This window comes from Chionomys nivalis, chromosome 21 (genome assembly GCF_950005125.1).
Source record: "Chionomys nivalis chromosome 21, mChiNiv1.1, whole genome shotgun sequence".
In the NCBI taxonomy this organism is placed as follows: Eukaryota; Metazoa; Chordata; class Mammalia; order Rodentia; family Cricetidae; genus Chionomys; species Chionomys nivalis.
In genome coordinates this window covers 4687523-4795378 of record NC_080106.1, presented here as the reverse complement: position 1 = coordinate 4795378, position 107856 = coordinate 4687523, and the positions used below count along the sequence as shown (strand labels likewise).

The 107856-nt window shown below is 49.4% G+C and overlaps 3 protein-coding genes across 15 annotated transcripts; 1 reads left to right on the top strand and 2 right to left on the bottom strand.

The window, feature by feature from the left end:
• Positions 1-8249: 8249 nt before the first annotated feature.
• Positions 8250-33775, bottom strand: C21H1orf198 (chromosome 21 C1orf198 homolog). Of its 3 annotated transcripts, XM_057754228.1 has the most exons (5): positions 32781-33148; positions 32346-32655; positions 21753-21803; positions 11580-12104; positions 8250-10980 (listed from the first exon to the last, which is right to left on the bottom strand). In XM_057754228.1, the coding sequence occupies exons 4-5, from the start codon at positions 12096-12098 to the stop codon at positions 10924-10926; spliced, it is 576 nt and encodes a 191-aa protein (XP_057610211.1). In that variant the 5' UTR covers positions 12099-12104; positions 21753-21803; positions 32346-32655; positions 32781-33148; the 3' UTR covers positions 8250-10923. The 3 variants fall into 3 exon arrangements, with proteins under 3 accessions (XP_057610211.1, XP_057610209.1, XP_057610210.1); XM_057754226.1 differs by lacking the exons at positions 32346-32655; positions 32781-33148 and adding an exon at positions 33410-33775; XM_057754227.1 differs by lacking the exon at positions 32346-32655.
• Positions 33776-42024: 8249 nt separating this feature from the next.
• Positions 42025-96069, bottom strand: Ttc13 (tetratricopeptide repeat domain 13). 8 transcript variants are annotated; one of them, XM_057753453.1, is made up of 23 exons: positions 95805-96069; positions 87235-87329; positions 85464-85539; positions 83704-83774; positions 73617-73682; positions 72152-72244; positions 69725-69841; positions 68885-68995; positions 64173-64255; positions 63355-63496; positions 62816-62990; positions 59390-59546; positions 56997-57127; positions 56392-56524; positions 55321-55413; positions 52575-52658; positions 51493-51577; positions 48783-48892; positions 47473-47608; positions 46102-46181; positions 45140-45218; positions 44767-44846; positions 42025-42891 (listed from the first exon to the last, which is right to left on the bottom strand). In XM_057753453.1, the coding sequence occupies exons 1-23, from the start codon at positions 96031-96033 to the stop codon at positions 42777-42779; spliced, it is 2541 nt and encodes an 846-aa protein (XP_057609436.1). In that variant the 5' UTR covers positions 96034-96069; the 3' UTR covers positions 42025-42776. The 8 variants fall into 8 exon arrangements, with proteins under 8 accessions (XP_057609436.1, XP_057609437.1, XP_057609440.1 ...); XM_057753454.1 differs by having other exon boundaries at positions 48783-48889; XM_057753457.1 differs by lacking the exons at positions 69725-69841; positions 72152-72244.
• Positions 96070-96255: 186 nt separating this feature from the next.
• Positions 96256-107623, top strand: Arv1 (ARV1 homolog, fatty acid homeostasis modulator). 4 transcript variants are annotated; one of them, XM_057754119.1, is made up of 6 exons: positions 96256-96414; positions 99106-99225; positions 101264-101417; positions 104646-104870; positions 105650-105794; positions 107311-107623. In XM_057754119.1, the coding sequence occupies exons 1-5, from the start codon at positions 96256-96258 to the stop codon at positions 105790-105792; spliced, it is 801 nt and encodes a 266-aa protein (XP_057610102.1). In that variant the 3' UTR covers positions 105793-105794; positions 107311-107623. The 4 variants fall into 4 exon arrangements, with proteins under 4 accessions (XP_057610102.1, XP_057610099.1, XP_057610101.1 ...); XM_057754118.1 differs by having other exon boundaries at positions 96360-96414; positions 98141-99225; XM_057754117.1 differs by having other exon boundaries at positions 96375-96414; positions 97861-99225.
• Positions 107624-107856: the final 233 nt, after the last annotated feature.

Here is a 107856-nt window from a genome sequence, read left to right as displayed (position 1 = left end):
ACAGGTGGGTGTCAGTAACCATGAGGGTGCTGGGAACTGAACCTGGGTCCTCTTGCTTTTTTGCTCTTCCTTCCTTCCTTCCTTCCTTCCTTCCTTCCTTCCTTCCTTCCTTCCTTCCTTCCTTCCTTCCTTCCTCCCTCCCTCCCTCCCTCCCTCCCTCCCTCCCTCCCTCCCCCCTCCCTCCTTTCCTTTCTTGTTTCCTGTTGTTCTTTCTTTTATAAGATTTCTTTTATGTCTACAAGTGTTTTGCCTACACGCGTGGACGTGCACCATTTGTGTGCCTGGTGTACTTGAAGGTCAGAAGAGGGTTTCGAGCCCCCTGGGACTGGAGTCACAGCTGGCTGTGAGCTCCCATGTGGGTGCTGGAAATTGAACTTCAGTTCTTGGTAAGAGCAACAAGTCCTGTTAACTGCTGGGCCAACACTACAGCCCTCACTTGTTTTTCCCAGTGTTCCATTCTATGGCTTCTTCTGTTTTTCATTTTCTCTGTCTGCTTCTCATTCTGTCGGATGCATTTTCTCACTTAAGCCTGTGTGGTTTCCATCTCCTTGGGTTGGCTTAGGTTTTCTATCCTTTCCCTGTCTCTGTTCCATCTTCCCCCTGGCTTTGTGCACACATAGAGCACTATAGAGCCCTATCTATGCCCTTGTCTCTCAGTCCATGCTCTGGGTCAATTCTGGGTCAGTTTAAATGATTGATTTTCCCTGCATTATGGGCTGTGTCTTCCTGCTTTGTCTGCATGACTGAGCACTTTAAATAGATTGTGAATTTTAGCTTGGTTGCTGGATATTTTCACATCCCCATAAATGTTATTCACTTCTGCAAAGACACAGGTTATTGGAAATCAGTGGGATCATTCTGTGTCTTGATTTTAAGTTTTGCCACCTGGGACCACAGCAGCATCTAGTTTAGGGTCCACTTTCCCCTCTGCTGAACTCACAGATAAAAATCCAGTATAACCAGTTAGTTTAAAGGTCTTTCATCTTTTTAAAAATTATTTAATTTTAAGTTGTATGTGTATGGGTGTGCTCCTGAGTGTGTGCACCATGTGCATGCAGGAAGCCTTGGAGGCCAGGAGAGGGTGTCACAACCCCTAGAAGTGGAGTTACGGGTCTTTGTGAGCCACCATGTGGGTGTTGGGAACAGAATTTGGGTCTTCTCCAGCATCCTTCTCTCTTTTTTGACCCAGTCTTATGTAACCAATCTGGAACATGCTATGTAGCTCATAGTGACCTTGAAACTCTGATTCTCTGTTTCAAATGCTAGGATCACAGACATGCATGACCAAACTTGGGTTCTGTGGTGTGGGGCTCGAGCCCAGGGCCTCAAGTCGATCTCTCTCTACCAACTGAGCTACATCTCTTTCCCCAGAGGTCTGTAATTTTAAATCTCTTTTTTCAGGTAATACAACATTTTCACTGTTCCGGGATTAGGAAGCCTTTAGAGGGAGGCTATTTTTTTTTTTTTTTTTTTTGGTTTTTCGAGACAAGGTTTCTCTGTGGTTTTGGAGCCTGTCCTGGAACTAGCTCTTGTAGACCAGGCTGGTCTCGAACTCACAGAGATCCGCCTGCCTCTGCCTCCCGAGTGCTGGGATTAAAGGCGTGCGCCACCACCGCCCGGCTGAGGGAGGCTATTATTAAGTCTACCACATTTTCTGGCTCTCCCCCCAACCCCCACCAAATTTATTTCTGTCCCCTACATGAGAAACATTGGTGCTCACTAGCCCACACTTCCTGCTTCATCAGGAGGACTGGAACCATCAAACACACTGCCTTTGCCGGGTTCCTAGAGTCCAGACCAGTCCTGTCTCTGCTCAAATGCTGTGCTGCCTCACCAACTGTCAAAGGCCCCATCGTCAGGTCTCTGCTTTCTCAATTTCTCCCTGGGCGTCTCTCTGATTGAGATGCCCCCACAGGGAGCGGGCTGCCAAGGCGCCTGTAGTGTATAGATCCCTCACTTGGTCATGCGGAGTAGGGAAGGTGAGTCTGGTTGTGCTGGCCTCTTCTGCTCTCTCAGGAACTTAAGGAGGCATCGATAATGCAGCATCTCTAAAGGGGAAGCCTTTAGGGCTTTGGTTTGAGGGCTAAGAAAGCTACATGCTAGCCTTTGCAATGTGAAGGAGAATTCAGGCCGTGTTCTCAAGATGAGCACATGAACAGAAGGTTCATGGGAAGAAATGAGTACCCTCCATGGGTCTCTGGACCTCCTTTCTCTCCGGCAACTTGATGCAGAGCCGCAGAAGGGCAGCTGGCAAAGCAAGAACGGGTTTTGTAGAGAACATTCTCCGTGGGAACAGGAGGGTGCAGAGCTCAGGGAAGAAGGCTGAGAACCGGTTCTTCAGAATCCTCTTCAAAGTGATGCCTCTAATGTTGGGTCTCCATGCTGCTCCATCAGTCCAACAAGAGCCCTCCCACCGACATATTGACCGTCCCTACACCAGATCAAGTTCCTCCTCTACTGCCCCCCCCACCAGGGGATGTCTGTCCACTCTAGTCTGCTGACTTGCGTTAGCCAGCATGCCCCCTTCCTGCTTTTAACGTGTGTGTGTGTGTGTGTGTATGTCTACCTGTATGTGTATCTGTGTATATCTCTGTATGTGAGTGTCTGCATATGCGTGTATTTTGATGTGTTGTGTGTGTCTGTCTGTGAGTATGTCTGAGTGTATATCTGTATGTATCTCTGTTTGTGTGTCTATGTGTGTCTGTATATTTATATCTCTGTATGAGTGTGTTTCTGTGTATATGTGTATTTCCGTATGTGTCTGTGCATGTATCTCTGTGTGTTTGTATGTCTGTATATATCTGTGTGCATGTGTCTGTATGTAACTCTTGTCTTTGTGTGTCTGTGTATATGTGTATCTTTGTATGTGTGTCTGTGTGTGCATGTATCTCTGTATTTGTGTGTGTATCTGTATATGTGTGTTTGTGTGTGTGTGTCTGTGTGTTTGTATGTGTGTGCATGTGGCATGTGTGATTGTGTGTGTCTATGTGTGAATGTGAGGAGGTCGGAACAGGGTGTCAATTACCTTGTCTCTGTATCTGTGTTTATTGTTATCTAACTTGAGAGTCACAACCTGTACCCTCAAGGCAGGTCTGGCCATGCATCCTCAATAAGCCGGTTAAAAGAGCCACATTAAAGTGGAAAGCAGGAAAAGGGGATTTATTGAATGTGGCCATACTGGGAAGAGGGACAAAGAGCTCCAGCAAGTCCCATCTCCCCCAAGTCCAACTTCGTGGTCTTGAAGCGAGATCAAAATTTAAAGAGGGCCAAGGACATGCATGTCTAAGTAGCCCCTGTCAAGATGTGGTCCTGCCCACCATTGACCCGTCATTGTCTAGATATCTGTCTCGTCCTGCCGAGTGGCCTGATAAGTTTTAGAACTGTGTGAAACCTCTTTCTGGGAGACAAGTCCACCTCCAGCTGGTATATTTTCTGCCAGGCAGGTGACATTATTGCCTTGAGACTCCTGTCCTCTGGCTTGCAAAGCAAGCGCTCTTACTCACTAAGTCAGCTCCCCGTCTCTACATCTCATTACTGCTTGTCTGCTAAATTGGCCTATTAAGGACAGGTGACTGAGCCTTGCTCACTAGGGCTGCCAGCGCATAGACTGACCTCGACAACCCCCATAGCATTTTGACTCCGTCTCTGTGGATGATACCAGGGCCTGACTGTTACAAGCCTTCTCAGGTCATAGGCCTGCCTGTTTCCACCTGGGCCTCTGATGTTGTCAGGGACAGAGCAGTATCCACCCTGCCTGCCCTGCATCAGGCTCAGCGGGGAGGAGGGCCAGCTGTATCCCATGTGTTTCTGCAAAGTGCTGTGTGCTCCCTGAGTCACGGGACCAGACATTCCATTAGAATCACTGCTGGCTTCGGGCATCTCTGAGCAGAGCCAGCTGGTGCGGCATCTACAGCCACCTGTTTCTAGGTGCATCTGGCCCAGTTTTGGCACCACTAAGAGGTGACTGCTGCCAGAGCCCCAGGGCCTGTTGCTGAGGGAGAAAAAGGCCACTTATAGCTTTGGTTTTTTTTGCCCTGGTGACACCGTCTGGCTCCTAGACACTCAGGAATGGTTTGTCAGTTTTCTCTACAAAAGTGTGTCTTCCCTGTCCTTCAGCGCAAGGTAGGAATTCACGAACAGGCTGTTTGAGGCCAGGAAACTCAGCTTCCCATGCTGGGCAAGCTGACATCTGCCTCTGAGGGCGGAGCCCTTGTACTTCTGGGCCCTCCCTACTTAAGTCTGTTACTAGCTTTAGCAGGCTCCAAAGACAGGCTCAGCCACCATCCTCAGCTGCCAATGACAGGCAAGTCCTAGAAAAATGCATCTAAAGGAGATTTAATCACTGTGGCCACATTAAGAGAGGAACAAATAAAGAGATCCAGTGACCAAGCCCATCTCTGAAATACTGAGGGCAAGAACTAGGCAGTCCTAGTCCAGGTGTGGTCCAGGTCATCACTGATCCATCTCTGTCTCAGCCCCAGTCTCTTCCAAGGTGGTCTGACAATCTGACAGAACTGTGTGAAACCTGAAATCTGTCAAGAGAAAAGTTTCCCCTCTGACTGGCACCGGACTTCAACCTTCTCCTACACTGGGCATCAGACTCTTGGGGGAATTTCCAGTTTCTTAGCATCCATGATTTCAATAGTTGGTGAACAAGAAGAGGGCACAAGTGTCTCTGGAACATGCGCGTTCCTGCTGGCACCAGTAAAGAAACCCTTTGAGAGCCAGTTCCATCCTCTGGGAACAGGATAGCACTCAGAGGCCTGTGAGAGAACTCAGCTTCTCTGACACCTCTGGCGGCTGCAGGTGACTGTGCCTCTATCCCTTAACTGCAGGGACTGCAGGGCAGGCCAGGACCGGTGCTCAGTCCCCGGTTCTGATCCTCCTCTTCTTAGCATGCTGCTTCAATTGTCGGACTCATCCAGAACCTTCTGGGTCTAGCGACCTGGTGACTCTGCCCTGCAGGAACTGTTCCCCACTTCGCTTCACCCCCACAAGAACCCAGCCATGCCTGCCCCTCCCCCTTCAGGGTCACACTCAGCACTGGTGTCCTGAGCCCCCAGGGGAAGACAGCTCAAGGCCTACTGAGGCCTGGATGCAGGAGGCTGAGGTAGCAGCTGTGGCTTCCACCTTGATGGACATTGCAACTTAGACAGGCAGGCCATGGGGTCCCTAAGAAGTTCCGAAGTAAACAATCAAGTTTTGTTTTTTTCCAGTTTAAACTGAACCATCAGAGCTGGGTCACAGTTGGGGAGCAGACGGAGCATCTTTTCCCTCCACTATTGACTCTAGCCCTCCGAGTGACACTCCCATTTCCTAATGGGGACTTGCCTCTCCAGCACACACATCTGTAAGCCCAGGCACCTTCACACTCCTGGCTCCCTCCCTGCCCCTCCTGCTGCCCTACAGTGGACATGGCCCAGCCAACCTCCACCACACAGGAGGAGGTTGGTCCCTGAGACAGCCTGCAGCAATGATACCATGTGGGACATCTTCCCAGTGCCTGATGGAGACTCCAGCCCAGGGGGTCACATTCTAGTGGGCAAACAGTCAAAGACACTCTCCATCATAACTAAAGGACAGCCATGCTGTATAATGTGACTTGGTCATTCTGACCCTCAAGCAGAGACTGTTGTCAGTTGGTTTGAGTTAAAATCCATTCCAGAAAATTCAAAAATAGATGCATGAGTCACTGGTGATGTTTGGAGGCAGAAAGCAGTTTGCTGAGAAGAGACCCAGATGGCTGGTGACAGGGACCTGGCGAGTTTTGTCCGGCTGTGTCCTTAACAGCCATCTGAGCTTCTCATTTATGTTGGCTGCAAAAGGCGGGTTTTGCTGCAGTTAAGCCATTTCTCCGAAGGCTACTAAGATGGATGTCACAGAGTCCCAAGGGCAAGAAGGGCTCCAGGGAACCTGCTGTCAGACTGTCTGAACCTGGCCACTCAGGTTGACATATGAGACCTGGTGTATGCCAGCCCTGGGTCTGCATTTTAGCTTCATCCCTGTACCATGTCACAGAATTGCCGTTTCACACAGATGACAGACAGGTAAGGAGCCTCGGGAAGTGACGCTGAGTGACTCCCAGGCGGCCTAGCGAGAAGCGGTACTGAGAGACAACACTCATCTATGGGACATTGAATACCTCACCCTGTCACCTCATGCGGATATGATGCAGGGCTTTGGCGAATGCTGAGGTTCCTGCAGAGTTCATGGATGACATCTTTTCCAAAGTGGCCTTGCAGAGTGACTGGGCCAGAGTCTCAGAGCCTGGGTCACCAATGGCAAGGAGAGGAGGAGGGAAATGTCCCAGAGACACGATCTAGTGAGGCCACTGATCACAGAATGCCAAGTCAGCTCTGGTGGCTTCAATGAGAGATAGACAGCTTGTGTGACAAGCAAGAAAGCGAGAGGCCCCAAGCAGAGCAGAGTTGGACTGCAGGGCCTGGTGCCACCTGAGGGTCAGCTGAGGCTTCTTTACACTGTACCGGTCCCCTCCCTTTACTCTAGGGCTTCAAGGCACCAACACTTTCCTAGGAAGAGCCGGTAGGCTTGGGGGACTTGAACGTGGAACCTGTATCCCTCTATAGAGTCAACACTTGGGAAGCCAGGGGACAGAATGAACAGGCAACCCAGTTCAGGAAGCTGCAGCCAAGAAGGCATGCAGAAGACAGCACGGCCTGATGTGGTATCAGAGAGGCACAGGTGATATGACCAAGTAAGAGGGGCAGGCAGGACGGTGGAGACGGAAGTGGGGGCTGTCTTATTCCATTTGAGGGGAGAGCTGTATTTTGTATTAATGAAAGCTTATTGAAAAGTGACATCTGGCTGGGCATGGTGGTATATGCCTTTAATCTTAGCACTTGGGAGGCAGAAGCAGGCCTGAGTTCAAGGCCACTCTGATCTATAGAGTGAGTTCCCAGGACAGCCGGGGCTACAGAAAGAAATTCTGTCTCAAAAAAAAAAAAAAAAAAAAAAAAAAAAAGTGACATTTGAAAATTTCCTACCTACACTTGGCAATTTCTCACTCTGAGTCAACAAACTGGATCTGACTAATTAACCAAGCTAGATACTGAATTTCCTCCACCCCCAAACAAAAACTCACCTCAGCTGTACTCACTTAGCAGGGCGCGTGGAGGAGTTCCACATTTGCCCTGCGGTCACTGCACCGTGAACCTGTCTTCGGAAAGTCTTTCTGGAGCCCTATGATCCCTCTGGAAGGTCACAATGACAGATAGGGGCATTTTGCCTTCTACACTGAAGGGTACATTTATTCCTCTCATGGTAAGGGAGAATGGACGCGAGCACGTTGCTAATGGTTTGTTTATTCTGAGTTCACCCCGAGGGTCACCCTGGGAGGAAAGCAAGGCTCACTGGCTGTGGGAGTATGTAAACCCAGCTGCAGAGACACAAGAATGGGGACCAAGTGGAGGAGACACAAAGCCAGAAGCACCAGCACATGAACCTTGGAGCCATTGCCACCTGACCAGGGGTGAAACTAAACGTTGTTGTAACAGTTACGGCCTTTGTTCACCCCTGAAAAGCCTGCTGGCTGGAGTTTTTACAGTGTTGGTGCATTGACTTCTTGGATCTCTAGCTCTCTGAATAAAACTTGACTTCAAGATCCATTCCTGCCTCTGCCCACTGGCATTTGTGGTGAGGAGCGGCATGAATTCTAATGTTTGGGTTACGTCTCCAGGACAGCCATCTGTCTGCTGGGGAAGGTGTACCTGGACTATTACCTCCACTAGCTGCACAGGGGATGGTGCAGACTCTGCCGGGCTGCCTCCCACTGGTGTGAATTTTTATTGCATGTGGTCGCGGAGCCATCACCTCTAGGCGTGATACGACTATTGATGCCACAGAGCAGGAGACCATAGCCCACGGGAAACTCGAATACGGTAGGAACTAGATATGAGGTCACAGCAAAGGGGCAAACTGAGGTTCTAGTGGCCACTCCCTCCTGGTCTTGGAGGGGTCACTAGGATATATAGGAGGGAGAGGTTGACTTGGGGACTCTTCAGTGGTGGACCTGCAAGATAAGCCACCATGCTGAGGAAGGAACCTCCTAGTTTTAGGGACCATTTTGGTAAGTAATTGGATGATCTTCTCTTTGGTCTATTAGTGACCTATCGAGGGTGAGCAGATATTTCTCGACATCTTCCTAGAAAACACAATTTGGCATTAAATTCCTGCCACCCTGCTGAGCTTCCTGAACAAAGCAGAAAATGAAACAGACCCAACTCTCATTTTTAAAATGGCTTTATTAAAGGCTAGTAGTATAAAATAGAACAAAGTTACAAGTTGTCATTAAGAATCTGCCATTCTGAAAATATGTATCAAAGGAGAGGGCGGTGTAAAGAACAGAAGGCCACTCCTGGCCCTGGCATGAAGGCCACACCTGGCCAGGAGGCCGGCTCTGCTGCTCCTAACGGGAGCACGTCCAAGCCAGGAGGGCCGGGGACTCAGGGACAACCCAGACAGGCAGAGTCTAGGTTCCTGAGAGCTTTTGTCAAATATGGCCACCAAGAGCAAGACACAGAGCCCTGGAGCTGCCTCCCAGGCGTTGAGCCTAGGTGTGTGGTGAAGATCAAAATCATATACAGGCTTGAGAGGAAGAATTGCTTTAAAGGGATGGATGTGTATCATCATGATGACGGAGGAAGAAAAGGTGGAAAATACCTGGTTAATCTCCTGGCCACTGTCACATAGTCCCTGGGGGAGACCAAGAAGCCAGCTTGGTGGTCTGCCCAGGCACAAGGACAATGCCCAGGTCAGGTGGGTCCTTTAGGATCCCTTCTGGACCCCCTATTTGGGACTTCCCACCTGTTCTTTCTGTTTGTTTGCTTTTTTTGTTTTTGTTTTTTCAAGACAGGGTTTCTCTGTGTAGCGTTGGAGCCTGTCCTGACACTCTATAGACCAGGCTGGCCTCGAACTCACAGAGATCCGCCTGCTTCTGCCTCCCAAGTGCTGGGATTAAAGGTGTGCGCCACCACCGCCCAGCTTCCCAACTGCTCTCGGAGGCCTCCTTGAGAAACACCATTGTGCCTACACTCAGCCTTCCCCGTGTTTTCACTAGAGAAACTAGAAGGGAATCAGGAGAATTGGGGAGAAGGGGAAATGTCTGCACAGAGAGAGAGCAGCCATGTTACGCTGGTCAAGGGCCAGGGTGAGCCTTCGCCTTCCTGCTGTGCCCTTGCCATGGACCATAGACCTACACGGAAGGAAAACGTGCACAGATGTGAAATCAACCCACTGCACTGGGGTGGGAGGCAGGCACACGGTAGCCATGCTGGACCCCCTGAAGAGTCAGGGCCAGCGTGGGCTGCACCAATGGTGGCTTGTGAGTTATTTTCATCCTCGTTGTGCCAGAACCCTTTCTTCTCTTCTGCTATCACGGCACTACAACACTATGGACTGATAACTGGTCAAAAGCCACCAGAGGACGGCAAAGCCACACCCTAGGGACCAAGGGAAGCTCAGGACATAAGCTAATTGGCAGGTATCGCATCAACATTGGCTAAGTACAGCTTTGGCATGTTTTCCCAGGGGAAAAGACAAGGGTGGGGCAGTTGCTGTGTGCGCTCTGCCTTGGTAAGCAGGGTCTAATAGATATCCAGGAGCTAGTTCAGAAAGTCCTGTGACGTGGGCATTAAGGTCACACCTTTCAGTACCGAAACCAGGTGCTCGGAGGCGGGGGCTCATTGAGATTAAGGCTTCAGGTGAAGAGAACGGAGTGACGGCAAAGGGTAGACTGTGCCACCCAGAGCTCACAGATCTGCTTGGCGCCTCCTGCAGATGCATGGGGTCCAGGGGCCGTGGCAGGGCAGCGGGGAGGTCAGGGAGCAGATCTGGGTGAGGCTCATGTTCCTCACCCAGCCTTGCTGCTGTGAGCTCTCAGGGCTGCAAGGGAAGTTTCTGGAACCATCAGGAAGGCCTCTTTCACTTGAAGGTGGTCAGGTCTTGAGGAGAGGCCTTCACGATACAGCTGACCAAACCGGGGTAAAGAACAGCCAAGCCTTCCAGTCTCATGCTGGAAGGTTCTAACACAGTGAGTCAGAAGAGCTCTGCTCTCCAGCACCGCCGCCACAGCCCTGACTGCTGGAGAGGACAGGACTGGGACACTGGCAGGACACTTACAGCATCTTCAGAAGAAAATCCATAGACCAAGGAAGCTGCTGCAGCCACATATAAAACAGCGAGACGCTGATAGAAAACCTGCCAGCAGGTAGGGGCTTTCAAACAACCAGAGCTCCGAGTAAGTCACCAGGACAGCTTAGCGGGCACCTGCCACCACCTGCCAGCAGTCTGTTTCCTAGAAGCAGGGGCGGAGAAGGGCATAGAATGCCAAATGTGGCTTCAGCAAAGGGAGGGTTCCAGGCGAGCCCATTTTTAAAGATGAATCTTCCACAGCGACAGTCAACAGCCCAGCTCCACCCAGGGAGCCCCCAGTGAAAAGGAATGGGGAGGGCACAAAGAGAAGGTCGCCTGCAGGGCCCTTGGTGACTTGGTCCAAGAACCTCCTTGGTGGAAGAAGTGGGGTGGAGCCTGGGACAGAAGTTTTATTTACAAGGCTTACTGGATTCTTGTCTTTAAAAATCCCAAGTGTAAAACTTGTTATCAAATCCTTGAAAATAGCATACTTATCTATTTGGTTTTACCAAAAAGGGAAAGGAAGGAAGGGAGAGAGAGAGAGAGAGAGAGAGAGAGAGAGAGAGGGAGGGAGGGAGGGAGGGAGGGAGGGAGGGAGGAAGGAAGAGAGAGAAAGAAAAAAAAAAGAAAGAAAACCTGGCAACATTTCCTAGTTCCTGAAAGACTAAGAAAAGGGCAGAGGAAACAGGAAAATACACAGGCAGAGCTGCCTTCTCCTCCGAAGACCACGGGGGCCACACAGGGGCTCTTGGCTGTGTTTCCAGGTAGCACCGTCTACCAGTTGTCCAGAAAATCAAAGCCCGTCTTTAGGAGGGTATTACTTGAGCCGATCTGCAGAGGGACAAAGGTGAAGAATAAGACATGGGCCTCCGTTCCGGCCACAGACAACCTATATACAGTACTCCATTTAAAATGGCCCAGATGAAAGCAGCTGCTGCCTCAGGGGCCCCTGATCTCAATTTACCTCAGTGCCAGGGACCAGAAAGCTGCACAAAACCCAGTGCAAGTGACACTCTTGCAACACCAGCATACACAGAGCAGAGCTAGTTCTCCGCCGGCACCCTCCTGCTTCCGACAGCATTATAAAGTGAACAGACACATCAGACACCCAGCCCATCCCCGCTCGTGTGCGTGCGTGTGTGTGTGTGTGTGTGTGTGTGTGTGTGGTCTACCCTTGGCCAGGAATTTGCCAAGTAGGCTAGGCTGTCTGGCCAACAAGCCCAAGGTTAGTTACACCTGTCTCCAACTCCAATCTAAGTGTTGGGATTATAAGCCCAGATATTTTTTAACATGGGCTCTGGAAATTGAACTCAGTGGAGGAGAAGAAGACCATGGGGACATTGGTGGCTGTCCCGTCCTGTGAGCTTCCTTGGATATCTGTGAAAGAATGTGCCCCCCACTTCTGATGTGGACTTGACACCACCACCCACCTGTGCAAACACAGGCTCTGAGAACAGAGCGTCGTCTTCGTCGTCCTGCTGGGTAGTGGGAGGTGGCGGCTTCTCTGGGGACTCAATGGGGGTAGCCTTGGGCAGCAAGCTGGCAGGGGCTTGCACAGGCTGGGGCACCTCTTGCACTGTGCTTACACTGGAGAGAGTTTGCTGTTCTTGGGGCAGAGCCTTGACCTCCCTGTCTTTTGTGATGGGTTCCTGGCGGTAGCAAGCAGGCATGACTTTTTCTCCCTTCTCCATGGACTTGATCTGGCTGGGTGTCAGAGATTGGAACTCGGCCTCAGGCCCCTCCCTAGAGCGCTCAGCGTTGATCTTCCAGAAGGACGCTTCCTCCTCTTTCCTCGAAGGTCCTAGGGCATCTAGGCTAGAGGATCTGCTGTTCTGGGCAGGCTTGGCAGCCTGTGTGCCCTGAGGAGCCTTGGCCAGGGGCCTGGGATCACTGGTCACGGTGGCTGTGTTGGGCTCCTGGATGGATAAGGAGGAGATGCTGAACTCCATCTGACTCTGTGGGGAGACAGAAAGGAAGAGACACATGAGAGCAAGCCTCAGAAGCCCCTGGGACAGACAGCCGGCTCACACTCCCTCAGATCTGTGCAGACACTGTACCGACATAAGCTGAGAGCTGTCTGGTGGTCCCAAGTGACGATTTTCAAGGCAGTCCTTACTGCCTACCTGAAACACATCAGGAGCCATGAGGCCAAGCCCTGTCACAGTGAACTCTAGCAGCTCTAAGACCAGAATCACAGCGATGATCAAGGGTCCCTGTTGACTGTGAGAGCACATGGCAGGGCCCAGCATGGCTCTGACTTCAGGAGGGGTTGCTACAGGCAGGTGAGGAAGGCTGTGTGGGTCCTCAGGGCATCAGATTCCTCAGAGGGAAGGAAAGCTACGCAAGCCCAGTCCATACCCCGTGTCACCACGTGCAGACTGACCACTTTCCTGACCCACATCTGTCAACCATGGTGACCTCTAAAATCCTGCCACTGAACAGTCCTGACAGAAATCACTGCCATGGAACTCTGAGCCTTCCATCAAAGGGGAGCTAACTGCAGGCCAGGTCATCCCCACTCTGCAGAACTCAGCATTCCAGCATTCTTTTTTTTTTTTTTTTTTTGGTTTTTCGAGGCAGGGTTTCTCTGTGGTTTTGGAGCCTGTCCTGGAACTAGCTCTTGTAGACCAGGCTGGTCTCGAACTCACAGAGATCCGCCTGCCTCTGCCTCCCAAGTGCTGGGATTAAAGGCGTGCGCCACCACTGCCCGGCTAGAACTCAGCATTCTTGATCTCAAAACTGACCCTGAAAATTTCAATCCCCCATCATTTCTACCACTTTCTTACAAAGATAAAATAGCAAATGATATTACAGAAAGCTGGGAAAGTAGAGAAAACTCAGAAAAATCAGGCATAACCCCTCCCCCTAACTATTTTTTGTGCCACAGTTTCATACATGTTAGCTGTGACCTTGTCAGGCCTGCAGTGTGGGATGTCGCTTCTCCAGCGCACTGTGAGCATCTTTCAGCTCTTTCTTGATCGTCACAACCTCTCTCTCTCTCTCTCTCTCTGTGTTTGTGTATGTAGTGTGTACACACATTTATGCAATGGGTGCGTGCACGTGTGTAGAAGTAGCGGTCAGATGCCCCTCAGGGGCCAGTGTTTATAGTAAACTCCACTGAGATAAATTCCATCTTGGAAGGACTCTCCTCGAGACTCAGGAAGTAAACACCTCAATGGCTTTAGGAAGTATGGATCTGATCAAATTCACGAGGCCCCTGCCTCCCAAACAGACATAAGCAGTGAGGAGCTACTGAGAGATCAACCGAGCTCCCTGGAAGAAATGTCCGCCAATCTTGAGCTGCCCGCGGGCTATGCAATACACTTCCGTTTCCAGCATTGGTGAGCTTCCTCCTATGCTGGGATGCGCTCTTGGGGATGCAGTTGTCTTTAAGTTATTACTGCACCTGTAAGTGACACCCCCCCCCCATGCTCTTGTAAGTCACGCTCAATAAAACACACTCGTTCACCAAGTTGGACTTTGGTGGTATCCCTACTTTGTCTGCTGTTGGTTTCCTGTCTGGGGTGAGCAGACATTTGTTCATGTGTTCCCAAGAATAACGCTATACAATGGCATCCACTTTGTTCTTTGATGCAGAGTCGCTCTCACCGGTCAGAAACTCAGAGGCTAAGCTGGCTGGCCGGCAAGCCCCAGAATCAGTCTTCAGTGCTGGGAAAACAAGTGCCTGTCACCATGTCAGAGTTTCCCATCTGTGTTCTAGGGGGTCCCACTCAGGGTCTCATGTTTGCAGGGACTGACAGCCATCCCCCAGCCCACCGCCACTGCCTCTGTGAACACTTCCCTCAGTGGCTGTCCTGCAGCCGACCGCACATTCTTCAACAGTTCACCCCCGCTGACCCGGGCTCCTGCAATCCAGGCCGCTGAGATTCTTTGTGCACATAGCTGCCCTGTTCGGGGTTAGTTTCTTCAGACTTGCAGGAACAAAATGTTGAAAGGCAAAGGCTTAAACTCTCCATGCGTGGTTTCAGATGCACACTGTCATGCTGCTCTGCAGAGCCGCTCTGTCTTATGCCCAAGCTGTAGTCGTTTCTGGTCAACAGAGCTGATCATTTTAACCTGCGTTGACTCCGAAAACACCAGGACACACAGGGCAGCACCTGGTGAATGGGCCAGTCTGTCTCCTTCCTCCCTCCCTCCCTCCCTCCCTCCCTCCCTCCCTCCCTCCCTCCCTCCCTCCCTTCCTTCTTTCCTTTCTCTCTTTTTTAAAAGGGAAGCAAAAAAAAGTAGTAAATTAACAGACAGTGGCACCAGGTAAAAGCACAGGGGAGAGGGAGTAGGGAGAAGATGGTCAGGTTTCCTGTTCCCTAGACAGTTAGGGTTTGAATGGCAGGGTCCTTGCAGTCGGAAGCAACTTATCTAAGCCTCTTAGTGAAGCAGAGAGGGCGGGGACTGGAGACTAGGACCTTGAAACTTCCAAGATGACTAGGAGACGGTTGGCTCCAACATGGGGACAGAAGGCTGGGAAACCCTCGCCATAGGTCTTTCGCAGTGAACCTGCCCGTGGCACTGTGCAGAGGTGGTGTCCTGGAGTGCTCCATGGATTGACATGCAGTTCTGCAAACCATCAAACCATCGGGTCCCTATCCATAAGCAGGGATCTTAGAAACGGAACACAGCCCTTCTTCTGTATGAGCCCCAGGCTCAGGGCAGTATGCCACACATTCCCTGGACGGGAAGCCAGCAGCTAGCTGCCCTTGGCCTAGCGATGAAGAACACAAGTCTAAACCAAGAGCCTAGGTAGCCTGAAAATGCAGCTTCCCTAAGAAACAGCCATCCCTACTTCAGCTGTGCAAGGAACCATGGATCCAGGGTGGTGGGTTTATAGGAGGCCAGGCTGCCATACTGGAATTTGTGTGTGACCTCTGGAGAACTCAGCAGGTCAAGGGGAGGAGCATAAGTTCCAGCCTAGGCTTTTATATATTGCCACCAGCAACCCCTCAAGGAAAAACAGGGAAAAGGAAAGAAGATGGAGGTACAGAGTGATTACTTTCCCTGGGGCACTAGCCTACTAGGAGACCCTGCAGTTGAAATCCCTGGCTGCAGGGCTAACACACAATGTCATGGAAAAAGCAGGCTCTTTTTTTTTTTTTTTTTTTTTTTGAGACAGGTTCTCACATAGTCCGAGGCAGCTTCAATCTCTATGTTACTGAGGCTGCCCTTGAATTCCTGATCCCCCTGCCTCTACCTCCTGAGTGATGAGATTACAGGCATGTGGCTCCTCATCGTTCTCGGGATCATTTCTAGGTCCAGCATTCTGAACACTGCCTATTTCCAAATTCCCTAGTAGGACACAAAGACACTTGGTACAAACAGACATGATCGTTCCTTAAGTAAGCAAACTGCTAAAAATAACTTGGAAATGCCAAGTCTCAGAGAACGGTTGGCTGTGGTCTGGAAACTGTAGAGTAAGGCACACAGAACCAGTTTTTTGTTTTGTTTTTTTCATTTTTTTTGGTGGGGGTGGGGAGGCTTCACCGCTCTGATGGGGTCTTTGCTTAGAAGACTGTGAATCGCAAAGCCAGAGACGTGTGGGTGGACAGATACTGAGGAGGGAAGCCGAGTTTGGGATCCAAGGTTGTGTGACTGCTGGAGCTGACGGCCACTCCCATCCAGTCAAGGGTAACCAGATGCTCTGCAGCTTCCCAGTGGGAGGTGACATCAACTTAGAAGGAGCATGCTGTCAGGAGCAGCTATCTACCTGCATGCTTTGGGGAGACAAACACAAGAAAACACAGTGGCATACCCTTTTATTCCAGCACTGGGGAGGCAGAAGTTGATGAATCTCTGGGAATTTGAAGCCAACCTGGTTTAAATACTTGCAAGTCACACAACAGCTTCCTGGGGTGGGGGTGGGGGATGCTGCAAAGGTAGAGGGCGGATGGGAAAGGGGGGGAGATGAACGGGATTGAGATGCATCATGTGAAATCCACGAAGAATCAATAAAAAGTTACATTTGAAAAAAGAAAAGAAATTACCAGGTCAACAAGCCACAGCAACACCTAGTACCAAAAAACAAACAAGAGAAAGGAGTGAAGGGAGAGGAAGAGGAGGAGGAGGGAAGGGAGAGGAGGCAGCAGCTCCTAACCTATCTACCCCTTCCCCAATGTTTTCTTGATCCTTTGTACATAAAGTGTGATGGGTTTCCTCCTTGTTGGTGAAGGGCCTCTCACTGCCCTATAAGAGAAGGTTGTGAACCAAGATATCCAAGCACTATCTGGTAGCTGGGAGGGGAGGAGAACTTCTTCCCTGTCCCCATCTATGTTGGCTCAGCTGAAGAACCAAAGAATGGGCTCAAGGAGGCCATGTGAAACTGCAGTGCCACTGTCCCTCAGGGGTCAGTGACCCCGAGTTCCAATCTGCATGTTTCCCTCCTGGTGTGCTGGGAATTAGCCCTTCTTACAGCTGTCTCTCAAGACTACCGATACAACCAGACAACTCCAGGCTCACAGGAGGTGAAGAGGGCAGAGCTTTGGCAGTCCCAGGACGCCTAGACCCTGTGAAAGCTTCTGGAACAGGGCAGTGGCTAGACAACAGAACCCATAGGGAGCATCACAGCTTCAGCTCTGGGAGCCAGAGGGGGTGCTCTGAGGAACACCCACAGTGCAGCTCTCCTATGCCAGGTTCAGTCTGTCATAGGTCCCACCTAGAAAAAACAGGGCCCAGAGTAAGGTAAAAGAGAGCTCAGGACCTGCTGGAAAGCCACCAGTGACACCATGACCACCTGTCCCTCGATCCCAGGACAGAAGTCAGCTGACTTTACCCTTCACAGACTTGGGAAGATCAGTCCACAAGTTTTAATTGACTGGGCATGTACTGCGTGCCTGGCATGGAAGCCTTTCCCAGAAGTGGCAGGAAATCACTGCTCCTTTTTCATTACAGAAGAGCCAGTCCGGCAGCTCACCCAACTTTTCCAGAGACTGCACTGGCTTCAGAGGCCAGACCAGACCTCCACCTGGGGCCCATACATGCCAAGGTGGAAAACAGAAAGACTGTGGATGCCGGCGACAAGGCTTTCCAAACAGCCTGTCACTTTCAGGCCTGGGCAAGAGGTCATGGCAGCCTTCTCTCAATGCCCAGGCTGCTGAGCCAGCACCGCAGAAGTAAGCTGCATCAAAGGTAACGGGAAGGGGCAGCAGCCACTAGATCACGGCTATGGCATGGTAGATCACGGCTATAGCATGGTAGATCACGGCTATGGCATGGTAGATCACGGCTATGGCACGGTAGATCACGGCTATGGCATGGTAGATCACAGCTATGGCATGGGCTGCAGGTAGAAAGGGCCAGGGCTCAGCTCAGCATCTTCTGTTATCACGGAGGCATGGACATAAAAGAGGAAGGCAAGGGTCTCCTCAGCTCACAGCAGCACCCCCTTGCCCTCTGTGCCCTGGGCTCCTGACTTCTCTACAATCCAGTCCGTCAGCAGAGCAGGACATCGGTCAGCCCATGTGGGGAACAGAGCTCAGCTGGCCACATCCATTCTAAAAACAGCAAGACCACAACAGAGCCCAGTGTCTGTTTTTATGCCTCGCTCACTGGAAAGGAATGTGTGATATTCAGCAAAGGGGGGGGTACATGCCGCGGAAAAGGACTGTTTGGTTTGGCAGCAGCTGGCAAAGCTAAACTACCGAGGCAAAAGCCACGCACACACGGTCAGAAAGAATCGGAAGAACATCTCCATTAGGCCGCCAAATGCTTAACACGGGTTCTTCCTCCTGCCCTCCAAGAGATAAAGGGGAGGAACCTGAACAACTCTAAGAATCACAAAATTAGCAAAGGGGCCATCTTATAGAAATGAGCCAGCAAGGACGGGCAGCTTGGAACACCCACCTCACACCCTGAGGAATGGGTCCAGACCTGGAGCTAAATCACACACGCCCCTTGTTCAGAAGCCCTGAGGTAGGCACCTACTCATCCCTCAGTCAAGCTCCAGGGAAGCAAAAACCCAGTGTCAGCGTGAGACCCAGAAAGCTGCAGGCAGGGGGTAGCCAAGGCTCAGGAGTTAATGGTAAGGGACACATGAGTCTTAGCCCTCGGGTCTTGTCCTGTGACAGGGACAGACATCCATGCCTCCCTAAGACCATAATGTGGAAGATGGACAGTAAAGGGGGGCGGGCACAACTTAGGCAGAGGACTTCCCTGTTCATCTCCTGCCTGGATGATCAGAGATGTAGGCACTGTGCTCAGCATAGTTCTCACGATGGTTGGGACAGAAACGGGATTTACAGAGCAGCTGGAGTGTGGGGGCGGGGTCTTCAAGAGAAGGTGGTTAGAATCCAGCCAAGACACTGTGGTAAGGGAGGACAGTTAGTGGAGTGCAGTGAGGGGCTGGGGGCTTCTGGGAGCCCTGTAGGAGCCTGGTCTGGGGGCAGCATTGTGGCCACCGCACTAAAGGAGCGGTACACTACTCCACACTCAGGGAAAACATTGGAGGATCTAGGGCAGAAAACCACAAAGCTTTCAGAAGGGGAGTCAGGACAGCCCAGAGGGATAGAGAGAGGGAAGAAAGGGAGGAGAGAAGGCAGCCATTAAGTAGGGAAAGAGGCTTTTCTAAGATGCATTGGCCCAGGCACTGCAGGGGTTACGCTGTGATGGGATTGGGTTCAGCCTATAGGGCCATGCCCTTCAGAAACCAACTAACATTAAGGAGGTGCATGCAAGACCATGGCTTAGAAGAGGCCCCTCAATCTTCTATGGGCAGTGACATCTCTGAACCACAGCCAGCAGGCACTCCGCTCTCTAGCCAGATGGTGATGTGACTTGCTCACCTACGGCAGGAACAGGAGGAGGAATTCAGGTGTGTGCATGAGTTGTGGGGAAGGACCTGGTCTGGAGGATGGAGGGGGTGCTAGTGTGTATACGGGGAGTGTGTGCTCACAGAGGTGTTTTGTCCTCCTGAGGAAGGCCTGGAAGGCCCCCTGCTCTGAACGGTTCACCCAGGCCTGAACATCATGATCTAACTCCCCTTAGCCTCCTTTGGACCTGAAATAGGTGGCTGCACATTAGTAGAGACAGGCAGACAGAAGCCAGACAGCTCGAAGGGAGAGGGACCTTGGGGACGGGTCCCAAGGGCCTAGCTTCCCCATACACTCTCCAACTTGTCTGTAGCCCACACAGCCTGGGAATGCAAGGAATCTTCTCCATTCCTTCCTCCCTCCTAGTCTGGGGCCTTCTGGGTGCTGGGTTCTTCTTCTGGAAACATGGGAGCCTGAGAGAGGAATGCAGCAGTCCCATGGGCATCCCTCCTCCCCAGCTTGCCTGCCAAACTGATAGATGAGTGGAAGGGATTGCCGTGGTGACCATATCCCTGCGGGGATGTGCGGGGCAGGACAGTGGAGGGGCTGGGAGTCACTGTCGGAAGTGGAGGAATGTGCTTGCATGGTGGGAAATTTGGATGTGTTCATTAGCTTGATCCAATTATTCCTACAACACATGCGAAAACCAAAACAACTTGTGCTCCGTGTACACACGCAAGTGTGTAAGAGAATGACAGTATGGGAGGTGGACACCGAGGCACAGCCATGTGAGGGCACTAACTGCCACGGAGCTGCATGCTCAAGCTGAAGAGACAGCTCAGCAGTTAGGAGGGTGGACGGTTCTTTCGGAAATTCTGTCCCCAGCACCCACGTCTGACAGCTCACAACCACATGTAACTCTAGCTCCTCGAGGTCCAACTCCTTCTTCTGGCCACTCTGGGCAGACGCACACATGTGGCATACAAACATATACACATACATTTTTTTAAAAGAAATTTTTCTTGGGGGCTGGAGAGATGGCCCAGTGGTTAAGAGCATTGGCAGCTCTTCCAGAGGTCCCGAGTTCAATTCCCAGCAACCACATGGTGGCTCCCAGTCATCTATAAGGGGATCTTCTGGCACACAGACAGAGCACATATACATCAAATAAATAAACCTTGCAGAAGATGCTTTCTTAAGTGGTTAACTGGGGCTGGAGAGACACCAATGTGAGCACAGAGACCTAAGGCTGGTCCCCAGAGTCCATGATTACAAAAAGAAAAACAGCCGGGCGGTGGTGGCACACACCTTTAATCCCAGCACTTGGGAGGCAGAGGCAGGTGGATCTCTGTGAGTTCGAGACCAGCCTGGTCTACAAGAGCTAGTTCCAGGACAGGCTCCAAAACCACAGAGAAACCCTGTCTCGAAAAAAACCAAAAATAAATAAATAAATAAATAAATAAATAAATAAATAAATAATAAAAGGAAAAAAGAAAAACATGAAGCTGAAAGGGATGGCTCCAAGGTTAAGTACAAGGGCATACTACTCTTCCAGAGGACCCGAGTTTGGTTCCCAGCAGCCACCTGGGCAAGCATAACTGCCTGGAACTCAAGTTCCAGAGGATCCAAAATGCTTTTCCGGCCTCCGTCAGCACCTGCGCTCACACCACAAATGCACGCACACTGAAACACACACACTAAAAATAAACTTGAAAAGAAATAAAGTGGGAGGAGCGATGTACACTTGCTCCCCAGTGCAAGGGAAGGAGAGACAGGGGGAGCCTGAGGCTCTCTGGCTGCCCTGAACCTGCAGATTCCGGGTCACCAAGAGACCAAGTGAGTGGTACCTGAGGAACCATACTTGAGCTTGGCCTCTGGCTTCCACATGCATGAGCACACACATGCACATACACTAGAGAGTACGCACACATGTGCTCCGTATGTGTGACTCCCCAGGTTCAATGCCCAGCACCCCTCCTTAAAAGCTAAGCTACTAAAATTTACATTATGTGAATTTTATCATAATTAATAAAAACTATAGGCTGGAGAAGAGGCCTCTCAAGGTCCCTTGGAACTCCGCCAGTGTTCCCCAGCCTTGAGCCTCCTCCTCCACAGGTCCCCTGGGTGCCAGGGTTAGCTGGGGCAAGGCCTATGATCAGAAGCAATAGAGAAGAGTGAAAAACTAAGAAACAAGGCTTTAAAAATATCTGTGCCCCAAAAGTCTACTCCACACACAGCTGTCTCCTCTGCAGCCCCATCCACTTCAGAGACAATCGTGACCTTTCACCTCTCCTTGGCCATATGACACTTGCTTCTTTGTGGTCTTGCTGCTTGCTGAGGTCCTTCTCCTGGACAACAGGGGAGATGGGGGCGTGCCCTGAAGTCTGGCTTGATGCTTGGGCAGTGATGACAACCAGTATATGAGTGGGAGACCAGGGCCCATTTTCCACGTGTGCACGTGAGTCTGCGTATGTGTACATGCACACGAACCAGCCACAGCCGGCTAACCTGGGGCTCTAAGCTGTCTCAAGGGGCATCTGCCACCAAAGTGCCAAATACTGGAGGATGAAGTAGGAAGAAGGAGAAGTCCCCCGACAGGGCAGGCCTCACCCAAGATGGCTGGAACTCATGGGATATAGTGGGAATGACAGGCCCACACACAGGTTCAGTTCCCCAAGCCTCCCTCCCCCAATACACACACTTTATCCTACCAACACGGGCTGTCAACTGCAGCCCAGCATTAAGGACCACACATAGCCCTCTGCACCCATCAAATGTTGAAAGAAAATGTACAGGTCTTCATATTTTCAAAGGGGACAAAATACATTTGAATTTCATTCAACTTACCCTTGTTTCCCAGGAAAATGGGGCCGAGTGCTCATCTTGCCAAGTTATGTCCTGAAATAAAAATTTAAGAATAAGTCTGAGGCCCAAACTACGCCAACCCTGTGCAGACATCCACCCAGAGCCATGAGGGAGACAGACAGACAGACACACACATACACACGACAACTCGAGGACAAATGAAGGTCTCAGTACTTGACAAGGCTAGCACTGGGAACTCCTGCAGCCCAGGCTGCTGGTCCTCTCCTGCCAAACAGGCATCGTAGTGAGCACGAGACAGGAGCTTCAAGAAATGGGATGGCACTACTATCCTCAGAAAACAGGGTGGAGTCTCAATCCAACCAGGGCAAACTATGATCTGGTGTGAGGACACAGCCTTCTGAACCTGCTTCCTTGCTTCTGTGAGAGACTCACACACCTTCCGGGCTTGCTGTGAGGTTGTAGCCTGGTATCTTGTGCAAAGAACACATCCAGCAACATACCTGTGCCCACCTCCCGGCCGTGTGAAAGGCACTGGTAGCCGAGTCAGGGGACAAAGCATCAGCGATACGAGTGTCTGATCTTAACACGGCTGACGCTGCTCCTGACTCGGCTCACACAGTGTGGCAGAAGATCTCTTCCGAGCACTCACTGGACTCAGAGCCTGGGCTTGCAGGTCCTGTCTGTTAACTTGAAGAAGGGGCTTAGGCCTCCTCTTCACCCCACAGGGTACCTGTCTGTGCCTGACTGCTCTAAAACACAGGACAAAATTTCACCTTTTTAAAGACAGTCTCACGTATCACAGTCTGGCTTCAAATTCACTACGTGTCCAGGGATGACCTTGAACTCCTGATCTTCCTTTTTCTGCTGTCCAAGTGCTGAGGTTATAGGCGTGTACCACCATAGCTGGTTTAAGTAGCGCAGGGGACTGAACTCAGGCTTTATGCACGATAGCAAGTTTTGCCAACAGATCTATGTCTGAAAGTCCTGATAAAATACGTGAACTGAGAGTGACATTAATTCTATGTTCAGCTCCCTCTGTCCCCAAACAACTCCCACGTGATTTGTATCACGCCATGGAGGACCCAATAAAGTATGCTCCTTGTCACCTAGCAGCCACGTGACCTGGCTCCACCCTCCACAACGAGAGCTGCTGAGCTTCAGATGCTGACAGAGCCCTGCCCCAGACCAGCCTCACAGATGGCAGGAACTCCTGAAGAATGCTCGCAAGCACAATAGTCATCCAGACTGCAAGCCAGCTTTCCCTGGGCACACCCCTGCTGAGCTGGGAAGAAGCGGAGGCTCAGTTAAGAACTATAACAAAGGTGGCGGTGGCGGTGGTGGCTCTGGGCAGTTGACAGCCTAAGAATGAGGGGGATGAAGAAACTTCACAAGGCATAAGAACACAATAAGCCCTTTCCCTGCCCTGTCCCCAGAGCTGGAGAAACCCAGGTTCCAAAGTTATGAGATCAAGACCCCTGTGCAAGCTAGGTCCTCACACACTGCAACCCACACACCTCACACATTCCTATTCCCAAAGCACCCCAATGTGGGAAGTGAGACCCTGGTTCTTCTGGGATGGAGGCCCAAAGAGTAAAGCTGCCATTTTGGATAGAAAGTCCCTTGCACTGGGGGATGAGCAGCTGGTGGCTGCACCCTAAGGGCTACCCTCTCGGTGACTGCCGGAACTAGGGGCTGGGCACAGCAGGAGGGGCTGCAAGTTTATGCTCAGGCCGTTTCCTCCAGTGGGCGTGCAAGAACTGCACACTAACACTCGAGAAATCCCGTTCCTGTGAATACACGCTATGCCAAGCCCACATCACAGAGCGTACACCCCCAGACCTGGGTAGGTGGCAGCAGTAACGTGGGGCCAGGCATTAAGAAAGCCCAAAGGCCCCTCAGCTGTGCAGCTAATACAGTCCTCCCAGACTGCCGCTGGTCCTGCACAGTGGTAATGCAACCTTGGCAACACATGTTGGGGATCTTGGCTCCAGAACTGACTTGCACTGCTTCTTAAGAAACATCTCTGTATGTGCATTGGTGTGTCTATGTGTGGATATGCACAAATGAGTGCAAGTACCTGTGGAGACCAGAAGAGGGTGTCAGACTGGCCTGGAGATGGAGTCACAGATGGTTGTGGGCCACTGTACGTGGGTGCTAGGAATCAAACTCAGGTCCTGAGCAAGAGCAGCAAGTGCTCTTAACCACTAGGCCACCTCTCCGGCCCGCTTGGGCTATTTTGCACTGCACAGTCGTCAGGCAAAACTTCTAAAAATGAGAACGGGGTCACTGCATTCTGCTCTGGAATTTCAGCTAAATCCCAGTTACTTCCAAAGTCTAAATTCTGTCCCTCCAAACATGGCCATGTCTATCAGGAGGAATGTTGAGTCACCGCCTGGGAGCGACAGCTGCAACTGGGGCCTGTCCTCATCTCTGTGGCCGCTGGGGAAGGAGACAGGGAGCCTCTGAAATTCTAGGCTCTTGGGACACTATGCGCTCTTCTCAGAGGCAGTAAGGCAGACAGCCTTCAGGGGGAAGTGGAGCAGGTCAGTGGAACAGATACTGCTTATTCTAGGGGTGACCAGGAGAGGTGAAGGGCATTGCCTGGCTAATGCCTTTTTCCCCTGAGGCCACCAGCCCTGTTACTGGACGGAGAGGAAGGATGTAGGGATCCCAAGGGTGGGTGGGAGCTATACCCACTCCTGTGTACCCTGGCCTGACTTCTGATTTCTGTAAAGTCGATCTCTTTGAATCTCCAAAGGTAAGTCAGAGGCTCCCAGCTGTGGGAGGCAACAGAGAGCGGGTCTCCAGGAAGCAAAAGTCAGGGCCCAGGGCTCCGTGGGTCAGAGCCCCAGGGTCACTGCCCACACTTCCTGGAATTCCATGGGGGGTGGGGAGTCACAGGCAGGCAGAGGTCACTGAGATTTCCCCTTAACTTAGTGTCAACAATCTTTTGTTTGCTTCAGCAAGAAGCTTAACCAAGAGGCAGATTCCTTGGATTTCTGCAATTCTGAGCTCATAAAAAATAATAAAGCACTTAGCAAAAATAAATCTGCCAAACAAAAATGTGACGGGGGCTCTGTTGTCAGCAGACAGTGGCTGTGCCTCCAGCCAGAGACTGTGCTGGCATCGGCTCAGGCTTCCAGGCTGCCAGCACAAATGGCAGCAGGATCTCAAAGTGGCAGTCCCTGCTCCCACACAGAGACACACTCACTTACACAGACAAACTCACACTCAAAGGCACACTCCCATACAAACATATCCTCACATACAGATACATTCCTACACACAGATACACTCCCACACAGATGCACTGACACACAGACATATACCATAGATGCACTCATACACAGACATACACAGATACACTCATACACGGATATACACACATAGATACTGGCACATAGATACATCTGCATGCAGATAGATGCACACAGACACACTCATACAAACACTCACAAGCACAGACAGACAAACACACAGAGACATATTCTTGCAAATATAGACACATGCATGCGCATGCGCGCGCACACACAGCATTTCCCCTTTTTCTTCTGCTTTCACAATAACCAGGAAGCAACCAAAACATAGCCAGGTGCAGGCCTGCAGTGGGACTGAGCACTTCTACTCCGGGACTGCTGGAGAGCCCTCTGCCTGCCACCCAGGCACCCAGATCAGACAGCAGGACAACACAGGTGGCCTTCACTCCGGCCAACCATTACCCTCTGCGTCAGAATCCTATCTGAAAGAGACACAGGCATGGGAAGTTTGGCTGGGCCACTGTGGAGCACGCGTGAGAGTATGCATACCACACATCACCAAATGAGAACAGAAGCCACAAGAGACACAGCTAAGAGGACACAGAGCACGGAAAATCACAGAAAATCACGGAAGGGAGCAAGCAGTAGTAGGTACACACGACAAGGGGGCTGCTGGTCCTCACAAGGGCTCCAGACAGTCACCAAAACCAGCTACCATCTCAGGTGCATCTGCTGTCTGTTAAATGCTGATTCCACTCAGTGTCTCCAAAGGAAAGCAGCGTCACTACGTGTAATGTAGAGAAGTAGATTCTTTACATTATGCTAAGTGGAATGAGCCAAACACAACAACAAGAATATTGTTTTTATGGCCCCATCTACATGCAACACTGGAGTATGGACACTCATAGCGACAGAAAACAGAAGCTGTCAGAAGCTGAGGTGGGCTGGGGGAACGGGCAGTCATTGTTAACCTGCACTGTCTTACTGCTTAAAGGATGAGAACACAAGCAGCTGGGCAGGACAGGATGGTTTAGCATCAATACGAATTCAATCCCCCAGAACATGTTATGGTTAGAAGAACCAACTCCGCAAAGCTTCTTATGGACATAAACACTGGCACGAATACTCACATACATACATCATGTATATACACAAAAATAATAACTTAAAAACAAACAAAACACGGCTGGGGCCAGGCTTGGTGGTGCATGCTGTTAATCCTAGCACTTAGGAAGCAGAGGCAGGTGGATCTCTTTGAGTTTGAGGTCATCTTGATTTACATAATGCCAGCTGAAACTATTACAAAGAGCAACCCTACCTCAAAAACCAAAACCAACCAAACGCGGCTAGGTACGGCAGAGCACGCCTGTCATCCCGACGCTCGGGACACAAAGGCAGGAGGACGGTGAGTTCCAGACTAGCCTGAGCCATGACAAGACTGTGCCAAGAATAAATAACTAAATAATCTGGACCTGGAAAGCAGGAATGCTGCACACACTTGGAGTGTGTGGGATGACGTTGCTCACGCAGACGTGGCTGAAATGGGGTCGGGGATGGAGCTCAGCTGGACATTCCCTGGAATGTCCAAAAGCTGTTTGTTTGACCTCAAGCACTTTGACCTTCAGCACAGTGCCGACAGGGTGTGACCGAGGGGCGAATAGGGAAGGAAAAGTAGGAGGGTCAGAAGTTCAAGGCCACCCTCAGCTATGTAGAGTTGGAGGGTATAATACAATATGCGAGATCCTGTCACTTAAAATAAAAAGGAAAGCTATTAACATAAGATGGGTATGGCTCACATTTGTAATCCCAGTTCTCAGGAATTAGAGGCAGGAGGATCAGAAGTACAAGACCATCCTCAGCTACAGAGTGAGTTCAAGGATTGCCTGGGAATCGTGAGACACTATCTTTTTTAGTTTTTGAGACACGGTGAGTCTCTCTCTTTAGCCCTGGTTGTCCTGGAACTTTCTCTGTAGACCAGGCTGGCCTTAAACTCACAGAAATCCACCTGCCTCTGCCTCCCGAGTGCTGGGATTAAAGGCGTGCACCACCACAGCCCAGGCAGAGACCCTGTCTTAAAGAAAAAGAACTTGCAGTGGCAAATTGTGAGCTATGTTTATTGCATAGCAATAAGAAGGTCTTGGAAAGACAAGGAGGATGTGAAGATGCTAATTACTAACGAGGAGCTGCCAACCTGGCAGATTGCAGTCCACGATTCCAACTCTCCTGGGACAAAGATCAGAGATAGTGTGGCCAGGTGTGTAAAAGCCACCTTGTGTGCAAAGACCCTCTACAAACACTGCCCAACCTCCTATAGGCTCACTCTACACATCCCTCCAAGGTAGTTCCAGGGCAAATGAGTGGCCTCCTAACCCTGCATGAACATCTTTGTTCTTGGTGGCATTTGAAGATTACACTGACCACTACAAAGTGTGTTCCACCACAGTGTTCCAGAACTACAGTCCCTACTGCCTGCCAGCAGTGCACACCCTGACCACAAAGCAGACACATCTCCGCAAGGGCTGCCTGGTTTCCAAGAGTGGGAACCCCAACTACTAAGTCCCAGAAATAGGGCTGGTTTCCTTGGTGACTCGGAAGCAGCGTCTGCAGTTACAAGGTGCCTTGGGGACCACAAATGGTCACTATGTCTCTAAAGCCCAGGATCAGGGGCGTTCCCAGGGGACAAGCCATGACACTGTGGCTCAGGCTAAGAAATACTGTCAGCCAGAGAAAGCAAGATCTGACAGTAGAGCCTGTGGAAAGGAACAGAAAGTTCCCTGTGTTGACAGCGGTCACCCTTGGGTTGGCGCTGGGTGGCCTGAACACGCAAAGACACCCAAGCCTGTCTCATGACTCAACAGTAGGATACTAAGGACAGCTCACAGCTCCTTCAATTAAGAACACCTGCTCCTCTTCCAGAGGCCTGGGTTCAATCCCAGCATCCCCATATTGGCTCACAAGCACTTGTTGCTCAAGTTCTAGGGAGTCCAACACCCTTCCCAAGAGTCTGGGCATGAGGGTGCATAGACACACATGCAAGCAAATCATCCATACACATACAAACAAAATAAAATAAAAACTAAAAGAAAAAAGCATTAAAAATAAACAAACAGTGACGAGGGCCAGTGAGACGGCTTGGTGAGCAGAGGGACTTGCCAGACTAGCCTGGCCAACCCGAGTTCAATCCCCAGAACCCACACACAGGCAGAAGGAAAGCAATGACTCCAAAGTTGTCCTCTGACCTCCACCCATGTACTGTGTAGATACCCACGCACACACATCATCCTCCTGTATATGAGAGAACTTGCTTGGATACACACACGCACACACACACACACTACAACACATTAATTAAACAAACAGGAATGAGGCTGGGGATGTAAGAGACTCAATGGTAGAGGGTTTTCTTGGCATACACAAGACTCTGGGTTTAATCTCCAGCATCATAAATAAGTAATTAAATAAATGAACAAGGGAATGAAGTGATCATTCTCTGATGTCCACAGTGGTAAACCACAGCAAGCCCAGCATGGTGTGGCACAGGCCAATAATCCCAGCTATTTGGGAGGCAGAGACAAGAGGATTCTAAAAGTTCAAGGCCTGCCTTGAGTTCAAGTCAACCTGGGCAGCATAGCAAGACCCTGTCTCAGACTAAAAGGGTAGAAAAAGAAAGTGCTGGGTCATTCATAGCCTGGTGGTAGAGCACTTGCAGGGAGCCCTGGGTTCACTCTCCATTTACAGAACAAATAAAAAGGATGGGGGCTTGAAAAGAGCCATTAAAATACTGCCTTTTCAAAAAACAACTGCCTGTTTGTAGCAACTGGGCACACACTTACAGAAGAGGTGCTGGTCTTAGGCTAGCGGTCTTGTTATCTCTGCTGAAGTGAGGGTCCATAACAGGGCGTTCAGAGCTGCGGTTCCAAAGACAGAACGCCCCGGTGACTTAGCGTGTGACAAATTCTCACTAGGGTCATAAGTTCAGAATCATGGGCATGGGCAGGGCTAGGGGTTCTCTCTCATGGTGATTAGAAGGGAGAACAGACTGGGAGGAGGGGGAGATCAAGGGACCAGCAGAAATGTAGCCATCTCTCTTATTTATCTTTGAGAAGTGGCTATATTCTTCCAGCACCATGGGAACCTCTTCCTTGGAGTGACTCCTGTCAATTTAAAAATGACTCCAAGACCGCCCTTGTGCCTCTTGTACTCCCAGAAAGAATGACACAAACTGGTCCTCTCATCTCTGCAAAACCAGTTTCCAGGCTGCCGCTGGGTCACCTCCCATGGAAGCCTGCAATGGAGGCGCCCAGGAGGGAAGCCACAATTGCTGGTTCAGCTCCGGGCACCAGGCCAAGTGCTATCAGGCTGGGGAACCATCAATCAGCAAGGAGAACGGGAGGGACAGGCCTAAGCCTCCCTCACAGCCTGCGGCATCTGGATGATTCTCAGTGCTAGCATGGCCACCCAGCACAGGGTCCGGGCAGAGGGACTCAAGAGGCCAATGTACCTTGTCATCGTTTCTAATATACACGTGGATATGCCAGCCAGGAGGGAATGGTGACTCACACACTCCACCTTCCTTGAAAACCAAGTCCAAAATTCCGAGAAATCAACTCCCAAGTCACTCTCCCCACCCGCCAAAATGCTGAGAGCTGGGACCAGAACTCAACTGGGAGCATGTTCGCTGCACACTCAAGAGGACCTCATTTACTCCCAAAACACTGGTAATACGCAGGGCATGGTAGCACACATTTATAATCCCAGAGCTGGGGAGGTAGAGACAGAATTCCGGGGGCTCGCTGGCCTAGTTGAACAGGCAAACCATCAGCTAAACAGAAATTCTGTCTCAAAAAACAGGTGGACAGCTCCATCCTAGATTTGGTCTCTGCGCAAGGACGGACACACACACACACACACACACACAGGGTCGGGGTGAGGGAGATTAAAAAAAAAAAAAAAAAAAAGGTGCTTTTTAGGTAGAAGAGGAAGAAAACCCCTCTCATGTCCCAGACCCAGAAGTCAAGCATCGGGCCAAACTCACACCCAACAAAAAAGAGAATTCCAAAAGAATCGGGGGGGGGGGGGGGGGGTGTCGGTCCTGAGCAGAGAAGGTAAGAGCACTAGGAAGGCCTCTGGTCTACAGGACGTGTGCAGTAGAGGCAGCTGTTGCCGAAGCTGCAGGCAAGGCTCAGAGCTAACTGGCTCCAGGGTCTTAAAAATCCAGTCTCTTGAATCTAGGTCAAAGGGTGTGGGGCTGGCTGAGCCTCTCCATCCCTCCTGCCCGGATCCACCATGGAGATAGGTGGTAGAGGAGGGCAGATGCCACAGAAGCTAGGATTCACCCCGCAGGAGCGCCCAGCACCTCTGCAAGGGTCTGTCTGGAACTAAGAACATAGCAGCTCCTGGAACCCCGGAACTCACCAATGTGCTGGGTCCTGCTGGGTGTGGCTAGGAGTTGGGGTTGGGGACAGGAAACAGACGCAACCAATTCCTGAACATTCAGGGTTCTAGGTTCATTGGGTTGTTTCCCATGACAACAGTAAACAGGTAATCCTTTCTCCATGAGAAACCTTTCATCTCTCAAAGAAAGCCTTTCCCAGAACTTTGGCTGAAAGAACAAACCTTCCAGAGAAGGGAGAGCTGGCAGCCTAATGAAAGCGCCCATTGGAAAGCCTTAGTGTTCTCAGGAAAACTCGCAGGCCGAGGGAACATCCCCAGGGGCCTCGCCTGCTCCAAACCATGGATTCCACATTGCCCTTCACCCTGCCAGAGGGGCACCCTGTGCTGACATGGCCGGACTTGAACCTGGAACCTGGGCCTCCAAGCCCTCCTCCTCTTTGCTGCTGTAGAACATTGGTGAAGGAATTAAGGCAGCACTGGTGTCGGAGCAGGAGGCTGGCAGCCTTGAACAAAACCAAGTTCTCTGCCCATCTCCGCTGAGATCTGTCCATAAAGCCGTGATTTTAGCGGAGCTGTGAAGGCTAATAGGGGTTGGGGTGGCGGGTGGCGGGGCTCAGCCAGGATGCCTCTAGTTTCTATGAAGCCTAGAAAAATACTTGCTCAGTTGACTCCCAAAGTAGCTAAAATATTGTCAGTCCCGTCTTTGTCTCAACATCAAGGCAGAAACCACAATCTCTGCAGGGGACCAGGTTAAATTAGCAAGGCAAGAGGGGATGTGAGTTCTGCCCAGTCATCCAGCTTTATATGGAGATCAGGGTAAACACATGTGCACACACCGAGGCGTCACGTTCCTGCCCCTGCCCTATGTACACAGGCAAAGGAGCCCCTACTACATCCAGAGTCACCAAGACCTATGATCACTAGTCTGTAATTAGTTCCTGGAAGACATAAAAATGAGTAGATGATACTAAAAATAATGATGGCAGTTTGAAAAAATGACTAGAAGGTGTTACTATGAGGAGTACAATTACTATCCCTGGCAGCAGAGGCCGCGACCTAAGGAAGCAGGCAGCGTCCTGTAGGGTAGTAAGCAGAAAGGGCTCTGGAGCCCTGGTTTGTTTGGTTTTTTTTTTTTTTCTTCTCAAATTTGGGGTCACCTATGTGGGTATCAAAACACCTAGCTGGGAGTCACCCCACTGTATCCCCATCTGTCAGCCCTGTGGTCAGACACTAGTCCTACATGAGACTACTGACTGACTTCAATTTGACGCCAACCTCTCACTGAGTAGTGGAATTTATGTCCCCTGTGCAGTTAAACCTCACACGACTGCAGGAAAAAGAAACATCGATGTCCTACAGACCCTGCCTAGCACTCAAGGCTGCTTGTCCATCTGCCCGAGCGGTGTCGCTCAGGGACTTTGAAGGTGTGTGCGTATCCTGCCCATTTGCACTGCGGAGATTCAGGCTGGGCGCTATTGAAGGGCACATGGAGAGCTAGCTCAGCACAATGTTCATTTGGCACAAAAGTTGGGTATGAGTGTAGGCCAGAGGTCAACATTAGGTGTTGCCCCTCGGGACTCTGTCAACCTTGTCTTTGGGGACAGGACCTCTCGTTAGTCTGGAACTTGACAAATAGGGTAGGCTGGCTGGCCAGTGATCCCCTGGGATCTGCCTGTCATCTACTTCCCAGCACAGGAATCACAAGTATGTACACCCCTCCATGACTGCTAGAGATCCTCCCACGCACGGCAAGTCTCCACTGACAGCATCTCCCCAGTCCCCATTTGCTCTAAACCATACCAGTCTACAAAGGCAGAAACAGGGCAGTCTGGCACCAGGTGGGCACATCTCTTGACCCTGGCTCCACCGTGGCTTGGCCTTTTGGTATGTTCAGGGCCAGTGACAGCCCATCTCTGGCCTTTGCTAAGCACTGACCGGGCTGCTTCCTCTTAGATTTATTTACCTGAGACGCTGCCAAAGAGGAACTGCTTGCCCGCTCATCACCCAGATCCAAGCGCAAACTCTGTCCACGTCTTTATGGAGATGCATATTTTCACAATGAAATGTTTCGGCTCCAGGAATATATTTTAAGATTTATATTTTCATCTCCTACCACACCCTTGTTTTTCCTGGCAACGCCCTCGGAGTTTCAAGTGGGACGGATGGAGAGCAGCAGGCAACGTTGGTGGACAGTTCTGCCCTCACAAGTCCCTGGCAGTAAAGACGGTTTGTGACCACAAGCGTTCTTTGTAGTAACAAACATCGATGAATACCTGGCCGGAAAAATCTCATTCTTGACTCTATCCCTTCCACACGGCATAACCTCCCCCCCCCCCCCCCCGAGGGGAATCCACAACTCTCCTTGCCCTCCTGGAAAACTGCTTCCACCCAAACGTACTTGCACAGCTCTGGCTGCTACTGATTTTGTCCTTCACAACAAAGTTGAGTCTCTCTGAGGTCCAAGTACATACTCTCGTGGCACAAAGGGCTTCACAGAAACCGTCCCCAAGTAAAACACCAGGTTTCTGAGCAGCGCAGACTTCGGAGCCTTTGTGCCTAGGAACAGGGTCAGGCTGGAGCAATTTCAGCAGTTTCTCTCCTCCCCGGCGCCTAGAGCCCAGGCTCGCAGAAGTTATCTCAACTTCTCCGGTGTTTGGGTGGGAACCGGGACTCACACGTCACACCCAAACACAACCTCCATTGTGGTCTCCCGGGGACAGATCCCAGGGCGGCGGTGCCTGGCAGTCCCACCTCCCCCACTGAGTTCTGAACCCTTGCCGGCCCGAGGGCCTGGCGTTCGGGAACGGTTGACATTATTCCCGTTTCACACCCGGAAAACCGAGGTTCTAAGTCGACAACCCAGCAAGGGCCAGGCTGCTAAGGGGCAGAGACTCATCAGAGCCCAGGTTCGCGTGATCTCCTCACGACCGTCTCTACTTTGTCTGTAAAGGTCCCTTCTCCCGGAGAAGTCTGAACTCCCCCTCGCCGCCCACTCCGCCCTGAGCGGCCCAGTCCCGCCGCACCCACCTCGTCGCCGAAGCGCACCAGCTTCTGGCCCGTGGGCCCGCGCAGGCCAGGGAAGCGCGCCGGGTCCCCCAGGTCCCCCGCGTCGGCAGCCGGCGGGGAGCGCGGCCCCACCAGGCAGCGGTCGATGATTTCGTCCTGCTGCGCGGGCGGCAGCCGCGCCCACTCGGGCCCGTACTTCTCCCTGATCTTCTCCTTGTCTTGCATGATCTTCCTAGCCATGGGGCTCAACGACGAGAAGTAGGTGAAGCGCTTCCGCTCCCGGTCGTCCAGCGGCCGGTTCCCGCTCATGACGGCCGAGCGCGAGGCCGCGATCGCCGCCGCCATCGACGCCATGCCCGGCCCGCGCGTCCCGGCCCGAGCGCCGCCTCCCGGGCCGCCCGCGCCCCGCCCCGGAGCTCCGCCCCCATCTCCGCCCGGAGCTCCGTCCCTACCCCACCCGCTGCGCCTGCCTCCGCCCCTGCCTGAGCACCGCCCCAGACCTTCCCGGGACTCCCTTTCCCCGGGCCACCTCTGCCCCACCTGATACCGGTCCGGACCTCGAATCGTCCTGAAGTCCCGCCTCCACTCGGAGGTCCATCCCCACCTGGAGTCCCGCCCCCATCCCGAGCTCCTCAGCTCACTGCCCTTCAAATTCCTCACAGTGGGGGCGCTTTCCCGGACCCGGGGCCTCGCTGGGGCGGCTACTGGGTCTGCAATCCGTGCGCTGCAGTTGGAGATAGCTACTGGGGTTAACCCCAGGCAAAGACCGCCATGGCGCCACGTGGCACTGATGACAAAGGAAACTTCTTCCTGCACGTGCTCAATCATCCCGGCTCCTTTGCGCTCGCTCTTGCGCATTGCATTTTCGGGTTTACCCCTTGTTTGCTAGACCATCTGCCACGCTGAGCTGGAGTCCAGGCGAGGGCACTGACCCACCACCCATCAATGAAGTGACGGGTCCCTGTCCCTGGTAGTCTTCAAGAAAACTTCCGTCGAGCCTGGCATGGAGACACTGACTTGTAATGCCAGCACTGGGCAGGCCTAGGCAGGAGGACCACGGCAAACTCAAAGCTAACCTGGGTTATATAGCGAAACCCTGTCTTACTACCACCATCCCCACAAAAAGAAAGAATGCCCCCTGCTAAAAGAGGCAGCATGAGGGAAGTGCCCCAAGCTCCAAAGGTCTTTCCCTTTTCTGGAGAGCTACACACAAAGACCTCTCCATGCCTGCAGAGATTTTGCTTTCTGTGATGCTTGCCACCCCCCACCCCTGCCCTCCATGTTAATTAAATCTCAGGACTGGACTATGTCTTTAAACATCACTCAGAGTCCTAAGCATAATCAAAGAACTCTAGTCAGCAGATTCTGGTCAGTGTGAGGAACCTATATTCCCGTCAATTTAAGGGAGGGGCAAACCAAAAGTTTAAACTTCCAAAAATGGCCAAGCTAATCCTGGAATCTCAGAAATCACAGGAACTCCGGGAGGTTTGCTGTCTGCAAACAAAGTGAAGAGGATGGAAATTTTCCACAGGGAAGCAGAGGACATGGATCCCCAAAGGGGGCCAGGCTTGCTCGCCATGCTAGTGTCTTTGCAGACCACACAAAGTTACACAGGGCTGTGGAATGTTTGGGCCCCCACCCCACTGTCTGATTTTCACAAGACTGTAACAGGTCCCAGGTAAGCATTATGTCCACTTCTGAAAAAGAGCTAAATACCCATAGTTGCCTCCAAAGTAGCCCGTGCCTACCACTAAAGGTAAGTGCAGAAATAACTCGAAAGGCCTTGATCTAAGTGGAATGTCACAGAGGCGGCAGACTCTGTAGTAAAAGATACCAACCACAACCAAGAATCTTATCAGGGTAGTGGGGATGTGGCTCAGTTTGCAGAGTGTCCCATATGCATCTGAGGTCTACCTCCAGTAAACTATAAATCAGGCATAGTGACATACACCCGTAATCCCAACACTGAGGTCAAAGCAAGAGGATCAGACGTTCAAGGCCATTCTCAGCTACATAGTCAGTTCGAAGCCGGCCTGCACTATATAACAACCTGTCACCAAGTGTGTGTGTGTGTGTGTGTGTGTGTGTGTGTGTGTGTGTGTGTCTGGCAGAAAACAGGCATGGTGGTTCACACCAGAGACTCTGCTATTGGGGCGGTAGAGACAGGAAGATTGCCATGAGTTTGAAACAAACCTGTTTTGTTCAGTGAGTTCCAGGCCAGCATGAGCTACAGTGTAAGATTATGTCTCAAAACAAATAAATGAATAAATAGAAATCTTGTTGGCGAGATGGCTCAGTGGTTAAGAGCACTTGCTTCTCTTGCAGAGGGCAGTTCACTTCCCAGCACTCTCAGGGCAGCTCACAGCTGCCTGTCACTCCAGCTCTGGGAAATGAGATACCCTCTTCTGGCCTCCCTAGACAATGCATGCATGTGGTGCACTTGCATGCAGGAAAAACACTCATAAAATAAAATAGAAACAAATTCTCATCAGAATAACATGATGATGAAATGAGAAAAAAAAAAGCAAAGCCGTCAGCTGAGTCTTTCTGTATATGAAGGATTCTTTAAGAAGCCACAGACTTGGGATGCTGGGTTTTTATTATTATTATTATTACCTATTTAAATGGGACTATAACAAATCTCATTTACAGGCTCAGTACACTGGCTCCAACCCCCCGATTTATCTCCACCCACCCCCTTTTAATAACACAAATGGTACTTGAAGACATGTGTTCTTGAACTGTGAGTGCTCAGCTGCGCATGAGTCATCCTAGGAACCTCCCCCGTGCAAGAATCAGGGAACACTACAGAAGAGCGGGCACAAAGGTTAAGGGAGCCATGAGGAGAGCTGCCACATGTTCACTTTTGGACATGGTATAGCTGTTGTGCAAATCAACTCAGCGGCTGTGATCACCTGCACAAGACCTATACAACATCAAGCCGGTCAAAATGGCAGTGTGAACTGGGGATGGGTCCTCAAGGGCCCATGCTTGGTGGGAAAACCATTAACAGTCAGGGGTTGCTGAGGGAGGTATAGTCACTCTCCTTTTGGTAGAAGCTGCTAATAGGTTGCTCATGCCCTAGTGGGTAGTCCCACACCCATGCATATATGGACAGCACTAACTAGACTCAGGGTTAGGAAGACATGAAGTTGAGAGGGACACAGATTGGGGGCACAGAGGAGAACTGGAGAAAGGATGGATATTATTAAAATATATGGTATAAATGTACAAAAACTTAAAATAATTAAAAATCCTGCTTGTTTTTGTTGTTTCAGGGTTTTGTTGAAACAGGGTTGTGGTGATATCTTGTTTGTATTCTAACAAATAAAGCTTGCCTGAAGACCAGAGGGTGGAACTAGCCACTAGTAAACCATAGCGGTCTGGAAGTCTGTACTGACAGACAGGAAGTGATATGGCTGGGCAGAGAGAGGAATAGAAGGCGGGAGGAGACAGGAGCTCAGCCCAGTTTTCTACTGAGGAGTTAGCAAGGTAAGAGTTGGCTGTGGTTTGCTCCTTTGTCTCTCTGATCTTTCAGCGTTTGCCTCACTATCTGGCTCCAGGTTTTTATTATTAAGACCAATTAGAACTCGTACAAGTCAAGGTTTCTCTGTGTAGTGCTGGCTGCTCTGGAACTCGCTTTGTAGACCAGGCTGGCCTTGCTCCCAGTATTTTAATTAATATCATGTGCTCACCTTGAAACTACACAGGAAGGGTATCTGGTTTCAGGAAGCTGGCCTCATGCTGTCTCCAAAGCAGTTGTGGGGCTGGAGAGATAGCCCCCTGGTTAAGATCATAGGCTGCTCCTATAGAGGACTTGAGTTCAGTTCCCAGGACCTACATGGCAGCTCACAATCGTCTGTAACTCTAGTTCTAAGGGATATGACATCCTCTTATGACCTCTGCAGGCACTGCATGTATGTGGTGCACTTACATACACACACAGGCAAGCATTCATACACATAAAATAAAAATTAACAAATTCTTTTTTGTAGAAAGCAGTTACAGAAATAAGTGCTGTTTCCAAAACAAACAAACAAAACAAGTTTTGTTAAGTTATATTTTGGAGCAAATATAATTTATTGCCAGACAATTTTCTGCAGTGTTGTAGATCTGAAGCCAGCTGTAAAGGTTAAGTCTTTAACCCCAGCTCCTCGGGAGGCTGAGGCAGGAGGACTGAAAGTTCAGGACTGCTTAGGCTACATGGTGAGTGATGGCTGAAAAGGGGACAGAGGAAGGCCTTGGATGGGAGGCTGCTTTCCCACCAAGCACTCAGCACTTCAAGGTGCGTGCTGGGCTGTGCCACTGTCTGAGCCCAACAGTGTCTTCTCTGTTCTTCCAGGTGGGGAGGAGAAAACATGTGAGAACATGTGTGGTCTGTGTGTGCAGGCTCCTACATCTGGTGGTACTGTGGTCTGTGTGTGTGCAGGCTCCTACATCTGGTGGTACTGTTTGGGAGGCCGTGAACCTTTGAGAGGTGGGTCATAGCAGATGGGTTATGGGGGGTCAGCTTTCATGTTTCACAGACTGACCCACTTCAACTTTCTTCTGACTCCTGTTCCACCGAGATGTGAACCGGCAGCCGTACTCTCCAGCTGCCGTGCTCCCCCAGCCATGATGGGCCAGACCTCACAACACGGGCCTTAAGCTTTGTCGTATGTTTGGTCACAGTACTGAGAAAAGCAACTGACTTAACACATAAACACACATGCCAGAGAAAGAACCAAATACACAGCTGACTGATTCCGAATGGTAAGGGACCTCTATGGCCGTGTGATAACGGCAGGTGAGTGGGGCAGATGGGCCACCCCAGCCACTGTGTTCTGCCTGCTCAGAACCAGGTACAGATAGGCAGAACAGCTGTGCTCAGGCCGCCCAGGGCCGGCAGTTGGGCACAGTGGCGCTCTGCTCACTTTGATTGCTATTTCTACCTGTAGTTTCTCTATCCCGTGCTCACGCCCGCTTCTGTGTGTTGGAGCTTTGAAGATGAGGGTCTCCTATGCAGCCTACGATGGCCTCACGGTCCTCCTTTCTCCGTTTCTTGGTTGCTAGGATTTTGGGGTACACCTCCACATCCAACTAGATTTCTTTTTTGACTTGGTCTTGGAGTTTACGGTCATTCTGCCTCAGTTTCCTGGATGTTGGCACCTACTGAGCTGAAACTGCATTTTCTAGGTGGGTGTATTCTGCCGCCAGAGGTTGTGTGGGGGCACAGGCCTAGGACACATGGCATTTTCCTTGGAGTGTCTGAGGCCTGGGTAATTTTCCTAACTGATGCGGAGTAGGGCTGTTCTATAGGCTGTAAGTATCTAAGGCAGCTCGTAAGGACACAGTGAGCACATGGCCCAGCTGCTCTCATGCAAATACATTTTTAGAATCCAATGTTTGGCCTTTCCTTTCTGGTCTGGCTCTTCCCTGGAAAGGAGGTGGCAGGAGATCTGCCAAGGGATCCTAGTCACACTGTCCCTCGAGGCCACAGACCCTATGTTTGAGTCTCTTCAGACTCAGAGCCCATGAGTCACTTGGCTGTTTCTGTCATCTGCTGCTTGAGTTCCAACCAGCTGTTGGCATAACAGCTGGGTTCTCACGCCTGACAACAAAGCAAAATTAAGGAATCAAATAAGACTGGGCGCAGGCCACCTTCCTCAGTGATATGCAGAATGGAAGGAAGTTCCTGGGCAGCTTGTGGGCCTCTCAGGCAGCTGCCAGGTGATATTTGGGCAGCACAGCCTCTTTGGCTCAGAGAATAGGGAGGTGCCTTCCCTAGGCCCCAGGACTAACAAGTCCAAGTGCAGCCCCAAGCCGGTCCTGTCAGGACTGCTCAGACACATGCTCTGGAAGGCTATTATTTGCCCAGCAGCTTTACTGGCCCACACCACACGGCTCCCTTGGAGAGGGGCTTTGAGCATCTTAGTGCACCTACTGCACCTGCTGGTTTTCTCTGGAGGTGGTGTTTAAAGCTGAACACAAAAATGTGTGTATGCATATATGTGTGTATGCGTGATTTTGTTCTTTTGAAACAGGTCTCATAGTGTAAGCCAGTCTAACCAAGAACTATAAAGCTCATGTTGTCCCAAATTCACAGTAATACTTCTGCTGGCTCGAACAATGGGCATAAGCTCCCACAATTGGCTTGGAATTCATTTTCTTCCTTTCTGGCAGAGTCTCGAGTATTCCAGAGTGGCCTTAAGTACACTACAAAGCTGTGGCCCCTCCTGCCTCCTGGGATTACTGGTACCCTCTATTCTTCTGTCTCCTTCCTATTTTTTAAGCATGTGTGTAGTCTATGTGCACTGAGTGCATGCAGAAGCCAGAGGGTGTCAAGTCTCCTGCTCTGGCACCCCACACCTTACATTGTTGAGACAGCACTGCACACCAAACCTGGAGCAGCCAGCTTCCTGCTAGACTGGTAGCCAGCAAGCTCCGGTGATTCTTGCCTCTGTACCCCAAAGACTGGGTTTAGAGGTAATTACAGCCTTGCTGTTTCTTACGTGTGTTAGGAGAACTCGAATTCAGATCCTCTTGGTTGTGTAGCAAGTGCTTTACCCACTAAGTAATCTCTCCAGTCCCTCAATATCAAGTTCTAAGAAACAGATTCAAGTTGGAGGAGTAAAAGCTCGGAACGGGGCCACTACTGTGTCAGAAGTGTGGCTGATTTCTAAAGGGACTTCTCAAGCTGATGAGAGAACCTCACAAAAATGTATTCCTAATGGTCTTCCTGGAACGAAAGTCCTCAGGGTCCCAGAACTGACTGTGATGTTTTGTTGGACTCTGGGGAATTTGGCGCATATGTCAGGGAGCTTCTGGCCACTGTAGACATGGACCCGCCGCTTCTCCAGACCTGTAACATCAAATCACATCACCTACATGGGCAGAAACTGGGCTAGTAACACAGAAACTGAAACGTAGTAATTGGGAGTCAATAGAACCATATTCTAAACAAGGCTGCTAGAATCCAAGTGTGTGTGTTTCCCCAAGATGGGCATATCGGGGAACAAAAGAAACTTAAGGCTTTGTTCTGGCTCACAGTTGGAGGGTACAGTCATCATGGCGGGGGGTGGAGTGGCTGAACACACTGCATCCACAGTCAGGAAGTACAGAGCGTGATCCAGAACCCCAGCCCAAGAGATGCTGCCCAAGCTCAGGCTGTATATTCCTACACTGGATAAACCTTTCCGGCAACATCCTCACGGACATCCCCAGAGGCATGTTTCCATGGTGATTCTAATTCAGCCAGTGGGGTCGGCAGGGGCACGAAGAGTGAAATAACGTGAGTGAACCTCAGGGACGGGGACTGGAGTTCCACAGCAAGAGGCATGAGAGCCCTTCCTTCCTTGAAGGCCGAGGAGCAGCCCGGGAAGGCCGAGGAGCAGCCCGGGAAGGCCGAGGAGCAGCCCGGGAAGGCCGAGGAGCAGCCCGGGAAGGCCGAGGAGCAGCCCCGGAAGGCCGAGGAGCAGCCCGGGAAGGCCGAGGAGCAGCCCGGGAAGGCCGATGAGCAGCCCCGGAAGGCCGAGGAGCAGCCCCGGAAGGCCGAGGAGCAGCCCTCACCACACCTCTCAGTTTCCAGCCATGACGGTTTGGTGAATGGTAGGAGAGAGTCTCTAATGAAACCACAAGATTTTGACTTTAAGCAAAAGGGAAGCTGAAAAGCCCCAGGGTTTTCTGTTTCCATCTGTGGTTCCCACCCTCCCCTCCCCACCATTGTCAGCATCCATCTGCAGGCAGCCTGTACCTGCTTTGAAGCTTATCAGGCCTCTAGGAAAGGGTGAGCTAACTCCAACAGCATGAGGTGCCACCCATTCCTCACGGCACAGCCGGTCTGTCCCAGAGGACACAGGTGTGGACCCCGGGAGGGTTCTGTCGCAGGCACAGCCGGTTTGTCCCAGAGGACACAGATGTGGACCCCGGGAGGGTTCTGTCGCACTCTCTGTCCAGGATCCTATCCCAGTATCACACAAGCTGACTTCAGGCCCAGCTTCTTCCCACTGGCTTCAGGGGGTTCTCTAGGCCCCACTTCCGGTTTTGGACCATTTGTCAGAGGGGGATGAAGCCAGGAGAATAAAGTAACCAAAGTAGCACACGGAGATATCGCTTAAGACTGTGCTAAGCACTGAGAGTTGAAGGAGTAGGAAGTTTGAATCCCAGGGTCCCAACGGGTCCCTGGTAGGAATTCCCAGCACCATCCTGTAGCCTGCTGGCCAGCTGTGGGGAGGCAGACACCTCTGAGAGTGTGGACCCTTTGTCCTGTCTCAGTGCAGAATGGATTCTGGTGACTGTAATCCTGAGATCACCCTGGGAAAGCTGCATCTCTGGGGCTGCTCTGAAGCACCGCTCAGTTCCTAACTGCACTATGGATGGCGGGGGCAAACAAACATGCCGCCTGCTCCAGAGCCCATAGTGACCACTCACCCGGGATCTCCGGGTCACCGCAGTACAGGCACAAACTTTGATACTGCCCTGCTCTTGCCAGAAGTTCAAGGCAGAAACTAGAGTTGCGGCTGAGCGGCTGAGTGTTCTTCTAGGATGTGCAAAGCCCTGGGTTCTATCTCTAGCACCTAAACAGATACAGAAATAAAATAAAAAGGCAAAAGAGCCACAAGGCAGCAGCAAAACTGCAAACACTGACCATGATTTAAAACTGCAACAGTTTAATGGACCTTTTTACTCCATCATTCGCCTTTCGGAGAGAACAAGAACCTTTCTAAATGTTCTTACACCTACAAGCAAAACTAGCTCACACATAAAAACATAATCCAGTGCCCGAACTCGGCGACGTACAGAAATCACCTCAGCGACTTGCAGAAATCACCTTGGCTTATTTTTCCAACAAAAGAAGGAGGAACATGGTTCAGTGATTCAGTGTCGGGACATTGGTAAATACTGTCTGTGTCGTCTGCACAAGCCATGGAACCATCCATGGTTCTGAGAGGACGGGGCCCACGTGTGGGGGCATGGCAGTAGCGAGGCGCCTCACAAAGGTGCACAGGAAGGAAGGGAGGAATATCTACACCTCTGACGAGCAAAGACAAGGCCTGCTTGTTGCTGGCTTTGTTCATCTTAATAATTATTCATTTTTGGTTTTTGAAGTAAACATTTTTTTTTTTTCTGCTGTAAGGAAGGAGCAGTATGCTTTAACACATGGGAACCAACAGGTGCCATTAATACACATACTTCCCTTCCAGTCAAGTAGCTTTCCCCCAAAACCCGTTTTCATGATTTGTGTTATGGTTCAGAAAAAGTAAAGAAAATGATTTCAAGTATTCAATTCCTATCAAAAATTGGTATCAAAAGTAATAAAGGACCTAATTCCATAATAATTCCATGTTTTAAAAAATAACTTAAGAAGTAAGAGGCCTGGCCCTTCACGTGTACAAACCCTCTGGTGTAGCTAGAGTTTCTTTAGACACCGTGGGGTGGAGTCCGTGTTGAGCACCTCCATCATGGACCTCAGAGTCGGGAATGTCTCTGACACTGACGGCAGAGACTTGTAGGAAGGGGAGATACTGGAAGAGAAACACAGGGAAACTGACTATTACCACCGCTTAATAGGAAGGGCTAGAGCCCAGGGATATGCACTCCTATGAGGAACTTTCTAGAGTCTCTCATGAGGGACAATACCAGAAAGGCAGAAGGCACAGCAGACACTCTCACAGCAGTGACCTCACATCCTGAGTCAGCTCTCTGGGGAAAGAAATGCCACTTGAATGTGTACAGAACCACACGTCAGCCCCCTGCTGGGGCTGCCACGCATGCTGGAGCTGGACTCTGAGGATGCTAGCCTCAAGCCTGGTCTTGCCCTTCTCTAAGCCCCACCCCCTTCATCTATAGTGGTTGATGAGATCCTTTTTTTTTTTTTTTTTTTTTTTTTTTTTTTTTTTTTTTTGGTTTTTCGAGACAGGGTTTCTCTGTGGTTTTGGAACCTGTCCTGGAACTAGCTCTTGTAGACCAGGCTGGTCTCGAACTCACAGAGATCCGCCTGCCTCTGCCTCCCAAGTGCTGGGATTAAAGGCGTGCGCCACCACCGCCCGGCGGTTGATGAGATCCTTAGCTCAGAACTACATGAGCCCTGAGAAACATTACACACCAGGTTCGCCATGAACCATGACTGTACAATATGTGGCTGTGTGGTTTGTGGAAAGAGTTGCTAAAGCTTCCTAAGAAAAGGAAGCAGGACTTTCCCCCGTGATCACAGCACCAGACCACATGTAAACAAGGAAGCTCAGAACAAGACGACAGGGACAAGCTAAGCACTGTGGACGACAGACACCTACTTCTCAATTGGTTTTTTGTTTGTTTCTTTCTTTTTTTGTTTTTGAGACAGGATTTCTCTGTGTAATAGCCCTAGCTGCCCTGAAACTTGCTCTGTAGACCAGGGTGGCCTCAAACTCACAGAGATCCTCCTGCCTCTGCCTCCTGAGTGCTGGGATTAAAGGCGTGCGCCACCACAGCCTGGCTCTATTTCTCAGTTTTAAACAGCTCAAATGGCCCAGCAGGTGACAGAATGGCTGTTGTCATGTAGGCGTGAAGAGACATGAAATAAGTCAGTGTCTTCCTCGTTCCTAAAGCAAGCTTGTACACATTCCCCAGCATTTCTGGAGATCGGAGCTGTAGTAACTTGCTGGCTCTGGCACATGGTTACAATGGGGTGGGGGGATCCCTGCTGGTGCCGGTTACACACCAGGTCACTAGTTCCCGCCTAGGCTGCAACACCGTGCCACCGTCAGAACTGGAATGCCGTAGAACAGTCACCAGGCCTGAGCTACACCTGAGTGGTTTCCACGCACTCCAGGACCCTAGGCCTGAGTCTGGGATAACGGACGGGGAGAAGAGAATCTGACTACAGAAGAGAGACCCAGTAAACTGTGCTTCACATACCACTTTCCTTATTTTCTTTAAATCATCACTCATTTTAGATTTCATGTGTGTTTACATATGTGTGCAGGTGCATGTATGCATGTACGTATGTGGTGGCCCCAGGTTGATATCAAGACATTTCCTTAATTACTCTCCACTGTATTTATTGAGCCAAGGTTTCTTGCTGAACCCAGGTTTCTTGTTCACAGATACAGGTTAGCCTACCTAGCTACCTTACTCTTGGGATCCCAGCTCTGCATTCTGAGCTATCACAAGTACCCAGCATTTATCTGGGTCCTGGGGATCTGAACGTGGATCCTCAAAATGTGCGTTATCCCCTGAGCTCTCTCTCAGCCCCACCATCACTTATTTTCTCCTGTAGCGAAGTTTCTCCACCTTAAAATGGTGTACTGAACGACAAGACTAACTAACCTATGGAAGTGAGCACACTGCCGGGGCTTCTACCCAGGGTGGAGTGCAGAGCCCCTCCCTTTCCCAGCAAGGCCTGCACCAGCCACAGTTACCTTTTCAAGTTCATCCAGCTTTTTGCTATTTTGCTGAAGGCTTCTGAGCCAGGGGCTGTCATGGCTTCAAAGTCAACTAACTGGAAAAGAGAATCAGGATGGGATGAAATGAAGGAAGGTACCGTGTGAGGTCTAACTCACGTGTTTCATGACCAGAAGCCCAGAACCTGGTGCGGCCACACACCCCCTGCCAGCCCTACATAACCAGAAGCCCAGGACATGGAGCCGTCATGCAGCACCCCCAGGACACGGTGCAGGCTTGCAGCACCCCCAGGACACGGTGCAGGCTTGCAGCACCCCCAGGACACGGTGCAGGCATGCAGCACCCCCAGGACACGGTGCAGGCATGCAGCACCCCGACAGCCCGACATACCTTTCCTTTGGGGATCTTCCCAGCCACTTCTTTACCGCTGGCCATCAGCGCCCCCACAATGACTGAATAGGCGATGACACTGTTCAGAGAGAACAAATCCTGGTCTATGGCTACTGCACTAACTTCCCCGTGGGCTTCCACCATGAAATAAATTCTCACACATTCAGTCAGCCCTGGTCTATGGCTACCGCACTAACCTCCCTGTGGGCTTCCATCATGAAATAAAAAAATTAAAAAAAAAATTTAATATTTATTATGTCTGTGTTTATGCCTGCAGGCCAGAAGAGGGCACCGGACCCCATTACAGATGGTTGTGAGCCACCATGTGGTTGCTGGGAATTGAACTCAGGACCTTTGGTAGAGCAGGTGAAGCTCTTAACCTCTAAGCCATCTCTCCAGCCCATGAAATAAAATCTTACACAAGAATTCTTTGGACTAAAACCTTAAATGTTTAATTAACAGAGAACTTTGTTGTGTTTATTTTCTACTTTTCTACTTAAAAAGCATACGGCCCTTAAGGGTCGCTGTCAACAGGAACATCTGTTTTCTGAGGGAAAGCCTATATCCACCAGTTTACTTCCTGCTTCTTCTCACTTTTGTGAGAAAAGCATGCATAAGCCTCTCCTCTTGGACTTACATTAAATTCTCTTGAGGGTTGGTCAAGAACATGATTTTCCTTCCTTCCTTGACAGGGCCTTGTTATGTAGACCAGGCAGGCCTCAAACTCACAGAGATCCACCTGCCTCTGTCTCTCCAGGGCTAGCATTAGAGATGCGTACAGTGCACTATACCCAACAAGGATGTGATGTGGGGGTAGGAGTTGGGGGTGGGGTGGGTTTTAGAGGAATCAATAGGAGCTTCCTATGAGTCATGATGTGCTTTAGAGCCTGTCCTGTAACAGGAAGCATAAGCCATACAATAGTTTTGAACTTGAAACCGTCATAGTATAGGATATCACTTACCTAGATCCTCGAGACAATGGCATTAAATTATAAAAGTAATAAACCAAGGATAAGATTAAGTTGCAGACAGCATCGGCTTCCTAGGAGAAAGGACAGAGGTTCATGAACTTAAACCCCGTATCACAAACGAGGGACATTCATTACTACGTGGGACAGGATGGCTCCCCTCCTCTCCCCAAGGCCCACTTGCTTGTGTGCTGTGTTCCAGTGTCTACACAGTCACTACAGCAACTGTCCCCAGCTTCACCACGAAAGAACAGTCCCCTTTACCATGACTTGCTATTTCAGAACGCACGCTGAAGCTAACATTTCACAAAGGAAAGGCAATACCTAACAGCCTTTCTAGAACGAGCATCCCTTCCCCAGGAGACTCTCACAAGTTGCTTCCCTCCATTGGGGCTGAGACTTAGAGGCCCATGTGCTTAGTACTGTACGGGCCAAGGTCCCTGAACACATGGAACAACTGACTGACGTCAAGGAAGTAGAGAGGCTTCTGGGAGCCAATACAATAGCCTCCAGGGTGTGAGAGGAATGCCTTCCTCCTGAGAGGAGCCACTTCTTGTCTCAGTAGGCACAGGGAGAGAAGTCACAGACTGAGAACGGCCAGCATGCTCTTCCGCTGCCAGGAGCCGGTCAGCACACACCAGCTGAAATGAGAACTTGCTGGAAAGTGCACGTGTGACTGGTCACATCGCAGCTGCAGCCAGGAAGCAGAGCACATGCCGTGTTAAGGTCACTTCCCTCCCTGCGATTCAGCCCAGGATCCCAGTCTACATCAGGGTGGGCCTTCCTTCCTAGTTAGCTTCTCTGGGAACACTCTACAGATACAGCCACAGGTGCCTCCTATGTCATCCTAAATCCTGTCAATTTGGCAGTTAAGACAACAGTCTCACACTAAGCAGCAACCATAATGTAGGGAAGAATACGGGAGGGGTGTGAGATACAGACCGCTTTCATCATGGCCAATCTGGGTAAATCTCTCCTGACCCTAAACTTGCGCTAAGGTAGCCAATGATACAATTACCATCCCCCATTACTGTGCTTCTTAAACCCCAGATTTCCCCCCATAGGACTATAAAAAAGAGGTTGAGACAATTACGTTTAATTTCAGGCATAAGATATACAGCCTAGGAAAACAGGGGAGGGGTGTATGTGGAACATTTACCAAAGAAATTGCAGGTCTGGAGTGTGGCTCAGCAGCAGGGCACCTGCCTAGTGTGTGTGGAGTTCTGGGCTCCAGCCTCAGCAAAATTTCTCTCTCTCTCTCTCTCTCTCTCTCTCTCTCTCTCTCTCTCTCTCTCTCTCTCTCTCTCTCCTCCCCCACCCCCACCCCAGGAATAGAAATAGAAAATGAGACACAGCAAACCCTACCCCAAATTCTGAGGAGAGGATCAGCACTTTTCCTTTCGCTGTCAGGTCTTTATAAAGGGCATCGATTTCCGCGTGGTACAGCTGTGTCCTCTCTTCTGTGGTTTGAGTCTCCACAGAAAACAGGATATTGCCAACCCTGTAAACATCAGCAGCACTGTCAAAGGCATGGATTAAACAATCTGAACAGAAAATGGGGAAGTGGTGTGTGATGTGTGCGTGCACGTGCTCACGGTGTCTGCCCAGTGTGCTGGGCTACTGAAACAGGTGTGCTCCAGGCTGTCATCACGCCCCAGCCACCCTGCCATAACCAGGAGCAGGTGTGGGAGGCTCACACACAGCTATTGCTGTGCAGCAACACTGCGGCTCTGTGAGGGTAAGCTCATGCAGCGTGGGTTATCATGGTGTCATCAGGAGAACCTTCTAGTTCTTCAGTCCTCTAGCAGGAAGAAGGGGGAGGTGTGACTTGGCCTGGGGACAATCACAGCTGGGCAACAGTTCAAAAGGGAAGAGGATTGATAATCTGGAAGACTTGGGGAAAAGCTGAAAGTGTCATGAGAGGAGTGGCCTGAATGTCTGTCTGTCCTAACTAAATTCAGTGGGATGCATGCATGCAGTCACACAAGAAGTAGGAAGGGGGTCTTGCTGGGAAGAAGGTTTTAGTGGCAATAATTGAGGGATGATAAGGTAATAAGATAATTATAATGATAAACAGGTATACGGATTGAGAAAGACTAACACATAGGAATCTGTCAAAGAAAAAATACTTTTTAAAATGCTTCTAAATCAACGGCTGTGAAAAAAACCATTCGGCTGTGAGGATAAGGACAGAAGAGGAGGTCACAAGTGACAATTGCAACCTCAGTTTTTCAAAGCTTTGCCTCTCTCTCTGTCTCTGTCTCTTTCTCTTTCTTTCTTTGTTTTTCAAGACAAGGTTTCTGAAGCTTTAGAGCCTGTCTTGGAACTCACTCTGTAGACCAGGCTGGCCTCAAACTCACAGGGATCCAACTGTCTCTGCCTCCCGGGTGCTGGGATTAACGATGTGTGCCCCCACCACCCGGCTTACTTCTACTTTCTTAATTTTGGCTATCTGTTCCTCCAAACTTTCCACTAAGACAGCACCACTCTTGCTATACACACACCAGCAATCCCTGCATGGCAGTCTGAACCTGCACAGATCCTTATCTTCCTGCTGTTAGACAAGCCAGATAGAGCTGTTGCAGGAACTTGGCCAGGAAAGATTCAGCCCCAGATGTACACTTGTGAGAACACACAGGGCCCCACCAGCCCACATCACACTTGAGCACACATACTTGTCTCCTGTGATAGTGATGGTGAAGCCGTCATATTCTTTTCCTTGATCTTTGAGGCTGGGAACTTTGGTGTTCACAGTGAACCCGTCCTTCGTTTTGGTGTTAAACTGCTTTTGAGGGGGAAATAAAAGTCTGTATCAGTGGCAGCTCTGGCACTACAAACATGCTGGGCCATTCACAGCTACCCTGGGCTGCATATGTTTATAGGCTGCAGATAGATAGATCTAGTTCTGATCCGTCCTGTACCCTGACTCAGCCCTAGGTTTTTCTAAGGCACTGGAATTGAGAGACCATGTGCTCTTTCTTGGCAGGCAGTGACTAAAGGACACCTCTCCTCTCTTTAGGTGGAGCACAAACCCCAGGAGCCCCAGTCTCAATTCCCACAAGCCTACAGAGTAGCAGAGACTCCAGCAGCAAGGTAGGGTACCCCTACCAGCCAATATCTGGCTCACTGCGGCAGCTGCTCTGGGGTTGTTTCTCCTCCCAACTCAGCAGGCAGCAATCTTGCCTGCTAACAGAGCAGCAATGCCAGCATCCCTACCCTGAAAAAGCACTTTGTGTTCCTGCAAGCGCAACCCCAGAAATGCGGGCCTTAGAGGTGCTCAGCATTCCTTCCCTAGCAGGGGAGTTTTATCTGCATACTCCAACTCTGCAGACCATGGTGATTAGGAGTTCCTCAGAGCTGGCCTACGAGCTGGTGTCTCCTAGAAACACCCTGGATGCCAGCTTCAGATGCCAGCTTTGTGTTAAAACTTGTGACATTCCAAAATGGCAGTAAACAGGTTCTGCCTTTACTTTAGAAACACAACTTCCTACTTTGGCTACTTGGTGCTATCCATGCTTTTCTAGGATGAATGGACTGGAGTAAGAGAGCCAATGACAATGGCCTTTCCTGGCCTCTGGTGGGCTACAGAAATGCTGGCTGGAGGCTCAGGGCATGGTGCAGCTGGACAGAGCAGGCTACCAGGGCTGCCAGCTGAACTGAGGCAGGAAGCACCTTTCTTTCAGAGAATGGCTCTCAGAAGACAAGTACAGGTACTTACTGTATGCTACAACAAGACCAGGTGGGAACGCACACTGACGAAAAGAAACAAGCCTGGCCAGACACCTGGGCCAGGAAGAGGCAGAGTGGAGGGTGAGGCCGGCCCTAGCTAACGAGCCACGTGCTGGGGCAGGCGTCCTTTTCTCTAAGGCTGCCAGGGCACTCCATAGTCTTCAGAGCAAGCGGCAAGCTACATATTTCCTGGACACTTTAAACGCTCTGACTGAAACACATCCACACTCTGACTGAAAATGCTCCTACCCAAAGGACAGGCTCCTACAGACGACACAGCTGCCACCATCTGGCAAGGCGTTAGGGGGCTTCCCTCAGTACACTCTGCTTTCTTTTCCACTATCTGTACAAGCAGATTTTGTCTTCGACCTGACATCTGCACTGGAAAGCAGCTGGGAAGCTGACCCACGGCACCTTCTGGTTCTTCTCTACGGCGTGTCCTGCCACCCTCAGTCACGGGAGTAACTGCCATGATACCGAAGGTTAGTACAAGGCAGGTGGACTTCAAAAGCCGGCTGAGATCCTTCTTCCACTTGTCACAGCTAAGGATTTCCTCTTTAGCTTGCTCTCTCTCTCTCTTCTCTCTCTCTCTCTCTCTCTCTCTCTCTCTCTCTCTCTCTCTCTCTCTCTGTGTCTCACTTCTCTCTCTCTCCCTCTCCCTCTCTCTCTCTGTCTCTCTCTTGTGAGCTTTCAGTGGGACTGACATCTTTCCCAGGTTCTGACTTTCTAAGAGAGGAGTGCATCTCATTTTCACTCTTTCAGAGTCTATTTCAAATTAAGGCAGACATAAAATTCATGCTGTTGCTGCTGGCACAGTGTTCGGGATCAAGGACAGGCCTAGTGCACTCTACCATAATCCACAGGGAGTCACCTCTGGGACCAAAGGAAGCTGGAGGTGCAGACAGGAATTGCCCACCTTTAAGGCCACAGCTCAGTCTCGGCTCTGCAATCCAGACAACTCTGCTTAGGGCTCTCTGAGCAGCCCCTGCTATGCCGCAGGCTCTCCCTGCAGACACTTGGCAGGGCAACACGGACCCCTCCACCCTTGCATTGGGCACCTCCTCCTCTACAGCTGCTGGCCACCTGTCCTATGGTACCATGAACATTCTCCAAGGAAGCTGGGGGAAATGGGGTTCCTCGACGGTTCTCTTTTCTCAGGAATCAGTCTAACTATAGCAGTCCTGAGCTCCCACATGTGGAACACTGAGGCCACAAGTCCAGTTTCAGCGCATCTATTCTCAAGCCCCTTTTGTTTCCTGAGCCAACTGCTTCCTCAAAAATCTGTTCTGGCTGAGTCTGGTTCAGCATTGCACTTGATTTTGGTTACTGTTTACAATGTGTTTATGTTGGGATTTCGGATGACATCCTTCATAAATTTCAAAACAGCACAACATTAAAATATGTGCTTTGTTTTCTCTCTACGTTGCTTGTTTTCTCTCATCCAATTCCTCCTGAGATATTTTCTTTTAGTTTATTTATGTGTAAGTATGTTTCATCTGCATGGATGTCTGTGCATCTTGAATGCCTTGTGCCTGGGTCAGAAGAGGGAGTCAGATCCCCTGGAACTGAATTGAACCCAGGTCCTGGACAAAGCCAGTGCTCTTAAATGCTAGGTCATCGTTCCAGTCCCATCTGGGACTCAGATGATAAACTTACCTTCATAATTGGAAGAAGGTCTTCCACTTTATGTACCTTTTCTAGAGCTTCTCTGACTTCCAACAAGCCCTTTGGATTATTTGCTCTTGAAGAGAGAGGGGGAGAGCAGAAGGGAGGAGGCAATGGAGATTAGTGTAAAAATACCACAAGTGGATCTCATTTAAATTTTAAACAACTGCTCCTAAGGACCAACAGCTCGGTGCTACAGCAGCTCAGCGCTGTAGGCCTGAACAGCCTGGGGCTCCTCACTGACAGGATTGTCCACCCAGATCATTGATTCATCTGAGAAAACTGTCAGAAGTGTCCAGACCTTCCTCCTGCTTGGCATCCCCCTAAGCAACACAGCACTGGCTGAGTGTTGGTGTCATAGGACGTTCAGATGATCTGGAACATGTGGGAGCATGTGTGTGAGCTTTGTGTGAATGTCACTGTGTAAATACCATTTAATGGAAGGATCCTGAGTACTCAGAGATCTTGAAACCCACTGCCAGGCATAAACACTATTCAAACTGGGCAGCAGCAAGATAAGTCAATCCTAGCTAACAGATGCAGAGCTAGAGATGAGAATGGATCAGAGGAAAAGCAGCACAGTCAGCATGGCCGGCAGCCTTCACATACACCCCACATACGTGTGCAGGTGTGGAGCTGCACGTGGAGGAGATCAGAGAAAACTGCACGGTCGGCATGGCCGGCAGTCCTCACATACACCCCATGTACAGGCACAGGGTTCTTAGCAAAACCCTGCCTGTCCTGTTCCGAGTCTGCAGTGGGAAGTATATGTGGCTAGGATCAAAGTACCCTGCTGGGTTCCACATTGTCCTCAGACCAGGCTGGTGATTTCACCGCTCAGAACTGAAGTCCCCAACAGACAGAGGCTTGGCAGGCAACTGGGACTAACACAGTGCTGAGTGTCAGGCTAAAAGCCTCCGAAGCCATCACACAGATGCAGGCAGGTGACGGAAACTTTAATCTTCTGAGCAGACTGTTTATCTACCAGTGGCTCAACTTTCAAATTTCACAAATATGCATACAAAAGACGTATGGAATCAATCTTTTACATCGAAGAAGGATCAAAGGCTTACCCATGGTAAACAAGAATTCTATCTTTAATAAAATGAAGTATTTTCTCAAAATATTCCAGGTATCTCATATTAATCACCTGACCCCTGTGAGGTAAAAAAAAAAATGGTAAAATTAAACATCATTTTACAAAGGAATGTAAATATCAGTTAATTCTGAAAGCAAGGAGTTGAGACTAGTGTGGGAGAGCATAAGAAAGCTAGCCCCGTCTCGGCAGGAAGCCTGGGCTCCTGGAGCCTGTCCTGGAAGAAAGGGTCCAGGACTTAGTTCCTTCACAGGGTAAGGAAAACCCTCAGCTTAAATGGAGTTCAGAGCTGACGGCAACTACGTTAGGTGGACACGCCATCTCTGGCTCTCTATGGCAGTCTGCACGTCTGCCGCTGCCTCTCCTTCTCTTCAGCAGTCTTCCTTCCCTCACTGTAAACACCACAATCCTCGCATTCCCGCCCCATTTCTCCTTCCTTTACATGTTCTGGAAGGTGTTCATGTCTAGCAACAGCCGAGTCTGCGTCCCGCTGTTCCAGGAACACCATCCCGATGCTCATAGCGCCTGCGTGCCAACATTCTGGCTCAAGTAGGACTTCTCTCCCCAGCAGAGCGCTTCAGTCTCCAGCCCCCACTATCTCACTTGTTACTCCCAGGCTGACAGGGGCCAGCCATGGCCTAAGCTAGAGGCTGAAGGAATTCCTCTGAAGCTACTTTACCAGGCACCGCTGAGCCACTGCAGAGTTCCCTGCAGCGCCGCAAAGTACCTGCAGTTTCCCTCCAGCCCTGCAGGGGTCGCATGGGTCTGCACCTCTTATGCTTGTTCTCAGACCTCACACCCTTTCCTTTGTTCCCAGTCTGCTGCTCCCTCACAAATCTTTTCAGTCACTGCTGCCACCACGACCCTCCACATGTACACATCTGTCCTTGTTGCTTCTCTGCTCACCACCCATGAACGGCTCACCACATTCCAGCCTCCATCCCTGAGACTCCCTGGAAGGCACGGCTACAATAGATGGCTATCTTAGGCAGTTATATTAGACGGGTCACAGCTTCCTGCCATGCTGAGCTCATCAGTGGGTTGGTGTATGACCCCATTCTCTCTCTTGGGACAGTTCAGGCATGGCTACTGGCTACACTGGGAGTCCTTTTCTGCCTTCATCAAATCCTGACATGGGGCCTGTGACTCGGGCACCACTCAGCAAGAACACAAGGAGACACGGTGGCCTCAGTTACAATTCACCTAAATCTAGCTAAGAGAATCACAAATCATTCTGTGAGAAATAGGGAGGAGGCAATTAAAAGGGGGAAAGATGACTTCTAGAAATTAAAAAAGACATTTACACTAAAACCTAAATTTAAATGTCAAATGTTAGGTAGAGTAACATTTTTTTGATCCAGGTTTCTGGAGTTAGAAGTATTTTAGAAATGATACAGTATTAAAAGTGCCAATTTTATCTAAAGTCATGCTTACTAAATGGCAGGCAAACCAAGAGCATCCCTGAAGTGGGTCTGTTCAGTATCTGTTCATGCCTGTTGTCAGGGTAGCTAAGCCCATAAAGGAAGGAAAGGCAAGCATTCACCCAGGTACCGAGCTGCAGGGCTCAGGACAATACAGAGACTGTCACAAGGGAGCAACCACAGTGACTGACCCTTAGCGCTCAGGGTGGAGCTGGGGGTCCCCGGACACACCGGACCCATGAGGATACTATGGTGACCCTTAGTACTTAGGGTGGAGCTGGGGGTCCCCGGACTCAACAGACCCATGAGGATACTATGGTGACCCTTAGTACTTAGGGTGGAGCTGGGGGTCCCCGGACTCAACAGACCCATGAGGATACTATGGTGACCCTTAGTACTTAGGGTGGAGCTGGGGGTCCCCGGACTCAACAGACCCATGAGGATACTATGGTGACCCTTAGTACTTAGGGTGGAGCTGGGGGTCCCCGGACTCAACAGACCCATGAGGATACTATGGTGACCCTTAGTACTTAGGGTGGAGCTGGGGGTCCCCGGACTCAACAGACCCATGAGGATACTATGGTGACCCTTAGTACTTAGGGTGGAGCTGGGGGTACCCGGACTCAACAGACCCATGAGGATACTATGGTGACCCTTAGTGCTTAGGGTGGAGCTGGGGGTCCCCGGACTCAACAGACCCATGAGGATACTATGGTGACCCTTAGTACTTAGGGTGGAGCTGGGGGTCCCCGGACTCAACAGACCCATGAGGATACTATGGTGACCCTTAGTACTTAGGGTGGAGCTGGGGGTCCCCGGACTCAACAGACCCATGAGGATACTATGGTGACCCTTAGTGCTTAGGGTGGAGCTGGGGGTCCCCGGACTCAACAGACCCATGAGGATACTATGGTGACCCTTAGTACTTAGGGTGGAGCTGGGGGTCCCCGGACTCAACAGATCCATGTGGATACTATGGCAAATACTGAATTCTCCATCTAATCACTTCCTAAGCTGTTTCATGACTTTTTGAAAATTGACACCCCAGTCCCTAATTCGTGAATCCACCCTTCAGCAATCTTCTACATGTGGAGGTGCATGGTATGCATTGCTTGTCTGCAATCTTCTACATGTGGAGGTGTGTGGTATGCATTGCTTGTCTGCGGCTGGAACAGCAGAAAGGGACTCGTGAAACTCATGGGTGCAGAACTACCATGGTGTGTTCCCTATCAAGGCCATCAAGGCACATCTCATATTGCTGCACTCCTACACCAACAGGAACAAGGCATGAAAGGTTCCCACCTGATTAAGTTGATATGGTTGTTGAAACCTCTGCTGAGACTTCGTGCTGGCATCTGATCCAGCCACAGTACAGGTTGGTCTGGATCAGCGATCCTGTGAAACAGAGCTCATGAGGGCTGAGACCTTACCCACCACTTCCAGGATAAACCAAAGATGGCTCTCTGCAAAAGTGAGGAAGGAGCCCTTACTGGCTCCAACTTCTAAAAAGAGTACACAGACCAGCACACTCTGATGCAGTCTGGCCACACCAGTGAGAAGCCAGCAAAGGCTGATGAGCTGTAATGGCTGGTCTAAACTGTCAGCTTGATGGGCGTTATATGATCCTGGGAAAATACTAGATTCCAGAGAGATTAACTGATGGGAGAGACCCACCCTACGTCCAACTGGTACCATTCCATGGGCAGGGACCCACATTCAGTGCAGAGAAAGTGAGCCACCTGCTGCCATGCCTCCCACCATGACGGAAGCCCTGAGCCTAGACAAACCCTCCCTCTCCTTCTCCCTCTCTCCCCCAAGAACCGGGCTGGCCTCAAACTCACAGAGATCCACCTGCCTCCGCCTCCCGAGTGCTGGGACTAAAGGCGTGCGCCACCACTGCCCAGTCCCTTTCTCTCTTACATTGCTTTCTGTCAGGGTCTTCTCGCAATGAGAGAAGGAACTAATGTATTGGGCAGGTACAGGAGTGCTAGAAATCCAGAGGCGGCCTGGAGCGTAGGGGACAGGCACAGGTGAGGAAGGATACTCCAGACCCCATCTGAAACGCTGTGCTCATACAATCCGCACTCCTGTTTCATGAACACAAGCTGAGTGTGTTCTGGAGAATGAAGGTAAAGTGATTTCTGACAAACTTTAGGAGAAAAGAACTCATTACTTTAACTTATAGGGCCCAATTTTGTCAGCAAAATGTGGATTCAAACCTCTCGGTGAGAAAAGACACATGGTCTGACAGGAGCACTCTATGATCTGATGGGAGCACTCTTTGGTCAGACGGGAGCACTCTGTGGTCTGATGGGAGCACTCTTTGGTCAGACGGGAGCACTCTTTGCTGCTTTTCACTCACTCACTAGTTACCTTCTCCACTTCACGGCAATGTCGAACATGTCCCTCCACTGCATCAACCTTGTCTTTCCATTCATGCGAACCTTCGAATTGGTCCAGGTACGATGTACAGCCTGCATGACTTCCAGTGCTGCCAAGCCCATGGCTAAGGGAAGTAAAGATTAAGACAGTTCACCAGAACCCTTTCCAAGGGGCCAGTCCTCATCTTTTCTCTCAAGCCCTGGTGATCACACAAAGAACCAGAAGTCTTGTGAAACAGCAAGACTGAGCTTCTGGTGTCCTCCTCAAATGAAGGTGGGCTGTAGGCCCACATTGCTTCCTACAGAAACAAGGAGAGCCTGAAGTTCCTCCTCCCCTCTGTAGGAAGGAGACAACTGCCCTGGGTCAGGAACCCGACTTTCAGTAACAGCTGGAGAGCCAGGCTCCAAATCTACATGGCAGCCAGAGCCCATGGCCCAGCTGGAGCAGCAGCGTCCTCCAGCTCACTGTGAACTACTGCCCATTTCTGCTCTGGCCATGCGGAGAGCTGAGTAAGCACAATAACAACTTCTAAAGAAAGACAGCATGGCCGGACGACCCTGTTCCTGGGCCAGAATGAGTCCATTTCTAGAGAATACCTCTGTGTATCCGCTTGTTGGGCAGGAAACCAGGTGTTTCATACTGCATCAGTGAGCCCAGGCGGTCAGCTACACAGATCAGCTCCTGGACTTCAGGCTTGTAGCCCTCGAAGTTCTGATGCAGCACGTCCCTGCAAGAAGCACCAGGAGTGCGATAAGGATGCAGCAGATGCACCATTCCCCTACTGGAGCTCAGCCAAGACACACACAGCACCAGGCAGTTCCCCCAGCTCCACAGCCCATCACACGCAGTCTCTCCATGCTGCTACCACATGTAAGGTGGTACGCCTGTAAGTGGCATAGGTGAGTCCAAGGCCCTCTTCTCAGCATCTGCTCCATGAACTTTTCTGGATACACAGTATGCGGTGCCTTTTCCAACAAGTGGTCAAACCTGGCCCAACAATGACTTTGAACTGATACTTGTTCCATTGACATTTATTGCAGTTATCAAAGACGTGAACTGACTTCACTCCATTTTCCTTTTCTTCCCCCTGTGCTGGGTAGTTCATGTCAATGTGACACAAGCTAAAGTCATCTGAGAGGAGGAAGTCCCAGTTAAGAAAACGCCTCCATAAGACTGGACTGCAGGCAAGCCTGTGGAATATTTTCTTATTTGGCGAGTTATGGGGGAGGGCCCAGACACTTTTGGGTGAGGTCACCCCTGGGCTGGTGGTGCTGGGTTCTGTAAGAAGGCAGGCTGAGCAAGTCATGGGAGCAAGCCAGTAAGCAGCACCCTCCACGGGCCTCTGCATCAGCTCCTGCCTCCAGGTTCCTGCCCTGATTTCTTTTGATGATTTAAAAAATGCACCGGGCGGTGGTGGCGCACGCCTTTACTCCCTGCACTCAGTAGACAGAGGCAGGGGGATCTCTCTGAGTTCGAGGCCAGCCTGGTCTACAGAGCTAGTTCCAGGACAGCCAGGGCTACGCAGAGAAACCCTGTCTGAAGAAAACAAAGAAACAACAGCACCAAAAACCACTGCGGACTGATGTGGTTCACTGACTTTGGAAAATTCTTGGCCACAGTTCTTTCAAACACTGCTGCTTCCCCGTTTTCCTTAGATTCCAGGTGCGCCGGCTCCTCCAGGCCCTCCGTGTGCCCTCCCTCTCGTGTCCTCTGAACCCTACTCTGCTTATCACTTCCTTCCAGCTGAGCTTTTCCTCACAGTCACCTCTGCCCTCCTGCTTAGCCCATTATTGAAGTCTTTACTTCAGTGACAGTATCTTCTAACCCTAAAACTTGACTTTCATTTTAAAAACCCATCTGACTCATCAGAGTCTCTTGTTTCTTCTTCATGCTGACAGCTCATTTTATTTAGTTATTTTCTGTCTGTATTCACAACTTTGCTGTGTGAAGTCCTTAAGGTCCAAGCTTTCCAGCTGCTCCTTCACTGACTCAAACATGTGGTGTGGGGAGTCGTGAGGTTTGGACTTTCCATGGTCTTAGTTTGAGAGACTAGGGGGGCCCAAATGGGTAAAGCTTTCTTACTAGGAGGAGCTTGCAGTTAGGTCTGCGGAGTTCCTAGAATGCCTCCAGCACGGGGTCCCATTAACTCCTAAAAGGTTTCCCTCACTCCACTGCAGGGCGGGTGGGCACACTATCCGGATGCTTCTCTCCCATGAAAGTTCACCCCCCCCCTTGTAAAGAGAACAGAAATGTCAAACTCAGCGATTTCTCAACTTTAAGGCACTGCTGGACGTTTGGGAACAGTTTTCTACTCTGCCCTGTTCTGGGCTGACGGCCCTTACGCACATCTGCATTTGCCCATTGCAGCAGCGGCTGTCCAGCAGTGTAACTTTAACCTGGGTTCCTCAGCTGGCCCTGAACCCGAGCTTCCCGGCCCCACCTCACTAGTGCTGGGATTATAACTGCACTACCACACCTAGCTAAGCTTTCAAATTGCAAAAATTTGTTTTGCCAGCAACCAGCAAAAAATAATGCTTATTAAAGATTGCCCGTAGGCCTCCAGGGATCTGAAGGGTAAAGGTTGCACAAAATGAGGGCAGAAGGTTAGGCTAGCAGGAGAAGCAACCTCTGTAAGAAAGTTTCAAGGTACCTTATCAACTAAGAGAAACAGTTGGTGGCATACAAACTGCAAAAAGAAATTAATAGGAACCTGGGCAAGAGTCATCTATTGATGAAGAAAGATGAGCACTCAGTGGGATCCTGAGTCTGAGGTTGCCCATCTATCGATGAAGAAAGATGAGCACTCAGTGGGATCCTGAGTCTGAGGTTGCCCATCTATCGATGAAGAAAGATGAGCACTCAGTGGGATCCTGAGTCTGAGGTTGCCTGGATGAATGCACACCGGATGAACTCACACCGAGAGCCAATCCCTGCAAACAAAGGGGAGCTCCCAGCTGGGTTCCGGAAAGCCACACCACACAGCACTTACTTGATATGAGGCTGCAGGCCTGGCTGCTCTTCGTAGCCATCTATGAGAAAAGGCAGGTTCTTGGCCCAGTGGTCCTTGAAGCTGCCCGGTAGATCCGTGTCAATGTTATATTCCGTCAGGGGGGTATCAAGGTGTGCGTGCAGATATCGAGAATACTCTGTAGATAGGAAAGGAGCTGCCAAACCCAGATACTGCCAAGGAAGCGCTTGTGAGAGCAAGCCACCACATGGATGCTTTGAACCACGCTGCCATTAATGTAGGAATTCTGAAAGACGGCTACAGGACTGCAGAAGCCTGCTACTGATTTGAAGCACAAGGATCAGGTCTATGTCAGTCTGCTGGGGTCTTCTTTGACCACATCTTAAATACCTTTCCACGAAGAGAGCCAAAGAGCTCACTGTTCTGTCTCAGAGCCTGAACTCCAAGGGAAGTACCAGCCTGAGCCTGGGGCTCTGCCAGCCCTGATGGACCAGGAGCTGACAGCCGCAATCTCTACAGAGATGTGCAGGAAGGAATGTGACGGGTGTGCTTAGCCCCATCAGGTGCCACTCTCTGTACCAGCTCTGACAGACCAGGAAGAGTGCGAAGGGCAAGCCGTCCAAGAGATGGACCCTGGGCTGTTGATACTTGATTCAGTTTTTAGAAACTTCAGTATGCTTGGGACAACATGCATGTATCAATCTATTTTTCTTCAACTAGAATGTCTATGAAGTTCAAATTCTGATCAAGTATGGCTAACAAAAGATTAGCATTCAAACTGAAATGTCCTATGATTGCAAAATACATCTCAGACATTAAAGACCTACAGCAAAAATCATGGAATGTAAATTTTTAAAAAGATTTTGATTATTTTAAAAATTGTGTATGCACATGTGCGTGCATATGTGCATGTATGTGCATGCGTGTGTATCTGAATGTGGATATATTCATATGAGTGCAGGTGCCCTTGGCGAACAGAGATGTTGGATCCTCCTGGAGCTCAGTAAAGCGGCTCTGAGTTGCCACGTGTGGTTGCTGGGATCCACCTTGGGTCCTCTTAACCAGTGAGCCGTATCCCCATCCCCAAACCATGGTATCCCTAAGGAGGCCAGTAATGGTGGCTTATGCATGTAAAGGCTGAGACAGGAGGATCACCATGAGTTCTAAGCCATCTTGGGCTACAAGATGAGGATGCTACCTCAGAAGACCAAAAAATTAATTTAAAAAAGTCTAATGAATAGTTTTCTATTAATTTTATCCTGAATTAAAATTTTAGATACACTGAATAAAATAAAATATATCATTAAAATTAACTCCACTCACTTGTTCTTTCAATTCTTTTAAATATTTTTTCATTTTTACCTATTTGAGGATTGGCATGTGTGTGCTATAATATGCATGTACAAGTCTAAGGACAATCTGTGGGATTCAATTTTTTCTTTCCAACAGGTAGGTGCTGGGGATTGAACTCAGGTCGACAGGCTTGGTGGCAACTGTCTTTACCCACTGAGCCATTTTGCAGGTCTTATGCTTTTATGTTTTAATATGGCTATTACTAACTTAAAATTATATACATGGATTGTATCTTTTTTCTATCTTACAATAATGTTGTTCTCAAGGGCTAATGAAAACAAAGGCAAAATACGTGGTTATAAGACACCAAAAAACCTTCCTAAATAAATGGGAAAGTAATGTATGTGCATACTGAAGATACATGTGTGTGCATTCTGGAAGATACATGTGTGTGCATTCTGGAAGATACACGTGTGTGCATGCTGGAAGATACACACATGTGCATGCTGGGAGATACACGTGTACATGTTGGGAGATACACGTGTGTATGCTGGAAGATACACGTGTGTGCATGCTGGAAGATACACGTGTGCATGCTGGGAGATACACGTGTACATGTTGGGAGATACACGTGTGTATGCTGGAAGATACACGTGTGTGCATGCTGGAAGATACACGTGTGTGCATGCTGGAAGATGTATGTATGGGGGGGGCTGTTTTCTGTCAACTTGACACAAACCTAGATATATCTGGGAAGAGGGAATCTTAACTGAGAAAATGTCTCTATAACAGCAGTCTGCAGCCAAGTCTGCATGGCATTTTCTTGACTGGTGATTGATGTGGAAGAGCCCTGCCCACTGTGAGTGGTACCGTCTCTAGGCAGGTAGTCCTGGGTGTTTCAGAAAGCAGGCTGAGCAAGCTGCGAGAAGCAAGCCAGTAAGCAGTGTCCCTCCATGGCTTCTGCTTTAAGTCTTGCCTCCAGGTTCCTGCCCTGACTTCTTTCAGCGATGGACTCTAACATCTAAATGTGATCAAATAAACCCTTTCCCTCACAAGTTGCTTTTGGTCATGGTGTTTTATCACAGTAATAGAAACCCTAAGACAATGTGCATGTGTGCTGGAAAACATATGTATACACCGAAGATGTGTGTGTGTGTGTGTGTGTGTGTGTGTGTGTGTGTGTAAACAAATACAGGAAGATTCATGTGTGCACACAGGAAAATGTGTATGTCTGTGTACATTAGAAGGTGTGTCTATGTACACTGGAAGATGTGTGTGTGTGTATGAATAAAAAGATGTGGATGTATATAAAAGATGTTTATGTGAGTGTATCTGAAGGTGTGTTGTGTGTGTGTGTAGGAATATGTGTGTGTAAGTGTACAGGAAGATGTGTGTGTACACAGAAAAGTATGTGTGTATACATAGGAAGGTGTGCTTGTGTGTGTGTATATAAAAGGTGTGTGTACACAGGATGATGTGTGTGTCTACATAAGGTGTGTTAGTGTGTGTGCATAGGAATATGTCTGTGTGTATATACAGAAAGATGTGTGTATAAAGTTGTGTCTATATGTGTATATATAGGAAAATGTATGTGTACATAGCAAGATGTGTGTATACACGTAAGATGTGTGTATGCACATATGAAGAAGTGTATGTAACACAGGAAGATGTGGGGGGTTGCTGTGGAAGGAATATGTATACTGGAAGACAGACATGGAGAAAAGCAAGGCTGTGACTAATTCAAGAATTGCTCCTTTTCTCACCACACCAGGTCTCTCTGATACAGGGGGTTGTGACAGAACGGAATGAAGATCAGAGATGCCAGGTAACTCTCAGCAACGAAAACCCCATGCAGGGGACTTTCCTGCTTCAGTGAGGTGAGAGGCCACGAGACGTACTATCTACAAAGAACCTCACGTCCAACTGTAGATGTGTTTTTACTCAAGCCAACCTTCTGTGGGTTTAGAAGACCTGTAGGTAAGGCGGGAAGAACATCAGGGCTGTCTCAGAAGATATTGAGGCCCTAGTCCTGAAACCTCCAGGAGCAAGAGCAGCTAGAGACAGGAGGCCCACCTTCAACTCCACCATCTCACAGAGCGGCAGGACGCCCACAGCTGGGCATGGAATAAAAAACTCCCACCACTTTCTGCTTACCTCGGAGATACTTCACCCTCAAGTACTCTGGGCTCGCCTTCTGGCCGGGGAGAGGGTCATTCAGCATAACTTTTGTTTGTGCTTTAATTCCTTCATAAAACTGTCCCATTGCCACGTGGCTGAGCCCCTTCATGTACTGGCACACTTCATTGTATGGTTCCAGCTGAAGGCATCGCTACATTGAAGACAAAAGGCTGCATTAGTGCATCATGGGCTAGGGCTCTCCTTCCAGGTTGAGCCAAACTTCATGTAAGTTCTAAAGCAGTCTAGAGGCCAAAGCAAAGCTCCCTCCCTCCTTTTCCCTCTCCCACCCTCCTCTCGACAGGGTCTCATCCAGACAACTATGCTGGCCTAGAACTTGCTATGTAGACCAGGCTGGCCTTGAACTCACCAAGAGCTGCCTGCCTCTGCCTCTCAAGTGCTGGGATTAAAGGGGTAAACCATGTCCAGATTCCTCTTTTTTTGTGTGGCATGTGCAGGTACTTATGGTTCCTCCAGCAAGAACCCCAGCCACAGCTCTGTCTGCCGGTGAGGCTCACCTTGAAGTTCTTCAGAGCCTCCTGCAGGCTGCCATGGTGGTAGAGCATCATCCCTCGGAGCTGCAGGGTCTGCACATGGTTCTGGTTGAGCAGCAGGGCCTTCTGGAAGCTCTCAGTGGCTGCTTCAAAATTGCCCAGCTCTCTAAGGATTGAACAACTGTGATGAGCTCTGGGCGGCGGGTCCTCTGGGCGGTCCCGAGGGAAGTGTGTCTCCGCTACCTGAACACCTCACACACAGTTGTGCAGACTTCACAACACTTAGGAATCTAACACACAGCATTCCAGGTGCTCACGTTTTTGGATTTCTCTAGGAAAAATTAACTTTCTGATCTCCAAAACCAAATCACCCTCTGTATTTGGAGGGTGGAATTTCTCTAAGAGCCTTTCCCGTGTAGCCACATGGCTCCTTTACGGGCAAAACAAAGGAAGCCCAGACAGCCAACAGTGGCACACCTCAGCATTCAAATCTCAAGGCTCCTAGCTCGTGTGTTCCCACATCAACCATGTCACCTGCCTTTCTGATCAGGGTGAGATTGCCTTTTAAAGTTGAATATTCTAATAGTGAAGCATTGTATAGAACCAAGAGGTGAGGGCCTAGTCACAGCTTCCCGTACTGGACTGACTTTCCCACCACACAGCCTGGCAAGTGGCGATGGTGTCTATCACCCAGCGCTGTCCAGTGCCAGGCACGACACTAATCCAGGAATTTATACCCATACACCACTATGACTATCGTGACCCTGAGGGGCTGGCCCTCAGAGAGCTGTGCCAGCAGGGGTGGCAATGCCTTCGTCTCCTTTCAGCCCACTGTCACTCACCTGTAGGCCTGTCCTAGGCTTTTATATGCATCGATAAAGTCAACTTTCTGTTTCAGAGCTTCCTTGAAGGCCTCGATGGCTTCCTGTGGAGATATGCAGAGAATGAGCCGTTCGCATTAACTCCACCTGCATCACTGAAGGCTACATACATGCCACACCTGTCTCTGGCAGTTATCTTACATAGGATCAAAAATGACGTAAGCAACGAATGTGATTCTAACAGTAAAGAAAACAACGCATCTCCATAAAAACAGCCTCAGGCTTCCCATGGTGACAGAGCTGCTGCCTTGTCTAACTCAGTAGTGCTGGAGAGGTAACGATTTCACCTTCATACGAACATCATTTCTTCAATCCGTGACAGCCCAACGAGCCAAGGAAACTCAACAGCTCTGTGAGATTATTCAAAATGACAGCCTGCTGCACTTTAAACTCAATCAACAAGACAGACAGATATAAACTGCACAAAGGAAAAGCAAAAAAGGCTCCTGAGTTGGCAATCGGGAGTCTTTAGTTCTACAGGGAAACAGTGAAAGAAAACAGAACAAGGATAGGGCATTTGGCACAGCTGGTACAGCACAGCAGCCGGGATGCGGATGAGGACTGGGGCTCTGGGCACAGCTGGGGCAGCAGGTGGGATGCGGATGAGGACTGGGGCTCTGGGCACAGCTGGGGCAGCAGGTGGGATGCGGATGAGGACTGGGGCTCTGGGCACAGCTGGGGCAGCAGGTGGGATGCAGATGAGGACGGGGCACTGCACAGCTGGGGCAGCAGGTGGGATGCAGATGAGGACTGGGGCTCTGGGCACAGAAGCTGGGATGCAGATGAGGACTGGGGTGCTGGGCACAGCAGCTGGGATGCAGATGAGGACTGGGGTGCTGTAGCCACCAAGAGGAATCCAGAGCACTCTTGCTCATACCCATATCCTAATGTGAAAACTGCTACTAAAAGGTAGCAGATCAAGAGACAACCTAAAAATGTGTGCCCACCACACCTGCACTCTGACATGATGTTACTGTTACCATACTAGAAAAACATACAGTGGCTTCACATTTCTCCAACAGGACTAAATAGCGCTAAAGTAACCCTGCAACTTCAGGAGAAAGACTTGACTTCAGACAACATCACAGCTGTCCCTCAGATGCTGTCGGAGAGCGGCTGGTGTCACATGTCTTGTACATGGCAGGCACTCAATACGTATCTGATGACTGGCAGGCATAAGATGGTCTGCGAACAGCCCAACTGTAGGACTTGAAAACCCATCTGTCTCTGTGCCCAGAGTCTATGTAGAGAGGTGGGGCTGCATGGTCAGAGGGGTTGGTTTCAGGCACCTGAGGCAAGGGCAGGGAGGATGAACTGCTAGGGAGCTTCAGCTCTGAGTGGGGCTACTGAAGGGGCCTAGACCTAAGCCTTTAGGACTATGATGATACTTCTACTCAACAAACACATATTGAGCGCCTACTATGTACCCGAATCTGAGTGAGGAATTGAGGGATGGGTACCAGATGAGCAAGTCATTACCTCTGTCCTCTAGAACACTCAGTCTAGTTAGAATAGGAAGCCAATTACGTAACGGAGTTATTAGCATAAACGTTAGGCTAAAACAAAGAGGAGTGAGGCTCTGGGAGTAAAGTGAAGGAAGTGACAGCCAAGTGCTCTAGGGACTGGACAGTAGAGCGAGGGGAGAGCACAGGGCTACGCTGTGTGCAGCTCAGAGCCAGGAATGGTAGGAAATCCAAACAGTGCACACAGGTCTGAGTGGACTAGGACAGCACCTGGCTGGTACCCGCGCTGGCCTCGGGGAAGGGACGGTGACAGGGCAGAGCAGCAGGTTGGGGTAGGGAAGGGAACAGGCCCCAGGATGGGTCAGTGGGCATCTGGGCAGGAGATAATGAAAGTTCTAGGTGAGTGTCCCTGAGGACATTTCTGAAGGCAAACAGAGACAGAATCCGGTGGCAGTGAGATGGGAAAGATGGGGCAGGGAGTTTCTAGGCTGGAGAGTATGAGGGAAGGCAAGGGCAGTGGCCACCACAGGAGTGCGGGAGGACAGTAGGGAGAGGGGGCTGGGGCGTGTTAAGCCTGCAGTGTCTGTGGACATCCAGGGGAGATGCCCAGTGGGCATCTGCTGCCCGCTCCACTTACAGCATGCGTGGACGCCACAGTTCTTCAAAGTCTGAGTCTCTTCAGCTTTTAAGAGTCTTTGGTTTCAGGGTTCCTGTCTAAGCACTGCTCAGCTCTCTACCTCAGCTGCCAAAGAGGGACACAGTAGAATCAAGATTTTACGCCATTGGGAGCAAGAGACTATCTCAGATGAAGCAACCTCTAAGTACGGATGCTTCAGAGCCATGGGCTTGGCAAACACCACCCTCTCCACTCCATCCTCACCAGCCTCACTGGTTACTCCCCATACAGCTCAAGGTGAAGAGCTTAAAATGTCCTTATGACATGGACTACGTGGATGGGCAAGGGCTCCATCCACCACAATGGGAAGCTGTGTGCGCCTGCCCAGGTACGGTGGGGCCCACATAAAATCATCTACTAGGAAGCTGAGCCACGAGGGCCACAAGTTGAAGACCGTCTTGGGCTACATAGTCAGGCCCTTTCTATAACAAAGTACATAAATAAGACATTTTAAAATGGTTAATGTCCTTCCATAAAAGGTACTTACAAAATAAAGTCACCTACTTAATTACTTTCTAAATTGCCATGAGCCTGACCAGACCCACCTTAAGACTGTCAGCTCAAGGCCACGGCTGAGTCTGAAGCTTTGTGCCTGTGGACAGCGTGGGTAAACCACCACAAAGAGCCCCCACTCCTCCTCCACTGTCCCATGTATGTGACTCAGCACAGCGGGAAGAGGACCCCTCCCCTGGGGGACTTTGAATGCCCAGAGAATGAAAGCACTGGCCAGGGTGTGGAGATCTGAATGAACCAAGCCGAGCCTCACTCTCCAAGTCTGTTTCAGGAGACTGCCCTGTGCCTCTGCCCAGCTTTGTCTAACAAATAGAGTGCACTGGCGGCTGGGATATGCCTTCCTTTAACTAATATTCGGAGCATGGCCTTTTCCACGTCTCTTTTCTCCTCTGAGGCTACCTCTGAGAGCAACATGGTGGCCTGAGGCTGTGAGAAAAGGTGAAGAACGGAGGGGACGCAGATAGCGGATGCACAAAGCCCAGCAAGGCCTACATCCCTGAGGTAGCTCCACACCTAGGGAAGTCTTTCTTCTAGACACTCTGGGCACGGGCACATGGGATGTGAGGAACATACAAAGAACTAGCACAATTTTTGCCTTTTGGTTTTCAGTGGGATGGGAGCTTTTAAAAAACATCTATAAAACACAGATTAAACTTTTCCTGATAAATGAACGATGGTTACACTTTTCTCATACAGGATGCCACTGGATCTGGTGGGGGCTTTGAGAGGAGACAGAGGCCGTGCCTACTTTACGGATATGCAAGAAGCTGAAAGAGTTCAGCTGCATATCCTGCAGGGTTAGCAGGGCTCAAGCAGGATCACAGCCTGACCCCCAAGGCCATGTGCTCTGCCCGTGACAGTAGCTGCCCTGTTATTTCTAAGCACAGGCCACACAACAAGTTCCATCGTCAACACTGAGAACTGGCTGTGGCCTCTGCCCAGACAAACCTGCCATCCTCAAACACATCTGCAGTCCCCTGGGATTCCTGCAGCTACTACAGTGCACAGGGCCTCTAGTCCTCTGACAAGATGGTGCAGGGTTTGCGTGGGTTCTCAGCTCTCTCGGGGTTCTCTGGACGGCCTGTGACAGCCACTGTGACAGGTGGCTGCTGCAGACACTGTCACTGCTTAGGCTCCCTCCTGAGTACTTCAGGGCCATGGGGCGGGGGCAGGTCTAAAGACAAGCTAATGACCACACAGTACTACCTGCTCCATGGCAGGACTGTCTGGTGAGCCAAGATGCATGTTCTTCTTGCTGAAGACACTCTCCATCCTGTGCTGACAAAGCCTGTCCCAGTCTTCAACCCTGGACTCACGACCACGTCTACACACAATTGCTTCATCCCACAGAGCACTCGCTACAAAGGCAGCTGGCTGTGTACAGCTCTCAGGCCAGCCCATGTTTCATCAAATGCTTGTATTATCCTGTACTAGGGTACCACCCACACTTGAGGCCTTGTGTGGCTCTATGGTCCAGGTAGCAACTCTGTGAAGCCAGCAGGACCCCCACAGAGACACAAGGACAGGAAAGGACTGCCCAGCAGGAAGCAACCCACAACACTCCTCATCAGTCAGGTGACTTGATCTGTTTACAGTGCCCTACTCCGCCTACTGCCCTGGGATCCCTGTCCAGGGTCATACTAGTCATACTGGTCATATCACCAGCCGCAGCTGGGTCAAGTCTCCTCAGTCCCAACAGGACCTGTAAAGGTCTCCAATCAGTCTCTTGTCCTTCTCACCTGGGCCACGCTATCAAACCAACTTCTAAATCAGACTTGGTACCCCCTATGATTTTCGCCCAAAACCACAACACACAGCCCCTCTAGGCCCGTGACCTGGAGCCAGAGTGCTCAGCACTGCCCCAGAGGAAGACGGATGTCTACTAGCCAGAAAACACACACACAAAGAGACCTGTGACATTCCCAGACGCATCAGATGCCTCAGATCAATCCCACTGAGTCCTCCCGCTCCCCACAAGCGAAGCGGGCACAGCAGCGCAGGCGCAGGCAGCGCAGCTTCACCTTCAGAAGTCCTCTGTGAAAGAAAGTTAGGCCTTTGTACAGCATGGCTGTGGGCTGGTTTCTGTTCAGCTCCAAGGACTGCTGAAAGTCCTCGTGGGCTGTCGCGTAGTCCTATGGAAAGGAGGAGGAAAGATAAGATTGTGTTTATTCGACGTGGAACGGGCAGAGGGAAAACCCCTAATCGGGTTCTGTGCCCTTGTTGGCCTTGAAAGTAATGGCGCGGCGAAGCAGTCCTGCCACACTAGCAGTCCTCGTCCTGCTAACCGGCTTCACAGAGCCTGAATTTTAGGCCTTCTGTCTTGACCACGGGAAAGGTATCCTTCCAAACACCAACAAGGCCACCTTTTCTCACTCTGGACCCTTGGGAAATGACCAGGCTGTGCTGCGTCTTCACTGTGGTGAGCTGAAGCTCGGGTCTACACGTGCGTGCGTGCGTGGTTAGTACTGCCAGCTCACGACACCTGTGCCCTGGAGCCACAGTGACAGAAAGAGACTCTAGCTAGACCCCGCCCACCTAAGCAGGATGGTCTGGAAGCCTCACAGGTTCTGATTACAGCTCTCAGACTGTAATCTGAGACAACCTCAAGTTGTACCTCTAGATAGGAGCTGTGAACCAAACTGCAACCTTTTCCTGCCAGCCTAGAATTTGACACTGCTGAAGCCCAAACGTGGAAACATGACTGGCCCTTATTAATCTCTATTGCATTTAATTCCTGTCAAAAACAATGCTCTCACGGGTGCCTTGTAGCACCGACATTAAACTGAACCCAGTCTAGCAGAGAGTGGCTCCTGGAATGGTGGGAGAAGTGAGGTGTGGACCAATAGTTCTAGGGCAATCACCTCAGATATGAAGTACAAGGTCCCCCGGTGTCGGTACAGCCGTGCCGAGGGCTGAAGCTGAATAGCTTTAGTGAGATCATTTACGGCTTCATTAATTCGTCCCAAAGGGGACAGAATCTAGAAATCCAAAACATGCAATCAGGAAAAGTTCCTACAACCAGCCCTACACTGTCAGAGTTTTAATTTCTCAATTCCGCTGAACCATAAACCACTCACAAAGCTCCCTGTAGCAAGCTGCAGCCTATGGCCTCATGCAGGCATAGGTGGATGCACAGAAAGACCACTAGGCTCAGTGCAGTGAGAGGAGACAGGGATGTGAGTCAAGCAGTTGCCTTGCTACTGAGTCTACTCTATGCATACCAGATATGGCTCTCCCTGAAATAAGACCCCCTTTTCTGATGCCATGTTCACTTTTTAAGTAAAAACTTGGCACATGCACATTCAACCACCAGGACAGATGGACATGTCCTGGCAGTTGGTCCTTCATGGTCTCTAGTTCTACTCCCTATGGGAGTGAAAGATGAAGGATGCTTTCTAGTATCCAGGTGCCTGTCAGCCCAACTCATCAACCACACTCAGCATCACAGGGGAAATGGTCTGCCCATGAGAAGCCCCTTAGAGCCAGTAGTCATTGTGGTCCAGGCAGAATGACAACACTATGACAGCCCAACACCTAGAAGGAAGTCAACAAGATATAAGAAAACCCCAGTGGGTCCCTGTGTTCATGCAACCAAACCCATGCACTTGAGCCCAAGCAATCATCATTCCAGCAATTTCTAACCAGGGTGCTCTAAGAAAGGTCATGTTCACCCTGGGTTACAACTGGTCACTTGCTCTGCAGGAGCTCAGCACAGCCAGGGAGAGCACTTGGGTGGGCCCATTCCAAACATCAGCAGTGGCTTCCAAAGAGGAAAGAAATGGATATATGGCCTGGAACTCAGCACAGGGTGGGGTGGAGCTACCATTTGGAAGGAAAGATGCCCTTCTCTTCTTTATTAACCCCTAGATAAAAACTATCACATCTTGGCACAACTGCTAATATCCATCGTAATGGATAAGTTAAATGGTTAAGATATTTTCATCAAATACAGATTATTTCAGGAAATACAAAAGCAACGTGTCTCACAAATTAGTTCTGAGTCAGCCAGGACAGGCTGCAATTTAGCAGCGAAATCATGATGTAGTGACTGCTGACTGTCATAAATAGCTCTGTGTATTTAGACAATAGAAAATTATTGTTTTAATCACCAACACCATTTTAGATAAGCAATCTGTTTTTTCTTTGATGTGCAAAATTTAAAAATATGCAAGTCTTAACTAAAATCCTGGTTTATCAGAATCATTTAACGCAGCCCCAGAGTCCTGAGGGAAATACCAGCAAGCCCACCCGGATTTGGTGGGACACAGAATGGTCAGCCCAACCACTATTATACAAGGGCCTCCTGCTGTGGGGGCAGGACTCCAGCCACCTAGCCCAATGGTGAGACCCAAAAGGAACAGCTGAGGAACTACATCACTGAGAAAAATTACATTAAAACCAAGTCCCCAACAAAATGTAAAAATACTAAGAGACTGAACTAAGACACTACAAGTTGAGGATGAGACCTCCAGACGCAGTCTTGGAGTGAGTGAACACCCAGGGCTTCAATACTTACTTCTTCTCCCTCTCAAGAGAGAAAAAAGTCACCCCATATCAAACAACTGACTCCACACACGGGTTAGCACACATGACCCCAACAGCCCATCACTACTACAAGAACACACGGATTTAAAGCCACGAAGGGCGTCTTGGCACTCTCCTCTCTCTGGGAACACCTTCCTCCTGCTGTTCTTACCTCCCAAGCAGCCTAGCACACCCATCAGCTTCTGTGCAGGTCACCTACTGACTCCACTGAGCAGACACTGCAGGCACCCCTCCCATGCCTCTGTCTCTCCAGCAAACCTACCTGCTCAGCGTCTATGCAGGCAGTCCATCTCACAGAACTGTCCATGAGCACAAGTGTGAACACTCAGGCAACTCACTCCTTCACGCATTCGCTCACTCACCCTCTCCCCTCCCTTCCACACCAGCGCAATAACTGCTTCCAAGGGCTACATACTTCAGGTTATCCAAACTGCTATCTCAGTTTTGTTAAGTCATTTACATGTGCAATACGGTGAAGGGCATCTCTTTCATGAGCATCCGCTGGAGAAGCAGACAACATAACCACATGTTTTCACACCAAATATCACTCTCATGTTGCTTCAAGGGCATCCCTCATCCCATGGTTGTCTAGTAACGGCCACCAACTTCAGGCCTTGGGAACTCGGTAGGAACACAATTCAGCAGAAAGGAACATTAAACGTTGTTATAGTAATAAAATCATAGGAAACGGCTCTGAATTTCAGCTAGTTCAATAACAGAGGGAAAAAGAAAACCACACTCACTTCAGCTCGCTGCTCAAATACCTCTGGACGGTCAGGTTCCAAGGCAATTACTCGGCTCAGTTCAAACAGAGCAAGCTCAGCATTCTTAATGTCCTTGAAAAGGTATTAGCTTAGTATGAGACACACTGCTGCTTGAACAGCGGCAAGATCTTCTGAGACACTAACGATGCAGGCACCAGCGAAGTCGCTGCTCAGAGACGAACACAAACTTCAGTTCTGCACAAACACTCTGCCAGGTCTGTTCAAGGGGCGCTGTCAGGCCAGCTGCTCAACTCGCCCAAATCCCCACCCTCGAGGAAGGGGCACACTGATCCTGGATTCTTACGTCAAGTTCACAGATGGCAGATACTATCTAAACGTAACCTATCCAATCCCCAGGGTGAACACATGGATGCCAGCCTGGAAATGACACCCGCCAGGGAGTGAGGAACAGGGAAATGCCAAGTGTTGATCAAAACCGTGACCAGCCTAGCTAAATTCTCTTGAGCATGTGTGTGTTGACTTTAGGCTTAAAATTGCACATTTAAGTTTCTGCTAAAGACAAAACAAGTTACATGTTGAACTGTAAAATTTAGACATAGGGACAGGAAGCAGCACATATCTGAAGGCTATGTGACAATTTGCCCCTGGTCCCTGCTGACCTATGACTGAAAAGGTTTTGTATCCTCAACACCATGGTCACAGGGCTGTGTGCCCAGTCCCCCATGTCTCAGAAGGGCATAGCTGTAACTTATCTTATCAATCTTCTCCAAGCCAGTGTCAGCATAGTAGAATATTTTAAACTTTAATACATTTTAATTAAAATATTTAATAAAATATTAAAGACTGTTTTCTAATGTTAAAGTTACAGAAATGATGGTTCTTCTCCAGGCGCTATTTGACATGCTGGTCTTTAGTTGGGAGTCTGATAAAGGGTCTGTGGACAACACTCTAAACCCGCTCATCTTAAGGGCACCCTGCCATTCACTGCGCAGTCTTGGGAAAGCACTCTCACAGCACGGGGGCTTTTTCGTGATCAGAGCTCGCTGTCACCTCCACCACCTTCCTCGGGGAAATAAAGGGAAGGACTTGTTGCTGCGGCAAAGACCTTTCCCTATCTGCAAAAAGTATAAAATGTAGCAAATAAAAATAAATGCCACATGCTAAAACCAAACCAAAAGACCCGTGTTCTTCCATCAACTTGTCACAGCTGTGCGTGGATCCCAGGCTGAGGGTCCCCCTGTGGCAACCTTGCCTAGGCTCTGCATTCTCGGGGAATGGTCTGGGAACACAGTTAGACTCTGGCTGACCTGGAAGACCCGGGGAGCCTGGTTGCCCACCTCTAGCCATGGCACCTGGGGTGATCATCCACCCCTTTCTTGTCTACGTCCTGGCAGAGCTGAGTGGACGAGAAGCAGTGTGGACAAAGGCTCGTGTGCGTCAAGCCCCGTGGGCACGGCGGCAGGCGCGGCTAGCACATACTCACATGTAGGCCCTTCTTTCCATAGGCTATCCCTCGGCCATAAATTGCACTAACCAGATCAGGCTCCTCCTAGTCAGACCAAAACAGAAACACGTCAAAAACTAGAAACAAACAAAACAAAACAAGAGTCAGTTGCTGCTTAAAGCTAAGTAAAACCTCGAGAGACGGCTCTATAGTGTTACACTAGTGTAACCCCTGGGCAACTCTGCAGTCCAGATCTGAAACCTGTAACCAGACAGCTCGCTGAAGGAGACATGCTGAAGGCTGCAGGGCACTGAAACACGACTAAACTGCCCTGGATGGAAGGCGCCCGGCACTGCCAAGCACTGCAGCTTTCCTCATGGAGCCACCTTAGTGCAAACGCCACCTTCTCAGCCACTCAACGACTGGCACACCAGCAACTGCATCTCACAGAGAACCTGGGAGCTCAGAAAGTGGGGGATGTGAGCAGGTGGTTTATAATACCCGTCCAAATTGTATTACATATACCCATGACTTAATCTGCAGAAGGAGGAGTCCCCCAGACGAAGGAAGGGTAGCAATGTGTTCCAGAATGTGCCGACAAGCCATGGAGATGAACTATCTGACTCTGTAGCCTGCTCTCCCATTCTTCCAGAGCTTAAAAACCAAACGGATCCTTTACCACCTCCAGAGGTGTGGACATCACTTCTGCAGTCCCTCCAAGGCCCTGCCCCTAAGGCTGGAGGCATGGCCTCTCTTCTGGCTGGGTGGTAGGAATACCTGTCTATGCTGGGCCTTGGCCTCATTCACCTTATTCTTTAATTCTTTGCTACAAGGTCCTAGTGCAACTTGAAGAGCTGTACAGAATTGCCCAGGGTTGAGCCCCTCAGAGGGGAATACGCTGCTCAGCTTCCGAGCTAAGACCTGTGTCTGATGGAGGAAGGTCATTGGTTAATTAATAAAGAAACTGCTTGGCCCAGATAGGTTAGAACATAGATGGGTGGAGTAAACAGAACAGAATGCTGGGAGGAAGAGGAAGTGAAGTAAGACGCCTCAGACAGATGCCAGGCTGCTGCTCTCCAGGGCAGACACAATGAAGCAAGCCGCCAGGTCAGACATGCTGAATCTTTCCCGGTAAGACTGGTGATACACAGGTTATTAGAGATGGGTTGATCGGGATATGAGAATTAGCCAGTAAGGGCTAGAGCTAATGGGCCAAGCAGTGTTTAAAAGAATACAGTTTGTGTGTTGTTATTTCGGGGCATAAGCTAGCCAGGTGGCCGGGAGCTGGGTGGCAGGAACACAGCCCGCAGTTCCTACAACATGTGTCTGCCCACGCTACTGATAAGAGTGCCTCAGCATCCACACTGGTGAGTGCAGACAGACAATGGGGACGACACTCTGCACTCAATGCTTAGGCTGCTGACACAGAGTAGGGACCCACACAGCAATCTGCACACCGCACGCAAAAAGTCACAGAAATTCAGCCCAACAATTGTCCTGCTAGTTTCTCCTGGACCCTTTGGGGAGAAAACAAAAAGTCAGACCTGTAACACCAGCACTAAGGAGGATAAGGCAGGAGAATCAGAGTTTGAGGCAAACCTGGGCTTTATAGTAAGATCCTATCTCAAAACAACAAAAAGACAACAACAAACGAAAACTTAAAGAGCCAACAAGAACAAGCACACTGGTCATCTCCCATGACAGCAGCTCTCTTGGGTGCCCTCGTGGTTCCCATGCCATTCTGACCCTGTCGTCTGTGATCCCTTATGCACATGCATGAAGGCTGTGTGTGTATCCACTGAGGAGGAGAGCCAGGTCACAGGGACACAGGAGTGCACGCTGTAATAACATCTGAGAGCAATCACTAGCCCTAGCAGGTGACTACAGACACTGTGTGCACAGGAGAAACTGCAGAATAGCAGCCAGTCTTCTTGCTTAGGTGACAGCTACACAAGACCCCATGTTCCTCGGAGCATGTGTTCCCGTCAGTTATTTCATACACATTTTAAGCAAGACATACTATAGAAAACCAAGAAGAACCAAGCTTTCCTGGTCTCAGGAGAAACTGCAAAGGACACCAAGAACTCTAACCCTCACTAAAACAGGAAGGCAGAGCAAGTGACTACTGAGTGGGAACAGACACACGAGAAAGGAAAAGACATGGCGTAAGATAGGAGAAAGCTACCAGAGGACCAGAAGGAAAACCGCCTGCCTGCTTTAGCAGAGATTTCCACCCAGAAACAGAACGGAGAAGACAAAACGGAAGTGGGCCTGGGACACAGCTCACAGAGCTCTCACAGAAGCCCTGGACCCCTTGCATCTTGGACTCAAACCCAAGACAACATCTCAGTGGACAACAGGCCTAGGCTCAGATTTGGGGTGTCTCAAATGTGCCAAATAGTTCTGCAAAGAATAGTTTACTCTAGGAAACCACAAGGTGAATCAGAAACAGGTACAAATAAGCAGTTAACTCTACAGATGTGATTGGTCTCTCCTGGAGTTGGAAATGGCTGTCAAGAGTGCCGCCTCAGCCTCCTAAAACCACCCCCCCCACACACACACACATTCACACACACACACGCACACATACGCACGTGCACACACACACCATCTTCTGGATTATTCTCTGTGCCCAGATGTGTAGGATGTCCACTCCCCTGTGCCATCACCCAACCCCAACAACATTGCATTTCACACTGCCACCCAAGGTGCACATGGGCCCACCACAGCATGTAACACACATATACACATACAGACTTACATGTGCACATTGCATGTGGGGATCAGACTCACCCTTGTTGATTACACATCAACACCTCCTGTGAGCAGCAGCAGTACCACACTGCAGAGCCTGCAGAAACTGGTGCTTGTCTCTGACCTCACTGGTCATCTCCTTCTCTCGTCCATATGCCCACTTCATGCTCAGAAAATTAGAACTATTTCCCAGTCATTTCTCAGCAACTAGCCTGGCTATTCCTAGGTCACCTAAGACAGACCTCAGCCCTGTCCCCAAGAAGCCTCTTCCATCGCGAGAAGATCTATTCTGACTTTTCCAGAACCCTTGTAAATGAAACATGCTTTCTCCTCCACTCCACCATATGCTGGGTGGTCATTAGTCACTCAGTCACTTGGAGCTTGCTGCTGCTGAACCAGGTTCCAGCCAGGAGACAATGCACAGCCGCACCACCCCTGCTGTGTGCTGGGAAGAGGAAGCAAAGACGACACAGAAGGGGGAGGATTCTGGTCTTCTTAGAACACAGCCAAAGAATCACAGTAGGAGCAAGGTTACACCCCACTGAGGAGTGAGTGTGCCTTCAGGAAGAACATAAGAACATAAGGAAGAACAAAGGAGAGAGCTGCCTGTTCTACTGAGGACAGTGGAGGGAGTAGGGTTTGGGGAAGAGCCCAGATCACCACCCAGACAGAGGGCAGCCTGGGAGGCCAGACCATAGCTTCAGTTCAAGGCTTGGCTGTAGAGGTGGGAGGAACAGATAAAGGATCATATTGTTCCCGGGTGTAACTGTAATACGGGTAAGGTCGTGGCTCAGTGATGCTGGGTGACTGGATGGGGCTCAGGTGAGGGGCAGAAGAAAGATGTGGAATTCTGAATAAGATAGCCTTTGGAAGCCCAAATGTAAGGCAAGCACAGCGGAGTACTTGGGAGGTGACGGGGAAGGATCAGGAGGTCAAAGCCAATCTCAACTATGTAACAAATCAAAGGACAGCCTGGAATACTTGAGACCCCGTTACAAAACACCAAACTAACTAACCACACAGATAAGGAAATAAATACATAAATCCAAGTAGAGCCAGAACCCAGGATGGTGGCTTCTGTCTGCCCCCAGTACCTGGGAGGCTGAGGCAGGAGGATTTCGGCAAGCTGGAGACTTCTTCATAGGGGAAAGGGGGGAAAAACAAACTAACTAAAGATAAAGAAGGAAAGGGAAAGGGGAAGAAAATGGAAAGAAGAGTTTGGCGGGTCTGTGGTGTAGCTCGATGTTGACGCTTGCCTAGCAAGGACCAGAGTCGTCCTTGGCACTCTCCCCACCTCTTCAAAAAAACAGCAGCCTGAAGTCACATGGAAGATTACATTTTTAAGTCAAGTGATAGTATCACATGACCAACAAATATTAAATTATAAGTCTAGCATATCTTAGCTGGGCATGGTACTACAGAGGCTGAGGCAAGAGGCTTCCAAGGCCAACCTTGGCTACACGGTTTAAATCTGCCTCAAAAATTCAAGCAAGCACACAAACTAAGGGCCTCCGAGAGGATATGGCTTCAGTGTGACATCATCGTTTTTATCTGCATACCTGTCACCGGCTGCACAGAACTTGCCCAGAGAGACTCTAACAGCAGGTCAGACTCATCTAGCCACAAACACAAGGCACACAATGACTAGAGAAGTCCGGGGGGGGGGGGGGGGGGCAGGGGGTGAAGGACATCAGGCTGAGGTGTGCTCTGCTAGGCCTGCTCTAACTAGAAATGGCGAGATGTGGCTGCTGGGCACGGGCCCAGCTGCAGAGCGAACGGTAGCAGAAGGAGCTTTGTCATGGATGCCTCTTGTGAAATGGCCCATGGGAGCCTCTGGCTACCACAGCAGGAACATTTTTATAGCAACAGAGTATTTAAAGCTTTAACAAAAACTGCTGATAAAAGTTGTGGCATTTAAGGACTAACTGAATACAGGCATGCTGACAACTTCCTGTCTTTAGCACCTTCAGCTGAGCTGCGGGGTGAAGGGTGCCCACATGCAGCCCCATTCAGACCTCTTCTTTTTTTTTTTTTTTTTTTTCTTTTTTTTGGTTTTTCGAGACAGGGTTTCCCTGTGGCTTTGGAGCCTGCCCTGGAACTAGCTCTGTAGACCAGGCTGGTCTCGAACTCACAGAGATCCGCCTGCCTCTGCCTCCCGAGTGCTGGGATTAAAGGCATGCACCACCACCGCCCGGCTTCAGACCTCTTCTTAAGCCCTCCCGAGGTCTGATTATCCCTGTGAGCAGCTGTGCATCACTCGAGTTTTCTCTGGTCCACTGAGCCTGCCTTTTAAGAAACACTTTGTAACAACACAGGACATATGACAAGTATATCATTGTGTTTAGAGTCTAGTGTTACTACTCCTAAATGTAAGTATAGATATTATTACCTTTAAAAATAGATACAACCTCCTATACTCACATTATCTATCTTTAGCTTTCAATGTTAACAAGACAAAACTTTTATTTATGTAATGTAATAATAACTTTTCTTTAAAGCAACAACAGAAAGAAAAACAGCCCAGCGTGGTGGCACAGCCTTTAATCCTAACACTGGGGAGCAGACCTTTGTGAGTTCGAGGCCAGTCTGCTCTACAAAGTAAGTTCAGGACAGCCAGGGCTGTTACACAGAAAAACCTTGTCTCAAAAAAACAAAACAAAACAAAACACATTATCTCTAAAAATAAGTTGGGATCAGAGCATCAAAGTTTGAGACTACCGATCAAATATGACCAGATTAGTCCTGTTTTTTTTTTTTTTTAAATAGGCTCTTCGACATTTTAAGTGAGCTCAGTGAAAACCACAGTCTCCAGCCTTCCTGAGGTTAAGCAGCTACAGCAGCTTGGGTGCTGTCATGGCAACAGGGAGCAGTAGCAAGGACAAGGCAGTCCACATGTTACCCTCATGCCACAGCTAACAGACATAGTGACTTTACACTTGACGGGCTGGAGCCACAGCTCAGAAGTTAGGGGCACTGGCTCTGGTGGTTCAGGAAGAGGACCTAGCTTTGGTTACTGACACCTCCATGAGGTGACTTACAGTTGTCTAACACCCTTTTCTGGCCTCCTAGGGCACCAGGCACACGCTGGTGCGGGTACATACAAGCAAGTACTCACATACAATAAAACAAAATAATCTTAAAAGGTGATTCTTAATAATCTTAAGAGGTGATTCTTCTTCTACCAGAAGGCTGGTTTCTGAACCCAAACTAGAAAGTCATTGTTGAAAGTCCAGTCAGGAAAATCAGTACATTGGATGCAGGAGGGGCTGACTCTGCCTCAGCGGGGCTCATTTACTTAGAGCTCATTTACTGAGCTCCTCTGGGGATGGAAGGCGAGAAGCAGAATTCCTGCATTAGGAATTCAGGTCCACCACGATCAGATCAGATGCACGCAGAGGCACAGCTGCATTAAAGTGTCCAGATACCTGCCCTACCAGGGTCAACTGGCAAAGGCTCGGCATTCAGGATCACCGCTGCAGTGCTCGGTTGCACAGGGAAGTGATGCTGTTACCCTGATGTGAAGTCAACCCAACCTGACCTAAAATCAGCGCATCCATCCTTGGAGATCCACACATGAATGCCAGCACTATGGAGGCAGAGGCAGGACAAGTTCAAGGCCAGTGCAGGTTACAAAGAGGTTGCTGCCTCCTGATGAACGAGTGGACAGATAAAACAGCAAATTACAGTGCAGACTGACATTTACAAAGGCTGTTTACTGAGGCTGGCTAGATATGGTGGCTCACACCTGTAATCCCAGTACTCAGGAAATTGTGACAGGATTGAGAGTCTGGGGTTCCTCTGGACCACATCCTGAGACTTTTAAGAGGAAGAGGAGAAAGAGAAAGAAAGGAAGAAAGGAAGGAAGGAAAGAAGGAGGGAAGGAAGGAAAAAGAAGGAAGGGAGGGAAAGAGAGAGAGGAAGAAAGGAAGGGAGGAAGGAAGGAAGGAAGGAAGGAAGGAAGGAAGGAAGGAAGGAGAAAAACAAGTCATCTGCTCAAGCAGAGCCACAAGACACAACGAGGACGCTGCCCCTTGACAAGCACTGGGTTGAACGCACAGATGAGGATGATGGGAACACCTCAGACTCATACCCTGACGGCACAGAGCAGATAATGGGAAGACATGAAACTTTAGATCCAAGCTCTCTGGAATTCAACCTTCACATACAAGTGATATCATCCATATAGAACTTACAACATCCAAGCCCCTGTGGTCACCCTTGTCACTTCCTGTAAGCGGAACCAGAAGTCGCTGTTTTGTGCTGTATCTAAGTCTGTTGAGTGTTAATGAACTCAAGGAAACCCCAAATCTGTGTGAGGATAGCTATCACAGTGTGACTTATTTAGGATGGTCACTGGCTTTAAACAAGCACTGCACATCTGTAGGGCCCTCCGAGTAACAGGCAGAATGGTGAGCGCCGTCATAGCATAAATAGTCTCTAGAGAAGCTGCGTTACAATTGAGAGAGCAGAGAACCTGGCGCCGCAGATGTGCTTAAAGGAGTTCGAAGCTCTGAAATTCTGGACAGGAAAAGGGACCGTGAGATAAAAATCAGTCCTCCTACACCATGAAACCTGACCTCTACATTTGCCAATATAAAGAAAGCAAGAAGCTGGGCGGTGGTGGCGCATGCCTTTAATCCCAGTACTCAGGAGCAGGGGCAGGCAGATCTCTCTGAGTTCGAGGCCAACTTGGTCTACGAGAGCTAGTTCCAGGACAGGCACCGAAGTTACAGAGAAAGCTTGTCTCGAGACAAAAAAAAGCAAGAGCAGTTTGATTTAAAGGGCAAACATGCTGTAAACATTCAACCTAAAGAGACTGGTTTATGCAAAATCCACCCACGTAAGAAAGTTCTGGCTAAACAGAGCTGGCAGCAGCTACCATTCATCTGCTGCTGTCTTCGTGTCAAGAGCCTCAGTGCACTATTGACAGGGCTTCCGAAGGAATCAACAGGAGCTCTTAAACAACAACTAAATATAGGAAGCTCTGGCAGAGAAGAGCGCTGAGGGTTTGCGTTCAGACTTCTGGGGAAATGGCAGCATTTGTTACTGACTCTGAGTTTTCTACCTAGCATAATCATGTGTCATGAAGAAACGTGACACAAAGTTACAAGCCCAACCTAGACATGCCACTCCTGTCCCCACCCATAAGTGCACACACAGATCCCACACTTCTCACTGTGTGGCACCAGGGAAGCCATCAGGAGCCAGGGGCAACTGGGCTCTCCTACCCTGAGACAAATGCACTACAAAGGATGCCCTGGTCCTCCCTTCCAAACTTGACTTGACCCACAGTACACACTGGCTATGTCAGCCTAATAGAAACACTATCCCTACTACAGTGTCTTTGTTCAGAGAGAGATTGTGACCAATGGAACACCAGCATGCTCTATAGTCTGTTCTCCAGGTGGCACCCACAGACTGGTTCCAGCACTAACTTAACACTAATACAAAATCTGCAGTGCATATATTCAAATCATAAAACACAAATAGTAATAGCTTTAGAATTTAAATGACCTTAGAGTGGTAGAAAGAGGACATTTTTAATTTTAATGTTTTAGTACTATCATCAACCACAATAACAATATTTCTTAAAAGCTGAACTAAATGATTATACACCTGCAGGCTGTTGGTACCATAAAGGAGCTGATTTCCATTCATAAAAATGCCTTAGGTCACTGGGTGTGGCAGCGCACGCCTTTAATTTCAGCACTCAGGAGGCAGAGGCAGGCAGATCTCTGATTCTAAGCTAGGCTGGTCTGCAGAGTTTGTTCCAGGATGGACAGGAATAGGGGGCGGGGCATGCTGGGGCTAAGTCTAAGACCAGACCACCCTAAAGGAGTTCAATCTCACTGGGCCTGCTTGCTTAGTAACTCAGATCTCCCTTCTAAACAGGGTCCTGTGTTTACTGGGAAAGTTTTACTTACTCTTTGTTTTGTTTTGTTTCGAGACAGGGTTTCTCTGTAGCTTTGGTCCCTGTCCTGGAACTAGCTCTTGTAGACCAGGCTGGCCTCGTACTCACAGAGATCCGACTGCCTCTGCCTCCAGAGTGCTGGGATTAAAGGAGCGCACCACCACCTGGTTTTAATTACTCTTTAATAATGCAACATTAAATAGAACCACAATTTGAAAACCTATTTAAACAATCAATTTTTGCATTTTAAGTTCCACTGAAAACCAAAAGCATGTATGACCGCCTGCACTCAGAGCTGTTGGCTTGAGCACCTCAAAGTAATAACCAAAACTATCTCATCAATTTTCTGAGACTACAGAATTATCAACATAATCCAGTTGTTGTGGTGAGGTTTTTTTTTTTTGTTGTTGTTGTTGGTTTTTAATTTGTTTGCTTTTTTAGGAACACAGATAGAGCTAAAGTTTCAAAATCAGTATTTTAAAATGAAGTCTATCTGCTGGCCCGTGAGCCACCTGTTGGTCCCTCTGAGCAACAGTGACATTTACAACAATGAGATTTGTGTAATGAAAACTCAGAGTGCCTACTGAGCACCCCATGTACAAGGCATTAGGTACTAGGTTCTTCATGGGACGTTCGATCTAAACCAAAACAGAACATTTCTAGAGGTAGTTACTAGGATTCACACATACAAGCACAGAGCGGAAGGTATAGACGTGGGAGTCTCTCACTGTGGAGTCCCGGCCCTTCTCCTGTAGAACACTGGCCAGACATCAGCATCTGACAAACTCTACAAACAGCCAAGTGAGCAGGATGTGGAGAAGGCTAGCACTTCTGCGGCAGGACTCCTCCACAGCACACACAGGCACACTTACACAGACTCTCTCCCTTCCTCTTCCTCCCTCTGCATGTGTATACAGGGTTTCAGCTCTATAACCAGGGCTGCCCTGGAACTCACAAGCCTCCTCTCTCAGCCTCCCAAGTGCTGGGACTCCGGGGATGCACCGCCACACCAGGCTCTTTTCCCTCAACTGGACTTGAACTATTTGCTAAGAAGCAATGATCACGTCTGCCGTCAAGCAGTCTCACGATTTCTGGCTAAAGTGAGAGGCAGATCCATAAGCAGGAACATGTTAACCTCAAGTCCTGTCCGAGAAGGACACAACTTTAATGTCCACCTCTCACAGTGAGTCCATGTCTCAGAGAAGGTCTACATAGGTGACCTGAAGCTACTTCTGCTCAACCTGGCAGCAAAAGGGCACCTCTGCTCTGTGACGGTGCAGACAGTATGGGTTATCAGCCAACGCTGACTTCCTTTATCTCACGGAGAGCAAAGTGACCCTTCAAGGTGCTGTCTTCTACTCTCTGCCACTAGGCATCGTGTCTCACTGCAACCCTGCAGATGTGTGGCTCCACCTGGCACCATATCAAACTCTCATATCACACACCCAAGGAGAGCATTACCTGCAGCATTGTCGAGAAGTGTCTTATTGCTTCATCATAGAGCCCACTGCCGACCAACACATAGGCAATAGCTGTGAGGCAAAACAGGAAAACATCAGAGAAGAGAAGAAAGGAAGAAAGGCAGGCTGTAGTCAGTGAGGCCACTCTGCCTCGTTTCAAATGCAGCTCTATGGGGGAGGTGCAGTTAAAGCAAGCAGACAGGAGGCCATGGGTCCTCCCGCCTTTGCCCTCCCGCACTGGCCAGGCAGCCTGCAGGCAGCAGGGAGACCGGAAGGCCAGCACAAGGGCACGTCTCCTAGCTCTTCTCGGGCCGGCAGTCCCAGGCCTGTAGGGGTGGAAAGGTTTTTACTCTGACTGGTAGCAAGGAGGACTGGCAAGGAAATGAAGCACAGGGGCTAACAGGCTGCCTGAGAACAGTGGCGCTGAGGGAGGTCAGGAGAGCAGGCGCCAGGCACCAGAGCCACCCTCCCCAGCCTGCTGCACCAAGACACAAGACCAGATTTCTGAATTAGATGAAGACTGCTGAAGAGGCTCAGTTCTGCCCAGCCTTATGTGGATGGGAACCCACAGAACCTCTCCCAACTTCCCGTTCTTGCCTAATAAGGCAGTGGTGAGGTTTCTTAAAGATTTTTCTCAGCCGAGTGTTTAGAATTCCCTGTTCTCCCATAGCTGGTACTATCACTGAACGGACAAATGAGCTCTGAAATGGAACCAAGAGCAGGAAAGGTGCCCAGCAGTTAAAGGCATCAGCTGCTCCTGCAGAGGACCTGGGTTCAGTTCCCAGCACCCACATGGTGGCTTACAGCTGTCTGTAACTCTAGTTTCAGAAGATTCAATACCCTCCTCTGGTCCCCAAGGGCATGGACACAGTGTACAGACATACATGTGAGCAAAACACACACTCACATAAAAGAAATACACGTTTTTAATTCTTTAAAAAATCAAATGAAACAACTTCAGGGAAAGCCTTGGCTCAGGGACACAGATCTGTCTAGGCCTGGGCTATCAGATATCCCACAAAAGAAAACAGACAAGGCTCCAATCTTGCCATCTCTACCCACAACTTCAGAAGAGACTGATCCACATCTCACTCAGATGTAAACAGCTGGGGGGGGGGGCTAAGGTTTATTGTGGAGACCCAGCGATGTAAAAGAAAAGCTGGGACGGCTACAATTCTAGCAGAGATCTCTGTAGCCAGCAACTTGTCTCTGGACACGCCTTTGTTGACAACTTCTTTCTAAGAAAGTCTCCGTCACATAGAAGAGCCTAACTCAGCTCTGACCTTACGAACTTCACTACTAATTTCCACACACCCAGGGCTACAATAGTCCTTACCAACCTCTGTGCAAGAGCCTTTTCTTCTTTCCCTCCTGCTGGCCTGCTGCCTTCCTTCCTTTCCTTTGTCTGAGCCAGGGTCTCCTGTATCCTAGGTTGGCCTCAAACTCACTAATTAGCCAAGGATGACCGTGAACTTCTGATCCTCTTCCTTCCACCTGCCAAGTGCTGTGATTACACCACCCCTAGTTTATGCTGTGCTGGGGACTGAACCCTGGCCTCCTGAAGACTAGGCCAGCACTCCTCAGGTCCCACCCAAACCTTCTGTCATGCACACCCACAGAATCTCAGGAGGGCCGGGGTAACCCTATCTGGCTCGGGTGGCAGTGCTAATCTTCTAGCTCTCCCTCCCACCTGGCTTTCTGTTCTGCATCCAATCACAGCTCTGGCAGATGTTGCAGGGTGCTCCCAGCCTGGATTCTCACCTAACTCTTCATTGGTGCTGTCGTTGTCGGTAGCAAATGGGAATCTCTTCTGTTCTGCAATAGACTTGGCCTGGCTCTGAAACAAACAAACAAGTCTTTCAGCTTCTGACAAACGACGGACGCCCACATAAACGCTGTGCTGTACGACGAAAGCCTGTTCTGTACGACGCTGGAGCTGCGTGACCTCTATGGGAGCAGGAACATATGTACCACTGTCTGCTGACTGAGTTTCAAGAACATGGTTCGGAGGTGAACGGTCTGGTCCCCTTATCACCAGTCACTTCAGTTTCCAAGAGGAAGCATCTTCTCTGTCTCATTGGATTAGCCCTGCTGGCTACTCTGAGGTCCCCTCAAGTTTCCACAGGGCCTTTAGGGCTTTTTATTATGTTGAGAAGATAACATTTTAGTCACCAGGCCTCCAGGGTGGCTTGGACACAGAATGCCAGGTAAAGCATATAACTATTCTAGAATCCACACATGTTGGACACACAGGCCTAGGAGAATCTGACTGATAAATAAGACATATGACTAAATATTTCCCCAACCAGTAATGCACATAGCCATCTGGTGTGAGGCATCAGGCTGGCCCTAGGCAGACACAGAGATCATGTGTGACCAGAAAGTCAGGACAAGGCACAAACTACTGTAGGAAGCAAAGGGAATAAATGTTGTCTTAGAAGCATGGACTTTTTTTTAAAAATATTTATTAATTATTATGTATACAGTATTTATTCTGTCTGCATGTATGCCTACAGGCCAGAAGAGGGTATCAGGCCTCATTACAGATGGTTGTGAGTCACCATGTGGTTGTTGGGAATTGAACTCAGGACCTTTGGAAGAGCAGGCAATGCTCTTAACCACTGAGCCATCTCTCCAGCCCAAGCATGGACCTTTTTAAAGGTAGTGTCTTGCTTTGTTGACTCTGATGGCCAGAAATCTATGTAGCCAGGCTGCCCTTGAACTCAAGGCAATCCTCCACCTTAGCCATCCAAGTGCTGAGATTACAGCCATATGCTACCGCACTTGGCTGAATGCTCTTACATGCTCTTACATACAATGCTCTTATATACAAACTGACGGTTCTCATGGGTTCTGGAGACAAACCACACTTGGTATCCAAACAGCTGCAATGTGGCTTGGAGGGTAAAAGCGCCAAGGTGAACACCACACTGCACACGAGGAGAGAAACGATCCCTCAGGTTGTACCTTGGCACATGTGCATATGTACGTATACACACATACAAACTAAGTAAATAAATATTAAAGATTATTAAAACAACCAATCCCAGGCTGGAGTCGTCACAGATACAATTTGAACTCCTAGTCATATATGCAGGAAAATCTAAATCAGAAAGGACTGAAGAGCTGATACCTGGGCAAATCTAGAGAATGGGAATCTGGCGACAGCTCCAAATCTAAGCTTATCTTTCTGGATGCACAGTGCAGAGTCCACCAGCACACATAACTAAACAGCTGGCGAAATGCAGTGTGACCAATGAGCGATACTGTCAGCTAAAATGAATTGGTCAGGGTGTTCAATACGGTTACAAGATCTTCTTGTTGCAAACTGCAGTGCTCTGTTTACCTACAGAGTCAAGAACACACTAGCTCAGATCCCAACACACACAGGACAGAGGGTACTGCCTTAGGAGACAATACCAGAATGCAGGAATGCGACACATTCTGGTCTTGGTCAAGCCTCAGTTACAGAGGAGTCCACAGGTGGGAACCTGGCCAGTGTTCAGCAAACGCAGGGTGGTGGGTCACATACCAGAATCTTTTCAGTGTTGAGAGAAAGCAGGGAGTCACAGGGTGCCGAGCCTCTCAGTTCGCAGTCAGACTCATGGAAGTTCAAAAACGGCGACTCTGCAAAGCAAACAGGCTGTCACTCAGTAATGCCAAGGCCTTCGGTGCTTTGGTACTTGCTGAAATCTTAAGATGCCCCAACCAAGCTAGAGGCCAGTGAAGAAAGCTCAGAGGCTCCCTGCACTCCAGCTGCACAGCGTTCTGTGGGTTCCAAGTGCCCTGTCACCATCACAAACTGCAGCAGGGCTTCCTGATGGGAGATGAGGGGCAGAGTCAACACCTGTCTACAACCCAGGTGTAGCCAGTGGCTGTGGAGCAGCTGAATTAAAACCTTCCTGGTGTGGTAGCACCTGCCTTGGTCTTAACACACACCTGCTCACATGTATGCACAATACCCATACATACAAGAACAAAGCCTGGGAGAGATGCACTAAGGGTTCAGAGCCCCAAATATGTAAACATGTCCTCCAACTCACTGAGAAAAACAATCAGTTTACAAATAAGCAAAGGGCCTTGAATGGGCAACGTTCTAAAGATACGAAAGCTACGGAGCACAAGAAAGGGCCATCATCATTAATTAGACGAATGCAGTTTGAACCACAATAAGGACCTCCTCCCAACCCACAAGATAGCTAGGAGAAACTGGAAACTTTGGGCGCTGACGGTAGGACTGTACAATGGTTCAGCACTGCGGAGAATTCCTTAAGTCGCACATAGAAGCACCATACAGCCCACCTCTGAATGTATCAAGAACTGAACACAGGACTCAAACAAATGCTGTCCACTTGTTTGTTGAAGCTGTAGTCATAAAGGGTGGTAAGCAACGGCTTAAGTACTCCCAGCGGATGAGCAGATGAACTGTGGAAGGTACACATGATGGATTATCCCTCCACAAAAACTGCAATGATATTTTATTTGTATTTTAATAAATAAAGCTTGCCTAAAAATCAGAATGCAAAGCTAAGCCACAGGGGCCAGGGAGTGGTGGCACACACCTTTAGTTGTAGGACTTGGGAGACTGAGGCAGACGGATCTCTGTGAGTTCAAGGCTACCCTGGACTACACAAGATTGATCCAGAAACAGATCCAGGTGGTGGTGGCTCACACCTTTAATCCCAGTGTGTGGGAGTCACATACTTTTAATCCCAGTCCTAGGGAGATGGAGACAGGAGCGATATGAATGGACCAAGAGAAGAATATAAAGAAGAGACAGGAACTCAGTGGAGTCTGAGGATTTATGAAGACAGGATGTTGCCCTTTGGGTCTGAAGGTTTGGTAGAGGTAAAAAGTCTTTCTAGTGGTTGGGTGCTTTGCTTCTCTGATTTTTCAGCTTGAACCTCTGGGTTTCTATTATTCATGCTACAGAAAATGATATATTTCAGTCTATGTTGGATCTAACCAAAAGGCGGCATGACGTCAGGGCTCTAGGAGCAAGGGCATTTGCCACCAGGTCTGGTGATCTGAGTTTAATCTCTGAAAGTGATATGGTAGAAGGAAAAGCAATTCCCACAAGCTTTTCTTTGACTTAAATGTGTTGTAGCTTAGGCACTCACCCCCCAATACTAACTAAGCAAGCAAACAAACAAACGTAAGAAAAATATAAGTGCTTAGAAGGCCAGGTGTGAAGTACACCTGTGAAGTTCATCCCAGGATTTTGGAGGCAGAGGCAGGGACTCTGAGTTCCAGGCCAGCCAGAGCTACATAGTGAGACCCTGTCTTTAAAAGTCATAGATAGATAGATGGATAGATGGATAGATGGATGGATGGACGGACGGACGGACGGACGGACAGACAGACAAAATAAAAGGGAGGCTTGGAGGGAGCACAGAGAAAGCATCCTGCGCCCACCTCACTGCTTCTGTCCCAGGGCCTTGGCCTTGCAGACTCCAGCTGCAGCAATGCACATTCTTCCAGCGTTCAGCGGCCTCCCACCATGAGCATTTCCCACATCCCTGCTTCTTCACTGAAGACAGATACTGTTTTAATAGGCTGCATGACCCCAGCTTTACGAACTTACCTGAGTAGGGTAGAGTCCTATAAATGCACGTGGTGAGCCACAGGGTGCGAACCTTGAGTGGCTGGCCATCCGTTGCCCCCTCCCTGACAGTCGAAAAAGAAGTCAGAGAGTTCTAGCATTGCCTTTAGCCTTTCTTGGACGGACCCGATACTAGCTGGATATTAGCTCCAGCTGACCTCTGGAAGAGCAGTCAGTGCTCTTAACCTCTGAGCCATCTCTCCAGCCTATGAACTTTTTTTTAATTACTGTAAGTGATTTCTTTTTCTTTTTTAAGATTTATATTTATTTATTATGTATACAATGTTCTGCCTGCATGTATGCCTGCAGGCCAGAAGAGGGTACCAGATCTCATTATAGATGGTTGTGAGCCACCACATGGTTGCTGGGAATTGAACTCAGGACCTTTGGAAGAGCAGGCAGTGCTCTTAACCACTGAGCCATCTCTCCACGCCCCAACATAAACTTTTTTTAAAAAAAGATTTAATTTTTGTCAGGTGTGCGGGTGCATTTCTTTAATCCCAGTCCTCAGGAGGCAGAAGCAGAGGTAGGATGATCTCTGTTCCAGGCCAGTCAAGGCTACACAGTGAGACAGACACTATGTTTCAAGTAAATAAAGAGCATGTGAGTATACACGTATGTACAGATGCCTAGGAAGGGCAGAAAAGGTGTCAAATCACTTAGAGTTGGAGTTTCAGGCAGTCAGGAGCCATCAACATGGGTGCTGGGAAATGAAGTTGGGTCTTCTTCAAGAATAGCAAGTTCTCTTAACTGCTGAGCCAGCCATCTCTCTAGCCCAACCACATGAGTTTTAAAAAGTCAACAACTTTCCCATAACTCCAGTCATTGTCAGACATCAATTAGACTAAAATTGTGAACCAGCTCTAGGTAGTGGCAGATGGATTTGTCCAGGGAGTAGAACACCTTGGACAGCCTACAAAAACAGTGGCAAAGGATCAAGCAGTCTATGTGCAGGAAGCCCTGAGAAGATGGGCCCAGAGAGAAAGGCCTACAGGGTGTCTGGGAAAGAAACTGAGCAAGTGTCAGTCAACTTAAGTCCACTACTCCACGCTGGTCCCAACTCAGATGATGTCACATGAGATGTCATTCAAATGTAATGTCATTACATATCAAAGCTTCACCAACTATTACAGCAAACCAATTGGATCCTTTCTGGTCACACAGAGAGATCCACTGGTAAAAACCATGAGCTTAACAGTGTCGGGTGCATTTTCTGCATATGTCAAGTTTTAGTAAAAACTGACTGTCTCTCAAGACAGGGCAAGCCTGGGATGGCAGTCTACAACAAGGGAGATTCACCCAGGGCTGGCTCAAACACCTGACAGAGGGGTTCTTGAAAGCGCAGAATTGCCTGGATTTGTCTTATTTCCTGCAGGTTAAACGGGCTGGGTCCTTTGCCCACACAGATGCAAAATTGGTGCTCATTCATGAGTCTGGTGGTTCCCGGACCACCTACAAAGAAATACAATTTATCGCAGGGCATGGGCGCACGCCTTTAATCCCAGCACTTGGGAGGAAGAGGCAGGTGGAGCTCTGTGTTCTAGGTCAGCCTGGGTTACATAGTGAGACCCTCTCTCAAAAAATTAGAAAAAAGTAACAGTTTATGACACACCTGAAAAGGAGCTGTGTCTGCCAAGACCATCTCAAAGTAATCAAGGCCATTAATAGTTAAATCAAAGGACTACCTGAAGGATGCTGTTGCCAGGGCAATAGCACAGTGGCCTGTCCCTAGACACGCAGTAAGCAGCACCTTTTTCTGGCCAGATACAGGTCTATTATGATGATAACATGCTCCGCAAACAGGTGCAACCATACACTGACACTGGGTTCTGAGGAAGCACCCCCCTCACGCCTCCCCCACCCACACACGCACCCAGCACACCGGCAGCAAGGGGCTTGCACAGCTGTTCACAGAGCACAAAACTTGTGCTCTAAGAACAAAAAGAGGAAGCTGTCTTTTCCCACGCTTCCTTTCATTGATTCTCCCCACACCTCGGCATAGTGAGCAAGATCAAGTTCCTGTAAGGAGTCCCACCCAAGAAAGACACACGATATTGGCAAGCGAGGCCTTGCTGACTCTACCAGAACTACAGGGCTGGGCTCGTGGCTACTTCTTACTCTCCGGGCAAGCAGCTCCCAAGTTACATAGATGGACACACACACACACACAAAAAAAAAAAAAACTATGGAAAAATAACCTCAATTCTAAGGCTGAATTTTTTTAAAACAATCATTAGTGAGTATATGTGGGTGTGTACTATGTGTTCATATGGAGGTCAGAGGTCAACTAAAGGTGCCAGTTCTCTCCTTCCATCATATGGTTCCCGAGACTGAACTCAAGCCCAGCTTGACAGCAAGCACTTTTACCCAGTGGGCTATCTCACTGGCTCAATTCTGGGATTATTTATCCCAACAAACTTACCATACTTACGGATACAAGCTATCATTCAGAGTGCAGTATTCAATGGGGATCGTGTTAAGGTCACCAGTCCATCAGATATCAAGTACAGGACTGCCACCTAGAAACAGCCAGCCTGGCACTTAAGAACTTCACATAAGGGCTGAGAGGTGCTCAGCTGGGAAAGCGCTTGCCAGCACAAAGCCCACAACTGCAAAACAAACACACACACAAAAACCCCAACAGGCGTGGTGGCACATAGCTGTAACCCTAGCATTTTGGGAAGCAGAGGCGGAAGGATCGGGAGTTCAAAGTCATACTCTGCCGTCCAGAGCGCTGAAGACCAGCTTGGGATGTGTGACATGCTGTCTCAAAAGAAAAGGGGCATGGGGGGGAGGGGGAGCCTCACCTTAGCTCGTCAGTCCACTTACTGCAAAGAAAGGGAACCAAGAGCATTCTGGAAATTACTAGAAATGCATGTGGGTTACTAAAATGTAGCTTCGGGTGGCTATAAAGAACTCAGAGGCCAGGCGATGGTGGCACACGCCTTTAATCCCAGCACTCGGGAGGCAGAGGCAGGCGGATCTCTGTGAGTTCGAGACCAGCTTGGTCTACAGAGCTAGTTCCAGGACAGGCTCCAAAGCCACAGAGAAACCCTGTCTCGAAAAACCAAAAAAAAAAAAAAAAAAAGAACTCAGAGGTCATTAGCACTAACCAAATGCTTCATTTGAGTGACACACAACAGAGGCTTGTGGGAAAAGCAGGAAACCTGAATTCTTCAGTCAGTGGGCAATTGTTAACTGAGAGAACCTAATTTACTGGGCCCATCAAACAGAGGAGTCAGGTGGAGCCATATCTAGGTTCTGCTCAAGGTTACCCCCTCCAGAGCTCACTGTCAGCACCAGATCCTGCCTGGCTGCCTGCATAACAGCACCAATGTGGGACCCCACTCCCTCCCACCACTCAGCTTTGTTCCTCCAGGCAGGTGTCTCTGGGTCTACACTCCGTGTACCCAATCAACTCTCCACAAGGGACTCGGTCAGGTCGTTAAGGCCCAGCACATTCAGCAATGCCTGGTACACACACACACACACAGTCTTCCGGTGGATTAGTGAAGCATTCCAACACACAGGCAAAATCTGAAATCCTAGGTGTTATTTTAAAATACAGGTTTCAAACTGGGTGATGGTGGCATAAGCCTTTAATCCAGCACTTGGGAGGCAGGGGCAGGCAGATCTCTGAGCTCGAGGCCAGCCTGGTCTACAGAGCGAGTTCCTGAACAGTCAGGGCCATACAGAGAAACCCTGTTTCAAAAAACAAAAACAAACAACAAAACTTTCAACAAGTTGAAGGTATAAGACTTATTATTAACGCTTATAGAAATTATACTAATATGTAAGAAACTACCAAGTCTATATTCCAAAATCAAATTAATACCAGATCTGGGCTCTACACCTTGCAGGGTAACCTTGCTTGGGTTTTTCGGCCTCAGTTTCCTCTTGGGTAAAAGAGCAATAAACACTACTTAGTGCAGTGACAACCAAAGGCACAGAATTTTATGTAACACGAGCAGGGAAGAGACTTGGGGAAAGGCTTCATTCAGTATTACCTCCCACAACTATAAATTAAAAATAGGGCCATAGGAATAAGAAAAAAATTTAACTTTTCATTTATTTATTTTCTGAGACAGGGTTTCTCTGTGGAACAGTGCTATTGTCCTGGAACTCACTATGTAGCCCAGGCTGGCCTTAAACTCACAGAAATCCACCTGTCTCTGCCTCCTCAGTGCTGGGATTAAAGGCATAAGCCACCAACTTCCGGTTTAACTTTTATTTTAAAAATAAAATGTTCAGGTTTGATGGCTCATGCTTTTATTCTCAGCACGGACAGTCACAAACACGACAGTCTGAGCTACGCACTGAATTCCACCCCAGGCTAGCTTAAATTAGTGTACCGAGTCACATGCAAAACAAAGCAGAAAAAGAAACAAAAAGCAGAAGCAAATAATATACCAGATGGTTTCTTCTCTTTTGAAAGAGTAAGATTGTTTTCTCAGGGCTGAAGATGGCCCAGTGGTTAAGATCCACATTTGGTTCCCAGCACTCACAACCACCTGTAACTCCAGCTTCAAGGGATTTGGTGCCCCCTTCCATCCATATCCATATCCATCCACAGATACAACTCCCACCCCAACAAAGACATAAAGACATACATTTTTAATGTTATTTTTTCATGGGAAACTAAGATCATAAGTATTATAAATTATTTTCAGTAAGAAACATAAAAATGTACCGGAAACCAAAATATCACTATAAGCTGGGAAACACGTAAACCCAGGGCAGAGACACATAAGCGTGCTTGTAGGTCTGAGGATGTAGAGACGGCTCACCAGCTGCAGACCCAAACCAAGCAGGCAGCACCTCAGCAACCTGAATCTGAGAACAACTCCGAGGGACAGTCACACTGCTCTTGGCCCCAAGTCTAGACCCCAAGTCTAGAGTCTGGCTTGATGTGGCAGGCAGTTAAGTGACCATGGTAAGAGCAAAAGTGCCCTCATGGTAAGGTCAGACCTGAAGGATTTCAGAGACCTGATCAGTTTGGACATCATCAAGAGTAGGTCATTGTGTCGGTGGTACTGGAGTAGGCTATGACAGGCTTAGTTGCTTGTTTTTTTTTTAAGAATTATTTATTTATTATGTATACAGTGTTCTGCCTGCATGTATGCCTATACCAGATCTCATTACAGATGGTTGTGAGCCACCATGTGGTTGCTGGGAATTGAACTCAGGACCTCTGGAAGAGCAGCCAGAGCTGTTAACCTCTGAGCCATCTCTGCAGCCCTAGTTGCTTGTTCTGAATTTGTCCCGAGTCTACGACAGGTATCTAAGGAGACATCACAGGGTTCAATTTCCATATAATTGTACAGGATCAAGAGAAACAGATTAAGAGACATTTCCTACAACCACTTGGCAGTTAAGACAAAAACCTGTGTGCAAAGTTGAGCATGGTAGCTCACACTTGTGATCCCAGCATTTGCAGGAATAAAGCAGAAGGATCATAGTAAATGTAAGTCCAAAGCCAGCCTCTGTTTTTGAAAAAGGGTCTCTGTAGATCCTTTTTCAAAAACAGAAAATGCAAAGCAACAACCGCCTGCAGCAGTATTCTTTATTCTTCTACAGCCAAGATTTTGGAACTAGTTTCTATTGTGCCTCAGTTTTCCCTTCTGAGATAAGGAGCTGCCATCCAACAGGGTGACTACTGCTTTTATGGTAAATTAACCCACCAAACTAACAAGGCTAAATGAGGAAAATAAAACCTCGCATTCAAGTAAACAGGATCTCCGATTTACAGACAAATTCGCAGAGTGGTAACTCCTTTGCTCAGACTCAGAGGTGACATTTACAAGGGCCATTCGTTTCACTAAGTTCACACCAACCATGCTGTTGGCAGACACGGCAGACCACAAAAAAGTCACAATAAGTCACTGTCGGTAACTGAGACTTTATCCAAGCCAGATGGTGGTTAAATAAAATCAGATTGGACTCATCTTGAGATTTCACCTCAGCTAAGACATTGGGTAGTGATTGGGCAGGCATAACGTGCTGACCAGAGGGGAGTCTTAAAAGCCAGGTGCTAGTAGGGTAATGCACGGAGGGGAAGGGATGGTGAGGGTACTGACGGGTAAAAAAAAAAAAAAAAAAGCCCACTGTATAACTGAAGACGGAAAACGAGTATGTGTATTTTTCCCAGCGTTGTCTTCCATGACTTATTCTACAGGTATACAGCGCTTCACTTCAATGAATGAGCCTGAGTGGCTGCAAAGCGCCACCCTCGGAGGTACAGCTGAGGGGCACAGGTCAGGGCTGATGTCACCCTGCAGACCCAACTGGCTTGTAGCTCTCAGGGTTGGATTCCTGGGGTGAGGACTGAGCCCAAGACACCCACCCAGCCAGGCAGAAAGGAAGGCGGACTTCCTGGCCCATGCCAGCACGGCTCCGCGTCCCCATCGCCCGCTTGAGCCCATCCCCGCTCTCTCCACCTCCCAGGTGCTTCCACGCTGGGCAGGGGCGGCCGCAAGGAGAGGGCAGCCCAGCCCACTCACCGCACTCCGGGTACTGGTCCGCCCAGTCCCCCGACTGCGGGCAGCCGCCGCCCGCCGGGGCCTCCTGCTGCTGCCGGTGCTGAAGCTCCTGCTTCAGCAAGGACAGCGGAGAATAGTGCTCGGTGGCCCCCGCGCAAGCCAGCGCCCTCAGCAGCAACAGCAGCAGACACAGCACCACCTCGGCGCCCGAGCCGCCCCAGCAGCCGCAGCCGCGGCCGGCAGGTGCCATCTTCCTGCACGGCGCAGGCGCGGCCGTGCTCTGCCAGCCGCGGGCAGGTGGGCGCGGCGCGCGACCGCAGTACTCCCCGGGAGTCGTAGTCCACGTCCTCTCAGCTTCAAGCACGCAGCCAGCATCCGCACTACAAGTCCCAGGAAGCCCCTGCGCGCGCCTTTCCAGGTCTAGTGAAGGTGACTTCCGCCAGAGCCCGGAAGTAGAGGCTGTATTGAAGGCATGGGGACGGGCGGGCGCAGGGGGACGCGGTCCGGGAAGGGCACCGAGGGCGCGGCGACGGCTGCCTCCCCTTGCCTGTACCGTTGTATCGAGTGCAACCGGGAGGCCCGGGAGCTGTACCGGGACTACAGCCACGGCGTACTCAAGATAACCATCTGCGTGAGCGCGCCGGGGGCGGGGCGCGGCCAGGGAGACGAACCCTAACGCTTGGTGGTTGAGGGCGAGGCGCGTATGATGGTGGGAAAGAGAAAGCAGGGGGTTCACGAGGACGTTAGCTAGACTTATGACCCCCGGGAGTGCTAACGCATTTCTGTGACTCCAGCATTCCACTCGCATGCCTGGCAGGAGGTAGATCGCGAACTCGACGCCAGCCTGGGTTACCCTGAGAGACCCTGTCTCAAACGAATGAATGAGTGATGGAGAGAGGTGTGATTCCCTAGGGAAGTAGGCCCTGTAGCGGGAAGCGTGTCATTCTCATGTTGAGCCTGAGGAGGTGGAATCAGTGTTTCAGGGCTGGTGCTCTAGAGATGTCTCCTGTGTCTTCTCAGGGTACTTGTCAATGAACTAGTAAATGCACTGAATGGAACAATTTAACCAAGACAGAAAGCATTCCCTACCGCCAGGGATGTTGCTTAGTTGGTAGGGTGCTTGCTTGGCCCAAGTGCGTGAAATCTTAGATTCCAGCTCCACTACATGAACCCGTGAGGCATGGGGGTGCACACCTGTTATCCCCGCATTTGGGAGGTGGAGACAGAAGGACCTGAAGTTCAAAGCTGTTTGCGAGTGTGTGTGTGTGTTGATAGCTAAACCCAAGGTCCCTGCCAGAACAGCACAACAAGTGTTCCTAACCACTGGGCCATTTCTCCTGTCCCCTACACAATGATTTTGAGGACAGTCTGGCTTAGAGACCCTACATCAAATTTTTCTGTTTTTTACTAAAAGTAGTAAACTTCCAGATAGTTGTTCTGCTCTGTGTGTGTGTGGTGTTTCCTTCTGTTCAAACCGAAGGCAAGAGGAAAGAGTAGAGGGGGCACTGAGGAGATGGCAAGCAGTCCCAGTGATCGAGGTCAGCTGACTGAAGCGAGGTTCCTATCTGTGGGGTGCTGTGGAAGGAGGCTGGCAGCACACAGCATATCACCTGGTACTAGAAGTAACCTCTTTGGTTTCAGGTCACCAGCATCCTTCAGATGGCATGGTGGCTTGCTTTCTTCCCCTTCTAACCCTGAGGGGAGAGAATAGTGAGGCCAGGTAATTCTTGGGGCCCATGAAGCTCTGAGTCGGAGAGAGCGCTCTTGTGATTTCCTAACATCACTGCATGGGCATGAGCCTAACACAGGATACCGAAGGAATAGGAGCTGTGTGTCCTGATGCCGGCTTTCCCTCCTACTTCCAAAAATTATCTGACTCCTAATCTAAGTTTGGGGTGCTTTCTGAAAGTGGGATTCAGAAAGGCACGTACCACCTTAACAGTTTTTTTTAAACAATAATGTTGCATCTCTGGGCTTGAGCCTCATGTGAGGAGAGGAGACAGGCAAAGGAAGGGGGATCTGGGAAAGAGCTTTTGTCCTGAGTTTGTGGTTAATCTTTAACTCATTCTTTGCTCAGGTAATCTGAAAAAATATGAACCTCTGTGCCTCCATTTTGACAGATAGATTCACATTTGAGGGAGTAGCACACCTACTGTTTGACCCGGTACCTGGGAAAACATGTTATTTCCTACAATGGCGTGAGTTAAGTGGAGAATCTATTTTATTGTGTTGAAGTACAGGGTGACAGCCCTCCAATGCACTTGGCTTTCCTTCTAGGTTTTGATGTAACTAAAAGGTGATCCTGGTATATTTGTGTGCCTGTTATTATTATTTCAGCTTCTCTCTTATCCTGTCAGCCTTTCAGAATGTTCTCTTTGGAAGCTGAGGGAGTCCTGATTTGTGTGACATAGACCCAGGCTGTACAACCCGAGTTCATGCACAGCACAGCACTCTCCACTGTCTCTGTGGTAGGAGAGAAAGTGTGTGTGAGTGTGTGTGTGTGTTTCCCAGGTTCTTGATCTCATTGGAGAAAATTCCAGGCTTTGGGTCACAGACATTGTACCCTGATCTTGATCCATCTGTGGCTCAGAAGCTAGAGATAGGAACTTTGTTGAACACCTTCCTCCAAATCCTGAGCCACGGTCTGTACCACAGCCTGTCAGCCAGTGTGTTAGTAATTTGCTTTTTACAAAATCATACAAACCAAAAGTGGAATTGAAAGAATCTTCTGAAATACTTTGTGCCTGCCATGGTTTTTTAAATCAAATTCTTTTCTGAGCCGGGCGGTGGTGGCGCACGCCTTTAATCCCAGCACTTGGGAGGCAGAGGCAGGCAGATCTCTGTGAGTTCGAGACCAGCCTGGTCTACAAGAGCTAGTTCCAGGACAGGCTCCAAAGCCACAGAGAAACCCTGTCTCGAAAAACCAAAAAAACAACAACAACAACAAAATTCTTTTCTGATGTTATTTTCTGTTTTGTTTTGTTCTTGAGGCAGGATCTCCCTAGTCAGTGCATGCTGACCTCAGACTCCTCCTGCCTCTGTGTCCTTAATGCTGGGGTTAAGCTATGTGTTACCACACCTGGCTTTCCTTTTGGATTCTTGAATATAAATTTAAAATATTACTATTTTAGCTAAAAGCTAGTATTTTGTCATCATGAAGCCACTTCTTACATGGGTGAGCATTTTTAAACTGAGGATTTTAAATAGATGCTTATACATCTTGTCATTGGGAAAGTTGGAAATAGACTTTAAGTCCTTTAAAATTTCAGAATGTATTAATTTATTTGCTCTGATATTACTTTGTTTTTTTTTTTTTTTTCAGAAATCTTGCCAGAAGCCAGTAGACAAATACATTGAGTATGATCCTGTTATTATCTTGATTAATGCCATTTTGTGCAAAGCTCAGGCCTATAGGCATATTCTTTTCAACACTAAAATAAATGTAAGTTATGGTAGTTTAAATTTTTATTAGCATTCAGTCTATCCCAGTTATTGCATAGAATATACTTAAGACAGATTATTTGCTGTGAATCTAAAATTCAAATTTAACTGGGCATATGTTCTTATTTGCTTAATGTGACACCACTAGGTTTGGGCAGAAGTAGACAGTGCAGTAGTCTGCCCCTCAAATAACCAGGGTCCTTTTAAAAAAAAAAAAAGATATTTATATGTGATGAGTGCTCTAGCTGCATGTGCGCCTGCAGGCCAGAAGAGGGCATTATACCCCACTACAGATGGCTGGGAGCCACCTTGTGGGTGCTGGGAACTGAACTCAGGACCTCTGGAAGAGCAGTCAGTGCTCTTAGCCACTGAGCCATCTCTCTAGCTCAAACAAGGCCTTTAAAGTGACCAGAGTGTGGAATTTCAAGCTTGTTTACACACTGAAAATTCCTGGGTGGGGTTCAGGAGACCTCCACAGGCCAGCTCAACATCTTTGTGTTGTGTGATGTTTTTCTCTTTTGGCTCTTTAGTCTTTTGACTTTTTTGGGGGGCCCACCACCCAGCTCCCAGATATATCACACATGGAGTCTTATTCTTAGTTATGGATGCCCGGCCTTAGCTTGGCTTCTTTCTTGCCAGCTTTTCTTAAATTATTCCATCTCTCTTTGGCCTTGGGTCTTTTTTCTTTCTCTATTCCTATATACCTTTTCTTGTCTTCTTACTTCATGTCTGACTGTAGCTGGGTGGCTGGCCTCTGAATTCCTTCTCCTTCCTCTCTAGTTGCCAGATCCTTTTCTCCCAAATTTCTCATATTTATCCTCTTTGCTTGCCAGCCCCTCCTATTCCTCTCTCCTACCTCGCTATTGACCAATCAGCTCCTTATTAGCCCATCAGGTGTTGTAGACAGGCACAGTAACACAGGCTCACAGAGTTAAACAAATGCAGCATAAACCAAAGTAACACATCTTGAAATAATACTCCCCAACATCTTTGTGGATGGCCTACACCCCTTCCCAGATGCTTCCAGAGTGCAACCAGAGGACCTGTGTGCCAGCTGAGGAGCCTCAGGCCCTGGGACTTGTTCAGCTCAGGTTCCCACGTGCTTTCTTGTACCCATGGTAACTTACTGGAGAAAGCTCAGTTTGCAGGAAAGATCATCAGATTGAGAAAAGCCCATTCTTACCACATAGTGTTTTCTAATTCAGTAAAAATTTCAGTACCTTAAGAGGTTCCAACCCATTTCTACCATATGTATTTTTCTCTTTCATTGGCCTAATACTCATTCAGCCCAAAGGCTTTGTGTGTTTTTGTTTTTGTTTTAATTCCTGTTTATGTGGTGTTCTCAAATCTTTAGATTAGCTGGGCATGGTGATGCACACCTTTAATTCCAGCACTCAAGACGGAGGCAGATGGGTTCAAGGCCTTCCTGGTCAACACAGTGAGTTTCAGGAAAGCCAGGACTACACAGAGAAACCTGCCTTGGAAAAACAAACAAACAAACAAACAAAAAAAGCTTTCGATTAGATTCTCTTGTGACTTTTCCACCAGTGTCAGCCACATATATGTTGTATTTGGCTGTGTGCGGATGAGAGCTGACTGTTAAAAGCAGTAATCCCTATAGGAATGCACATAGGGTCTCCCCAGGAATTCTGCAAAATATACCTATCCACGTCTTACTCCTAAAAAGCTGACCCCAGACTGGGTCCTCTGATGGTCAAGTTTGGAATTCCTTGTGAGGTTCCAATAGACACTACTAGTTAAGAACTTCTGACTTACGTAACTAATGCAGCTAACCAGTTAATAACACTGGAAAATCCACATGGGACATTCTTGGAACAACTACTGAGTGAACGTGCGCACATGTATAGTCTTAGTACTCGGAGGCTGAGGCAGGAGGGCTCTCTGAAGTGTCAGACCAGCCTTGGCTATACAGCAAGACTAATCTCAGAAAGCAGAATAAGCCCTACAGCTGTGTGCCTGTCGGCGTGCAGTCAGCGGAATGCTCTATCTGACCCGAGGACACTGTCTCTGACTGTCAGATCCATGGGAAACTCTGCATGTTCTGTCTGCTTTGTGAAGCATACCTGAGGTGGTGGCAGCTGCAAGACTCAAGCCAGAGCCCAGCCCCCGACGACTTGATCCGCTACGCCAAGGAGTGGGATTTCTACAGGATGTTTGTGATTGCTTCTTTCGGTAAGCAAGTGCTAGCCAGCAGCTCACTGCTCTGAGTGAAGCTAAGACACACGGTCAGACAGCTAGTGCAGGACTGGAGGCCACATCTTCAGCTCTGACTAACCTCCTCGGGGAATCTGAATCACCTGCTTGCTTTGTCTTAAAAATTTGGTAGAGAGATTGTGCTGATCAAACTAGGACATTTTGTAAGATACTCTAAGCCATTTTTAAGTTCTTGAAGATTGCGTCAGGTCCTCTCATCGAGGACACATTAATAACTGCCTGCTGTTTTCCAGTGCATTAGGCTAACTGCTTCATGCGGATGTCTGGCAGTAAGTTTGCTGCTTGTGGGACTATATCCAAGGAATCGAACAACCCCCAAACTTACCGGTGTGTGGGAAGCGTCTCTCATTGAAATTGAAATCCTGGCTTTCTTGCCAAGGTCCAAATTGCACTGAGTTCCTGTCTGTGACAACATTTTAGTTTTCATCCTTCCCTGCCTCAGAGGCCTCTGGCTTAGGCCAGGCTGTGGCAGGCACCTGTGCTCCCAGCCACTCTAGGGGCTAAGGCAGAAGAGTTGCTGGAACCCAGAAGCATTGAGGCCAGTCTGGGCAACACAGTAAGACTCCATCTTAAAAATACATTCAAAATAGCCCTTCAGCTGATCACAAGGCACTGTTTCAGGAAGTCTCTGAGTGTGGTACCTTCCACATCTTATTCTAGACCATCTGCCCTCTTTTTTCCTCTCTGTCTGCCATCGTCCCTGCCCTCCCTTGCATCTCGTGGATCTGCTCAGAATTCCCAGGTGTCCACGTCTGACCTAGACCTTTCTCCTGACCTCTGAACCCTGTGTCTACTTGTTTCTTAACCAGCCCCGCTGGACAGCTAGTAAGTTGCCATCTCTAAGCCATGTCTTACTCTGCCTCTGCCCACAGCCTCCCACTGCAGGTTGGCAAGATCAAAGGCCTTGGGGTCCAGCCTGAAACCTCTTTCTTTGGAGCTCTGTTTAGTCGTTGAAAGCCTCATTTATTCTACCTCCAGAGTAGTTCTACACCTGCTTCCCATTGCCTCCAGAGCCAGCTGGGATTTCTACAAGTTAGAATAAATGGCTCAGACCTGATGCTATACCGCAAGGTCTCTTCATACAAAATGTTCCCTTTCTGATAAGCCTAGGGCCCACATACGTAGCTCTTCCCTGCTTTCTGTAGTTCCCTGCTTTCTGTATACTGGCAGTCTTCACAGTTGGACCAGCCCCTTCCTCCCATGGATCTCACTGCACCTTCTGCCACCACTCCAGCCCACTCTAACCCAGCTGCTTTTGGCACGTTCAGTGAGCCTCCAGCATGTGTCCATGATGTCCCCATGTCTGGCTTCCTCATATCTCTGAGGTCTTGGCTTCAGTCTCATCTTGGTGACACTTATCCTGATAACACTTCTTCCTGATAGCCCTATTTACTACTGTGCTGCGCTGTGCACACTATCTCATCTAACACAAGTGCTGTGGTTATTATTAACTTCTTACTGATTTGCCTTCGCCTACTTACATTAAACCCAGTGAGTGTTTGGTCTGTCATGACTGCTCAGTAGACATTTGTCTGATAGCTAAATGAAGGATTGCATACAGATGGGCGTACAGTCCAGCCTGAGCATGTGCCTCGGTTAGACTGGGGTCACTCACTGTCCAGCATCACTGCCTTATATAAGAACTATTCTGTGTGCATGTAGTGGACTGGAGGGCATCAGTGGAAAACACAAAACACTGATGTTCTCTCCTTTGCGGGTTAGAATCCAGGGTGGGTTGTGGTTTCTTGGATTTATGACTGTTTTAATAATCGTAATACATATTTGGTCTGTAATTAAGATATAATTTGGATTCCATTGCAACTTTAAAAATTAATGTGAAAGCTGGGCGGTGGTGGAGCGTGCCGTGAGGCAGAGGCAGGAGGATCTCTATGAGTTTGGGGCCAACCTGGTCTTCAGAGCGAGTTTCAGGATAGCCAGGAATGTTTCACAGAGACACCCTGTCTTCAAAAAAAAAATGAAAACTTAATGTGAATGTTTATTGTCTGTTAAATTAAAACTTGAAATATACAGGATTTATTACCATGAATATCTTAGAGATAGTAATACTGAAAAAATACTTGAGGGGACTGGAGAGAGAGCTCGGTGGCTCAGAGCTTGTGCAGGTCTGGCAGAGGACTGGAGTTTGGTTTCCAGCACCCATACAGGGTGTCTCACAGCTACCTGTACCCCAACTTCAGGGGACCGAATACCCTCTTGTGGCCTCCACAGACACTGGCACTCACATATATACATATATATATATATATATATATACATATATATATATATATATATATCCACAAATAGACACGCACAGATAATTAAAAGTAAAATAAACCTTAGAAAAGAAAGCTCAAGCATTTCACCCAACCCAAGAGTGAAACACAATATGATTCCAGGCTTTAAAGGGAAGCCTTCTCAGGACTGCTGGCTCACATCTGGATCCCAGAAGTGTTCTGTTTTTGTTTGTTGTTTTGGTTTTTTTTGTTAATATTTATTTATTTATTTAGTATGCAGTATTCTGTCTGTGTGTATCCCTGAAGGCCAGAGGAGGGCACCAGACCTCATTACAGATGGTTGTGAGCCACCATGTGGTTGCTAGGAATTGAACTGAGGACCTTTGGAAGAGCAGGCAATGCTCTTTAACTGCTGAGCCATCTCTCCAACCCCCTTGTTTTGTTTTTTGAGAGAGGGGTTTCTCTGTATAGTCCTGGCTGTCCTGGAACTAGCTCTTGTAGACCAGGCTGGCCTCTAACTCACAGAGATCCGTCTGCCTCTGCCTTCTGAGTGCTGAGATTAAAGGTGTGCGCCACACCGCCTGGCTGATCCCAGAACTTAGAGATGCAGTAAGGTCAGAAGTTTTGAGACCAACTGCGGGGGGGTGGGGGGGACGACGGGACGACGACTGTAGCAAGGCACCAGTGCCCACCCCCAGCCCAAAGAGAAAAGGGGAAACTAAAACCTATTGAAATGTATATCTTAAATCATGCCAGCAGGATTTAACACAAAGCCTATGTGTGTGTGTGCTTCTGTGCTTGTGTGTGTGTGTGTGTGTGTGTGTGTGTGTAAGAAAATGATATTATGAAGGTGTTTCTTAGGACATCTGCTGAGTTGGAAATAGGGTTTCTTTGTTTTCCAGGGGTTAGAATGGGTGCGACATCTCTATTTCCCTCATTTGCTCCACAGAACAAGCTGCCTTTTTTGCTGGCATTTTTGCTTTCCTGTGGGTAGAGCAACCCACGACAGCAAAGAAGAAGTCCAACCTGGTCCTGCTCCTGAAAGCACTGCTGCTGTCCAGCTATGGGAAGCTCCTGCTTATCCCGGCCGTCATCTGGGAGCACGATTACACACCCTTGTGCCTTAAGCTCATCAAAGTGTTTATCCTGACATCGAATTTCCAGGCCATCAGAGGTGAGTGTGCCCTTTCATTAGACATGGCAGCTTCTAGCCGTTATGGAAGGCCGAGGTCCTGGCCCCGGGGCGTCAGAGTTTCAGAACATGAGCTCTCCACAGACCCATGTTGGTCCTGAGGACACACAGCAGACACTTGGGTCATCCAGTTCAGCCTTATGGTGCTACACGTTCAGAGCACATTCACGCACACCGTCCCTCCTGTGGGCCAGGCATCAGCCTTTTGTTACCTCCACTTGAATGGCTTTAAGGGGCTGTGAGGAGTACATGCCTGCACACAGTTACCAGACTGAGCAGATGTCTGGCCAAGAGAAAATGTCAGGTGCCTGCCTCCCATGCGAAGACAGTTCTTCCCTTTTAGGCACTGTGAAAAGCGCTGCTGTGAATTGCAGTCTCAGTGCTGCTCTTCCCGCTCTGTGGCGCTGCAGAGGGGGCTTCCTTTCTGTCAGTTTCTTCAGACCTTCAAGTTGGATAGTGGTGGTGGTTTTGAGACAGTCTCCCTGTGTAGACCCGGCTGCCCTTAAACTCAGTGCAGTCCACCTATATGAACCTTGTAAGTGCTGGGATTACAGGCAGGCACCGCCACACCTAGATTTATTCTCTTATTTCATGGGCTTCTGCCTCTGCTTGAGAAGAGCTTGGCGCTGGTGTTAGAAGCAGAGACTTTGTTTCAGGACCTGTAGGGCAGGGCGGGTTCCTCAGCTCAGCACCCTGCAGTACACAGGCCCTGCTGTCTGTCTCGGGAGTTCCTAGGACACCTTTCTGCCTTTGTTTCCTAGTGACTCTGAACACCAGCCGCAGGCTGTCCCTGCTGGCCGTGCTGAGTGGCTTGTTGCTGGAGAGCGCCATGGTCTGCTTCTTCCAGAGGATGGAGTGGGATGTGGGCAGCGACTGTGCAGTCTACAAGCCTCAGGACTTCTGAAGGTACTGGAAACAGCTGGTCTCTTAGTTAACATAGCTACTTACTCCACAGGAGGCACCGTCAACAAACCAAATAAATGGTTCCACCCAAGTCTAATTCCGGGAATCGGGATCACTGATAGGAACATGTCAATTTCCTAGGCATCTGTACCACCCAGGAAAGTCTCCTGGTGCATCCTGGTGAGGGATGGGGCCTTGTGAACCTCTCCCATGCCTGAGTATAGGCCTATCTCACATGCATAGCTGCTGAGAGTTGAGGACACGGCAGTGTCATGCCTGGAGGTCAGCATCCCATGAAAATCCTGTCAGACATGGTCCTTTTCCGCTAGATAGCAGAGTAGTGTGGCTGAGCTGGTGCTGCCTATGGCCTCTTCCCTCACATCCCTCTGCTCAGGCTCTTTCTCCAGCACTGGGTGGCTGGGCCCGTGTTCTTCTCTTGACTCTATCCATCCAGTGATATCTGGCTGCTGCCTTGTCTAGCTGCTCCTCTCCTTCCGTCCCTTAACTCCTGTCTCCCAGTCTCTTCCCCTCCAGATTCCCTCTACTTCTGACTGTCCTGCAGCTCTCAGCCACACGTGAACCCTGAAGGAAGCCGCTGAGTAGTTCTCTGCCAGGCCCTTGAAATACTTACGTTTCCTGCCTTCTACCCTGCCTCCTGGCCCTGTGTCTACACAAGGTTCAAGATTCTTGAGTGGGTGGTCTCCACTGGTCATGTGATCTCAGCAGGACCCAGTGGCCTCTGAGAACTATCCACTCTAAGGACCTGAACCCTCCCCACTTCTCAGCCACACTGCCTCCCTGTGTTGAGAGTGCAGTAGGTATAGGTTCCTTCAGCTTTTCATTGCAAAGCCCTCTTCTGTCATCCATGGTATTCCTTCCTTCTCTTGTCTTGTTTTCTGCTGTGTGCAATTCCCTTTGGGACTGCTTCTGACCTGTGGGCCCCATTCCTTCACTTGAGGAAGCAAGATCCTAGATTGAAGAAATGCAGAACCCATGGCAGGGAAGGGAGGCCACTCCTGCTTCGGTCCATGTCACCTTACATGTGGAGCTCTCAGACCCTCACAAGCCCTGTGGTACAACCCCTGCCTCCTGCTGTGCTTTGAGCCAGTTCATCTTCCTTCCTTCTGGGTCTTGGAGGTGTTGCTGCTGGACCTGTCTTCTCTGCTCACCCCTGAGGAGGGACGCCTCTCCACCCTCGATCCTGGGCCTCTACCCAGTTGGCATCTCACAGCTGCCTTCCCTGTTTCACCCAGGGCTGAGTTTCCTCGGTGCTTTTGTGCATGTGGTTGTCTGCTGTAGTTTACAGGCAGGAGAGTCAGCTCATGAACCCTTAGAGCCCACTGCAGAGCAGCGGCCTGCTGTGTCAGCGTGGACTTTGTTCACTCTGCGTCTCCTTGAAATTACGCTGGGCGAGCCCTGCTTTGGGCTCCCGTGTCTCCATGGCTCCCAGCAGCCCTGGAAGCAGGTCTTGTATGGTGACCAGAACAGGCCTTTCAAAGTCGTTCTCTGTTGTCCACAGCTTTACTCTTCACTCTGTGGCGGGACAGCTACCTCAAAGGAGAAGGCACGAGAGAAACAAGGTCGCCACTTTCTGTGAGTGGAGTGAAGTCAAGACTGGGGATTTTTGAACAAACCCAGACACCCCCAGGAAGATCTGAGCCATCTAGACTCCAGGCTAAGAGCCCTGCAGTGACACACGGGCAGGCCCCGTGGTTTCCAGTAAGGAAAGGTCGCAGCTCGATTCCTTTGACATGTTTGTGTCCTTAAATCTAAGTATTACATTGCTGTCTTAAAAATCGTATTTTGTGTTTTTCTGACGGAAGCACTTTTCTCTTAAGTAGTCTTTCAGAATAAATCAATTTTTTATGCATTTCTGATTCAGTAACTACAGTTGTCTTTTGAATTGCCTGAGCCAGAAATAACCGAGTATCTTAATTATTTCTTTACTGCTGTGATAGAACACCATAACTCAGGCACATTATAAAAGGAAGTGTTCAATCCAGCTTATGGTTTCAGGGGTTTAGAGGCCATGATGACGGAGGGAAGGAACAGCTGAGAGCTTACA

What these genes read in the sequence shown, in the direction of transcription:
- C21H1orf198 (XM_057754226.1), bottom strand. Translation starts at nt 33,742, where the DNA reads ATGGCGTCGATGGCGGCGGCGATCGCGGCCTCGCGCTCGGCCGTCATG. An exon ending in CATTTTCCTGGGAAACAAGG is followed by an intron (nt 12,105 to 21,752) that starts GTAAGTTGAATG and finishes GTCTCCCCACAG; the next exon opens with AGTCAGATGGAGTTCAGCAT. An exon ending in CAGAGCCTGTGTTTGCACAG is followed by an intron (nt 10,981 to 11,579) that starts GTGGGTGGTGGT and finishes GTCCCTCTGCAG; the next exon opens with ATCGGCTCAAGTAATACCCT.
- Ttc13 (XM_057753453.1), bottom strand. Translation starts at nt 96,033, where the DNA reads ATGGCACCTGCCGGCCGCGGCTGCGGCTGCTGGGGCGGCTCGGGCGCC. An exon ending in TTCACAGAGGACTTCTGAAG is followed by an intron (nt 64,256 to 68,884) that starts GTGAAGCTGCGC and finishes ATATCTCCACAG; the next exon opens with GAAGCCATCGAGGCCTTCAA. An exon ending in ATTGCCGTGAAGTGGAGAAG is followed by an intron (nt 55,414 to 56,391) that starts GTAACTAGTGAG and finishes TCTGTTTCACAG; the next exon opens with GATCGCTGATCCAGACCAAC.
- Arv1 (XM_057754116.1), top strand. Translation starts at nt 98,938, where the DNA reads ATGAAGCCACTTCTTACATGGGTGAGCATTTTTAAACTGAGGATTTTA. An exon ending in TTTTCAACACTAAAATAAAT is followed by an intron (nt 99,226 to 101,263) that starts GTAAGTTATGGT and finishes TCTGACTGTCAG; the next exon opens with ATCCATGGGAAACTCTGCAT. An exon ending in GAATTTCCAGGCCATCAGAG is followed by an intron (nt 104,871 to 105,649) that starts GTGAGTGTGCCC and finishes TTTGTTTCCTAG; the next exon opens with TGACTCTGAACACCAGCCGC.